Raw genomic sequence first — 144,179 nt, forward strand, 5'->3', positions numbered from 1 at the left:
TCGCCCGTAATCAGCTGGGATAGGCTCCAGCTTGCCTGCGACCCTGTAGAACAGGATAAAGCGGCTACAGATAATGAGATGAGATGAGATACTGCTATATATACTAACTTAATATTTATATACTAACTTAATATTATATATCGTATACTATCACACTATTACATATACTATATGTACTGATATATACTTTAACTATGCCTATCATGTAATATACTATGCTTTTTATCTACCATATACCACTAAACACACTGCACATGTATGTAACTGTCCACAAAGTATTTGCACTGTTCATTACACTCTTATTTGCACTGTGACTGGTTACTGCCAACTGCACTATCTCACTACCTCCCACACTGAGAACTGTATATTCTATTACTTGCTCTTATTAGTAATGTTTTATTTCTTTTGGTATTTTGTATTTTAGTTTTTTATACGTATAATGCTATTTAGTTTTTGTATTGATCTTGTGCAATGCGGAAATGTTACTGGATACCTTGAATTTCCCTCTGGGATTACTAAAGTATGTATGTATGTATGTATGTATGTATGTATGTATGTATGTATGTATGTATCTATCTATCTATCTATCTATCTATCTATCTATCTTCAACATGAGCAAAAATCATGGTTAAAAGCAGGTAAGGGCCAGGTGATCACTAAATGGCATGAACTAGCACAAAATATAAAAACTAGCAAAAAAAAAAAGAAAAAAGTCAGGTCAAATCAAGTTTATTTTCATAACGCTTTTAACAATAGCCATTGTCACAAAGCAGTTTTACAGAATTTTAATGACTTTAAACATGAGCTAATTTTATCCCTAGTCTATCCAAAATGAGCAAGCCCATGGCGACGGTGGCAAGGAAAAACTCCCTCAGACGACATGAGAAAGAAATCTCGAGAGGAACCAGACTCAAAAGAGAACATCCTCATTTGGGTTATAACAGACAGTGTGATGATAATATTTGTAACAGTTTTAACATGAAGTCTGTTTTGTTGATGTTATAAACTGTTCAATGATGGAAACTTGAGTGCAAAACTGTTAATGACAACTGCAGTCCTAAAGTTAGCAAGTCAACTGTAGTCCTCAGCCATAAAAGCATTACTGTAAGTGTCCAGAGCCATCTTCCAAGTGTGACTTTTGACTGTCCATATGGGACCTTCCTCCACAGGAATGATGTGATGAAACTCCAGGCAGACATAGGGCGTCAGGATGGCTCAGGCAGGTCCGAGGAGTAGAAGAGGTCAGCATCTCAATCTCAGGATTGACATGTAATTCAGAGGGACAGATAGAGTGTGTGTGTGTGTGGGTAGGTGGGTGGGGGGTGGGAGAAAACACAGGTGGTTAGGTATGCCCAATGTCACCTGATGAGTAAGAACAGGATACATTTTGCACTAAGTACAAGCAGGGACTCCGGCAAAACTGACTATGACAGCATAACTAAAAGGGGAGAGCCAGAAGTTAACACAGTCATGAGGGCGTCCCAGGACATAAAGCAGCCAGCCACTACACCGTCAACAAACTCAAGTGAGCAAGTGAGTGGGGGGCTGACAGCATCCACACATCCCAGTTTACCAAAACATGCTATGCCTGAGGGCACTCCAGATCTACTCCTTTACCTAATAAAATTAACAAAAGGCTTGACTAAACAGATATGTTTTCAGACTAGGCTTAAATGCTGAGACTGTCTGAGTCCCAAACACTACTTGGAAGGCTGTTTCATCACTTAAAAAACAAAACAAAACAAAAAACCCAAGATCATTAACACATGAAACAAGCAGCTTTTGTTTACGTGCTAAACAAAGTCTGGTGACTGTGAACGTGACAGTGCTGGGTGCTGTAGTCCATGGCAGCTATGTTTGTAAGTGTTCTTTTGGTGCTGACATTTCAACAGGCAAGCCCCCCCCCCCCCCCCCCCCCCACACACACACACACACACATCACATATCAAGAAGGGTTTTTCTGGAGGTTAATGGGTAATAAATTGTGATGGCCACAAGTAATAAATTTTGAAAATAAAAACAACCCTTGAAAAATTTGTTCAGATGTGCTTCCATGTTTTTTGCATCTTTATTCAAGGTAAACCCACAAAACTTGAGACAGTAAGTTTGTTTTAATGGCAGTGCCTCACCAACACAACCAAGGGTGCCAATACTATATTTAGTGAAAATGCTGAGAATATTGCATATGAACTTGGTCAGACGTTAAATCACGGTGGCATGATTGTTGGTGCCAGACAGGCTGGTTTGAGTATTTCAGACACAACTCAAATAGCCACTTTTCAAAACCATGGTGAGCAGAAAAGCATCTCAAAGTGAGCAACATGTTAAGCCTCATGTGTCCACACTCAGACAGTCACTGACAACTGGTTTGGAATAATCAATCCATCCCTTATCGATACCACTTATCCATCAAGGTCACAGGGGAAGCTGGAGTTAATCCTAACTGATTTCAAGGAGAGGCTGGGTATATCCTGGGCAAGTTGCCAATCCATCCATAACACAGAGATGAACAACCATTCACGCTCATGGGCAATTTAGAGTAGCCAGTTGACCTAATCCACATGTGTTTGGACTGAGTGAGGAAACCCACTCAGGCACCACACAGAAAGGCCCCAGTCTGCCACGAGGTTTGAACCCAGAACCTTCTTGCTGTGAGCTAACAGTGCTAACCACTGTGCCACCCCATAATAAATCCTATCAATTGATATGCTAAAGATTACACTGAAACCAACAGAGTATAAAACTGTCTCTAAGCTTTTAAGCTAGTCTGATTGCCTGCACAATGTACCAATGAATGAATGCCAAAGAAACTTCATCTTTACTGTTTTCCTACACTGATTATACTGTCTGTGAATCAGTTCATTCAGACTATGTTTAAGTCGCTGGCGTTCAAACAGAGGCTTTTCATAAACAAACATGGTGTTCATTATGTGGCTGTAAATTCAGTTCTCTTCAAATCTTATACACATTTGACTGGCTTCCCATGGTCCACAAAGCCCTGCTTATCTGACTCTACCAAAATTCCAGACCTGCTGGCCAGAGGAAATCAGTGTCACACCATGCTGCCATCCACCCCCACAATCCCTGCTTTTGTTAGGAAACCCCCAAATGTCTCAGGCCCAATTTAGCCCTCTGAAATCTTCCTTTGTCTGGGAATGCTGGGGCTAATAATGAAAACCAGAGCTGTTATAGCAGTCCAAACAGCAGCAGTCACCTTACTAAAGTTCTTACGAAGGGGGATTCATGATGATGATGTCTGCCAAAGATGCCTGGAAATGACTGTGATCTAAATAGTGATGCTAGTCAGTGACTATTTCTATTTATAAATCTGTAGCATTTGGCAAGCTAAAGTACGGTGTAGGTGGACCAGGCAATAGATGGAACAACACAGATTTAAAAATGAAACAAGACAAATCAGAAATGGTTTAGGTAGAGGCTAATTGTAGCTTGTTTGCGTAGGAACTTTAGATTCTGTGAAAGACGTATAGCGATGACTTAGATCTCATTGCTACTACGTCACTCAGCAGTGACTCTCTCCCAGCTCACCACACAGATTTTTCAGGAGTGGAGTGGGGGAGCCACCACAAGGAAACAGAGGAGCCTGAAATGGAAAACACACATTCTTTCAAACCCCCCCCTTCCTTTTTCATGACGTCTTTCCTCAAAGCATGATTCACCCGTCTGCTCTCACACTGCCACTTGTGATGAGAAAAGAGCTATACGCTTTTCTTTAACCCTCCAACTCACTTAAGCGCTTTAAACCTTAAAATATCACTGAAGTTCCACAACTCTACTTCAGGTCTTTTTTTCAGTTGCTCAGCCTCTTTATCTAAGGCTTGTATTACTGACTATTACAGTAAACAGTTATTTAAGTTAACTGCTGATATGTTTATAATAGGCATACAGTACCAGTCAAAAGTTTGTACACCCCTACTCATTCATAGGTTTTTCTGTATTTTGACTATTTTCTACATTGTAGAACAATACTGAAGACATCAAAACTATGAAATAAGAGCATATATGTAATTATGTGGTAAACAAAAAAGTGTTAAAAACAAAATATGCTTCATATTTTAGATTCTTCGAAGTAGCCAGTGTTTACCTTGATGATACTTTGCACACTATTGGCATTATCTTAACCAGCTTCATGAGGTAGTCACCTGGAATGCTTTTCAATTAACAGGTGTGCCTTGTCAAAAGTTAATTAGTGCAATTTCTTGCCTTCTTAATATGTTTGAGATCAAACAGTAAATAGTAAATAATAAAAAAAATACAGTAAATAGCCCTATTCCACAACTGCAGTAATCCATATTATGTCAAGAACTGCTCAACTAAGTAAAGAGAAATGACATCCATCATGACTTCAAGACATGAAGTGTCTTTTAATTAATAAAAATCAAGAAAAAACACTGAATTAGAAGGTATATCCAAACTTTTAACTGGTACTGTATTTAAAGGTTCAAATAGAATAGAAACATAATTGCAATTTGTACAAATTACAATTAAAAGACTATGAAATCACATATTACAATATCAACAATAGCTCCATCTTTATACTGAAAGTGCATAGACAATGGACAACATTCATACTTAGCTACACAACACAGTATTTAACAATTAAAATATAAAGAATAAAGAATAAAGATTCATGTGCTGCGTTTAACTGTACCAACAGGTTTACCGTCCAAAGGAGATCACATGGGATTACCTTTCACAGGTGAGAAACAACAAATTAATCCATCAACGTGTAGCATTCAATTTATTCCGGACCATTAAAGACGCCGCCTTCCGCGTAGAATCATACGTCATCCTCGCCACCATATTGGATAGGTCAAAGCGGAGAATAAAGATTAGCTGCGTTTAACTGTACCAACAGGTTTGCCGTCCAAACGAGATCACATGGGATTACCTTTCACAGGTGAGACTGGAAAAATACTTTTCATTGTATTTGGTCATTATAATGTAATTTTACAAACAGATTTTCCTGACTTTGTGGCTAATATGAAGTCTCGCGCATAATAGTTTATGCACATGCGTCCTTACTTCTTCTATTGTTCTGGTGTCTCCGAAGGGACCGTCTTACAGCGCCCCTAGAGGTGTGGCATGTGTATTGCATCGTTTTCAGCAAGCGTTGCGTTGCCATATGGACCTGATATTTTACTGATCGTTGCCCATTTGGACGCGATATATTTTTAAATAACATCTCGTTGCCATTGTCGTGTGGATGTAGCCTTAGTCTGTAAGGTACTAGCTGTTCTCCAGAGGTGGAAAGAGTACTAAAATATTATACTCAAGTACAAGTACTGTTACTCTGATGAAATTTTACTTAAGTACAAGTAAAGTTACCAGACAAAAAATCTACTCAAGTAAAAGTAAAAAGTAGATCATTTAAAATGTACTTTGAGTAAAAGTAAAATGTTACTTTTAACAATGGGTGTTTTCTGCCTCCATTGTGTTGTGCAAAAATGAAAAAGATGAGGAAACAAGGATATATGTACATCTCAACCCAGATGTTTTATTTAAAGGAAGTGTATCAAATTGAATGCTTAGGATAATGCTGCATTAAAACTGAGACAAACAAAAAAGGTCAATACACACAGTCATGTCGTTTACATCGCCCTGACCACACACAAAGCATTGTACACAAAATATGAACGTGAAATGTTGCACCGAAATCTCGTAGCTTGCCTGTGTGCACTGTGTGTTATTGAACAATTCAATTCAAACATTATTTGTTTTACTTAGTATTCCTTTCTGGCCTGTTGGATGTAGAATGGTAGGAGGACTGATCACGTCAGGTTGGCAAGCTAACTTGCTTGCATGATTAGCCAACTGAATAACAGACTAGTTACCGTTATGTTACAGTACCAACAGGTTGCTACTTCAACATTAGCAATGCCATCCACTATTTTTGGAATATAACCAGCCTATTGTCAGTTTTACTGTGGAAAGGAAACATTATGATCAGGGGCGCAGATACGTTTTTTGAACTGGGGGGGACAAAAAACTGGGGGGGGACAAAAAACTGGGGGGGACAAAGCTGCCAGCAAACCAACCCCAACCCCGATATGCCTGTCAAACTTGTTGTGGGTAACCACAGCAACCAAGCTCGAGCTCACAACCTGTGCAGTCTGCGCAGCTCAACCAACCGAATATCAGTCTTTGTTTTGTTTTATGTGAGTTGTTGCAACTATGTATACACTGCTGTGCACCTCAATAAACTGAATGGTAATTAGTCTTTTGATTTTTCCGTGAGGTTTGCCTTATGCAAAGAAAGACAGCATAGACGTTTTTTCCTCCCTATAAGTGGGGGGGACCGAACGAGGTGAATTTAAATCTGGGTGGGACGAATCCCACCCGTCCCACCCTCTATCTGTGCCCATGATTATGATGCCAATGACAATACTTACCTCAACATGCTTGCGCAGATTAGACGTCGAATTTTTGTATGCCGCAATGGTTGTCTTCTTGGGCACACATAATCTGCATTGCATAATGAAACTGTCACCCCTTTTCTCTACGAAGCTGAAGTGATCACGTATGTAGGGCCAGGGGTGCACTTCATTACTGGAAGAAATTGCGTTTTCTGCAGGGTCATCCACCACAGGTTCCTCGGTCTCCTCCATGTCCGCAGGGGCGCTTTATCAACACCTGTGGCCCAGGGGCTAGGCCCCTCATAGGCTACCTGTCAACCCTACCCTTACCGTTGGCCAGGAAAACACTCGTATTTTATTTGCAATACGTGTCAAGCATTTACAGTGTAAGCGCGTAATTAGCCTAGAAGCCTACAATAGGTTACGTTTGGCTCAGCGTAGCTGCGCAAGGCCCACGCTCACATCGCTCAACACATCCGACCACAGAGGGAGAGAAGAACGCGCGCATTATCATTACAGAGCCAGTTCTGATTATTACCACGGACAGGACAGTGATACTGCGTAACTTTCACGCAGGGGCATGGCCAGAGATAACCACACAAGCGCGCGTGCTCTAATGTAGACCTATGTGTTGTAAACATAAAACACACACACCTACAGACAAGTCCTTTTAAAAAATAAAATACATAAAAATAGCTCGGCGGCATGAAAACAAACATTCACTGCAAGACAAGGTGCCCTAGAATCGCCATCAGTTTTTAATATCTGTATGGACTTTGTTGTCAGGATTGCACAGCATGAGATATCAAAACTGTACCCAGATACAGGCTTCAAGTTCAGATATTGCATTCCAAATGAGGTATCCACAAGAGAAATGCGTACGAAAACACGAGCATCAGGAGAGGGTTGCATAACAGAGATTCTATACGCAGATGATCAGGCCATACTCGCTGGATCCATCGAGGAGCTTCAGAATATTCTTCAGTTGTATGATAAGACCTACACCCGCTTTGGTTTACAAATATCATATGTCAAAACAGAAACAATGGCTTTTAACGTCAATGAGGATATCAAATGTAAACCAAGTATCATTTCCCTTGGCGGCACTAATATTAAAAACGTCCGCACCTTTAAATATCTTGGTTATAATGTCAGCAACTGTGATGAATCCTCACACGTCCTGCATGCTAGGATAAGTGCTGTATTTATGAAATGGAATGAACTGAAACACGTTCTAACCGACCACCGAATACTACTAAAAACCCGTATAAAGTTCCTAGTGGCATGCGTTCGATCTCGTCTCCTGTACAGCACACAGGCATGGCAACTATCATCCAGTGAAATTCACAAAATTGAGGTAGTGTGGCACGGCTTCCTAAGGAAAATGATTAAAGGTGGATATAAACGAAAGAATGCCCCTGACCAAAAGAACACTACAAATGAAGATATAGACTGGAGCTACAAGATGTCCAATGCTGACCTCCGGAAACTGACAGGAACCCAGGATATAAAACTATCCTGCTACATACAACAACTAAAATATATTGCTCACGTTTGCCGGATGGGCAATAACCAAGTGCAAAAGCAGCTCCTGTTTGACAAAAATGGTTACAAATGGATGAAATGGGAAAATCTGCTGGGCATAGACACCCAACAGATAAGACGTATGATGATGGACAAATCAAACTTTGAGCAACTGCTGCAACTGCTACAGCAGAAGCACCCCTAGAGAGTTTAACTTTTGACAGGGGAACATGATGATGATGATGAAGGTACTTGGCTCGGCGGCCACATGAAACGTAAACACCATGGACAGCGGCCAAACTCATAACTCTACAGACCAAAATACACGAAACCAAGTCCTACTAGGGTCTATTTTACCAATCTATGTTCAAGCATCATTCAAGTCTTCCTTCTCCTTGAATAAGACCGTGCATTCAACTGCCTTTTTGACATGACTGCATAGAAATACCACTTGCAACAATATTTCACGCACTCCATCAAGAAAAAAGTTAAACATGATGAACACGGGCATACTGTTTTGAGCATACGATTTTTTAAAAAGAAACTAGCTACATCAAAGTCCTTCAATAAACCCATCCTTTAGCGCAAATCAGCTTAACCTAGTTCAAAGCATGACGCTAGCAGTAGCTGCATAAGGCAAAATCATGTGGGCCTTTCGTCAACAACAAGCCACGGTGGGCAAACATTAATAATCAAGTGTCCTTACCTTAAAACATTGTCTTGACCACAGAACTTCCCAAGTATTTCACTTAAATCCACACGGGTTAACAACACACCCAACACAGCTAGCGAGAAATGTGGATCTGCGCTAGCTTTGTATTGCTATTCCCCTCAGTATGCTTACTCTGTCTGCTGCCCGAACTGTGAAAATTATAGGCTACAATCTTTTCATCAATTTCTTCAGTAGATGCCGTTTTAGACATTTTATTATCCCCATCGAAATATGCTATTATACTAACAGGATTATAACTCAAATCACACGACACGTATTCAAATCACAACTGATTTATTTTACTGTTGGACAGATCATAGCATATCTAGCCTAGCTGCACATAGCCTAGCTGCTGGTAGGCTGATAACTGATAAGTAGCTGATATTCTGAACAGATTGGTGATCCTTACCTTAAAAAAGTCTGTGACTTTAGGCAACGATTCTATCATTACCTGCATCTCTCTCTTTTTTTCCTTTTATGCGCCCCGCTAACATGTGAACGCTTCATCTTTCAAAGCCTCTAAATTTTTGTCTCAGTAGTCTGCAGTCTTTGGCGCGCTTTCGTGCGTGACGTTACATTTTGTTACATTTTATTCTGGTACAGTTGTGGGTGTTCGTTTTGCGAACCACATCCACCATGTCTCTTACAGCAGGCTACTGTGCACTCATTTATTTCTAACCTTATTTCTATCCGTACATTAATGTAGGCCCACGATTCTGACAGTTTATTATTTTATTAATATTACAAGGCCCCTGATTGGCTGTGGCCAAGGGGCTTGAGCCCCCCGAAGCCCCCCCCCCCTAAAGTGCCGGTGCATGTCCGCCATCATCTGTGTGAGACTCGCGCGCGTGACAACTGTCCTTCCCGTGATTCATTTCCAGAACGCTTTTCCCCTTCTCCGTTTTAGCCTTTTTTTTATTTTTTATTTATTTATTTTTTACTCAGTAACGGTTGTGATGTAAAATGTACCAAAGTACACTACTTAAAAGAAAACATACTTAAGTAAAAGTAAAAGTACACTCTTTAAAAATTACTTGAAAAAGTATAAGTACACAAAAAAGCTACTCAAGTACAGTAACGCGAGTAATGTAATTTGTTACTTTCCACTTCTGCTGTTCTCTAAAGTCAAGTGATGTTAGATCTTCATGTCAGTTGACTTTGCTGCTCAGTGCACTTCTGGTATGGTACTGATGGAGTGATATGACGTCAAATATATGCATAAGCATGAAAATGTTCTCTATCTGAGGAATGCATTTACATTTTTCAACAATTATGTTAACCATGTGAGCTATGTTGTCATAAACACTACCTCTATTATCAATAGTAAATAAAGAAAGGTAACATTAGCTGGATAGCAAATTCAGTAGCTTGTGAGGTTTGCTAATGAGTTAGTTAGTTGAATTCAGACTTGTTTCTGTCGAGCAATGATAGCATTACCTATAGGCTATAAAAGTACTTAGCAACATTTAAGACAACAGACAAAATACCAAAGTGATAACTTGAATGCAGCATTTATACCAGGGTTCTCAACCTTTTCTTCTTTGAGGCCCACGTATTCATACTTATAACGAGTCAGGACCCATTAAAAAAGATCCCAATTATTTTGGCTCATCTATTCTATTAGAATCTAATAATCTATTGAAAAAGTGTATTAATGGAATGCAACATCACTCCCTGTTACAGATGGGAGCCAAGAAATTAAATAAATGCAATAAAAACAAACTGTTTTCAATCATAGGTATTGTATTTAAAACTGTATGGATGTGCCAGAAGCCAACATAAAACCATGCATGCAGGGCATTCTCAGTCAAAAGGGATTAATGATCCAAAAGTGGAGTCTGGGTGATTAACACAAGAACTTATTGTCATGTTTGTGTACAGCAAACAAGCAAGTTATTAAAACCAAGAAGTACATTCAAAAGAAGTGGATGTAGGAGTTTTTCCTTGCCACCATCACCACAGACTTGCTCATTGGGGATAGATTAGGGATAAAATTAGTTTATGTTTAAAGTCATTCAAGTTCTGTCAAGCTGCTTTGCAACAATGTCTATTGTTAAAAGCGCTATAGAAATAAACTTGACTTGACTAAGTATGAAGTCAGCTTTCTTAAAAAGATGTCTGAAAGCAAAACATGAAAACCTGGTCATACAACAAAACAAGGCAAGGTTATGGAGATTAAAAGAACACCAGAAGCTGTAAATAAGTAAAATAATCTTTTCAAAAAATCAAAAGGATCTCTTAAGGTCACCCTGCATAACATTTCCATGGATATTTGAGGTGAATTATTAAGACAGAAGGGGTTTGTCAACACAAAAGGCTGGGAAGCCCTGTCTTAAAGGAAGATATGAAGGTGAGTTCATTAATGCCTTTCTCATCACTGAGAACACAATGTACAGAGTCTCCTTTGTTTCTTCATTTGCATATTTCTCCAGGCTGGGGCAAGTGCTGTGGATAAAATTTAACTTAAAGGGCACATCTTGGGTATATTTAGGAGCAAGATCAATGTAATTCTCTCATTTTATATTAAACTTTGGTCAAATATCTGTCACATTTTGCATTTTGTGCAATTTTTTTTTACCTTGCGCAATACCAGAAAAATTCAGTTGAAATCAAGCCATTTGAGGCAAATTTGTTTTGCCTCTGAAAAAACTTGGCATTTGGATTTCCCGGCAAATATTGATTTTTGTGATGTCACGCGCAGGATGCCTCCTTCTGAATCCTACGTCAGCGTTGGTTTGTTTATGAGAATACAACCTGGTGGTTTTATGCAAATTTCTTCAACGTTATCATGTAATTATTAAAATGGTTAACAGATGTATCGTAGGAGGGTGTAGCAACACCAATCATGATGGAATTAGTACTCATTGTTTTCCAAAAGACCGGACAATGAGAGAGAAACGGGAGCGCTTCGTGCGAGGCACCTAGAAAAAGCCAAGGACCAAGCAGAGCCGAGAAAAAGACCAAGAAAATTGGCAATTCACAAGTTGACTGTTGCCAGGGTAAGAAATAAGAGAGACTATACTCTAAATTAGGTGTTCCTGTGTTTGTGTGGTACACAGATAATGTTATTTATTGACACACACAAAAATAAACAACATGAAAGCACTGGGCGATAATACACTTACTTCACATGTATCAAGGGATATGCGTGTCAGGGCTTGAGATCTTGGGACCTGTTAAATACATCATATGTATATACAATCCTGCTTAGCCAATTCCATGTGTGTAGCTTATGAAATCTTTCTTCTACAGTAGCCAGTACTCTTCTAAATGAAGAAATATATAAATGTATCATAGTAATTAGAAAAAATATGATTTATGTAACAATAGATAGATGAGCGTTGATACATGAATCCATGGGTTTAGAAGCTCAGGTGAAAATTCCATATTTCAATGCAAAATCACTAGCTGCTAAACTTGGTCTACCCAGACTGTGCACTGAATCTATGCAAGCTCTCTCAGCCCGCTGGCAGATCCGCACATGATGTCATGAATCTGGCTCCAGACTCCCTTGGGATTTTTCTAGACGTGTTTTGTTATTTTATTTTTTTCTGCTGTAGACAGATGGCCTTGTGCAAAATTACCCTTCTGGATGAGTGTGTAAAGGGACATACTTTCATATAAAAAAACACTAAATTGGTCCAGGATATGCACTTTAAATACTTAATAAGAAGACAGAGTCATCTATATCCCCCACCCTATATACCAACAATATACCAAGTTTCAAGATATTATTTGTCACATTTTAAGTTCTACTGCAGGAAACCTCTTTACACTGACCTCAGCAGCCCATGGCATAAGCCCACAGGACCTTTGGTCCAGGTGAGCTAAACATTAAGATTTCTCACATTTCTTAGTATCAAAAGGCACATATACATTACTTAATCAGCACATATACCAACTTTCAAGACCATATCACTCATAGTTTTCAAGTTCTGCTCTGGAAACAAAACCTACGCCTAAGACTAACCTGAGAGACTATGTCTGAAATTGCTTCCATGGAAACATGAAAAATTTAAATTTCTCAAATTTCTTAGTTTGAAAAGGCACATCTACATCACCTTGTTAACATGTATATCAAGTTTCAAATCCGAATCATGAATAGTTTGGATATATGTTCCGGAAACGAACATTACTCTTAGAAACAAAGTCAAAGTCTATTTTTTATGTAAAAATTTGAAAAACACTTTTTCCAAAAATCCAAAATAGCAAAAAGCACCAGTTCACATGTTGCTTGATGTATATATACAAAGTTTCATGAAGATATCTCCAGTAGTTTTAAAGATATAGCCCGGAAATTAAAACGTGATCGGACAGACAGCTGGTCGGCCAGACAGACAGATGGACAGCGATCCGGATGGACAGATGGATGAATGAACCGAAAGACGGAACCCGTTTCTATATCCCCTGCCAAACTTCGTTTGGGCAGGGGATAATAAGAAGAGACATTTCATAGCAAAATGAGCTTTAAATATTGTGAACGATGCTACTTTGGCAAATGGCAGTTGTATTCGTGACTAATTATAGTAGATTGCTATCACTAAACAATCCTATACACTAATAAATCTCAAACCAATGGAACTCAAGTATAATGTGATAAAATGAAGGAAACTAGGAATAGAGTGAAAATTACCCAACCAAGCCCAAATCAGTAATGTGACTGCACTTTATATGGACTATATACTGTATAAAAATAAGCTCATTAAAGTTTAGAAGTATACTGTTGACTGGTATAGTTGGAGAAACGTAATACACTAAACATTGAATATACAACCCCGATTCCAAAAAAGTTGGGACAAAGTACAAATTGTAAATAAAAACGGAATGCAATGATGTGGAAGTTTCAAAATTCCATATTTTATTCAGAATAGAACATAGATGACATATCAAATGTTTAAACTGAGAAAATGTATCATTTAAAGAGAAAAATTAGGTGATTTTAAATTTCATGACAACAACACATCTCAAAAAAGTTGGGACAAGGCCATGTTTACCACTGTGAGACATCCCCTTTTCTCTTTACAACAGTCTGTAAACGTCTGGGGACTGAGGAGGCAAGTTGCTCAAGTTTAGGGATAGGAATGTTAACCCATTCTTGTCTAATGTAGGATTCTAGTTGCTTAACTGTCTTAGGTCTTTTTTGTCATATCTTTCGTTTTATGATGCGCCACATGTTTTCTATGGGTGAAAGATCTGGACTGCAGGCTGGCCAGTTCAGTACCCGGACCCTTCTTCTACGCAGCCATGATGCTGTAATTGATGCAGTATGTGGTTTGGCATTGTCACGTTGGAAAATGAAAGGTCTTCCCTGAAAGAGATGTTGTCTAGATGGGAGCATATGTTGCTCTAGAACCTGGATATACCTTTCAGCATTGATGGTGTCTTTCCAGATGTGTAAGCTCCCCATGCCACACGCACTAATGCAACCCCATACCATCAGAGATGCAGGCTTCTGAACTGAGCGCTGATAACAACTTGGGTCGTCCTTCTCCTCTTTAGTCCGAACGACACGGCGTCCCTGATTTCCATAAAGAACTTCAAATTTTGATTCATCTGACCGCAGAACAGTTTTTCACTTTGCCACAGTCCATTTTAAATGAGCCTTGGCCCAGAGAAGACATCTGCACTTCTGGATCATGTTTAGATACGGCTTCTTCTTTGAACTATAGAGTTTTAGCTGGCAACGGCGGATGACATGGTGAATTGTGTTCACAGATAACGTTCTCTGGAAATATTCCTGAGCCCATTTTGTGATTTCCAATACAGAAGCATGCCTGTATGTGATGCAGTGCCGTCTAAGGGCCCGAAGATCACAGGCACCCAGTATGGTTTTCCGGCCTTGACCCTCACGCACAGAGATTCTTCCAGATTCTCTGAATCTTTTGATGATATTATGTACTGTAGATGATGATATGTTCAAACTCTTTGCAATTTTACACTGTCGAACTCCTTTCTGATATTGCTCCACTATTTGTCGGCGCAGAATTAGGGGGATTGGTGATCCTCTTCCCATCTTTACTTCTGAGAGCCGCTGCCACTCCAAGATGCTCTTTTTATACCCAGTCATTTTAATGACCTATTGCCAGTTGACCTAATGAGTTGCAATTTGGTCCTCCAGCTGTTCCTTTTTTGTACCTTTAACTTTTCATATCAATATCAAAGAACAACATAATGTATACTTAACAATAGAAAAATAAACTAATAAACAATTAACAGGTTATATAAGTATAAAACATAAATACAACAATATCACAAAAAAACAAAAACGGTGGTATACAATCAAAAAAATTCATCAATAAAAAATAAAAACACTAGATTCCTGATTGCTAAGATTTTGGAATAAAAATTGTTTGACTAGACGTTTAAACTGAGACTTGCTGGTAGCACCTTGAATATCTCATCTCATTATCTGTAGCCGCTTTATCCTGTTCTACAGGGTCGCAGGCAAGCTGGAGCCTATCCCAGCTGACTACAGGCGAAAGGCGGGGTACACCCTGGACAAGTTGCCAGGTCATCACAGGGCTGACACATAGACACAGACAACCATTCACACTCACATTCACACCTACGGTCAATTTAGAGTCACCAGTTAACCTAACCTGCATGTCTTTGGACTGTGGGGGAAACCGGAGCACCCAGAGGAAACCCACGCGGACACAGGGAGAATATGCAAACTCCTCACAGAAAGGCTCTCGCCGGCCACGAGGTTCGAACCCGGACCTTCTTGCTGTGAGGCGACAGCGCTAACCCCTACACCACCGTGCCACCCACCTTGAATATGACTAGGTAATTAATTCCATAAAAAAATACTAGAATAACTAATTGAAGATTTACCATGAGACGTGTTGGTTCGAAAGAATGGGAAAGATAATTTTGAGCATTACCATAAACAATATTGTAAACTAAATTATATTTTAACTGATTAACAAGTAACTCAACCGGTAACATACCAACTACAGTAGTCCAAATTCGTGAGCGCCAATATGTGTTCTGGCCGGTACATTTAAAAGATATCGAATAATTTTATTCTGAATACACTGTAACCGAGTTTTATATTTCTTGGTTAGACTAGTGTACCAGGATGTGCTGGCATAGTCAAAATGACATTGGATCAGTGCCGATACAAGCAATTTCTTGGTTTTCAAATCGACATTCCTTGCTTGTCTATATAGGAATTTCAGTTTGGCATTTGACTTACTGATGACATTTTCAGCCATGCCTTGTCCAAATAATGATTGATCAAGTTTGGCACTAAGGTATTTCACCTCTGTTTGATTATTCAATGTATTTCCAGCACATTGCACCTGAATGGTATTACATTTACGAAGTTTAAATTTAGATCCGAAAAGTATAGACTCCGTCTTTCCTAGGTGTAATGACATCTTATTATCGATCAGCCATTCTCTGATCGATTCAAGCTCTGAGGAGAGAGATCTCTCTATACCCTCAGGACTATGGCCCGACGCTATAAGGGCAGTGTCGTTTGCATATAAGAGAATCTTACAGCGGACAGACGATGGAATGTCATTCATATATACAAGGTATAATAGGAGGCCTAAAATAGACCCCTGTGGTACACCACATGTTATGGTTGCGGAATTTGAGATCGTACCACTAATCTCAACCGATTGTTTTCACCCTGTCAAATACAGTAGGATCGGAACAAGTCTATAGCTGATGCATGACATCCTAGGGCTCCGAGTTTCTGTAAGAGGGTCCTATGATCTACCGTATCAAAAGCTTTTTGAAGATCTAAAAGGACCATGCCTATGTAATGGCCTTTATCTTGTTCCTGTTTGATATAATCAGTCAGATTGGCCAAACAGGTATCGGTAGAATAAGCAGATCTGAAACCAGACTGATATTCATATAAGAGCTTATGAGCTCTGAGGTAATCATCTAATTGATTATAGATGACTCTCTCAAATAATTTTGATATTGTGCTCAGAATTGAGACCGGTCGGTAGTTACCTACATCTAATTTGCTATTTTTCTTATGTATAGGCATCACCCTTGCCTGTTTTAACTCATCTGGAAATTTACCAGATGTTATAGAAAGATTCAGAATATGCATTAATGGAGAAGCAATGAGCTTGGCACCATCTTTTACAAATCTGGGTGACAATTGGTCTAAACCGGTAGCCTTGCTCGAATTTAGATCAGACAAGATCTTATGTACCATGTCCTCTGAGACCACTGAAAGTTTGAAACCATTAACAGGAGCATTAAGTGATCTATAATAATTCTTAATATGGCACCAACCATATTTACCAACAGAAGGAGGAAGCTTGTCAACAAGTGTAGAGGCAATGGTCGTAAAAAAATTGTTAAAATGCTTGGATACTTTGAGTTTGTCAAAACAAGTCTCTCCATCAATATTTAGACCAATATTCCCAGCACGGGTTTTACATTGCGATGACGTTCCGAGACTTTTAAAAATTTGCCACAGTTTCTTTGGTTTATTTTTATAGTCATTGACTTTGCTACTCAGATAATCTGATTAAGCTTGTTTTTTCTTATATTGCACCTGATTTTGAAAATATATATCTTTGTCATACCAACTGTGGTCCTTCGATTTCTTGTATTTATGTAAACAGCGATCCCTTTCATGAATGAAGTGTAAAATTTCTCCAGTGATCCAGGGATCTGTATGTTGCTTAACGCGAACATATTTAAGCGGTGCTATTTGGTCTATTGCAAAGAGGAATTTGGATTTAAAAACATACCATGCCTTTTCCACCTCTGTACAACCCTTGACCTCCTGCCAGTCTACCTCAGATAACAGACCTTCAAATGCTGATTTGCTGTAATTTTTAAGTGATTGTAGTTTTATACCTTTATGTTCATTTATCGGCATTTTCTTACATTTATGGGTACAGTAAATAAGTAGGTGATCACTCACAGCAAAATCTAAAACACCTGATTGACTAATCTTGTTTGAATCTGTAACAAGAATGAGATCTAATATAGTTGAAGTGGTTTTAGTTACCCTAGTTGGTGCCTTAATGAGCTGTGACATATCAAACATTGATAAGAAGTAATTCAAACTAGTATATAGTTCATTATTTCTGGATCTAGTAACACTAGTGTCCACATTAAAGTCACCAAGGATAACACACTCACTTTCAGCAAAACTGTCACAGTTCATACAAGATTGTTCAAGTCTGTCAAAGAAGTCTGCACACTTAGGTGGTCTGTAGCATACTCCGACGAGGATAGATTTCGTCTTAGGGAGATAGATATCTGCCCAAATGGTTTCGAGATCACCAGCTACATCCAGACGTGGGTTGAAAGCAATGTCACTCCTGATGAACATACACACTCCTCCACCTTCTCGGTTTCAATCGCGTCGTGTCACCAGGTATACAGGTATTTCCAGTTCAGAATCCAGCACAAATGAGTCCAACCACGTTTCGGTTATCCCAATCACTGCTACCTTAATATTCGCTGCTAATGTTTGTATCTCGTCCAGCTTCGGTAGTAGACTGCGTACATTCAGGTGAACAAACGTGAGACCTTTCGATCACAGGGGCTTGTATATCCTGTCAGCATAGTCCAAATCTGACTCACTATTGGATGTATCCAAATAAGGAGTATCCTGTAAGAAGTAGGAGTCGGAAAACTGGGGCAGCGAGCATTCGGTGCAGTACCATGGGTCCTCACATCTGCCAAGACAGAAGTATTCCCTAAGTGGCATGTCCAGGCATTTACAGTGGGACCAAACATCACAGCTGTCACACTGCAGGGCCGCTTGATTACTCCTGACGTTGGTGTCACACACTCCGCAAGGGAACGACGGCTTGGGGGCAGCCCTTGAGGGTCCTGGTTGTATCTGTACATCTCCAGACATCAAGATCAAGAGGAAAAACAAGAACAAACCAGCTTTCACCGATCGTTTCCGCCATCTTGTTTGTTTACATTGGGAGCGGCGCTGAAGGTCAAAGTCGGAGCTCAAAACAAGCGTTCCTGCCAACCAGTGGCGGCTGGTAGTCTTTCAAACAGGGGAGGCTGGTCGGTTACGATATTTCCAGATTTTAAAAGAAAAAACACATCAATTTTGCCCATACTCTTGCCTCTGATCTGGCTGATTGTTGGCAGGGTCACAAACTGTGAAATAACAGGTTCTTTTGGCCCATTAGCCTACTGTCCAATATACATGATGGTGGTGTTGGGGGGTATATTTTAACATTTTATATTTTAAAATTGTGGCATGTTGTTTAAAAATTGATCATTATTGAAAGCAGCTCTTTGTCAGGAACCTCAGCAGTAACAGCAGAGTGTTCTGGAATAGGCACAAGCACTGACCTTGGGGAGCCAAACATAGAGCTGGGTGCCACACATTTCATTCAATGACACTTTCCCTATATTTTACTTATTTTGACTGAGAAATGTTTTATTGACAATTTTGATAACCCTTCACTTTTAATCCAGGTCTGTAGTGTGAAATGTTCTCGGCTGTGTTTTTGTTTAAAAATGTTTTCCAAATTGTAGCTGTGTTTAATTCATATCCAGAAAAAATATATATTCCAATATAATATACTCAGCATAAACATTTTAAATAGATTCTATATTTTTGGTCCATCCATGACATATTATTAAAGTAGCCTATTTACTGTTGTTGATGTGGGTCACTTGCTGTTAGCCAATTCACTTTCTCGTACCAAGAGAGCTGAAAGGAACGAGTATTATTCCCTACCTTTTTCACCAAGTCAATTTGAGGCGTTGGTCTACCCTGCTCTTTAATTTTAATTTTTTCCTCGAAAGGAAGACTGGCAAATGGCTTCGCCAAAATTAAATCAGCAATGCTTGGCATCCGTGCGCAGCTTTCTTGCTAGCTGACTAGCCCCCTCAAGTTCAAGTTCAGTCACTCAAATAAACGAAATTTCTGGAACTAAGATAGCAAACTTGACAACACTATATTTACACTTTATTTACAATGAAAATATATACAAACTAAAAAAGCTGGTAGAAACCGTATGTAATGAATGAAATCGAAATGTAAGTTGATCTCTTACAATACACCACAGCACTTGCGAATCCGCATGGGACTGAACTGAAATTCACCGCTGCCTGTCTATATTTGAAACGAACTGTCAATCAAAGAAAATATCTGGCCGCTTTCACCAATCACCAGTCTCCTCGTGGAAACTGCCATGTCCCTCCCACTATGAGGCTCGGAGTCCGTGGGCGGGCATTTTTGCAGTATTTGTCCAATAACCGTCTTGCATTTTGAGATTGAAAAGCGCATAGCTCCCAAATGCCATTAAAGTCCACTGAGGCTGGGAGTCCGTGGGACTCCGTGGGGCGGGCGTTTTCGCAGTATTTGTCCAATAATCGTCTTGCATTTTGAGATTGAAAAGCGCATAGCTCCCAAATGCCATTGAAGTCCACTGAGGCTGGGCTGCATCGTGCTGTCATGAGGGGGAAAAACTCACGCACACATTAGGCGAACTGGGGAAAGTTATAATGGAATGATTTCGCACTGTAGTGGGTTGAGCACATATATTTCTATGATTCTGGATCTGAAATAGCAATGTCATAAGGTCGGCTATAACATAAGCCTAGCGCAATTCATCCTACACGATGTTCGTCATTTTTAGAGGAGGCTGACCCTGCATTCATGTGCTCTGGGAAGATGATATTTTCCAGTTGGGAAGTGGTATTTACCAGTGTGTTGTGTTCACATGCTTTTGTTGTTGTTGACAAATTAAAGATGGTGGACCAGATTCAAGTTAGCAATAGTTAGTTAGCTATCGTTAGCAATAGCGTCTGCTCTGGATAGGTAAAAACAAACCATAACAACGCATTTTTAAAGGAAACGGATTTCTAATGTATTATATTACACTTGTTAATGACGCAACATTGCATAGACACCAAAAACTACCCACTAGTACTAGTAAAAAAAACTTTAGTAGCGTACAATGCTTAGCATTCAAGTGTCTTGTACCGCTCGCCGCCATGTTGAAAAGGTTAAAGTTCATCTCATCTCGGCAACTCGTGTATCAAAATTTTCTACGAGTTGCCCAGTGGAAAATACCACAAGAGGGGGCGTTCATGTGTGCTTTCCATGTCGGCGTTTGGTATTTACCATAATTCCCATAGCACATGAATGCAGCATGAGCCTCCCTCGTTGTCTTAGAGCAATCGCCCGTGCTGCCAACCATCTTTTCATCTACGATAGGATAGCAGCGTGATCTTCTCGCTCATCAGTAATCTTCTCTTTGTAATCTATGAAGTTTCTGTCACGTCTCCAGCAAGTCTCATCAGTCGATCGTGGCAAAGAACCACATGAACTTACTAAAATGACGAGGAGTGGAAAAGAAAAACGTCCATACGCCATATTGATCAAAGTGTGTAAACTGGGCGGTCAGGCTTTTCGATCGTCATTCTCAAAATGAACGATGACCAAAAATTTTAAATGAACAACAACCGAAAAATGAAAAATGTATTTTAATCAGTGGAGATTAAAGTCTCCCGGGAATCCTTCCAACATGAAGTTCGTCTATAAAGAGGAGCACCTGTTTGAGAAGAGGCAGTCTGAGGGAGAGAAGATCAGGAAGAAATACCCAGACCGAGTGCCTGTGAGTGCCTCACAACATCACTACTAGCCTAGCCTAGCCTAGCCATGTGACAATGACAAGGCGAAATGAGCCTCTAAACCTCATCCCCTTCCTCCTCATTAACATCTCCTCCTTTATAAAACACTGTGCGGAGAGTCACTGAGGCTTTGGGATCTAATCAGCTGAGCGCTGCTTTACTGCCCTTTAATTCCATCTGAAGCTTCCATCCCAACTTTTTTGAGATGTGTTGCTGTCATGAAATTTCAAATAAGCCAATATTTGGCATGAAATTTCAAAATGTCTCACTTTCGACATTTGATATGTTGTCTATGTTCTATTGTGAATACAATATCAGTTTTTGAGATTTGTAAATTATTGCATTCCATTTTTATTTACAATTTGTACTTTGTCCCAACTTTTTTGAAATCAGGGCTGTAGTTATGTGTACTTTTTTATTAGAATTTTAAAGCACAATTTCAGAAATGTTTAATGATACTAACTAATAATATTTATTTCTGAGTATATTAGGCTAACATTAAGTTAGACTGTTATGCAAGCAATGTTAATCCAATACACAATACGTTGGGCAGCACGGTGGTGTAGTTGTTAGCACTGTCGCCTCACAGCAAATAGGTTCTGGGTTTGAACCCAGTGGTCAACGGGGGTCTCTCTGTGTGGAGTTTGCATGTTCTCCCAGTGCTTGCACGGGTTTCATCTGGGCGCTCTGGTTTCCTCCACAGTCTAAAGACATGCAGGTTAGGCTAATTGGTGGCTCTAAATTGACTGTAGGTGTGAATGTGAGTGTGAATGGTTGTCTGTCTCTATGTGTCAGCCCTGCAATGACCTGGCGACTTGTCCAGGGTGTACCCCATCTCTCGCCCATAGTCAGCTGGGATAGGCTCCAGCTTGCTTGTGACCCTACACAGGATAAGCGATTACGGATAATGGATGAAATGGATACAATATGTTTAGAAATAAATATAATAAATGACAATATGTTCTGTATATACAGTATTAACAACTACAGTACCAGTTAAAAATTCAGACACCCCTACTCATTCACAGGGTTTTCTGTATTGTGACTATTTCCTACATAGTAGAATAATACTGAAGACATCAAAATGATGTAATAACATGGAACATATACAGAATTATGTGGTAAACAAAAAAGTGTAAAAAACAAAACAAATAAAAATGTTTCATATTTTAGATTCTTCATAGTGTCACCATTTCCCTTGATGACACATTGCACACTATTGGCATTATCTTAACCAGCTTCATGAGGTAGTCACCTGGAATCCTTTTCAATTAACAGGAGTGTCTTGTCAAAAGTTAATTAGTGCAATTTCTTGCCTTTGTAATGTGTTTGAGATCAAACAATAAATAACAAAAATGCAGTAAATAGCCCTATTCCACAACTGTAGTAATCCATATTATGTCAAGAACCACTCAACTAAGTAAAGAGAAATGACATCCATCATTACTTTAAGACACAAAGTATCTTTTAATTAATAAAAATAAAGAAAAACTATTGAATTATAAGGTGTGTTCAAACATTTGACTCACCTCTTCAGTTCAATATTTCTGTCTGCTTCAAAACTACTAATTTATGGCCTTTTCCCTCTTAAAACCCTAACTCCCTACCATCTTCTCTGTTTAGAAGAAAGTATTCAGCCTGATAGTAAATTAATCCCTACCTCCTTCAGAGATATGCCACGACTTGCTTAAGTTATTGTGTAATTTCATCAGTATCCTGTTGACACTCATGCACTTGGGAAAGAGCTTGAAACTATAAAGTCATCATACAATTGTGTAAATGAGAGTGTATGCATATCTTATCTTTGATTTTTTTTTTCCAGAAATCCAGCACCTGCAATTTTTCTGAGAAAGCAGTACCCATGAAAAGAACATAATTGCTCATTTTTCTTGGCGAGATTTATCTGTGTTAAGTTCCTGGAGAAAGAGTAGTTAGCTAGATGAGACTCTAACTCTAGCTGGATACAGATTTATTTACCTCTGTTGCCTTCACTCAAGTTGGTGAAATGACAGGGGATCTAATTAATCCTATATTAGCTTCATGATATCCCATATGATGTAAAACTTGGTATGGAAAAGTTACAACAAGATAAGCATACAAACCAATAACATAAAACTTATTTAGTCTCTTATATTTAACTACAGTCGATAGGTCTATGCTGCCTGGCTGTTGCGTATTTCTGTGAATTTTTAATTTATGCCTGTGTGGAAAGATTGATTTGCAGCTCTATGGTTGTCTTTCAGGTTGGTTTGGACCTGAACATGACTGAACATCTACCTTCGCTTCCCTGCCTGCGATGGAAACAAACTATTTTCTTTGATAATGTCTGTCAACTAGTGGTGATAACTGCTTTTCCATCTTCAGGAGAGGATAATCATCAAGATTCCTAATCTGAAAACAGCCTGTGTGCCCACCAGAAGGGAGAACCCACGAGAAGGTAGAACCCACCAGAAGGTGTTGATCCCAAAGTCAGGATTTATGGTAGCCTGGGGTGGAAAAAGTAAAAAGAACATGCCACGGTGGTTGGCCAGGCGCTGTGGTGGTCCTGAATGAATGATTGCTTGGGTTGCAGTATGAGCCGTACAGCCTTTCAGACAATATTTATCTGCTCTTAAGGTAAAAGTAAGTCAGCTCTGATAGCGGCTCATTGGTGCCAGACAACTTCTCGAAGTGACAAAGGGTTTTCTGGGGAAAGTCTTTTCTTGAGTACACAACTCATTGACATTTCATGAGTTGATTTTGCAGATAGGGATATTTATTGTATTCTAGATGAAAGTGATCAGGTTATGAGTAACTTGAGACAATTGAAATAAATTCAGCAACCCAATTTACTGAAAAAAAAAGCAGTTAAAAGAATAACAGTGATTTTGTGGGATCTCATGCATGTCATGAGTATGTATGACATGAGTTTTATAAGCACTGGTATCCATGAAGATTTCAAATTAAACATGTTTGCTTTCGAATGCAAGGTGCATTTTGGCCTCTTACTCAAACTACCATAATCCAGCTCATGGCAACGAAGTATGCATTTCGGATCATTTTCTGTGAACGACGTGCAGAAAAAATGACGTCACCAAGAATCGAACAAACTGCTCTCTCAAAGAGTGCACTCTACGTGTTCTTGCTTTTACTCAAAAAGCACACAGCAAGATGACTGTGCGGTAACTAGACAGTCTGTGTGTTCTTGTCTATTGTGTGGGTGTGAGGAAGAAGACCACATGATTAACTCGAATTATTCTGTACTGGTGACATTCAGACTAACTCATTGAGCAGGTGGGATTTCCCTTATAAAATGACATATAACAAGGACAATAGTACATACATACAGTGCTCTCCACAATTATTGGCACCCCTTCTAAAGATTAGTAAAAAGGGTTAGAAAAAATATCCACCTTTTGGTGAAGTCGCTTCATCTCACACTGAAAAACCGAGAAAAATCCAGCCTTTAAATGAAATAAATTTATTCAGAAAAGAACAAATCCCTCATCAAGAAAGACATGTGCCACAATTATCACATCACATCACATCACATTATCTCTAGCCGCTTTATCCTTCTACAGGGTCGCAGGCAAGCTGGAGCCTATCCCAGCTGACTACGGGCGAAAGGCGGGGTACACCCTGGACAAGTCGCCAGGTCATCACAGGGCTGACACATAGACACAAACAACCATTCACACTCACACCTACGGTCAATTTAGAGTCACCAGTTAACCTAACCTGCATGTCTTTGGACTGTGGGGGAAACCGGAGCACCCGGAGGAAACCCACGCGGACACGGGGAGAACATGCAAACTCCGCACAGAAAGGCCCTCGCCGGCCCCGGGGCTCGAACCCAGGACCTTCTTGCTGTGAGGCGACAGCGCTAACCACTACACCACCGTGCCGCCTGCCACAATTATCAGCACCCCAATTATTGGCAACACCAACATGATCATTGTCCCAATATTATATTGTCCCTTGCTGTGCTACAAAATGGAATTAGGTCCACGATCATACCATTCAGTCAACAAATGAAAGCTCATCTCATCTCATTATCTCTAGCCGCTTTATCCTGTTCTACAGGGTCGCAGGCAAGCTGGAGCCTATCCCAGCTGACTACGGGGGAAAGGCAGGGTACACCCTGGACAAGTCACCAGGTCATCACAGGGCTGACACATAGACACAGACAAGCATTCACACTCACATTCACACCTACGGTCAATTTAGAGTCACCAGTTAACCTAACCTGCATGTCTTTGGACTGTGGGGGAAACCGGAGCCAAATGAAAGCTAATTAATTAATGTGTATCATTATGCAAATATTTTGAATGGTGCAACAAGGACATTACTCTTTAAACTGAAAACTAAAAGTGAACAGTTTTAGTAAATCAAAACAACAGGTTGTAGTTTCCCCCCCAATTTCTCCAGAAGGTTCATTTTAAGTTTCTGAATCATAAATGCAGTAATTTATGATAATTTATGATTCATTAGTTTGAATTTCTTCTGAAATGGAAAGCCAGATCTTTTCCCCCCAAATGCATGTTGCCATTTTGGGAATTCTAAACCTTTACATTAGACTAACAAGATATAATAAAGTAAATTTTTTCTAAGAGCACAAATCATAGCACACTTCTGACAATAATTCAGGTTATAATTAAAATGATATTAAATTAATGTGCTCATTATAATACATTATTCTTTCTACACTAACAGCTCATTCTCAGGGATTTGTATGGTGGATGATCTACATAATCTAAGACTAACAATAAATACCCTACATAGCCAAAAGTTTGTGGATACCTGACCACAACACTCATATGCTTGTTGAACATCCCATTCCAGATTTAGTCTCCCTTTGCTGTTATAATCACCTCCAGTCTTCTGTGAAGACTTTCCACTAGATTTTGGAGCATGGCTGTGGGGATTTACTCATTCAGCCACAAGAGCATTAGTGAGCTATCCCAAAGGTGTTCAGTGGCTCTGTGTAGAACAGTTGAGTTCTACACAGGAGCATTGTCATGCTGGAACAGGTTTGGGTTCCTTAGATCCAGTGAAGGGAAACTGTAATGCTAGAGCATACAGAGACATCCTGTACAATTGTGTGCTTCCAACTTTGTGGCAACAATTTGGGGAAGAACCACATCTGGGTGTGATGGTCAGGTTTTGGGCCATATAGTGTAGCTTTTAACAAGTGTTCTTATTGAACAAAGAAAAATGTGTTTTATCTGATGAGACATTTTAAAAATATTTATACAGCCAGTTTCTGCTACAGAAGAGTCATCAGGATGGAGGAACATGACAAAGCTGAGGCTGGTGAGGAAACAACTAGTTTCACTGCTATAACAGGAACTAACCTGTCTCACAGCTGTTCCATCACATTATATTACACATTACAACTACCGTATAAACAGTTAAAAGACTGTCATGTAATGTTCAGCAATTAATTAAAAACTAATCATTGGTAAATTGCTGTGGTATACGAAGAGTAAAACACACTGGGACATGTGGTTATTGGAAAATAATCAACTTCATGGTCACAACATCTCACACCACCCCTTCGTTCATGATTCACATGCCTGTCATTATCAAGCAAGCAAGGAGAATCACCTCATCTTTCTCCAGACTATGAAGCTTTAACATTAGCATACATGCACAAATCAGAGAAAACAAGCCTGGAACCTATCCAGCAGTCCTCTCGCCCTGTCTCAAGTAGCATGCCCAAACATGCAACGCAGAATCAGATTTAATTCCTTTGTATAATCGCCTTTCCAAAGTGAAACATTTTGGTTTCATTCATTAAAGATCTCATCTCATTATCTCTAGCCGCTTTATCCTGTTCTACAGGGTCACAGGCAAGCTGGAGTCTATCCCAGCTGACTACGGGCGAAAGGCGGGGTACACCCTGGACAAGTCGCTAGGTCATCACAGGGCTGACGCATAGACACAGACAACCATTCACACTCACATTCACACCTACAGTCAATTTAGAGTCACCAGTTAACCTAACCTGCATGTCTTCGGACTGTGGGGGAAACCGGAGCACCCGGAGGAAACCCATGTGGACACGGGGAGAACATGCAAACTCCGCACAGAAAGGCCCTCGCCAGCCACGGGGCTCGAACCCGGACCTTCTTGCTGTGAGGCGACAGCACTAACTACTACACCACCGTGCCGCCCATTAAAGAAGATGTCAGTGTAATTTCATATATTTTGACCAGAAGTGTGAATTATTATATGGTTTTCATCATGGAGAAAAGGTCATTGACATACATTTTTCATTTTGGGTATCGTGAGCAAAAATGAAGGGTGAATTGTATACAATATTTATAATTATTATACATACAGGACACCTTGTCGATGGAATAAAAACGTATTCTACTCCCTTCTCGCAGGTTTCATTTATTTGGTTTGATAGCATGCAATATTGTTAACATATTGCTTATCCTATGTGCATTATGTCACTCTACCCAATGGAGAATGGGCACTGAATATGGTTTATGATATTGCACGATTGTCAAGACATGACATCACAAATCGGAGCTGATGCGAATATCCAAGGAGAAAGTTTTCTGCTGTGCATGCACAGAAGCATTTCTTTGTTCGCTGATGGCACCCACACTATGCTGTCGCAGTGAATTGAAAATGTCATAAGATATAGATTATACGTAAAACTTCCACACCAGCGAGTGACAATTTGTAAACAAACATGGCCATCAGGTTTGCTTCATTAAATACAGAGTTTAAGATAACTTTGAAAGAGAAAGATGCGTTGAACACCCGAAAGGCTACCAAAACTTTAATCTTCACATATATTTACAAGAGAAAGACATGCCATCAGACATAAAAAAAATTGGTAAGCACCCCCCCCCCCTTTTTAACTTTTTGTAAAATCTATAATTGTTCCATCAAATGTGTATGTATAATACTACTGGCTGGCTTTTTTCCATGGTATATCATATATTCCATTCAGCTAACATGTTACTGACCACCCCTTTGACTTGTTCAAGATCATGCTAGCTGAATGGAATATTTCTGATATACCACTCAACACCAGACAATATTATTTTAATACCTGACAATGAAGTATGGGAATATACTGTACTTTACAAATGAACCTTCACAAGTTTCAGACTTGAATTGACAGTTGATTTTTGCTTGCTTAGTCATGACTATGCAGCCATTACCCCAGCCTCAGGAAGCAATGGATACCTCCACGCCCGGATCACCACACAGGCTTCATATGGCTTCAGCCTAGGGGCCCCCATGCCTCGCAGGGGGCCCCCAATTGGTCAAAAGAAAAAAAAAACCTTCATATTCATTGGCTCAAAATGAATATTTAAATAAACGGACGCTGATTGGGTGAGGCAAATCCACCTTCCATATATAAATGTTAGACGTCACGCACGACGTCACTCCACAGTTGAACAGTGAACATGTGTGACAGAAAATATGAGAGCGGTGCTCAAAAGCGCAAGGCGCAACGGCAAAAAGCCCAACGTGACAGCTCTATTGAGCAATATACCAAAACTAACGGTTTTTTGTTTACTTTGTCTTTATTGCCTTTCATTATAGCCCCTTCATCATGTACTTGAGAGATTCAGTTGCCTAAAAGGCCTACAAGCACATTCAATTGACAGTTGCATAAGTTGCGATAAGTTGTCAATCTAAACCTTATAGTTTTTGGTGTTCTGTTTTTGCTGGCCCAGCTGTACAAAGTTTAATAATGAAAAAAAAAACTTTAAAATGTAGAAAATAGACAGTTCTTTAGAGGTAGATGGGATAAGATGGTGGTGGCCAGGGGGGGCCTACAGCAACTTGTAGCCTAGGGGCCCCTGGCCATGTTAATCCGGCCCTGGACACTTCCACTGCATCCAAAAGAATGGTTCTACCAATCTTCCGCTCCTGACTATCATGAGCCTCTGGAGCTCAGAATTCCAAGGCAAGACTTCCCAACCTTGTGCTCTTCGGTGCAATTTCACAGCCAGCTTTCCTAGGCCAGATATCTTCATGGAGAAAGGTTTAGTTTCTTATAGGACCAGCCCAGCCAGGCTCTCCATTAGAACACACTAAACTTAATCACTGCTTTAGTTTGAGCAGAGCTCTTCAAACCACTCTGGGCAACCATCCTGAAAACTGCAGTCTAGAAAGTCTGAGCCAAGATATTGGGTGATCTGGTACTTGCAAAGCTGAAGAATGTTAATATGCCTGGGTGTAATCTGGTAATGGAACATGATCAACAAAGTATGAGGGTAGCCTGCTGCAGCCTTTTTAACAGACAGCTAGGCAATGGTTGCCTCATTAAAATCATTCACTTGTCACCATTGGCATACATGTCTACTGTGAGTCGAGTCAAGTTCCCCCCCCCAGAAAAAAACAACAACCTTGATTTATGAAAAATATGCAGTAAGCAAACATTTCTAGTCAGAGATTAGTCAAAAACAGTCATGGGCCATCTTTGTAGCACTGAATTCAGACCACATCTCATTATGCCATTGTCCCATCAATGGCTAATTAATGGCCATTTTTTAATTATAATCAAAGCCATGGTTTAATTGGTCACTCAATACAAAGTCAGCCTTCAAGACAAATGTGCATTTCAACAAACTTTATTCCCCACCCCTCCAAGATACCAATATATAAAAAAAGTGATATTGAACATTTTACTTAGTGATAACACCATAAATAAATAAAAAAATAAATAAAAACATAAATACATGTGCCAAAAGAATTTGCCTGAAAATATAATGGCTCAATGATGGGATGAAAAAAAAAAAGAAATGAAAACACTTCTAATACTTATTCCTTTAGCACGTTACAGTCAGTGTCACAGTATTTAGAACAATGCTAGATGGTGGAGGTCAGGACGTAAACAGTTGGAGGCACAAATGAAAAACAGATAGTCTTTCATCTGATGGAGGATATTAGATGACTAATATCTTGTACTAGGTAAAAAGCTTAAAGCAGGTGTTTGTAGTGCTTACCTCCATCCATTAGGCATAATTGAAATCAAACAAAGCAGAAGAATAAAGGCTCCACCACATGAGCCCTTTCTGATATTTTTGTTATTTGAGCTTAAGATACAGAAGGGCCATTATTGCACAACCCAGAAGACATCCTTCAGAAAGGCACTTTGCTCTCCCTTTCACACCTCAACAAGTTCCAGCTGGTCCAGCTGCAGATTTCAACTACTAGCCCCTCCAGGTTTAAAACTAAAATCACTCTCCTTAAAATATTTAGCAATATTCACCAGCTTTCCCTGTACCATTAAGTGAAATAAAGGTCTGTTTTAAATAAAGAGGAAGGCAGGTGATCAAAACAAAGCCTTATCACACAAGTTCTCTTCATCTCCTTGTTAACGTTGTGTACATGGTGAAGTCGAGCTGCGTCCGTAGCGCCAGTGTGACATAGAAAAGAAAAACTAAATCCAAAAATAACAGTGCACCATAAGTCCAAGGAGGCCAGAATATAGGTTAGGAGAACTTTTGTTTCAAGATGCTAGCTTCTCCAGATGTGGTTTCAGTCCTAGACCTTGAGGTTTTAGTCCTTTTTTGTGGTTCATTTATGTTTTGGTGTAGTGCTGCAGCAGCTGCACCACATAATGGAGCCGTTGGCGTAGCTCAGCGGAGCAACCATGCTCACTCACAGTGAGCAGAGAATATGAGGTGGAAATCCGCTCATGACTAATATAGGTCAACAAGTACGTGTCTGCCAACTTGGACAGGATCACCTTAGTGTGATCAGTGTAGAAGTTCACCTGGGAACAGAAACAGAACATATTGTAATTGTAAAAATTTATTAGAATTACATTTTGCCTCTTTATCCAGTTAATTTCTCATCATTCACCTAAATAAGACTCATTTCAAGCTTTCAATCATTCATTTTTGGCAAGTAGCTATTCATGAAATTTGTCAGGCTAGGATGCTAATCTAGAAGGCTTACATGTATGAAGGGAATTGAAATGGACAAAAGAAACCAAGCTTACCTGTAGTGAACCATTGTTAAAAAGCATAACCAAAGCATGGTCAGTTTTCATCCACTGCAGGAGAAGGGGACAGTCTGTAGGAGATGGCTGCTTCTCACAATCCAGATCTCCACCCTGTAGGGATAGATACAAGGGTTCATTTAACTCCCAGTGCCTCATGAGTGCTTCATTTACTTACAGTGTAAGAGGAACTAGAAGTGATTTAAAGTGATACTGACATGAACAGGTCTGCTTGGTGTCATTTTATAGACCTTTCAATTTAGGTAAAATTACAAGGTGTGGAGATGAAAACTCAACAAAAACAAACAAACAAAGGCATTTAAACATCCTGTCACAAAGTGATGCCTGGAATTCCCTTCTGCAGAGAATGGCCCAAACCAGAAATGAGCAGATCAGGGAACCCCTGCCTAGAAGGCACACTGACAGAACATTAGCTGTGAGCCATGTCCAAAATCACTCACTATTCACCATCTAGGGAATTCTATATAGAGGACTATAGCAAGCTCATTGGTAAAATAAACACTTTCAGACACTGCTCTGCTGTGCTGTTATTTACATCATTACTGTCACACAATTAAAACGTGCCAGATCAGTCAGCTGGTGTGTTTTCAAAATAAATACATTATACTGAGTGTATTTCCCCACATCAATAAAACACAAAGTCCCATTTGTCTGCTGCATCTTTCAGTTTTTTTTTAAATCAAGGCTGAATACCTTCTTTGCCATTGCCTTTTATGAAATCAAATTTGAGGCTTTTGATTACTTCCTTGCTCTGCACTGTAACTTATTCTTGTACGCGTCTTATTTTAGCTTATTTTCTATTCTCTTACTATTTTTAATTAAATATTCTCTTGTTGCTGCACCAGATGCTCCGGTCATAATTGTCACTATACATTTGAACAGCACTACAAAATGGGAAACTCATTTAGTCCACTATATAGTGAGTGATTTCAGACAGCGCATGTCTTGTATGATGGGGATGAAGGAGTTAGTTGGGGAAGAGGAGGAGAGGAAGAATGTAGGGCTCAGGATAAAGCTCGACCAGTTTGAGCCATACCAGGACCGTCACACCAAAAACCATAATGAGGTGAGTGACTGCCACGCCGATCTCGGCAAGCGGACACTGTGGAGGGGTGATTGCAACAGACCATCTGTTTTTGTTTACATTAGTAATTACCAATACCAGCTGTTAGAATTTTTACTGACACAATTGTTAGTATAATAGTAGTTCCTGTCAATAAGTTATAACTCTGGCAAAGATAAAATAATTGTTTTTGCTCCAATTCAGCAAAGCCTCAAATTTGACTTCATAAAAGGCAGCAGCAAAGAAGAAAGTATTCAGCCTTGATGCCTACCAAATACTGACCTCCCAAAACCAGTGTGGCACAGAGATGTCACTTAGTGTAGACATTTGTAGTGGAAAGTAGTCACTAGACTGCAGGCAGTGCACCAGAACAGTGCTAATTTAGAGCTACTCTATTTTATTACCTGAAGCCTAAAATAAATATTTTCCCAACTACCTAAGAGTACCTACCCACTGTTCACACCTGTTTGTCATTGTTTACAAGCATTTTCAACACTCTGGAGTAATAGAATATGTGTACAGTAGAGTACATGTACAATAGAGTGCACCATCTGTCTTCCAAATTGCTCTATTTTCACAGAGTTGTAGAGAAGAGTGAAATTTAGGTGTCAGTTTAAAACCTTTACATACTGAAAAGTAACAAAGGAATACTGCATTAATACAATAATGATTTCTAAATAAACTGCTACATCAAGTGACTGGGCTTGTCTATTCCTTTGGTAGGGATAGAAAATGTTTAAGTCCTGGCTTCAGACACTATGTGTGGACTTCCGGTTTCTGGAGATTTCCCTGATCGACTTCACAAGGCACTGCAATTCCCATCTGCTCGATTGTGCCACTTTGGTGTTCTCCCCCCCATTTTATCATCAAAGGCTTATTATTCACAATTGCATTGTGGGTGAAAGTTATAACTATTTTCACAGACTGCAATGACCAGGCAATTTGTCCAGGGTGTACCCCCACCTCTCACCCATAGTCAGCTGGGATAGGCTCCAGCTTGCCTGCAACCCTGTACAGGATAAGCAGCTACAGATAATGGATGGATATTTTCAGAGTCATAGGGAAAAGTGAATTTATTAAGGTGTCTGTTACTTTAAAGTAACAACAGATCTAGAAATTAAATTTCTGAAATGCTCCCTCACCTCCATGAGATTCTGTTCCATGTAGTTGGCCATCAGCTCCACAATGTGTTTCTGGCTCTGGAGCTGTTCTGGTAGTGTATCCGCTCGGAAGGTGAAGTGTTTATTGTTGGTCAAACAATAACGAACTACCCTGTTGAGGTGGAACATGCAAGGTCATAACCTAATTAAGTTCAAATCTGGCCAATGATTGAACCACTGCTGGAGACCATAATTCAGTTATGGTCTAGAATAGCTTTGTTTTTAAATCAATCCATTCAAGTTACCTTCGCTGGTCACACAGACTCAGATGAGTGCCTTCGTTGAAGAGGACTCCGACATTCTGATTGGAGAGCTGGTATGCAAAGCCATACTTGTTGGAGTAATCCACCCACTTGGTCACCCAGACAAAGGGTTTAGGCTTTGAGACACATGGAGTCTTCCTAGATCCTGGAGAACCATAAGAATCCAAGTTTATTTTCCTGACCATTATTCTGAGATACACAGAAATGTTTACCAAAAAGCTTCTGATAGTTGTGACCATGCAAATAGAACCAACCTGCTGGCATGGTGGACAAGCAATTAAGGAGGACCTTCATGGCAGCCTCAGCCACAGCAGCTGGCGTCAGTGGGTCTTCACATCCTGCACAGAGAAACAGGTCAAAAGTGAAGAATCATGAAACAAGTATACCACAGCTGATCAGCACAAAACTAGTCACTTGACTGTGTTGCTCATGTGAAAATAGACTATACAGCACTATAAAAGCATCAGGGTGAAACCTAAAATAGCACATCCACACACCAATTAACAAGTGCACACACCATCAGTACTGCTGGCAACAGTGCCTTTGAAGGAACGGGATGTTGACTTTCTGGACTCGTCCTCAACTGGTGTGTCCAAGGGCCCTGAAACAGCCAGTTCACCTGCTGGAGATGCAACCTGAGTGAGGAGATGGGGGATTAAAAATCTGAGCTACATTTCAAACAAGTAGAAACCACAAAAAAAAAAGCCACCCCACAATGGACTTAAATTTGTGTGTTCATGTCAAAGCAGCCAAACATATGACTGGCATGTTATTCAATTCTAATCTTCCTTTTCTCCTGAAAAAGTGTGGCATGTGTAATTGGTTTGAAATTCAGTATTAAATCCCTTGTGGCATACATGACTTATTTTATCAGAGTTCTCAGCCTTTCTGTATTCAAGTTATTCATCTACAAACATTCCCCACATCAACTGACTTGGCAGCACTGCTACATCATAAAAGCACAATCTGGCTTTTTTGCCACACCTTAAGTATTTATGAGTCATCAATCAGATGTTCAAGTGCATCTTGAGAGAAATTTGGCTAAAGCCATTTCAACAAATGTTTTTCAACCCAATGCAGTATTAAGGCTCGTAATGCATACCTCATTCATTCCCACCGTCTTGTAGCTGATCTGCCGGCTAATTGAGTGTTTCACCATGCCTGAGACTAGCTTAGAGATGTCCTCTTTGTCCTCATTGGGGTTCTTCTCTGCTGAAAGTCAACAAAAGTGATTTAAGTTCACCATGAAACTGAAAGTGTACATTTGAAATAAATCCCAGCTTAAAGAAGAGCTCAGTGATGGGAAGTCTTACCTTTGGATTTCTTCTTGCCAAAGAGGCTCTTGGCCATCTTGGTGAAGAATTTCTTGGCAGGGCTGGGAGGGTTAAGCTCTGGCACCATCACACATGCACTGGGTGGAAGTTTGTCTGGAGTGAAGCCCTGGAAGAGTCAGAACGTCATGTACTTCAGAGGTGTGTTACATTATCCAAAAATGTTCAAGATCACAGACAAGATTAAGCAGATGCAACATGGTGCAATAACCAACCTTGCTGAAATACTCATGAGCCAGAATCTGGTCAAGAGTAAGCCGATCACTGGGGTTCTTTTGCAGAATTGCAGAGATTAACTTCTGTGCTGCTGCAGAGAGTGATGGTGGAAGCGTATACTTCACTTCTTTGATGCATTTGTACGTTTCCTTCAAGTCTAAAGTTTCAAAGGGAGGATTCCCACACAGAAGAGTGTACCTGACCAATCCAGAGAAATAGACCATGGTCAAGAAACTGGATGTCACAGTATTTCCCCAATGTACAATTTTTCCATTTAGTTTGACATGACATTTAACCTTTAACTAAACAAAGCTGAATAAGGCATTCACTTACATCACACAACCCAGTGACCAAACATCCGACTCAGTCCCATGTCCTTGACGATTTAATACTTCTGGTGCCAGGTAGTTTGGTGTTCCACAGATAGTTCTGCAAAACGAAGTCAATTACCTCTGTGCACAATAATTATTGCTCAGAACTATGATTTCACTTGGGAATAAAAGCTACTTACTTTTTTCTCTGTTCAACAGTCTCCAGCTTTGCTGCCAGCCCAAAGTCTCCTAATCGCAATTCCATATTCTCATTCACAAAGAAATTGCCTTTAAAAAAAAAAAAAAGTTTTGTGCTCAGCTACAGCAGTTCAAAGATATGCAAGGAAAGTGGAGTAACAGCAAAACCAACTCCACAGAGTCAGAAGACAAGGAAATGCATTACCTAGTTTGAGGTCTCGGTGGAGGATTCCTTTGTTATGGAGGTATTTGAGGCCAGATATGATCTGCCTGAGGTAGTAACGTACTTCAGGATCTGTCAGGGTGTGTCGTGCTTTCCAAATATGTGCCAAGGACTGCAGCAAAGAAAGCATATGGTCAACCTCATTTTCTCACCTGATGCAGTCACTGTGACCAGTGGTAATAAAGGTCTTCGTCAAACAATATACATCTTCTGGTAAAGCAGCTTACCTTTCTGCTGCAGAGCTCGAGGAAGATGTAGATGTTATCCTGATCTTCGAAATGATGAGAAAACTTGACAACATGTTTGTGCTGAAGGGTTTTGTGCAGCTCGATTTCATTCGTTATCTAACAGAGAACCATAACATGGCAGCGGTTAGGTTATGAACACAACAAGGTGATGTTTAAGGTGACTTTAAAAAAAAATTAATAAATAAATAATCAGCAGATCCCTTGCTAACCTTGTCTCTTTGGTGTGGTTTGGACACTCTGCTTTGTGGAATCACCTTCACAGCGTACATCTTGTTGCTGGAAAGATCAGTCATCTCATAACATCGCGCAAACCCTCCCTGTAACAAAGCATGTAGGTCTGTTAAAGATACAATCAGCTCCTGGAGAAAACATTGCACTGGCTTTAAAAACAAATGCGCATGATGGAAGGGTCACGTGACCGTTCAGTTTCCTTCAGCATCACCAAAAATCAGCAACAATGACTGTGCACTTTATGACCTAAAAAACTGGTTTAGGCATCATGCGTTTTATACCATGAAAATATGGCCTGTATCATGACCGGCTTTAAGAGACGAAGCAATAAATCCTGTTTGTGAGGACGAGGGGAAGGGTTATATCGGAGTAGAACACAATCAGCAGAGACACTGAGCCTAGGGACATTCATGGTCACATGTACAGCAGAATAAAGACATATAACCTTGAAGAAACACATGCAGCCATAAAGATGTAGATAAACTAGAATAAAGACATACAAATTAGAACATATACCCCTTAAGCTAGAGACTATAGCTGTATATGTTTATTCTAGTCTCTAGCTTAAGGGGTACATGTTCTAATTTGTATGTCTTTATAGCTGTATGTGTTTATTCTAAAGACAAACAAATTAGAACATATACCCCTTAAACTAGAGACTAGAATAAACACATACAGCTAGAACATATACCCCTTAAGCTAGAGACTAGAATAAAGATATACCTCCCTAGAATAAACACATACAGCTATGACATACAAATTAGAACATATACCCCTTAAGCTAGAGACTAGAATAAACACATACAGCTGTAGACTAGTATAAAAACATACCCTCTAAAGACATAGCTAGACAAGAATAAAGACATACCCCTTAGAATAAACAGCTACAGACCAGAATAAAGCCATAAAGAGCACAAGGCCAGGACACAGCGCCCGCCTGCCTCTCTCTCTCTCTGTGTGTTAAGAAGACGAGTACTAAACTATTCAAGTTAGTGACAGAACCTGTGAGGTTATGAAATAATCTAGACTGCAGTACCTTTCCCAGAAGCTTTCCCTTGCAGTATGACCGCCCAGTTTTCGGGTCCATCACCACCGGTGCCAGCTCCACTCGGGCTGCTTCACATTTACTGCGGCTCGGTTTGGGTGTGTGCGCTGGAGGGCAGCGCTCCGGAGACGGGTTCACTAAAGCTGGGTTCATCATGTGAGCGGAGCGCCGCTGCACTGTGCCGAAACAAGTCGGATCCATTAATCAACACATACAATCCCGATCCAATCCGATCCGATCTCCCGGTGCGCGACCACGTCCTCTCTGTAGAGATACAGCAAACACAGCCGGGCGCACAGTACCGAGTATATAAGTCATCGGTGACGTCACGTCGAGGGCGGTGTCTGGTGGGAGGAGCGATGTTAAAAACACGATGATGTGATTTGTTGCAATCAGACGTCCATCGGGGTGTAGAGGAAGTCGGAACGGAAACCATTGAGAAATGATGAATGAAATCCGCACTGATCCAATGACGCATCGGTGTGTATTTGGATCGAATGAATATCAATGGCAAACCACTGCAGGGATGTGTCTAGAAGTGGACGTCTACATCCAGGTGCGCAGCTTGTGAACAGGCAAGGCAGGCAACTGCTTGGGGCCCCCTGACCCAGGAGCCCCCCCGATAGTCGGGGCCCGAGGGCTGTTTCATGTACCGAAATGTCTCATCTCATTATCTCTAGCCGCTTTATCCTGTTCTACAGGGTCGCAGGCAAGCTGGAGCCTATCCCAGCTGACTACGGGCAAAAGGCAGGGTACACCCTGGACAAGTCGCCAGGTCATCACAGGGCTGACACAGACAACCATTCACACACTCATTCACACCTACGGTCAATTTAGAGTCATCAGTTAACCTAACCTGCATGTCTTTGGACTGTGGGGGAAACCGGAGCACCCGGAGAAAACCCATGCGGACACGGGGAGAACATGCAAACTCTGCACCGAAAGGCCCTCGTCGGCCACGGGGCTCGAACCCAGACCTTCATGGTGTGAGGCAACAGCGCTAACCACTACACCACCGTGCCACCCCGTCTGAAAAATATATCTATTTGAAAAAAATGTATCTTTGAAAAAACACTCATCTCATTATCTCTAGCCACTTTATCCTGTTCTACAGGGTCACAGGCAAGCTGGAGCCTATCCCAACTGACTACAGGCGAAAGGCGGGGTACACCCTGGACAAGTCGCCAGGTCATCACAGGGCTGACACATAGACACAGACAACCATTCACACTCACGGTCAATTTAGAGTCACCAGTTAACCTAACCTGCATGTCTTTGGACTGTGGGGGAAACCGGAGCACCCAGAGGAACCCCACGCGGACACGGGGAGAACATGCAAACTCTGCACAGAAAGGCCCTCGCCGGCCACGGGGCTCGAACCCAGACCTTCTTGCTGTGAGGCGACAGTGCTAACCACTACACCACTGTGCCGCCCCGCCTCAAAAATATATATATATTTGAAAAAAATTTATGTTTGAAAAAACAATGACAGAGAATTGAAAAAGACAGCTTGCTCTCAACTGACCTCCCTGTTAAAAATAAAGGTTAAATCAAATAAACAACAATGGGTGATTTGCAATGACATCTCAGTAGGAAACCTCCCGAACGGGGCCCCATGTCAATTTCACCTCACGTTAACCTATTTTCACATTTGGAATTTAAAAAAACTTTGGTTTCCTACATTTTTCATTGGTGTCAGATTATAACATATTGGTGATGAACGCTGGTCAGAAGGGCCCCCTGGAAATTTTTGCTTGGGGCCACAACAGACTCTAAAATCGCCTGTCTCCATCCATCCATTAACTCGCCTAAATCAATAGATTTACACCTTTCAGAAACGAGGCGATTCAATTTCGTTCATTTTCCCTGGCACTAAAGAAAACCTTGAACTTCTTTCCAAAGTATGAATGAATCAATAACGTGTCGGCCATGTTGAATGCTTATAATCATAATTTAAAAACCAGCATGTGCTGCCCCCTGGTGGCTTAACAGTGCACTGCTGTTACTCACCACTGCATTTCCTATTTCAGCCTTGCAGGACCTCTGAAACACATGCCATTTTATTAAGTTCATGAACAGGAGTCTAATTTGTCATCCTGCAATCACTGATGTTCATCCTACATACAGTACATGCTCTTGGGTGATTTGTGAGTTGAGGAAAAAATCTTTCATGATTAACATCTAAAGCATTTGCAGCAGTCTGTTGAGAAAATACAGATACGATTGTTTTATGTGAACAGAAGGTAAACAAGGAAAGCTGGATGTGTTGTAAGTCTTTACCTATATAGTACATACTGTATCCTACACGCTGAGTAAACTGGCCTGACACCACGAGATGAAAACAGTAACTTGTTACAGTGTAATTAATTTTTATATACTTTATTTTATTCCATGCACCATACTTTCGAAAAGTGGTGAGGACACAACCCTAGAACAAGCTATGCCTCTGCTTAAGGGTAAATACCCAATGGACACATGAAACAAAACTCTTTGTAGGCATTTTATTTTCCATCGTCACTGTATGCAGTCATTCCTGTCATGTCATTCCTATAACATTTCAGGAACAGATGTTTTGAAACATTATTTCTGACACGCATAGGGGAATAACACCTGCAGAAAAGTCAAACAAATTTACAGACTTTTGTTCAAATAGGCATTTTCAGCCATCATGACTGCCAACAAAAGAATGTTAAATAATAATAAAAAAAAGGTAATTATACAGGAATGGAAAGCAGGTGAGGAACTAACACCTCACGAGTAGTTAGGAGACAGATTCAGAAATCAAATTCATCTCCTCTGGCTTTCTTCTCCTGTGACTCTGCCCAGGCCTTGTTGATCGTGCGCTTCATTTCATCATCACCCTCTGAATAGATCTTCTTCAGCATATTCATCAGCCCCTCTCCAGGATCTGCGTTCTCATCATAGCTGGGTTTGCTGAGGAGAAAGCAGGACAAGTTGGCTTGATCATCAGGTTACGTGGGCTGTTATCAATATTTTTTAGCAGGGCTTCAGCTAATATATACATCAATCAGAATTCAGGTTTTGAAATTGCCAGAACAGACTTTTGAATAAAACACCAAACACATCTATCTAGGGGTGCAATAGCATGAGAAAATTACAGTAAGCATGTCATCATAGACATGAAAGTCATGGCAATGTTGGGCTTTCACGGATTTTTTTTTTTTTAACTTCTATGGCAGGATGTTTGTACAACATGCATCTTAAAAAACACAACAAGAATTTGGTGCACAAGTTTTAATTCATGCTGGGTTTTCTGAAAATCAACACGGACAAAATTATACACGCACCCACTTAGATTACTAATTCAGTGGTGCTGAAAGTTCCAAATTGCCTTAACTTGCCAAGACCACTTTGTAGCTTCTCTGTTGTCCACATTCAAAGGGTTTGTATGACAGCACCCTAGATTAACTCACACAGTACAATGGGAAAGTCCAAGGAGCTCAGTGCAGATCTGAGAACAAGAATCAGAGATTTACACACTCAGGAAGGTCTCATGGAGCCATTTCTAAACAACTACTGATTCCAAGATCATCAGTTCAAACAACTGTGCATAAATACAAGTTATTCGGAGGTGTAGCTACTTTGCTGGAAGAAGACCCAAATGATCACCCTCAGGTAAAAGGAAATTGTTTCGGATGATCAGGAACAACTCAGGAACCACCAAGTCACAGGCTTGAACTGGAAGCTGCTGGAACACCAGAGTCACTGTCTACAGTCAAGCAAGTTTTACGTCGCCATGGACCGAGAGGCTGCAGTCCACGAAATAAGCCCCTGCTTCAAAATCGACACCTTCAAGCTAAAGTTTGCAGCTGACCATGAAGACAAAGAAAAAGCCTTCTGGAGGAAAGCTTTATGGTCAGATGAGACAAAGATTGAGTTATTTAGCCACAATGACCAGTGTTCCTCTGTAAGCATGGTGGTGGTAGTATCATGCTCTGGGGCTGTTTTGCTGACAGTGAAATGGATGCATTGCACAGAATGAATGGAATAATGAAGAACCTCAAGTCTTAAAGTGCTGATGACACGAATATGACTCTATGCAATTTCTTAAACTATACAACATGGCAAACGTGTTAGATTTCTGTTATAATTACGTGAAAAGAAGCTGTTGTTACGTGAATATCCAACTTTTAATTGCACAGCGCAAGAAAACTGGGTCCGTGGCTCGCGGCCATGCTGTGACATCAGCGGAAGAACACGCTGCGGTTCACTGGCTGTTCTACTCTAGTTCTACTCAATGGAAATGGCGCATGAAAACGCCGGTGAACTCTCTAGTGCTAGCTCTTCCTCTTCTGGGAGTCTAGAATTGTGTTGATCTCTTCCGAATAGAATCTATGATAGCCTACCCTCTTTACCCTTTGCCTCTCGTTGCTAGGCGGCAGTTACATGAAAGCCGCAAGCTTTCACAAGCAAATACATGACTGATATCACGCCGACTTTATGATTACATTTATGATTATCATGTAGAATCTATAGCTCTACGTACCTTTATCTTATGTCGTTTCACAACAAGTTCTGACAGGAGGACTGTCTTTGGATCCGGCATAGCTACTAGTAGACCCCCTCCGGAATACTGGCAGTGTTGGCAGATTGGGATTTTTCCCGCCCAGTTGGGCGGTTTTGAACATATTTTGGGCTGGAAAACTTCAGCAGTATCTGGCAGATACTGCTGAAGTTTTCCAGCCCAAAATATGTTCAAAACCCACCAAAATGCACTTGAAACCGCCCAACTGGGCGGGAAAAATCCCAATCTGGCAACACTGTGTAGGCACTGCTGATGGTAGTAACACGTTTGTGCTGAACTGAACACCCAAGAGATTCTTTTAAGCTGGGAAGGGTGTCAAAACAATCCAAATCTAAGTGTTCAGAGCACAGGACGGATGTTGGTGAGGGCTCCCACTTGTCACGAGTGCGCCTGACTTGCTTCACCCACTTCGCATGCAGCTCGGGATCTCTGGGAAACTTGAATAAACTTACCCCATCCTTGTGGGTTTTGGAGCAAAAGCCGGCAACACAACGCGAAGGCGCGCATATTATATATATATATATACACACATACATACACACTGAACAAAAATATAAACGCAGCGGTCCATATTTTATGAAATACAAAATGTTCAGATAGAAATTCATTTTCATTTTTATTTTCTATGTGCCCGAGCCCAGTCCAGACGAGAACGCTGTCGCCCAGCAGTCAGGTCCAATCCTCGATGAGGTCTATGTGCATGGAGGCCAGCTTCTCTGAGTCAGTTTCTCACAGTTTGACTGCTGACCCTGCGATTGTGTCTCCCCATGGTCTCATCTGCAGTCCGTGTTGCAGTCCGGCACCGATCACGCAGGTGGGTCAGACGGATATGCCGGTCTTGTGCTGGAGTGGCGACACGTGGCCTGTGTGCATGTGGCATGTTGTCTGTGGTGCCATGCTGCTGAAATCATCGTCGGAGGCGGACTATCGTGGAATGCACCCCCAATTGACGCCCTACAGCTCTGATGGACATTCCAGCCTGCAGCATGCCAATGGCTCGTTCCCGGTTGATTCTGGTCATCTGTGGCATCTTGACATTTGAACATTTTTGTCATTTTAGGGTGGCCTTTTATTGGCCCCACATAAAGGATGGTCATGACATGCATTACTCAGTGAAATTTTTGTCTGCAATGGTCACACCCGACTGGATCATGGATTATCTCAAGTCTGGGCACTGCTCAGAACTTGAGTAGAGGGACTTTTTTTTTTTTCAAAAAATGTTTACTGGTATGCTATACTATCATTTGATGTGGGCAGAAAAAAAAAAAATCAGTATCGGATGTACAAAATAAATAAAATCTTTAGGTGCTGCGTTTATATTTTTGTTCAGTGTATATATCAGTGGCGACTGGTGGTCATAAAAATAGAGGAGGACAGTGAGTGAATAGATAGGTGGATGGTAGAGAGAGAGAGAGAGAGAGAGAGAGAGATTGGAAGTTGTGTGGGTGTTTACAACTGTTAGGGGATTTGTATATTTTTAAAGATAAGCTCTGTTAAAAATGGGGTTTTTTTGTTACTGCAAGAAATAAAAGTAAAATGTTTTTGAGGACACATCAGCATGGGAAATACCATGTAGTGTAATGCTTGTTGAATGAGCTATGTGAGGTGTGAATGGGTCAAATTTAAAACAGTAATTCATTTAAAAAAGTAGTCAAGTCTCCTGGATGTCTGGGTGGCAAATTTGTCAATGACTTGCTCATACCACTGGGGATCTTGTTGAAGAGATTTAAGCATCCTCCTTTCAATTGACATGACTGCTAAACTTTTCAACCTCTCTTGTCCCATTGTGTTTCTGGTGAAGCTTTTTATGCGCTTCAGACATGAGAAGCTCCTCTCAACTCCTGCTGAGGTGGCACCAATGGTGGCAATCAGACACGAGTCTATACACCTGAGACATTGCCTCATCAAGCCTGTTTGACTTCATGAAGCTGATAGCCTCACACAGTTTTCGGGAAGAGTGGATCTCTGCATCACTGTAGAAATGCTGCAGTTCCACCTTCAGTTTGGCCTCATCAAAGAAATTCCCATATGTCTCTGACAAGTTGGACAATGCACGAGAAGGGAATTCTGCTTTAAATGATTCAAATTTGTCAAAGTCTAACAGCTCCATGAAATGCAAACGGCCAAGCTGCTGGAAGCGCTGTGTGAGTTGGGCCTTGATGCTGTCATGCACTGAGTCATAGAGAGTTTTATAGACCTGGCGATGGTCTTGCTCACCCTGCCTTCTCTTTCTCCTGTGACCAAATTCGGGGTCTTCTGTGAGACTGGCAGCTTTGCTGTATGTTTTCTCAAAAGCCCTGTCTGACTTCAGCTCATTAAGCAACTGCATAAAGTTTTCTATGCGCTGTTTGCAGAAGGAAACATCCATGACTTTCTGTTGCAGTATGTTAAATAAAACGTCGGTCTGTGCAAACAGCTCCTCAAAAGTAAAAAGCAAGACCATGAACTCAAAGTCTTCCAATTTTGCCTTCAGGCCATCCGCCAATCGAGTTGTTTCATCATCCATAGAAGGATGTTCTAGAATGCGGGTAAACGTGTTAAGCAATTTTTCATGGTTACCTGCGACGGTATTCACGACCCTGGATGAGAAATTCCAACGTGTTGGAGCGGTCTTTGGCATTCTCGCGCAATCAGATTCCTCAAGTAGTGCCACCCTCTTACTTGATTTGGAAAAGAATGACGTGAACCCACCCAGGTTTGCAAAAAAGACTCGCGCTTTGCATATGGCCTTGACACCTTGACTAAGGACGAGATTCAGGCAGTGGGCGTGACAGTGAACAAAAGTACCGGCTGGAGCAACCTCTCTCACTTTAGCCTGCAGTCCATTGAGAGCCGAAGCCATCACCGCAGCACCATCGTAAGTTTGTGCAACCAACTTCTCAGCAAAGTTGTAAGGGGACATCTCGGACTGCACAAACTGAAACAATGACTAGTGGGAGGGATGCGCAGACACGTCGAAAAAGCCCAGAAAACGTTCCTGAATAATGCCCTGACTGTCCACGAACCTCGCGATAATTGAGAGCTGGGAATGACAGCTTACATCAGTGGTTTCGTCAATCTGCCATGAAAAAAACGGAGTCACGTTTAATTCTTTCAATATTTCGTGGCTGATTGACGTGCCGATTGCACAGATCAAGTCGTTCTGGATGCCACAGGACATGCCACTAAAAACACCAGAAGACTGCAACTGCTCTGCCAGCAAATTGTCATACCGTGCAATCAGTTCCGTCAGCTCCCTATAGTTTCCCTTGTTGTCTGAATTTGGCCCTTCATCCCGCCCCCTAAATGCCAGCTCCCGCATGCCCAAATACGCCACAGCATCAATCAGACGCCTCAGTGTATCTCTGTTGCGACGCACTTTAGCATTGTGCTGTGCCACTTGTATCCGCACACCCTCGTCCACTAGCTGGTCAACTGGCACACTGCCTAGCAATTTCAGGCGAATAGCTGCACCGTGTTCCTTGGTCTGGTCGTGGCGCTTGGTGGCCCTGTCCAAATTTTAAATGTCATTAAATCCCTGCACAGACCATGTTTGGGATTTGCTACCCATCAACAGGCAAGGCCAGCAATACAGCCGTTTGGTTGTGACACTGCCTGTTAGCCATGGGTATCTCCGATACCACGAGGTGTTGGTGTTAAACACACTTAGCTTACCATTCAGTTTCTGAATGTTAAGTTGGGGAACTGGTCTCCCTTCGGTTTTGATTCTAACCTTCTCATAACCCAGTGTTTGAAATGGCGTGTTTAACATTGTGTACACAATGTCACGTTCCTCCATCGCGTTTTATTAAGTTGATAAACTACAACAAAGCAATAGCCAACAATTAGTCAAATTCTCCGCTGTCCGCACTACTCAAAACGACACTACTCTAGCTCGGCAATGGCACTGACAGTAAGTATGCTATGATTTCAACCCGCCAACTCATCCCTTCATTCTGATTGGCCGCACTGACGAATGCAGCTCTGCTAATTGGCTGCTTGATGACAGGCAAATAGACCCGCCCAAATGGAGGAATCGCCTCCCTTTCGCCCATTCACTCCCATGTTAAAAGAGGAGCCCGCGAATCGCCCATGTTCTGAGCGCATACAATGGATGTCAATGAGGAGGTTAGGGAGGACGATATTTTGGCGAGTTTTTCTTCCATTTTTAATTGATAAAATATAGTTATTTCAACTGTTTTGACATGTTTTAAACGTTTGTCTATTAATTATATGCGTTTTTTTAAACTAATGTGTCCTGGAAATTCTTTCTTTAAAATTTTAAGGGAGGATCTTCCTCCCTTTCCTCAATGGAGGAGTCGCCATTGAGATTATATATATATAAATAATGTCTAATAAAAATACTAATAATGATAAACTGAACACCTGTCGCATCAACAACAAACTGGTAAGTTAGGAGGAAGGTTCTTTCGCTGACATCATATCGCTTCTCCTCCTCTTTCGTCTCCTGGGTGCTGCAGCCCTGTCAAATTTGCCCAAATAGCCGCGTTTATCATAACTTGTAAAATAGGCGCCTTCGTGAATTAATATATGGATCATCGGGAATTACTTATGTTATAAAGCATCGCCAAAAACGTCAAAAACGTGTCATCAGCACTTTAAGCATAACTTCAAACAAATCAGCTAGACGGTTGAAACTTGGACACAATTGGGTGTTCCAAAAAGGACAATGTCCCCAAACACATCAAAGCTGATTGTAGACTGAATAATGCAGTCTAACATTAAGCTTAAAACAAGTCCTAACCTCAACCCTATCGAAAACATGTGGACTGTGCTTCAAAGTTGGGTCTGTGCCAGGAAACACAAATTTAATTGAACACTACTAATTCTGCTACGAAGAGTGGACAAATATGCAACCAGAATTTTTCCAGAAGCTTGCTGATGGCAAACCAAACCAAGTCAAGGTAAAACTTGAGGGACATTTAACCAAATATTAGGTGTGCTATATGTATACATTTGACCATATATGTATAGTTTTGGCTCAGTGTCGATTTCAGAAAACTTAAATTAAAACTTGCGTACCATTTTTTTTTTAAATTAAAAGATGCATGTTGTACAATTATTCTGCCACAGAAAAAGATCAGGGAAATAACTGAAAGCCAAATGTTGTCGTGGCAATATCGAGGTCTGTAAACTTCTGATACTGCAACTCTGTGTGTAGCATTCAAAAATAATTTGAATTAAATGTTTCTACATAAAGATACTATAAACAGTAAACAAATGAAACAAGTCAAAATTTGGTGTGATGACCCTTTGCATGACAAAACAACCAAACAGTCGTCTCAGGTACAGTTTTATAAGGAAATGAGCTGCAAGTTTTACTGAGCATCTTGCAGAAACAGCTACAGTTCTTCTGGACACTTTGTCAGACTTGTTTCTTATCTTTGCAGCAAAACCTAGTAGCCTTCATTATGCCCCCCGATAATATGCTGCTTTCTTTACTGACATACAAAAATTTTTCTGTAGCATTAATTTTGTGGTGGGAAACAAATGTTTGGAACTCTAAAATGTTTTTGCACCAATTCAATAGTGTATAAGGCCATAAAATAAAAATCCATAACAAAAATTTGTACTTAAAGTGCCTAACATTTTTGCACAGTCCCATGATACTGACAAAGTAACATTTCAATAGCTCTAATTCACCTTTTATTTCTTTAATAAAGGTAAATACTACTTTTAAGTCATATTTAGCACTAATTTGGGAGATGCTTCCCCTAGTGTTCTTGAGCATCTTCTGTTGCTAGCCTCTTGTATTGCAATGCACCCCTCAAGATAATTTCACAATCTTTACAGACCTCAATTACATACATACGCTCATGAAGAACTTGCTTTACAGTTGATGCTACTTTAATCACCACCTTCGGGTGATTAATAATTTGTCCTTACTAAAATTTCAAATACTTGATCCAAACATGTCAAAATCACAAATGTAGTATTTCAAATTGACTGATTAACGTACAATGCTAATTTTAAACAATGTCTCATAAAGGATAGTCATTTCAGAAAAACCTATCATTCTTGCATTGGTAAAATGCCTTTAAAATTTCAATTAAAAAAAAAAAAAAAAAGTGTTAAAAAAAGATTTATTTAATGTTGCCCTCTATTGGCAATTTCACAAGTAAGAATTGGTGAATTTGGGAAACGACACAAAAATAAGCTTAATCTTGCTCTAAAAATTGAAAGAAACCAAGCCCTACATTAAGTAGTTATATTTATCTAACTTCAATTTTTTTTGTCCCCATTTAAAAAACAAACAAACAAACACTGCACCAAAAATATGGTTTTGTGAAAAGTATATGCCATTTACTGGCACCCCTGCATTTAATACTTTGTGCAACTTCATTTTACACATAATGACACAGAGTCTTTTATAATGCTTGGGGACATTGGAGAATACACAACAGAATCCAAGATCACACCTCAATACGCAGTGTCTCCACATCCTTCAGGATCCTCAGCCACAGATATAAAAAGCTAGATTTTCCTGGTTATTGCACTATTTTGTGGATGCGGATGCATGTTTTGGACCGTTGCCCTGCTGGAAGATCCATCTATAATAGTTGTAGCTTCTTGGCAGAAGCAGATTCATATGACAGAAAACAGTCCTGTTGTCTAACAAATCAAAATTCTTTTTGGAAATCTTGGACACCACGTCCCCCAGGATAAGAGGAGAGGGATCATATGGCAGCGAGGGGGGTGGCCAAGTGATTACACCTGTTGTCAATTAAATGTGTGTGTTTGTTGCAGTAACGGTGGAACATAGAAAAGGAGGGAGAGAGCAGAGAGCTCCCCAGACCGGAACACAACTGTGTGCGAGTGCGTGTATAATATGCGCACATGCGTGTGTCCTAGGAGTGAGCAAGTGAAGCTGAAAAACCTCAATAAGCGTGTGTGAATATCATCTCCCGCCTGCCGTGCTTCTGTACTCCACCCACATCAGGGAAGTGTTACAGTAGTACCGAAACCCGGGAGTACGGAAGGGCACCACCCCATGGAGTCCTCGCCATTCAAAGATCTCATCCATGCCCTTGCTACAGCTCAGCAGAACCAGCATCAATCACTGATCACCCTCTGGAAGGAGCAAGAACAACGCTTTGAAGCCTTGATGCTCACCCAGCAGGAAGATCACCAGGTGTTCTGGCACCTGCTTGCATTGGTGGGGTCCTTGACTGCCACCGCAGCAGACCCTCTCCACGTTACCCTCACGAAGATGGGCCCCCATGATGATCCGGAAGCCTTCCTAGTGCTCTTTGAGCAAGCGGCTGAAGCACGGGGGCGGCTGGTTGCGCAGCGTGCCTACTTCTGCTGTAGACTGGCGAGTTGTAGCTCACTGCACAGCAGCTCCCCGCCAAAAGCCGGCTCATATATGCTGACTTGAAGCGAGCCACCCTGCAGCGTGTCGGCCGCTCCCTGGAACATCGTCAGCGCTACCGGACACTGAATTTAGAGGAGGTTGGCTGGCTGTTCGCATTCAGCCAACAGCTCCAGGACACCTGCCCGTGGTGGCTGAAGATGGACAACCATGACACCAAGGGAATCACTGACCTGGTGACACTGGAATAGTTCATTGCGTGACTTCCAGAAGGAACGGCGGAGTGAGTCTTGAGTCATTGCCTGGTGTCACCGGAACAAACCATCGAATTGGCAGAGGACCATTTGGCAGTAGTTCCAACAGCAGGCGGACATGTCTCCTCTTCGTCTCCCCCCTTCCCTTCCCCGCCCTGTTCCCTCACCGCGGAGGCATGGGCTGACTGCCCCCCAGCCGGCCAGTCATACCCATGGTGTCCTCTAGTCTTCCCCTTCCATGTTGGTGTCTTCTCCCCCTCAGGTGAGGGGCACCCAGAACACCGGCGCAGATGGGAAGCCTGGGCCGGTGTGCTGGCACTACGGGGAGCCAGGACATCTCCAGAGTCAATGCTCCGCAGGGCAGAGACCGCCCCTGATTGGGCCGGAACGTACCGCATACCGGTAAGTGTGCAAGGGAATACGTATCACGCATCGGTGGATTCCAGCTGTAATCAGACCTCAATCCACCAAAGCCTGTTGCAAGGTGAGGCATTGTGAAGAGCACAAGTGGTGAAGGTTCTGTGTGCGTACGGGGATGTTCACAACTACCCATTAGTGTCTGTCCACATTCTATTTTGGGGAGAAAAGCATAGAATAAAGGCAGCAGTTAATCCTCGTCTCACCCACTCACTGATTTTGGGGACTGATTGGCTGGGGTTCAAAGGATTGATGGAACACATAGTAAGGGATGAGTCCTGCATTAGTACATCATGGGGAGATCCCAGTGTGGCATTGACTGGGGAAGCGGTCACAGAGCCATCTACGTCAGCACCACATTAGGGCAATACGAGGAGTGAGGAGCCGCTCGCCCATCCTCCCCCTCTCGGGGATTCCCTTGAGGATTTCCTGTTAGAGCAGTCGCAAGATGAGACTCTGCGTCATGCATTTGACCAAGGGAAAGTAATCGATGGTCAAACTCTCTAGCCAAATGCGACACCCTCCTTCTCATATTTTGCTATTACTAAGGAGAGGCTGTATCGAGTGATGCAGGACACTCAAACCAGAGAACAGATAACCCAGTTGTTAGTCCCAAAAGAGCCACAGGGAACTCTTATTCCATGCAGCTCAACTTTAATCCCATGGCTGGATAAAACACTAGCCCGAACAATGGCCCAGTTCTAGTGGCCAGGGATTCATGGGGACATTCATCAGTGGTGTGCGGCGTGCCGCGAATGCCAATTAGTAAATCCCGGGGCCATTCCAAAAGCACTTTTGCGCCTTCTCCCTCTAATCAAGACCCTTTTCGAAAGGATTGATATGGATCTCGTTGGGCCATTAGATTGGTCAGCACAAGGATATCACTATTTTAGTTCTGGTGGACTATGCAACGCGATATCCGGAAGTGGTGCCTCTCCGCATTCTCAGAACGCAATATTGCAGAAGCACTCCTGTGTTAATCGCCCAGGTCAGGATTCCAAAAGAAATCCTGACAGACCAAGGCACTACATTTGTGTCACGCACACTGTGCGAACTGTATGGGTTATTGGGATTGGAATGTAAATCTAGCCGCACCAGTGTCTGTCACCCACAAAACAGATGGCGTAGTGGAACGATTTGATCAGACACCCAAAAACTTAATTTGGGAATTTGTAAGTGAAGATGCACATAATTGGGATAAATGGCTCAAGTCCCTGTTATTTGCAGTACAAGAAGCCCCCATGGGATTTTCACCCTTTGTGTTATTATATGGGCGTAAGCCGCATGGCATTTTGGACATGCTACGAGAAAACTGGGAGGAGGGACCGTCACCAAGTAAAAATGAAATTCAGTACGTTCTCAACCTGCATGCAAAGCTCCACACCCTCACGCACTTAACCCAGGAGAATTTATGGCAGGCACAAGAATGTCAAGTCTGGCTGTACGACAGGGGCGTGCGCCTTAGAGAGTTTACTCCCAGGAAACAAGGTACTCGTATTATTGCCCATGTCGCGCTCCAAATTAAATCACCAAATGGCAAGGGCCCTTCGAGATCACATGGGGAGTTGGGGACGTCGACTATAAGGTGAGGCGAATGGATAGGGGCAAGGCACTGCAAATCTACCACTTCAACCCATTAAAACGTTGGAACGAGGGGGTCCCCATGGCACTGGTAGTTCCGGAGAAGGTAGAGCTGGGGCCAGAGGTTTTTTTAAATTAAGGAGGAGGGGGAGGGAAGAGAGAAAAAAAAAAAAAGCAGCCTCAAATCACTCTGGTTCCTTGTGGAGACCACCTCTCACCGGCTGAACTCACGGAGATTGCCAAACTGCAAAAGGAATTTTCCGACATGTTCTTGCCCCTTCTCGACTGCGCCCACCTCACAGACGCTCCTGGGAGCAGTGGTGCGTAGCCGCCATTACCGCTTGCCCGAACACACACACACAAAAAAGTTCAGGATGAACTCAAGGTCATGCTCAAAATGAACCTAATCAAGGAGTCCCACAGTGCCTGGAGCAGCCCAGTGGTCCTGGTTCCCAAGACCGACGGGTCAGTCCGGTTCTATGCGGACTATAGAAAATTCAACGCAGTGTCTAAATTTGATGTATACCCGATGCCTCACATTGATGAGTTGCTTGATCGGTTAGGTGCTGCTCGCTTTTATTTCAACGCTGGATTTAACGGCAGAATATTGGCAGATTCCTTTGACTCCTCTATCCCGAGAAAAAACAGCCTTTTCCACACTGTTTGGAATACACCAATTTGTCACACTTCCTTCTGGGTTATTTAGGGCTCCTGCTACGTTCCAGCGGCTCATGGACAAGATCCTCCACCCTCACACTGCCTACGCAGCAGCTTACCTCGACATCATTATTTATATCAACGACTGGCCACGGCACCTGGAACATCTTAGGACCGTCTTAGAGCCGCTGAGGTGTGCAGATCTCACAGCTAACCCGAAAAAGTGTGTGATTGGGCAGGTGGAAGTACGGTATCTGGGGTTCCACTTGGGTCATGGGCAGGTGCATCCCCAAATTAACAAGACTGCAGTGATTGCGGCCTGCTCGAGGCCCAAGACCAAAAAGGGGGCAAGATAGTTCCTGGGGCTGGCTGGCTACCATCATAGGTTCATACCTAATTATTTGGACATCACCAGCCCGCTGACTGATCTCACTAAAAAGGGAGCACCAGATCTGGTCCAGTGGACAAAGCAGTGCCAAAAGGCTTTCACTAAAATTAAAGCTGCACTGTGTGGGGGGACCACTTCTACACTCCCGACTTCTCTCTCCCCTTTATTTTACAGACGGACGCATCAGATAGAGGGCTGGGGGCCGTTTTGTCCCAGAAGGTGGAGGGCAAAGAGTGTCCCGTGCTGTACGTTAGTCGCAAGCTCTCGATGCACGAAAGCAAGTACAGCACCGCTGAAAAGGAGTGCCTGGCCATCAAGTGGGCAGTTCTCACCTTTCGATACTACTTGCTGGTGCGCCCCTTCACCCCCTGTTCGGACCACGCAGCCCTCCAGTGGCTCCACTGCATGAAGGATGCCAATGCGCGGATCACCTGTTGGCATCTCGCCCTCCAGCCATTTAAATTCAAAGTGGTCCACAGGCCAGGGGCGCAGGTCGCTGCTGCAGGCCAGACGGCTCCCCGGCTTGAGTCGGGTGGTGGGGGTATGTGACAGCAGGGGCATGGCCAAGTGTCAGTTTGTAAATGGAGGGCAGGGTCAGGGAAGGTGAGTGGCCAAGTCATTACACCTTTTGTCAATTAATGTGTGTCTGGGTGTGTTTGTTGCAGTGATGGTGGAACATGGAAAAGGAGGGAGAGAGCAGAGAGCTCCCCAGACCAGAACATGACTGTGCACGCGCGTCCTAGAGTCAGCAAGTGAAGCTGAAAAGCCTAAATAAGCGTGTATGAATATCATCTCCCGCCTGCCGTGCTTCTGTACTCCACCCACATCAGGGAAGTGTTACAGACCATCAGACTGATCAGTGCACAGTTCAAAAGCTAGCAGTATAGGGGTGCATTACTGCACATGGCACAAGTAGTTTGTACATCTGCGAAGGCCCCATTAATGGTGAATGATATGTACATGTTTCAGAGCAATATGCTGCCATCCAAATGACTTCTTTTCCAGGGGAGGCCTTCCTTCTTTAAGCAAGACAATGTCAAACAGCATTCTGCATGCATTACAACTGCATGGCTCTGTAGTAAAACAGTCCAGGTGCTAAAGTGGCCTGCCTGCAATCCAGACCTGTCCCTCATTTAAAATATTTGGCACATTATGAAGTGCAAAAATACGACAAAAGGGGAGCCCTGAACTGTTGAACCATTGAAATTGTATATTAGGCAAGAATGGGACAACATTTATCTTTCAAAACTACAGCAATTGGTCTCCACAGTTCCCAAATGTTTACAGAGTGTTGTTAAAAGTAGAGGTAATACAACAAAGTGGTAAACCTGACCCTGTCCCAATTTTTTTTGGTACAAGTTGCTGGCATCAAATTCAAAATGGAAAAAATATTTTTCAAGCAATAAAATTTCAGTTTCAACGTTTGATATGCTGTCTTTGTACCACATTCAATGAAATATATAGTTTGTGATTTGCAAATCATTGCATTCTCTTTTTATTTACATTTTACAAAAGCATCCCAATTTTTTTCTTTAATTGGGGTTGTATATTATATTGCACATACAAATAACACTGAAAAGTTAGATTTATCCCTGAAACAGTTAGTCACAGCTAGGTATGTAATGATTCCTTCAATTCATGATATTGGAGTCATGATTTGATTTTCCCATGATATTTTTGAAAAAACAAACGTTTTATAACTAAGAAATTGCAACATTTTCTTATTCTTTGTCAACTTAAATATTCCTTTTGTTAACGCGCACACACACACTTGTTTCATTTTCTTCATAGCCAGCAATATTTATTTACCCACTTTTGTAAAGGTTGGAGTAAAACATAATAGCCTATTAACTAAAATATTCCTTTAATTAGAAATGAAAAAAGTTAACAAATAGGCCTTTTCTTTATAAAGAATTCTGAACATTTATATTACCTGCATTTGCTTCCCTTTTGTTTAGCTTTTGGCAGTCAAAAGAGAGCTCAGATTTCTTTGATTCCGATTCCCACTATTGTACGTTAATGCACCCTCTGCTGTCGAAACAACTCAATTACAGCTAGGAAAAACTAAGCTCACACAGCCTGATAATTGTGATTCATTTTTTTTTTTCATTGATTCGAAGTGTCAAAACGGTATTGTGATTTACTGTTGCACAATATATCGTTACATGCCTAGTCGCAGCTCATTAGCAGACTTTATATGGCCCTTATGCTGTTTTCAAAACATGATGTTGAGAGTGCAAGCAATGCCTATCTAAGGAGACAGTCATATTTCAATTGTCCATGATGATAGGAATGTGCAGAGTCAAGTTCTCTTGTATAAATGCCATACTCACTCTTTCTCCTTCGACTGTTTCTCCACCTGTGTAAAGCACTCCCATTTCTTTGTTGCCTTCTTTTTGCACATGACAAGTACCATGTCTGTTTTCACCTGTGTTTATATAAAAAAAAATAAAAAAAAACAAACCATAAAAGACCAATGAAGAGATGTAGTCTACTGAGAACACTCATTGCGCTCAGTGTTGGACAGACTGACACACCTTTCTACTGCTCTCCTCAACTACAATGGGCCACAAGAGGTTGTTGACTGTCATTTGATAGTTTTTTCCCTCCAACTCTTGAACAAGCACATTGAAAGACCTGTAAAAGACAGAAATGGTTTCAATCGTTCATCACAAAAGACACATTTATGAACTGAGGCACTCAAAATCTTTAGACTCCATTACAAGACCTTAATAATAATGGAAAATGGCAGTGTCCAATATTGTTCATCGTACATTTCAGATTGAGCTCACTATACTTTACAACATACAGTACTGTGCAAAAGTCTTAGGCAGCCTATTTTTTTTCCATACAAACTGTTATAAATTTCTATTTTATGACTTCTACATTATCGAGTCAGTACAAAAATATTTTAGGAGTTCCAAATGTTTGTTTTCCAGCACAAAATTAAATGTTACAAGGGGAGGAAAAGGAGGAAGAAAAGGGAAAAAAAAAAACCAGTCATCTATATCCCCCGCCCTATATACCAAGTTTCAAGATATTGTCACATTTTTCAAGTTCTGCTGCATGAAACCAACCCTACCTCTTTACACTGACCTCAGCAGCCCATGGCATAAGCCCATCGGACCTTTGGTCCAGGTGAGCTAAAAATTAAAATCTCACATTTCTTAGTCTCAAAAGGCAAATATACATTACTTAATCAACACATATACCAACTTTCAAGACCGTACCACTCAATTTTCAAGTTCTGCTCCGGAAACAAAACCTACCCCCCTAAGATTAACCTGAGAGACCAAGTCTGAAACTGTTTCCGTGGAAACTTGAACAATTAAAATTTCTCAAATTTCTTAGTACAAAAAGGCACATCTACATCACCTTGTTAACATGTACACCAAGTTTCAAATCCCTAGGAATAATTTTGGATACATGCTCTGGAAACGAACATTTTAACTTCGTTTCTAAAAGCAATCTATTTATGTAAAAATTTGAAAAATACTTTTTTCCCCAAAAAAAAATCCAAAATAGCAAAAAGGCACCAGTTCACATATTTGATATGTATACAAAGTTTGATGAAGATGTCTTCAGTAGTTTTAAAAGATATGGCCCCTGGGGTGTCGTGGCTCAGGTGGATAAGGTGCCATATCATAAATCCAGGGACCCGGGTTCGATTCCGACCCGAGGTCATTTCCCGATCCCTCCCCGTCTCTCTCCTACTCATTTCCTGTCTCTACACTGTCCTATCCAATAAAAGGTGGAAAAAGCCCCCAAAAAAATCTTAAAAAAAACAAAAAAAGATATGGCCCAGAAACGAAAACGTGACTGGACAGCCAGAACCTGTTTCTATATCCCCCGCCAAACTTTCTTTGTGCAGGAGATTTAAAAAACACAGAATTCAGGCTACTGGGTTTTTATTGCAAAATTAAAAGCAAGTATGACAGTCAAAGTGCCCAGAAGAACTGTTACTGGTTCTGTAAGATGGTCAGTAAAACCTACAGCTCATTTCCTTATAAAACTGCACTCACTAACTACTATTGTTTTTAAAGCAAAGGGTCGTCTCACACCAAACATTGAATTTGTTTCATTTATTATAGCTTACTGCTGTTTACAGTATTTTTTTTTAAATGTTGAAACAGGGTCATTCCGTGCCAACTCACCTAAATTTCAGGAACTCCCCCACATCACCGTCTCAGATTTTACTCAAAAAATTCTCTAATCAAGAATCATATGTTTGTACCACACATGCAAAATATTAGCCCCCAATTATGTTGTAGTTTTGGAACTACAGGCCTTTGAAATATTGATGTCAAAACACCACGTCGAAATTGGCTCTTTCCCCAACTTCAGAGACCCATAACTTTTTATTGCAGCTATCTAGAAAGTTGTGTGTGCAGATTCTTACTGAATGATACCCACTCTTTTCAAATCTGTTGCCAGAAAGCCTCTGAAAGACATACTTTTTGCATAATAGGAAGCCAAAAATGGCATTTTGGCCAAAATCGCTTAAAATTCATTAAAACTCAAAGGGGCCTAGTAGAAATATGAAACTAGTTAGATTTTTTTCCTCATTACATAGTAATTGTAGGGTTGTTATCTGTTCACAGAAACATATTTTGCGATGAAAATTATATTCCTGAATTTTTAAAAAATTTTTTAACATCTTACGTCCTTTCCGAGGGGGCTAAAATAGGGCATTTTTGCCATCTTATTTGTTAATGTGGCTAGGGGTTTAGGATCTTCTAGTTTTTTGTGAAGATGCTCTCATATAAGATGTAACTACTCCCTGATTTTTTTTAACAAACGCCCCTTGCTTCATATTTTAATAATTTTTTTTGTACATGGACAGTTTCATCATTTTTCACTTTTTTCCACATTCAGAACTCTGTAACTCTACATTGGAAAATTCCTACTAGCAGCTATTTCAGATTTACATACACTGACATACAAATTTTCATATTTTAGTAGTAGTCTGCCCAAGAAATTCATATTTTTCTTTCTATTGGGACCTAAAAACAGCTATTTGGCCAAAAATGACAAAAATGTTGACTTGATATTTTTCAAGTTCTGGAGGGAATGGGCTATTTTCCTCAAATTAAAGATGTGGTGACTTTTTCTATCCTGGAACAAGATCTCATCACAGCTTCTGCCCAATTGCACCCACTCAGCTGGAGATGAGAAGGGTTTCTTCTGATGTGGTACCATCATCGGTAGTGGACATAGGACCTGAAACCACACCAGTTTTACAGTCCCAGTTACAGGCCCCAAGCCAAATGTCCCAATCTGCACCAAATATGTACCAGCCAGGCAAATATATTGCCTGTGTTTATGACAGAAAATGGTACATTGGAAATATTGTCACCAGAAATGAAGAAGAAAATGATGTGTATGTCAATTTCATGAGACAAGGACGAGGCAACACATTCTCATGGCCACCACAAAGCAGGAAAGATGAATGTTGGGTGCCTTTGCTTCATGTCCTTTGTGTGGTAGAGGCCCCAAACATAAAAAGTGGGGGACGCCATTACCAACTAACAGAGGATGACTTCAAACTTGTGAAAGACTTAAGTTTTAACTTATGTACTACTAGATGACAGTTTATGAGTGTCTTAGCACATCACATGAAACTGTACTGCCTGTGAATGAATTACCCATTATCACGGATGCCCATATTTGACTTTAAATTATGTACAAATCTTGTGATGTTTTTCAACATCATGATCATGGATCATTGAATGTGTTAATATGTAAATAAAACCTCATTGCTAAATGTTTTGTGCTTACACAACCTTGAAGTATATAAAAAATACTACTCCAGAATTTTGTTGTTATTTTTCTATATTTTCCAAGGATATTCAACAAAAATTGCAATTATACCTAAAATTTTCTAATTGCAAAAAATAATATACAATACAGAAAAAGTTGTTCAGGAAATGTGTATGCCTAGATTAGGTTCTTATAAGCCTTAATTTGTGTGCAAAACACCCCTTTATTATTCCCTTGTTTATTAAAAGCTGCCCAGCGTTTTTGTCATTTTTGGCCAAATAGCTGTTTTTAGGTCCCAATAGAAAGAAAAATATGAATTTCTTGGGCATACAACTACTAAAATATGAAAATTTGTATGTCAGTGTATGTAAATCTGAAATAGCTGCTAGTAGGAATCTTCCAATTTAGAGTTACAGAGTTCTGAATGTGGAAAAAAGTGAAAAATGATGAAACTGTCCATGTACAAAAAAAATTATTAAAATATGAAGCAAGGGGCGTTTGTTAAAAAAAAAAAAAAATCAGGGAGTAGTTACATCTTATATGAGAGCATCTTCACAAAAAATTTGAAGATCCTAAACCCCTAGCCACATGACCAAATAAGATGGCGAAAATGCCCTATTTTAGCCCCCTCGGAAAGGACGTAAGATGTTAAAATTTTTTTTGTAAATTCAGGAATTGAAATTTCATGGCAAAATATGTTTCTGTGAACAGATAACAACCCTACAAATACTATGTAGTGAGGAAAAAAATCTAACTAGCTTCATATTTCTACTATGCCCCCTAGAGTTTTAATGAATTTTATGTGATTTTGGCCAAAACGTCATTTTTGGCTTCCCATTATGCAAAACGTATGTCCTTCAGAGGCTTTCTGACAACAGATTTGAAAAGAGTGGGTATCATTCAGTAAGAATCTGCACACACAACTGTCTAGATAGCTGCAATAAAAAGTTATGGGTCTCTGAAGTTGGGGAAAGAGCCATTTCGTCATGTGGTATTTTGACATCAAAATTTCAAAGGCCTGTAGTTCCAAAACTACAATGAATTGGGAGCTAATATTTTGCATGTGTGGTACAAACATATGATTCTTGATTATAGAATTTTTTGAGCAAAATCTGAGACGGTGATGTGGGGACCCTTAAGTGAGTTGGCACGGAATGACCCAACATTTCATTTTTAAGCCATTTTTGGTCTACAGCATTTCTTTACGTGTGCCAGACTTTTGCACAGTACTGTATATAAAATGGAACTGAATAATTACTGCCAGTTAATAAACCATGTCTCATTTTCATCAGGAGTATTAAAAAGGAGACAATTAAAAGCACCACAGCATGGATTTACACCAACAGTGTAAATAAGCTTTTTTTTTTAATTTAATTTGGGTTAGATAATAGAAAATCAATCTGAAATCTTTAAGAAACGCTGTACTAATACACAAGATGGTTCATAACAAGCACTTCATAAGCAGTTTGAACATGCAACATACCGGTCTGTAAAGCTGACCTGGACATTGTCAGCAGGGATTTTATGCACTCCTTTTAACGTGATGTAGACTTTTACAAATTTTTCTGACTGGTCCCACCCTGTAACAGGAAAAAAAACAAAAAACAAAACTGATTAACAGAGGCATTGAGATTAATGTAATGGAGGGCTTATTAGGCATAGGCCAGACACCAGTATACACACCATAATTGCTTATTTTGACAGTGTACCCCTTGACTGTTGTTTCTGCTTTGTCTCTAGAGTCTCTTTTTGCTTGCTCTTCCCTCTGTTGCCGTTTCTGAGCCAGTTCTTTCTCAATCTTTTTCTGCTCCTGTGAGAGGACATCCTGCACACGCTTCCTTTCACACGTCTCCAGGAGCCGCGTCACTTCTTTCAAGTCACTCTCAAGTCCTGTGATCTGAACAGCAAGTTTATTAATTAAGTACAACCCCGATTCCAAAAAAGTTGGGACAAAAGTACAAATTGTAAATAAAAACGGAATGCAATAATTTACAAATCTCAAAAACTGATATTTTATTCACAATAGAACATAGACAACATATCAAATGTCGAAAGTGAGATATTTTGAAATTTCATGACAGCAACACATCTCAAAAAAGTTGGGACAGGGGCAATAAGAGGCTGGAAAAGTTAAAGGTACAAAAAAGGAACAGCTGGAGGACCAAATTGCAACTCATTAGGTCAATTGGCAATAGGTCATTAACATGACTGGGTATAAAAAGAGCATCTTGGAGTGGCAGCGGCTCTCAGGCTACGTTTACATTAGACCGTATCTGTCTCGTTTTCTTCGCGGATGCACTGTCCGTTTACATTAAACCGCCTGGAAACGCCGGGAAACGGGAATCCGCCAGCGTCCACGTATTCAATCCAGATCGTGTCAGCTCCGGTGCTGTGTAAACATTCAGAATACGCGGATACACTGTGCTGAGCTCTAGCTGGCGTCTCATTGGACAAGGTCACTGTGACATCCACCTTCCTGATTCGCTGGCGTTGGTCATGTGACGCGACTGCTGAAAAACGGCGCGGACTTCCGCCTTGTATCACCTTTCATTAAAGAGTATAAAAGTATGAAAATACTGCAAATACTGATGCAAATACTGCCCATTGTGTAGTTATGATTGTCTTTAGGCTTGCCATCCTTCCACTTGCAAGTAGTAAGTGATATGCGCTGGGATCACACACACAGCGGCTCAGTCCCGAATCGTGGCTTGTTCACTTCACTCGCGCGCTGTGTGAGCTGCGCAGGGCCGGAGTGCGCACCCTCCAGAGGGCACTCGCTGTTCAGGGCGGAGTGATTTGGAGCGCAGGATGCCTGCGGAGCCGAGCGTATCCGTGTATTAGGCTTGCCATCCTTCTACTTGCAAGTGGTGAGCCTTGCGCGGCTTGCCATCCTTCTACTTGCAAGTGGTGAGCCTTGCGCATGCCCTAAATGCACTGGGATCATGTTACGCGCCGTCTGAAATGCACTGGGATCATGTTACGCGCCGTCTAAAGTCATGTGATTAGCGTATCCGCGTATTGGCGTTGCTGTGTGCACGGCTAACGGTTTTAGTGTAAACGCGAATCGTTTTAAGAACGTTAATCTGATGATCCGCTGATTCGACGTAATGTAAACGTAGCCTCAGAAGTAAAGATGGGAAGAGGATCACCAATCCCCCTAATTCTGCGCCGACAAATAGTGGAGCAATATCAGAAAGGAGTTCGACAGTGTAAAATTGCAAAGAGTTTGAACATATCATCATCTACAGTGCATAATATCATCAAAAGATTCAGAGAATCTGGAAGAATCTGTGTCTAAGGGTCAAGGCCGGAAAACCATACTGGGTGCCCGTGATCTTCGGGCCCTTAGACGGCACCGCATCACATACAGGCATGCTTCTGTATTGGAAATCACAAAATGGGCTCAGGAATATTTCCAGAGAACATTATCTGTGAACACAATTCACCGTGCCATCCGCCGTTGCCAGCTAAAACTCTATAGTTCAAAGAAGAAGCCTTATCTAAACATGATCCAGAAGCGCAGACATCTTCTCTGGGCCAAGGCTCATTTAAAATGGACTGTGGCAAAGTGGAAAACTGTTCTGTGGTCAGACGAATCAAAATTTGAAGTTCTTTATGGAAATCAGGGACGCCGTGTCATTCGGACTAAAGAGGAGAAGGACGACCCAAGTTGTTATCAGCGCTCAGTTCAAAAGCCTGCATCTCTGATGGCATGGGGTTGCATTAGTGCGTGTGGCATGGGCAGCTTACACATCTGGAAAGACACCATCAATGCTGAAAGGTATATCCAGGTTCTAGAGCAACATATGCTCCCATCCAGACGACGTCTCTTTCAGGGAAGACCTTGCATTTTCCAACATGACAATGCCAAACCACATACTGCATCAATTACAGCATCATGGCTGCGTAGAAGAAGGGTCCGGGTACTGAACTGGCCAGCCTGCCGTCCAGATCTTTCACCCATAGAAAACATTTAGCGCATCATAAAACGGAAGATACGACAAAAAAGACCTAAGACAGTTGAGCAACTAGAATCCTACATTAGACAAGAATGGGTTAACATTCCTATCCCTAAACTTGAGCAACTTGTCTCCTCAGTCCCCAGATGTTTACAGACTGTTGTCAAGAGAAAAGGGGATGTCTCACAGTGGGAAACATGGCCTTGTCCCAACTTTGAGATGTGTTGTCATGAAATTTAAAATCACCTAATTTTTCTCTTTAAATGATACATTTTCTCAGTTTAAACATTTGATATGTCATCTATGTTCTATTCTGAATAAAACATGGAATTTTGAAACGTCCACATCATTGCATTCCGTTTTTATTTACAATTTGTACTTTGCCCCAACTTTTTTGGAATCGGGGTTGTACATTTATGTGCCAAATGCTGTAAGGCATAAAATCCACAGTTATAAACAATGACCTCCTGTGAGTCCCAAGTTTGTAAATTGTTTGTCTAAATGTAATAAAGATTTCCAAATATATGACAAACTAACATTAAACAGAACTGACTAAACACATTTTTGGACTTGTCTATATGACAAATAAGAGATATACTGACAAAAAAAAAAAAAAAAAAAAAAAGTGCACGCGCAATGGTAAAAGCTGCATATATAAACTTGAATAAATACAGACAATTAAAAAAAAATTCTATCTTGATTTCACAGAAGGGGTAACATGGTGGTGCAGCGGTGAGCACAGTCGCCTCATAACAAGGAGGTTCTGGATTCAAACCTCACAGCTGACTGGAGCCTTTCTGTGTAGAGTTTGCATGTTCTCCTAGTGCCTGTGTGGGTTTCCTCCGGGTGCGCCGGTTTCCTCCCACAGTCCAAAGACATGTGGATTAGGTCAACTGGCTACTCTAAATTGCTCATGGGTGCAAGTGTGAATAGTTGTTTGCCTCTGTTACCCCTTTTCCACCAAATCAGTTCCAGGGCTGGTTCGGGGCCAGTGCTGGTTCACAACTCGTTCAACTTGCGAACCAGCTGAGAACCAGTTTGCTTTTCCATAGCTCGCGATGCCACGTCATTACGTCGCTGTATACGTCAGTTACGTCGCTACGTTTGCATAAACCTTGGCGCGAATATCGAAGCAAAAACAACACGGAAGAAGCAGCAGCAGCAACAACAATAATAATAAATGACTTCACGTTTGTACAGCTGCTGCTTCTCGTCGCTTAAAAATGGCGATCTTTCGCGGTCTTATTGTTGTTTGTCTTAACAACTCCGCCCCCCGCTGACGTAAGCGGTTCTTTCCTCTGGCCCAGCAGAGAGTTGGTGCTAGCCTGGAACCGGTTTTTCTGGCCCCAGAGCCAGTTCTTTGTCAGTGGAAACAGAAAACCTGGTTCCAAACTAAGCACTGGCCCCGAACCAGCCCTGGAACTGCTTTGGTGGAAAAGGGGCATGTGTTAACCCTGTGATAGATTGGAGACGTGCCCAGATTCCCAAAATCACCGAGGATTGGCTCCAGCTCCCCTCACAATCCTAACGGATAAGCAGCATCAAAGATGAATGGATGGATTGATTTCACAGGCAATTTAACAGCTGGTTATAAGGTATAAAATCAGTTGACGCTATAATCTGATGAAGATTCTTGTTTTTTGTTTATTTGATGTTCATCTCATCTCATTATCTCTAGCCGCTTTATCCTGTTCTACAGGGTCACAAGCAAGCTGGAGCCTATCCCAGCTGACTACAGGCGAAAGGCGGGGTACACCCTGGACAAGTCGCCAGGTCATCACAGGGCTGACACAGACAACCATTCACACTCACATTCACACCTACAGTCAATTTAGAGTCACCAGTTAACCTAACCTGCATGTCTTTGGACTGTGGGGGAAACCGGAGCACCCGGAGGAAACCCACACGGACACGGGGAGAACATGCAAACTCCGCACAGAAAGGCCCTCGCCGGCCACGGGGCTCGAACCCGGACCTTCTTGCTGTGAGGCGACAGCGCTAACCACTACACCACCGTGCCGCCCCCTTATTTCATGTTTTTCACCTGAAATCAGTTAGCCTGTTAATTTTCCCCACAAAATTGACCTCATATTTGATATCAAATAATGCAAAGGGATTACCGTAAATCCTCTAATATAGGCTGGGGCCTTTATTTCACTCAAGTGCATCTTGGTCCAGGCCATTATTGGAAGGAGGCCAGAATTAGAGGCAGGCCTCTATTTCTATTTGAGCAAAACAGACTACCAGTGGAATGAATAAAAACGAGATTTTGTGTCTATTTGAACCTATAAAATAGGTTGATGCTTGGTTGCCTGGTTACCACCAGACCTACCGGTAATCACAATCAGGGGCGCCTGCAGGGTTGAACTGTAAGGTACGCACTAGCGGTGTAATCCCCCCCCAAAAAAAAAAAAAAAAACGCTTGCGTGCTGCAGTTTCTATGAAGAGTCGATCTATAGGCTTATACACAAAACAACGATAGAACTTTAACAATAGCCTTCCATGAACACAGGCTGATATTTGAACAACATATGTGAACTACACACGACAATAAACAAACTCTTTATAGCCTCGATTAGAATCTAGTGAACTTGCTCAGCACTACCGTACGCACGACTCTGACACACACTGTAGCGCAACGTGGGGTACAGAGACTCGTTGAAAAACTCCTCAGGTATTTTTTTGAATTTACCGAAAATCAGAGTAGAAGGAGCCACCCACCCTCTGTCTGGTTTGAAGCGGTTCTGTAGGACATTGAGCTTTACAGAGTCCGGTGCACATTTTAAGGCATCTGGTTGAAGTTTACCTATGTCTGATAAATCTGATGTCAGTGATAGCGGGCTGACTCGTGGCTCATTAGTAAAGCTATCTGATGGCTCATTTGTCAGCAAGGTGGAGCAACCATCTACTTCTGATCATAAGGGACATGGGGAGATGTAGGTGTTCTTATATGAAATTCACTGGATGTATGGCTAGTTTCAAACTCAGAGGTAGATGAAGGCAATTCCCTCAAAGGAACTGAGCTAGCATCCAGCTGCAGCGTACTGCTGCTCGGTTGTGGAGGAGTGGAAGCTGCCGGTGCCGTGTTACTGGCTGATACTGGAGAGGACTGGCAAGCAGATGACACCCCTGGATCACTGCTTTTGGACTTTTTCATAAAAGTCTGAAACAAGCTCGTTTGTTTCAGGGTTCGTTTACTCATTTTTGACTCGCTTCTCAATAAATTCTCGCACAAGCTCTGACTACTGACGATTGTCTGTCTCCGTTTCTCAAAACTGGAGAGAATCTCAGTGGTGCAAGAAAAGTATATCTGCATTGACCAATGAGCTTTCTTGGTCACGCATACCCCGCCCACTCCTGAAGCACACAAATGCGCCGGCACACACACGTGTCTCTCTCTCTCTCTCTCTCTCTCTCAAATTATGTTGCATTGTCAAAGCATTCAGGTAACAATTATAATTTAAAAAAAAAATCTCTCTCCCCAAGGTACGCCTAGTGCGTACGGCCATACGCCTGGCGGCGCCACTGATCACAATTGTCTTTCAGATCGGAACGATTGTGTAAGGCCACTATGATCTCAGAAACATCGTTGGTTATAGCCCTGGCCTGTATTAGAGTCCGGCCATTATTTACCTCCTCCGACAGCGAGACCGGCCAATATTAGAGTCCCGGCCAGTAATGGAATACAGGCCAGTATTAGAGGATTTACTGTATGCTGATACAAAACCCCCTCATTATTCATTTATGTATATAGTCATGGCCAAAAGTTGAGACGGACACAAATGTTGGTTTTCACACTGTTTGCTACTTCAGTGTTTTTAGATCTTTTTGTCAGAGGTTTCTATGGTTTTCCGAAGTACAATTATAAGCATTTCATAAGTTTCAAAGGCTTTTATTGACAAAATACATCAACTTTAGGCAAAGAGTCAATATTCACAGTGTTGACCCTTTTTCAAGACTCCTGCCCTGGCATGCTGGATATAAGCTTCTGGGCCAAATCCTGAGTGATGGCAACCCATTCTTGCATAATCAGTGTTGGGAGTTTATCACAATTTTTGGGCTTTTGTTTGTTTGTTCAATTGCTGTGAAGACGGCTTCAGGGTGCCCAAGAAAGTCCAGCAAGTGCCAGGACAGTCTCCTAAAGAGGATTCAGCTACGGGATCAGGTCACCACCAGTCCAGAACTTGCTCAGGAATGGCAGCAGGCAGGTGTGAGTGCATCTGCATGCACAGTGAGGTGAAGACATTTGGAGGATGACCTGGTGTCAAGAAGAGCAGCAAAGAAGCCACTTCTCTCCAAGAAAAAAAAAAAAATCAATCAAGGACAGACTGACATTCTGCAGCAAGTACAGGGATTGGACTGCAGAGGACTGAGGTAAGGTTATTTTCTCTGATGAAGCTCCCTTCAGACTGTTTGGGACATCTGGAAAAATGATTGTCCAGAGAAAGAAAGGTGTGTGCTACCATGAGTCCTGTGTCATGCCAACAGTCAAGCATCCTGAGACTATTCATGTGTGGGGTTGCTTCTCATCCAAGGGAGTGGGCTCACTCACAATTCTGCCTAAGAACACTGCCATGAATAAAGAATGGTATCAAAACATCCTCCAAGAGCAACTTCTCCCAACGATCCAGGAGCAATTTGGTGATGAACAAGACAAAAGTGATAACTAAGTGGCTTGGGGAACAAAACATTGAAATTTTGGGTCCATGGCCAGGAAACTCCCCAGATCTTAATCCCATCGAAAACCTGTGGTCCATCCTCAAAAAGCTGGTGGACAAACCAAAACCCAAAAGTTGTGATGAACTCCAAACGCTGATTATGCAAGAATGGGTTGCCATCAGTCAGGATTTGGCCCAGAAGCTGATATCCGGCATGCCAGGGCCAGTTGCAGGGGTCTTGAAAAAGAAGGGTCAACACTGTAAATATTGACTCTTTGCATACACTGGATGTATTTGTCAAAAGCCTTTGAAACTTATGAAATGCTTATAATTGTATTTCAGTATACCATAGAAACATCTGACAAAAAGATCTAAAAACAGTGAAGCAGAAAAAACTTTGTGAAAACCAAAATGTGTGTCAGTCTCAAAACTTTTGCACACAATATTGTGTGTGTGTGTGTATATATATATATATATATATATATATTTTTTTTTTTTTTTTTTTTTTTAAACATTGTGACCCATACCTGCGACATTTTCTTCAGCAATTTATGGAAGATAAATTCAAATTTGTAAAATCACAAAAAAAAAAAAAGGCTCTTCATTTTCGGAGATTAATAACTTCCAGGTTTATTAGTGTTTGCAAAGCACTATATTGTTATCCCCAGGCTGCTTCTTCTCAGTGATTTTGTGTGATTAATTCAGCTTGAAACATAGAAACTTTGTTGTGCAGAACTTGTAAATGACACTTGTCATTTTCATATTCCACTTTCATCCATTCCCCCCCCCAGACTCTGAATGGAAAATTTTCCTACTGCTCCCTTTTAGTTCATTTTTGAAAGAACAGCCTCCCTTCCAAACTTACTAGACATGTTCTGGACAATACTACTGTACTATACACTCCACCTCTTTTCCTCGCCCACTCTCCTGCTTTCTGGCTCCTCACCCCCAGTCCCTCACTTTTCCTCCCATTGACTTCAGTTCATTTTTCAATGTCTAACTGCTCTTTGAAATTCAAAGCTGGGACCACTGAAGTGATAAAGGTCATTAGCTTACAAACTACCTTACATAAACACAGCATAACCTTTCCTCTGCTCCTCTTTCTCTCCATTTTTCATCCCTCCATCCTCCCATTAGAGCCCACTGATTTTATTACTTCTACCTCTCAAATTAGAGTCATGAAACCTGGTATATGGATTCAACTGCAACAGTACATCGCTCAACTGCTTTTCATACTAATGATACTCATCTCTCTCACTTATCCCTCCATCCTTCCAGAGCAAACCACTGATTTTACTGCTGCTTCAACTTTTAAGGTAGGACTGCCAAATCTCTTCTGTCGATTCAACTGCTGAAACAAGATGCCATCCATCTACCGTATCTATCCATTCCTTTACTTGTCTCTCAGTAGCTTCAACTTACCTCTCTCTTCCTTAATGTGTAAACTCTGTATAACCCCCTCTCACTCCTTCCGTCTTTCAATCATTCTAAAATCACCCATCCTTCCATCTACAATATCTATCCATTTCTTTACTTCTCACAATAGCTTCAACTTACCCATCTCTTTCTTCATTTTATTTGTCTCTAATCTCTGGATAACCCCATCTGTCTTTCAATCACTATTCATCCATCCAGTCTGGATGTCTATCCAGTCATCCATTTTTTTTAAACTTGTCTCTCAATATCTTCAACTTGCCCATCTTTCATGTATTTATGTCTAAATTCTGTATAATCCTCCTTTCATTCCCTCTGCCTTTCAATCACCATCCATCCATCTACAATATCTATCCACTTCTTTACTTCTCTCAATAGCTTCAACATACCCATCTCTCATTTTATTTGTGTCTAACTTCTGTATAATCCCCTCTCACTTCATGTCTTTCAATCACTATTCATCCATCCACCCACCCACAGTATCAGTCCATCCAGCCATCCATTTTTTTTAAACTTCTGTCTCTCAATATCTTCAACTTGCCCATCTTTCATGTATTTATGTCTAAATTTTGTATAATCCCCCTCTCACTCCCTCTGCCTTTCAATCACCATCCAGCTATCTACAGAATCAATCTATCCATTTTTTTCTTCTCTCAAGATCTTCAACTTACCCATCTCTTTCTTCATTTATTTGTCTAAACTCTGTATAACCCCTCACTCATTTCCTCTGCATTTCAATTACTATCCATCCATCCACCTCCCTACAAAATTGATCGACCCATTTCTTTACTTCTGCCCCTCAATATCTTCAACATACCCATCTCTCTTCATTGTGTGTGTCTAATCCCTGTATAACCCCCTCTCACTCCATCTGTCTTTCAATCACTATCCATCCATCCACAGTATGGATGTCTATCCAGCTATCCATTTTTTTAACTTCTGTCTCTCAATATCTTCAACTTGCCCATCTCTTTCTTAATGTATGCATGTTTAAACTCTGTATAACCTCCCTCTCACTGTATAACCTGCATTTCATTGATGGCATCATGAATTCACAGACGTATTGCTCTATACTGAAAGAGAAGATGCTACCATCACTCTGTGCCCTTGGTCCTTGTGCACTTTTCCAACATGACAATGATCCTAAACACACATCTGAGGCCACTGTTGGATTTCTGAAGAAGAACAGGGTGAAAGTGATTCAGTGGCCAAGTATGTCTCCTGATCTGAACCCAATTGAACACCTATGGGGAATTCTGAAGAGACAAGTTGAGCATCACTCTCCATCCAGCATCCAGTCACTAAAAGAGGTCATTGTTGAAGAATGGAAAAAGATTGATGTTGCAAAATGTCACCAACTTGTTCATTCCATACCTAGAAGACTTGGTGCTGTCATTAAAAATCATGGAGGCCATACAAAGTACTAGATGTAGTAGTTTTGGTTGTGGGGTGTACTCATTTTTGTACTACCCTAATTTGAGTAAAACTGAAAAAAATGTGTAATCTAAGTTTATACTATTAACCTTACTTTCACGTTATACACTACCATTCAAAAGTTTGGGGTCACCCAGACAATTTTGTGTTTTCCATGAAAAGTCACACTTTTATTTACCACCATAAGTTGTAAAATGAATAGAAAATATAGTCAAGACATTTTTCTGGCCATTTTGAGCATTTAATCGACCCCACAAATGTGATGCTCCAGAAACTCAGGCCCTGTCTACACGGCAACGGATTCAGGTGACTCTGATACAATTGCTTATCATTTCGGCCTGGCGTCCACACGGCACCGGCGTTTTGGGTGCCCAAAACGCAATCTTTTTGAGAACGGGTTCCAGAGTGGAAAGATCTGGCAACGTTGCCGTTGTGAAGTCGTCTGGATGAGTAGAACGGATTTGTTTACGATGACGTCACAACCACATGACTGAGTGCTTCACGCCGGGTAGAAGTGTAATGAACTCGATGCAAGTTGTCAACAAATCCTATAACTTGGTTCATGAAACGCGCTTACAAAATATTTTCACTGTGAATATTTATTGTGTAATGGTGCAAGGTGAGAGAGAGAGAGAGAGAGAGAGAGAGAGAGACTCTGCCCTTAGGGCAGAGTCAATCCCGCCAGCAAAAATAGGAAAAAAAAAAGGAGCGATCTCACCTCTTCAGATGTTGGTTTAAGTCCTACAATACATTCCTCAAAAAGGGCGTAGAAGAGCAAATTAATCCATCAACGTGTAGCATTCAATTTATTCCGGACCATTAAAGACGCCGCCTTCCGCGTAGAATCATACGTCATCCTCGCCGCCATATTGGATAGGTCAAAGCGGAGAATAAAGATTCATGTGCTGCGTTTAACTGTACCAACAGGTTTACCGTCCAAAGGAGATCACATGGGATTACCTTTCACAGGTGAGAAACAACAAATTAATCCATCAACGTGTAGCATTCAATTTATTCCGGACCATTAAAGACGCCGCCTTCCGCGTAGAATCATACGTTATCCTCGCCGCCATATTGGATAGGTCAAAGCGGAGAATAAAGATTAGCTGCGTTTAACTGTACCAACAGGTTTGCCGTCCAAACGAGATCACATGGGATTACCTTTCACAGGTGAGACTGGAAAAATACTTTTCATTGTATTTGGTCATTATAATGTAATTTTACGAACAGATTTTCCTGACTTTGTGGCTAATATGAAGTCTCGCGCATAATAGTTTATGCGCATGCGTCCTTACTTCTATTCTTCTGGTGTCTCCAAAGGGACCGTCTTACAGCGCCCCTAGAGGTGTGGCATGTGTATTGCATCGTTTTCAGCAAGCATTGCGTTGCCATATGGACCTGATATTTTACTGATCGTTGCCCATTTGGACGCGATATGTTTTTAAATAACATCTCGTTGCCGTTGTCGTGTGGATGTAGCCTCAATCTGCTCAAAGGAAGGTCAGTTTTATAGCTTCTCTAAAGAGCTCAACTGTTTTCAGCTGTGCTAACATGATTGTACAAGGGTTTTCTAATTATCCATTAGCCTTCTGAGGCAATGAGCAAACACATTGTGCCATTAGAACACTGGAGTGAGAGTTGCTGGAAATGGGCCTCTATACACCTATGGAGATATTGCACCAAAAACCAGACATTTGCAGCTAGAATAGTCATTTACCACATTAGCAATGTATAGAGTGTATTTCTGATTAGTTTAAAGTGATCTTCATTGAAAAGAACAGTGCTTTTCTTTCAAAAATAAGGACATTTCAAAGTGACCCCAAACTTTTGAACGGTAGTGCAAGTTAAACAAATGTTATATTACATTTTCAGCATTTTGGAAATTGTGTTCATTGAGATATTGTTTAAAATGTTACTTTTCAAAAGGGGTGTACTCATTTATGCTCAGCACTGTATCTATCCATTTCTTTACTTCTCTCAATAGCTTCAACTTACACACCTACCGTATTTTTCCAATGTATTTGTGTCTAAACTGTGTGCAACCCCCCTCTCTCACTTCCTTTCTCTTTCAATGCCTCCATCCATCCACACTGTCTCTCTCAAAACGTATTTCCTTCAAATCTAGCATTAATATAACGAGTTAATACCTAACTCAGCTGAATCAATAATATTAGTTTGTAACACTACCACAGAGCACAGCTTTCCTCCAAACGGTCTGTGAAACACACCAACAGTCAGCTATAACCATCACACACAACTACAACAACATCAGCCATTCAGTGCCACAAATCATCATCATACCTGTTCACTAAGGTCCATAACTGTGTCTGCTTTAAAAAGAAGCGTTTCCTTAAATGTATTTTATCGGATAAACACAAATAAAACGATAATATTCAAACTACAACACGCAGGATCGTAAACAGCAAACTCCACAGTAGGCGCATGTGCAGTGTCACCGCTTTTCTAGAAAGATTCTGCTCTGCTGCGATACTTCCGGTTCCGTAACAAAGTAAAAGTTGCTTCAATATTTTTATTCCATACGCTGATTAAAAGAACAGCTGAACGAAAAAAAACCCAAACAAACACATCACTGCAGATATATAAGATTACTAGAAATAAATATTCAAAAACAATTATTTTTAATCAACCAATCAATCACACGCGCGCGCGGGCACACAAACCAAATTTCAAAATAAAAGGCAGCGAGTTCTTCCTGTTGCATAAAAATATATTCAACAGAAAATAAAAACGTTAAGATTTAAGCAACACTAAATGCTTGGTGACTAATTCTAAACTTATAGATACATTTACATAAGATTAATAAGCTTCATTTATCATTTCCCCTAAATTTAAAGAGGTAGGGGAGAGTGGGGTGAGATGTGCCAGTTTTTACTAAAAGTGACTTTAAAGCGAGGCCATGACAGTAAGGGCCAATTTATGCTGACAACGCAGTCCTCGCAGATGACGTCGCAGACAGTGTCTGCGTAGCCCCCCCCCCCCCCCCCCCCCCTTCGCAGACGCTCTGCGCGCACCTCCCAAAAATTATGACCACCGCAGAAGCCTCGCAGACAGCATCGCAGACAAGAGGGCTCTGATTGGTCCACTCTACATCCGCTGTACACGCACTTCCGCTTCCCTACTTTCCCGGTTTGGTTTGTTTTCGCGACCGCCATTTTTAAAACACGAGCGAAGATGGAGCAGCACGAAGAGCGGTTGATCGAGGAAGTGAGGAAGTACGTACATCTATACGACTCCAGTTCTAGTCATTATAAGCTATGATTATAAGTAACTGGAGGATAAACACTCCACTAACCACACCCACCAACTACTCCTAGCGACTTCGCACCCCCTTGCATTGTGGCGGTGAATAACATCGCGCACGCCTATTACTCCCCGCTCAACGATAAATTACAACTGTCTGCGAAAAGCTATCTGCGAAAGCCTTGTCGCAAGAGCATGCAGAGGCCTTAACGCTTCCAACCGGACCCGGCGCCGTGGGGGGGCGAAAGGGGGTGTCGCCCCCTTGTGGCTACAGCCCCGCCCCCTCAACAGAGACTCAGGGCCTCTGCATGCTCTTGCGACAAGGCTTTCGCAGATAGCTTTTCGCAGACAGTTGTAATTTATCGTTGAGTGGGGAGTAATAGGCGTGCGCGATGTTATTCACCGCCACAACGCAAGGGGGCACGAAGTCGCGAAATCGCTAGGAGTAGTTGGTGGGTGTGGTTAGTGGAGTGTTTATCCTCCAGTTACTTATAATGACTAGAACTGGAGTCGTATAGATGTATGTACTTCCCCGATCAACCGCTCTTCGTGCTGCTCCATCTTCGCTCGTATTTTTAAAAATTGCGGTCGTGAAAACAAACCGGGAAAGTAGGGAAGCGGAAGTGCGTGTACAGTGGATGTAGAGTGGACCAATCGGAGCCCTCTTGTCTGCGACGCTGTCTGCGAGGCTTCTGCGGTGGTCACAATTTTGGGAGGTGCGCGCAGAGCGTCTGCGAAGGGGGGGGCTACGCAGACGCCATCTGCGACGCTATCTGCGAGGACTGCGTTGTCAGCATAAATTGGCCTTTAGATCATTTAATTGTTTTCTTATGAAAATATAATGTATTATAGACGTATTAATAATTTGCATTTTCAAATACGAAATATGAAGTGGTTGCGCATTGCACAAAAATACATTTCACATAAATCACTACTAAAACTGGCACGGTAGAACAAATCTGATTGGTTGTTATGACACAAGTGCACTGTCTCTGCAATATCCTGTAATATGCAGTCAAGTTTACGGGAGTAGTCTTCCCCCCACCGAATTAAACGAATTCAATCACAATATTGTGAATCCATTTTCTTTCTTCGTAGGCTAAGTTTATCTCTGTTTATGTTGGTGTATGTGTTCATATATGGTCCGCTTTGTGCTCAAATAGCGTAAGAATATGTGTCGTTGACGTCACCCCCCATGCAGCGGGGGTGAAAATTCATCACTTCAGAGTGTTTTGTCCCCTACACGCCTAAACTGGGATTGCGGATTAAGTGGTTAGCGTTGACTCGGTGCGAGTCAGGAAGGCTATTACTGGTGCAGCCGCGGGGTCTGTTGATTTTTTTAAATTATGATTTTGGCCGCCAAGTACCTTAGACTTGCATTGACGTTTTGTTTTCATGCCGCGGAGCTATTTGTATGTATTTTAAATTTAAAGGACTTGCCTGTAGGTTTGTGTGTGTTGTTTTATGTTTGGCATCTTTCCGGGTGTAACGCGTGTCTGTGAGAAAATTGGAGGGGAGGGTTAACAGGTGGGCACGGGTGTTGATAAAGCACAACTGCCCTGGTAATATGTCACATGATTTTCCCGTACTAAAGCAACCTTCGGGGCCATGGTTTTGTGGTTGGTGCAGTTAATTGTTTGAAACACGTTGTCAGACCGCCATCACTACTACACACTATATGAAAAATATTTGCCCCCTTGCGATTTCTAATTGCCCCCTTAGTAAACTGTTCCTGGCACCGGGCCTGCTTCCAACCAGGGCTGTAGCCAGCATATTAAAATCACCGAGGTCCCATCTCATTATCTCTAGCCGCTTTATCCTGTTCTACAGGGTCGCAGGCAAGCTGGAGCCTATCCCAGCTGACTATGGGCGAAAGGCAGGGTACACCCTGGACAAGTCGCCAGGTCATCACAGGGCTGACACATAGACACAGACAACCATTCACACTCACATTCACACCTATGGTCAATTTAGAGTCACCAGTTAACCTAACCTGCATGTCTTTGGACTGTGGGGGAAACCGGAGCACCCAGAGGAAACCCACGCGGACACGGGGAGAACATGTAAACTCTGCACAGAAAGGCCCTCATCGGCCATGTGGCTCGAACCCAGACCTTTTTGCTGTGAGGCGACAGCGCAAACCACTACACCACCATGCCACCCACACAAGAGAGCTATTCCTGAAATTACTTTTAATGGTGTTTGAACTGAATTGCATCAGTTTTGAAAAAAAAAATGTATGTGGCATTCCCACCAAGATCCTCTTACCCTCTCTAATATCACGAGGTAAAGTTATCCATGGCAAACATAAGCTGAAACTTTCCACTCTATTGCTCTGGCTTATCGAATGATTTATTTATAAAATCACAAACAAGGTAGGCTACAACTGCGCTGCTTCGAAAATGCAAATTTAACAGCTTCATGAAAGTGCGCTGACGGTTACCATGAAAAAAAAACATGTCTACTGCACTGCGTTCCTCCCCTGAGTCGTGCACTCATTCGTTTTTGTGTTCTTGGTCTCAGATCCGCACGCACCAAACAGACACAGAAGACAGAATCAACATTTAACATAATTAACAATGCACTTTTTACGGAGACGTTTTAATGTTATTCTTTATTTTTTTATCCAGTTGAATATTTAGCGTACAAATGTATTTTCAGCTCTTAAAAATGACCGAGGTCTGGACCTCGGTGGCCTCATAGCTGGCTACGGCCATGCTTCCAACAAAATTATGTACGTATATTTCAGGATGTGGTGCATCCCTGGGAACAATCACTTTGGATCTGAAATATAGTATTTAAGAAATATAGCTTTCTGAAAAAAAGTGGTCTTGTTGCGAGGCAAGTTGTGCCTTTGGAGAAAATACATTGGGGTAAATTGTGCCATTGATTATGAAGAAGAAGAAGAAGAAACCTTTTTTTCATCACATGCACACTTCAAGCACAGTGAAATTCAACCACAGTGAAATTCCCCCCCCCCCCCCCCCCCCCCCCAAGCCTTCTTGGGTTTTTTTTCGTTTTTTTTTTTTTTTGGGACCGTTTTTTTTTTTGCGCCCGCGCTCGTGCCGCCGCCCCCCCCCCGCGTTGGGCTCTGTATTAGCCAACAGAATGTTAACAGCTTTTAGAGATGGGATTTATGGCTCTTTGATGGGATCCGCATCTTTGTGATCCGTTCTTTGAAAAGAGCCGTTCAAAAGACTGGCTCATTTGGCTCTTTTTAAATATTTATTCAGTTTTAAGAAGACAGCATCTAAAGAAGCCAGATCCCTCTGCTTAGACAGTGTCATCAATATTTCTGGACATACCTTTTATATAAAGCAACCTAGGCTTACATTATTGTAACCCCTAGACGCTCATAAATAACCATTAAAAAACAATGAGGGCTTCAATGAATGTTCATACAGAACAAACAAAATGACGAAAGAATAAATTAAATGAATGTCTGTGCAAAGTAGTTTTCCCACAATATTATCATTAATATCACACAACAACATTATAAACTATATACAAAACAATTTGAACTATTAGGCAAACAGATAAAACTTGAATAAATAAAAGGCAAATGCTGTTTAGCCTACTTCTTGTCCTTGGGCAAAAAAGAATGACAGAAAGAACGGCTCCCCCAGCTCGAGACTCGGTTCTCATTGTTCATGCCTAGGAGCCGTTCAAAAGAATCGGTTCGTTCGCGAATGTCACAACACTAACAGCTTTACATGGTCGTTTAAACATTTCTCGTCGTGTGTTGTACGTCGTGGACACGGCCCGTTATAAATTTGCTGTTACCAGAATGGCAATGATCAAGTCGTAATGTATTACTTAAGACTCTGTGTAATGTCATAGTAGTGTAGTACTATGGTAGTAAAGTCTTTTTGATGACTAGTACAACGTTCCGCTGGCGGGATTGTGCATATTATGGGGCTACGACAAGTTAGGTACACACACACACACACACACTGATGACGTCACCTGCGCAACTTTGGTATTGGGCTTCCCCATCCAAAATGTTCACCCCCCCGCCCGTCTTGTTTTTTTTTTCGGGGTTTTTTTTTGGGGGGACCTTTTTTTTTTGGGACCGTTTTTTTTTTTTTTCGCGCCCGTGCTCGTGCTGCCCCCCGCGATGCCGCCCCGGGCGGCTGCCCGGTCGGCCCGCCCCCAGGACCGCCCCTGTCTGCATTTAACCCATCTGAAGCAGTGAACACACGCACACACTCAGAGCAGTGGGCAGCCACATCATAGCGCCCGGGAAGCAGTCAGGGGTCAGGTACCTTGCTCAAGGGCACCTCAGCCCAAGGCCACCCCATGTTAACCTAACTGCATGTCTTTGGATTGTGGGGGAAACCGGAGCACCCGGAGGAAACCCACACAGACACAAGGAGAACATGCAAACTCCACACAGAAAGGCCCTCGCCGGCCGCTGGGTTCGAACCCAGAACCTTCTTGCTGTGAGGCGACCGTGCTAACCACTACACCGCCATGCCGCCCCCAACTCCCGTGTGTCTGCTCTCCTCCTGCTATTGCTCTGAAGTAAAACAGTATATTTTGATCTCAGAAACTGTAATGCTATATAAATGCTAGACGAATTCAATACAAAATTACTCATTTAAGGTTTATTTAAAGTTATTTTACAACATCAAAGGCAAATTTTCATACAATCCTATTGCACCATATGAGCACATCAAAGGTAAATTTTCTTAAACAAGGCCTAGCTCTTCATGAACACATCAGAACAAAGTTGAGTTCCACATGAAAAAAAAATCAGCAATTCTATAGGTAATTTATGACATTGAAGGCCAATTTTCTTAAACAAGGCCTCGTGCCACATGAACACATGTTCAGACCAAAATGAAATTCAAATGAAGACCAAATTGACTGCAATTCTCTTCACAGATCTGGCCTACTACACAACATCCCACTTGTCGATGCTACAGGGGAATATAAATTTCTGCTCCCTTCTGGCTGTACCACCAAGTTTTTGTGGTGTAGGTAGTTTCTTATGCACATCTTCTCTAGGGATGACTCCATCATTTTCTTTGAAAGTGAAGATGGGCTTTCCATCCACAGACCTCTTACGACGTCGCCTTAGAAACTTTGCACTGATGTCGGCACCATCAACCTTCTCAACCAATCCAACGTAGTTGCAGGATTTGATTTTGCCTGCAAAGTTCACATTGACAAAGTCCCCAGCAGACAGATCCTTGTCACCATCATCATCATCATCATCCTGGACATCTGAACTCTCATAGTCAGTGGTATCATTAAGTGGAATGGAAATGTCACTCTTTTCTGAGCTACTGGAGACAATCACTTTCTTTTTTGGTTTGGTTGGTTGGCACAACTTAACCCAGGCCCTTTGGCACAAATCACCCCAACCCCACCATTTTGGAAAAAATGCATCATCCAGCAGGTTTGAGCTAACATCAAGCTAGCTGTATAGACTCATAGTGTAGCTGACTAAAGCATGTGTGAAATGTTTTCAAATTTGTCTATAACTGTTCAGACAAAACAATCAAAAAACCTTGATCATAGAAATTTTACTTTGAAAGGCAAAAAACAGTTTTTTTAACTTAAATGTGCTTACCTCTCATGCAATGGAGGCTCTCTTCTTTGCAGGATGAGTAAAATGGCTGACTCTTCAAAAATGTGTGGTCACATGACCAATTTCTTCTATGGTTCCCTAGAAACAGGGGGTGGCACAACTTCCCCGCTGGCACATCTCACCCCACTCTCCCCTATTGCACACTTAATTTATTTTTTACATTTTTAAAAATTAATTTTAAAGCTGTAAACTGAACCGTATGACTGTAATGTTGTTGAAACATCAATACTGGTGTTAATATTGACAAAATTACCATGAAAAAAAAATCGTAATTTCTGGCAATTGCAGTTAAAGAAAAAAAAAATCCTGAACCTTGCAAGGTCAATGCTGAGGTAGAGTCAACCATTTGGTATTCTCTACTTCATGAAATATTCAGGGGCATAGTGTGTGTGTGTGGGGTCCTGGGGTGCCCGTGACCCCCTCCTTTGTCGGACCATACATTTTTTCAGTAGTCACATAAGAATATTAGAAAAGCGCCCACTGTAATTTTTCTAACTTTTTTTTTAAACTAGATTGTCGTCACAGCCTCATTAGGGCTTCTATAACCTTGACTTCCTGTGGTTTGGGCATGAAAACCCAGTTTGTCAGAGTGTGTGCAGGAAAGGTGGATGTAAATGCAGATATGTTAAATAATACACAGTGCGATATGAGCATAAAGTGTGTGAAACGCACACAACAAGCAAGCAGTCCGAAACAGCAGGCAAAGTCGCAATCGAGGAAACAGGCAGGAGGTCAATCGAGGCGTGGACAGAATATCAGAGGCAAAACTATACAAGATCAAGGGACGAGAAGCAGGAGTCGAAAAACCAGGAGGTCAACAAAGACAGGGCCAGGAAACAAGGCTCAGTAAGGCACACTAGACGCAGCCTAATACTTTGCATCGTCCTTGCATGGGCGCAGTCCTTAAATAGCCTAAACATATTTCATTGATTAAAGACAGGTGTTCTTTATTAATGGCGCACGTGCCAGAGCTCGTTAGGCGCACGAGCCAAGGCGCGCGGGACTGACACAGTTCTGTGCAAGCGCAACACGATCGCACTAGAAAGCATGGTCAAGCTGCCAGTGCAGCTGCAGTCTTTAGTTGCGAATTACGAGTATTTCCTCTTGTGTTAATAATTCGCCATGTCAAAACAAGCGAAACTTTCCTCCTTCTTTCGACGTGAAGAGAGGTAAGCAATTTATTATATATTTTTTTCCATCAAAGTTATATTTTGTGGCTTTGAAGCTGTTTTAGTGTGCCGTTTCTAGAACACATCAAGAAAACGTGGAAGAAACAGCAATAATGGAAGAGCCAGTTTCTAAGCTACCAAAAACTAGCAATGGTAATTATTTTTTTGTTACATAATGTACTCAGGCTGCCAGTCAGTGTGTGACCCCCCCCCCCCCTTTGAAAAATCCTAGCTACGCCTCTGATATTATATATAGAACAGCAGCTACAATTATCGACAGTCCATAATTATCAAAACCTTTTCAGATTTACTGATAAAAAACAATTTTACAAACGTGAGTTTCAGTTACAACACTTATTACTGATTAATTAAATCAACCGGAAGACCACCCTCACATTTTGATCTTCTTGTCTGATGACACAGCTCGTTACCTGAGATGGATTTTTTTTTTTTAGCACGATCAGTAATTTGAAGGATACCCGGACGTTATCATTGCAGGTAAGCATGGTGGAAAGATCATGGACATGTTTTTACCTATCAAATTCACCGATATTTCATGATCTCCTTGTCGAAACCTACTTTGTTTCTTACTCTTTCATTTGACAGTCGCCATTTTGTATCTAAACGTGCGTTTGAGAAGTCACGTGAGGTGTCGATAATAGTGATCACTTTCGCTGGTATCCACCATTATCGACACCCTGTGGAATTAAGCGATATTTACAACTGTTATGGATTAATCTTTGTACAACATTGTTGAAATAGATGAAGTACTTTAAAAAAATAAAGAGTGCTGTGATTTATATTTTTTCTGATTCATAACAGAATGGAATGCTTATAGGAATCAATCCAACCATCCATTATCTCTAGCCGCTTATCCTGTTCTACAGGGTCGCAGGCAAGCTGGAGCCTATCCCAGCTGACTATGGGCGAGAGGCGGGGTACACCCTGGACAAGTCGCCAGGTTATCACAGGGCTAAGACAGAGACAAACAACCATTCACATTCACACCTTTGGTCAGTTTAGAGCCACCAGTTAACCTAACCTGCATGTCTTTGGACTGTGGGGGAAACTGGAGCACCCGAAGGAAACCCATGCAGACACGGGGAGAACATACAAACTTCACACAGAACGGCCCCCACCGGCCGCTGGGCTCAAACCCAGGACCTTCTTGCTGTGAGGCGACAGTGTTAACCACTACACCACCGTGCCACCCTATAGGAATCCTATTGCAAAAAATAGAATTAGACCAGAATTAAATTCCTAGCATCTAAAAAATACATGCTTGAAATATTCAGATTTTTCTCTTCCATTAAGGTTTTTTTTTGCAGTTTGTTATAAATATCTACCACATATTACAATATCAGTAGACACTTTATATTTTTAGATGTAAAAATATAAAAGTTTTGTTTCAAGGAACGACATGCGGCCTTTGACCTGGATTTTCATGTGGTTACAATGTCAATTGACTGTTGACATTTATTGGTAAACTGCAAAACTAGAAATTAATACAAACAACAACGAATGATTAACAAAATGTGATCTATGAAAATACTTCGAAAGTGGAACAAAAAGATTTCCTGACACAAGTTAAAATGATCAGTTAATTTGTTTACAAACATTAGAATTACTTCATTTACATAAGCACAGACATTGATATATTTATATAAAAGATATTTTGTACCAAATACAAGTCTATGTAAAACATCCATCCATACATTATCTGTAGCCGCTTATCCTGTACAGGGTCGCAGGCAAGCTGGAGCCTACCCCAGCTGACTATGGGCAAGAGGCAGGGTACATCCTGGACAAGTCGCCAGATCATTGCAGGCCTGACACATAGACACAGACAACCATTCACACTCACGGTCAATTTTAGAGTCACCAGTTAACCTAACCTGCATGTCTTTGGAGTGTGGGGGAAACCCATTAAGACACAGGGAGAACATGCAAACTCCGCACAGAAAGGCCTCTGTCACCTGCTGGGATCGAACCCAGGACCTTCTTGCTGTGAGGCGACAGCGCTAACCACTACACCACCGTGCCGCCTAATACCACATACTGATTTTTTAAAATAAATAATCATCTGGGGGCGGCACGGTGGTGTAGTGGTTAGCGCTGTCGCCTCACAGCAAGAAGGTCCTGGGTTCGAGCCCCGGGGCCGGCGAGGGCCTTTCTGTGTGGAGTTTGCATGTTCTCCCCGTGTCCGCGTGGGTTTCCTCCGGGTGCTCCGGTTTCCCCCACAGTCCAAAGACATGCAGGTTAGGTTAACTGGTGACTCTAAATTGACAGTAGGTGTAACAAAAATTTACGCCAAACAGCACAGAGACAAGCCTCAGAACTTCTAGAACAAGGTAATTTGGAGTGATGAGACCAAAATTGAACTTTTTGGCCACAACCATAAACGTTACATTTGGAGAGGTGTCAACAAGGCCTATGATGAAAGGAACACCATTCCTACTGTAAAGCACAGAGGCGGATCGCTGATGTTTTGGGGATGTGTGAGCTACAAAGGCACAGGAAACTTGGTCAAAGTTGAAGGAAAGATGAATGCAGCATGTGATCAGCAAATACTGGAGGCAAATTTGCACTCATCAGCTCAGAAGCTGCGCATGGGACGTACTTGGACGTTCCAACATGACAACGATCCAAAACACAAGGCCAAGTCGACCTGTCATTGGCTACAGCAGAACAAAGTGAAGGTTCTGGAGTGGCCATCTCAGTCTCCTGACCTCAATATCATTGAGCCACTCTGGAGAGATCTCAAGCGCGCAGTTCATGCAAGACAGCCCAGGAATTTACAGGAGCTGGAGGCTTTTTGCCAAGAAGAATGGGCAGCTTTACCATCTGAGAAAATAAAGAGCCTCATCCACAACTACCACAAAAGAATTCAGGCTGTCATTGATGTTAGAGGGGACAATACATGGTATTAAGAACTGGGGTATGTAAACTTTTGATCAGGGTTATTTGGATGTTTTTTGTTGTCATTATAATTTAAAAATAGAAAACACAGTTGTTAATCAATAAATGGCTTCAACCAACCACTAACCATGAGTGGGGAAAAAGTTTTTGTGCTATCATTCATATTCTCTGAAAAAAGGCCAAGAAAGCAAAAATTCTGCCAGGGTATGTAAACTTATGAGCACAACTGTATATATATATATATATATATATATATATATATATATATATATATATTAGTGCTGTCAAAGTTAACGCGATAACGCGTTAACACGATCTCAATTTATCATCGCGATTAAAAAAAATAGTGCCGTTAACACAAATTCTAATTTGGCCCTGCGAGTCACCCGTAGTTCCTGTTGAGGCTTGTTGCGCGCTGCTTCAATAAGAGTACGTGTGAGTGATGGAGAAAGGCAGACATATAAACATCCTCGCCGCCATATTGGATGTGGCAAAGTGGAGATTCTTCAACCGTCTCTGGTATAGCGTCTAGACAGTAGCCGAGAATAAAGATGCCTCATTCATGTGCTGCGTTTAACTGTACCAACAGGTTTACCGTCCAAACGAGATCACATGGGATTACCTTTCACAGGTGAGACTGGAAAAATACTTTTCAATACTGTTCCTTCAGTTTCCCAGCTCATCTCCACCAGGTAGGTGTAGAGTTATAAGCAGTGAGAATTAGATAATACAGTGCCACACTATGATGAACGTTTTTGAACGTATGATGAAAGTTTTTATTTTTGTTATCTGTTTTTTTTCTCCTTTTATGGCAAATACTTCTCTTCAAAAGAAACTAATGAAGAGTAAAATAAAACTTTTATTTTCACAGTGATATGCACTTTATTTTTCATCCCTTGGTTTTCTCATCTAATATGGAAGTTATGGATGTCAGTGGCTGTGACAAGACGTGTTATGCTCTGCAATAAAAAAAAAACAAAAAAAAAAACACATTGGTACAAAGCAAGCCCATTCACTTTTTTATGCTGATAAGAGAATTACAATGGTTTTTCATGTGACAAAAATGTGCGATTAATCGCGAGTTAACTATGACAGTCGCGACATTAATCGCGATTAAATATTTTAATCGCTTGACAGCACTAATACCTCAACCAATCGGAAGTGGGTGGCCCACCTCCCCCAGCGCCAGCCCTCAAGTGGGAGTCTGTGAAACAGAGCTCTTTTTCAAATACATGCAGATTGAAGCTCATCATTCAGAGGAGTTTACCTCCACCTCCCCACCCCCGTCTGATGGTCAGGACAGACACCTGATAGCATCATTATGAATAACCTTTATTATGCACAAAGCAGCAAAATAGTTCTCACTTTACAAGACAATATCTTCCAAAACAGCAATTTGTGCGCACATGGTGATGGATTATGCATTTCCACTGTGATCTGGAACATTTTGATCTCTGGCTTCTCCAGCACTGAGTCTGCAAGTCATAAACTGAATTATCCACTGTGAAGTTTTCACCACATCGATCTCTGTATGCCCGACATCTGATTGTGGTCTGCTAGGTGTCTGAAGATGATGCGGCTCAGACGCCACCTGCGTTTCACTCCACGGGGTCGCGACGTGATCACACATCTGTTGCGGATACGCACCGGGCAACTGTCTCGGGGCAATGCAGCAATTTCTTTATCAGCTACCTCCTGCAGGAACAAAGTGGTGTTTGTCAATTAGGCATGTAATGATTCACCCAATTCATGATTCAATTCACCATCATGGATTCATGATTTGATTTTCCGCATGATATTTTTGGAAAAATAAATAAATGAAGGAAATTTTACATTTTGTTTCGTCTTCTTTAGCAACTTAAATATTTATTTAATTAAAAAAACAATAAAACCTTTCGTTTCATTTTTTAATAATGAACAATAATTATTTACACACATTTGTAAAGGTTGGAGTAAAATATAACAGCCTATTAAAGTTTTCCCTTAATTAAAAATGAAAAAAAAGTTAGACATTTTCTTAATAAACTTATATTTGTACGACCTCAATCTGCTTCCCTTTCCTTTATCTTTCAGCAATCTGTAAAAAAAAAAAAAAAAATTCTGATTTCTTGGTAAATCTATTTATATAGTCAATTGCACAACAGCTCTTTCCCAGTTTCGACCAGTGTTTTTGCATGGCATTAGAGCTGTGTTACTTCCACATATACAGAGGTTATGCGCATTCCTGCCATTTTCTGTTATATTATTTCTGTTCATTTTTCATTTCATTAATGCATACCATCATCAATTTGTATCACAATATATCATTACATGCCGAAAGTCCATTTCTGGCCTACAACAGATTTATACAAGTCTCAAAAGACAAACAGTTTAGGAGTTATATGATCATGATTTTTTTGACAGGTCATGAAATGCACTAGAGGGGCCACTAGTAAGGTTAATAAAAAAATGAAACCTGAAAGAGAGAAATTGTTTTTGTGTCTCTTATGTGAATAACAGAAGTATGGTACGGCCATTTTAAACTCCAAGTACAAATGATGTAGAATAATTGGAGATCTCGTGTATTTTAATTTTCCAGAGGATAGGACAGTAAAGTCACATGTATATGTTTAAAAAATATTTTTGGTATAGATATTGGTTTGGTATAATCCTTTCCTTTCTTTGAGTAGACTGCTTTTGATTCATGAATAATTCATGAAATAAATGTAAACTTATATTGACTTGGAAAACATTATTTCTATATACAGCTTGTACTCTGTTCATATTCCGCAGGATTAACACACAAACAGCTGGAAGATATGGAACAGCTTCATGAGCTCACCGTCAGGTTGCAGATACACGTTTTAAAAAAAGTTAGATTTTCTATCTTGTCTCTAAATTTAAACAAGAGTGTGCTGAGAGCACAATATCCCCTGCTGCTAACTAGGCCATAACTCTTGTAAAATGCGACTGAATTGAACGAAACTGCAATATGCGTATTACCGACATATAACAAAAAATCCAATCAAGTTTCGTGAAATTCCTCCAAAAATTGAGAGATGAGTTAATTTCAGAAGGTGAGAACCCTTTCTGGGACGGACGGACGGATAGACGGCTGGACATCACCATGACATAATCCCCCTTCGGGCCTTTCGGCCAGCGGGAGATAAAAATTGTGAGGGAAGTTGATTTCGGAAAGCAGGCACACCTTGATGAAATTGCCAAAGTACAAGTTTGTTAATAATCAAGGGCATAGCTCTGGTAAAATTTCTCACTCTCATTATCTCTAGCCGCTTTATCCTTCTACAGGGTTGCAGGCAAGCTGGAGCCTATCCCAGCTGACTACGGGCGAAAGGCGGGGTACACCCTGGACAAGTCGCCAGGTCATCACAGGGCTGACACATAGACACAGACAACCATTCACACTCACATTCACACCTACGCTCAATTTAGAGTCACCAGTTAACCTAACCTGCATGTCTTTGGACTGTGGGGGAAACCGGAGCACCCGGAGGAAACCCACGCGGACACGGGGAGAACATGCAAACTCCGCACAGAAAGGCCCTCGCCGGCCCCGGGGCTCGAACCCGGACCTTCTTGCTGTGAGGCGACAGCGCTAACCACTACACCACCGTGCCACCCTCTGGTAAAATTTGCCCAAATTAAAAAAAATTTCAATATGTGTATAACTGTCATATAACAAAGCCTTTTGCCAAGTTTGGTGAAATTCCTCCACAAACTGTGAGAGGAGTTGATGTCAGAAGGCAAGCACACCTTCATGAAATTTTGAAAGTACAAGGTTGTTCATCAAGGGCCACAACTCTGGTAAAATACGACCAAATTTAACGAAATTACAATCTGTGTAGTACCGACACATAACAAGGCCTTTTGCAAGGTTTGGTGAAATTCCTCCAGAAATTGCGAGAGGAGTTGATTTCAGAAGGAAAACACACTTATGAAATTGTCAAAGCATAATTTTTGTTAATCAAGGGCTGTAACTCTGGTAAAATGTGACCGAATTTAACGAAATTACAACGTGTATTACTGACATATAACAAAGAATGCTGTCAAGTTTCGTTAAATTCCCAAAAAATTGTGACAGGACTTGATTTCAGAAGGCGAACACCCTTCCCGGAACAGACAGACATCGCCATGGCATAATCCCCCTTCAGGCCTTTTCTAACTAATTTTCAAAAACGTGTTCTAAGAGCAATGTGCTACTGGTGATGTCAAAACACACACTCACCGGCCACTTTAATAGGAACTTGTTCTTGATTCTAAGATTCCTGCTCTTGGCTGCAGGAGTGGAACCCAATGTGGTCTTCTGCTGTTGCATGCTGAGCTGCTTTTCTGCTCACCATGGTTGTAAAGAGAAACTATATGAGCTGCTGTATCCTTCCTGGCAGCTTAAACCAATCTGGCCATTTTCTTCTGACCTCTCTTATCAACAAGGCGTTTGTTTCCACCCACGGAACTGTCACTCACTCAGTGTTTTTTTGTTTTCCACACCATTCTGTGTAAACTCTAGAAACTGTTGTGTGTGTGAAAACCCCAGGAGATCAGCAGTTTCTGAAATACTTAAATCAGTCCATCTGGCACCAACACCCACACCACAGTGAAAGTCACACTTTGAGATCACATTTTTTTTTCCTGTTCTGACGTGTGAAGTGAACATTAACTGAAGCTCTTGATTTGTATCTGCATGACCTCACTGCAAATGACACAAGGGACCAAACAGCATGGAAAATTAGGGTGAAAGCCTATCATGTAACGTCACACCCGCTGGCTGGTGGAAACTGCCGTTAATGGATCGTGAGTGAGATGACTTTATGCATTGTGCTGCTGTCAAGGGATTGGCTGGTTAGATAACAGCATAAAACAGCAGGTGGGTGGGTGTTCCTAATAAAGTGGCCAGTGAGTGTAAACTACATTATGTTAACCTCAATTCACCTACACACAGAGATAGCAAGTGGAAGAAGCGACAACTGAATCAGATAGGCACCTGCAACTCTTTAGGCAAGAGCGTGTTCTTTCTGATGGCGTTGATCCGCAGTCTCGTATCTGCATACTCGTATGCCATCTGTCTTCTTTTCACATCTCGCAGCATTCTCCAGTCAACGTAATAACCTCGGACCTGCTCCACTATTCCCAGTGAACTTCTGCATGCCTGAAAATACAGACAAAACCAGCAGCATAGTAAGAACATTGAGGCCACAAGAACGGAATCAACAACAAAAGCATTTGTTATAGCTACGTAACCAAATCATGCTTGAAACAAACGCTACATTCACACTGTAAGGCTTAATGCTCAATTCCGATTTTTTTGTGAAATCCGATTTTTTTGTGAGGTCGTTCACATTAACAAATATATGCGACTTGTATGTGATCCTCAGTATGAACGAAAAGCGACCTAAAAGTGTTCCGCATGCGCGTTGCAGGATACGACGACGTCACACGCAGTGAGCATGGCCAGTGTTTACGGAAGTAAAACCGCCCGGTTGCGGTATGACTCATCCAATCTAGCTTGAATAGCTGCATCCCCCCAAATGGAAATCAGCTCCCTAACCTCTGCGTCCTTCCATTGAGAAGATTCAGAACCTTCACAGCCCGAAGCGTCCCTCGCATTGATGTCATGCGCAGGGGCGCAGATACGTTTTTTGAACTGGGAGGGACAAAAAACTGGGGGGGGGACAAAGCTGCCAGCAAACCAACCCCAACCCCGATATGCCTGTCAAACTTGTTGTTAGTAACCATAGCAACCAAGCTCGAGCTCGCAACCTGTGCAGTCTGCGCAGCTCAACCAACCGAATATCAGTCTTTGTTTTGTTTTATGTGAGTTGTTGCAGCTATACACTGCTGTGCACCTCAATAAACCGAATGGTAATTAGTCTTTTGATTTTTCCGTGAGGTTTGCCTTATGCAAAGAAAGACAGCATAGACGTTTTTTCCTCCCTATAAGTGGGGGGGACCGAACGAGGTGAATTTAAATCTGGGTGGGACGAGTCCCACCCTCTATCTGCGCCCGTGATTATGCGCCATGTTGTTGTAACTTTTTTGAGAGACCCGCCGCCTACTTCAGCGCAGAATAGTGACGTTTGTGGCTTGTTGATGACGTGTAAGTCGGATGAATGCGACCTGGCGGTTCAGACTGAAGTCGCATATGAAATGAGCGGATAGGAATCGGAATTAGGACCACATATCCAAACGGCCTGGGTCGGATTTGAAAAAATCGGATCTGTGTCGTTCATATTGTCAATAAAAGATCGGATACAGGTCACATATGGGCGAAAAGATCGGATTTGAGTCACTTCAGCCTGCAGTGTGAACGTAGCCAAAATGACAATAGTGTGTGTGTGTGTGTGTGTTTTTAAATAAATGTGTCTGGTATTGACCTGTCTTTCATGCTATTTGCACTGGCAAAGGACAGCCAACCAATTTCATTGTACTGTACTTGTGCATTATCAAGGTCTGTCTATTAGGATTATAAATACAGGTACTACATATAAGGTACCCAACAGCAGTAATTCACGCAAGATGTTAGAAATCTCTGAGGATGTAGATCCTTTCCAGTTATTTAAATGCATTCTGTGTTGTCCACAAATGATGACAAATTATGTATTCAAGGAAAAAAAAAAGAAAAAACGCCTTGTTGTTAGACCAACTGATACAAGCTTCTGAAAATTTAACAGTTAACATTTAACATTTGAGAAGAAAAAAAAGGTCACAAATGTATTTCTCATAAATTTGTGACTTTACAACCTCAGATAATATCCAAGTTTTTTTCTTGTGAATTTACTACTTTAATCTCCGAACTTTTTCTTGGTATATTTGGCCCTGCCCACTTTTTTTTTTTTTAATATATCGACAATGGCTCCAATACGTCACATTGTACCTTATCCCCACATCATCAGTCTTTGTAATAATAGCTTGTAAAAGAAATGTCTCATGTTTGTGAATCTCATCACAGAGGTATAATAATGGCCCTTTTCCACTACCCTTTTTCAGCTCACTTCAGCCCAACACGGCTCGCGTTTCGACTACCTCAGAGCAGCATGACTGAGCTCACTTCAGCCTTACTCAGCACCCAAAACTCGCACGGTTTTGGAGTGGGGCTGAAGTGAGCCCAACCGAGCCGAGTGGGGCTAGGGGCGTGAGGAGACACTCCCCTGTCCACTGATTGGTGAGGAGGAGTGTCCTCACATGCCCCGCGAGCACGCTGGGATCTGTAAACACCGTAAACCTGGAAGAAGAAGAATTACGACAAAGATGATGATGATGATCAGAAAACTAGAAGATGGAAGACCAACCCAAGCGAGGACAACAAGCCACAGCACCAAGACCAGCAACACTAACGACTCCATGTCCTCCATGTTTATTGTTTACTATCCGGGTCGTGAGACTACCGCTTAAAAGATCACTGATGTCACTGTTTGCGCCGCCTAACGACATCACGTGACGTCCACCCACTTTCGCTAACTCCACCCAATGTGTCCACCCACTTCCAGCCAGCACGGTTCAGCGCGGTTGTAATCGAAATGCAACCCCAACACCCCCACTCAGCTCGACTCAGCCCAACTCAGCACCGCACGGCTCAGCCCAACTCAGCTGCGTTGGTAGTGGAAAAGCCCCATAAGAGTGCTCTGAGAGTACAGTATCCCCTGCTGGTAACTATGCCACTGTGAAGACACAGAGGACATGACACACTGTCTGATGGATTACCTTAACTTCTGTGCAGACGTAGTCTCCCCCGCTAAGACTGTACGGTGTTACCCTAATAACAAGCCATGGATAACACAGGAAGTCAAAGCTGTCCTCAACAGGAAGAAGGCCGCCTTCAGGAGCAGGGATAGGGAGGCAATGAAAGCAGCACAGCAGGAGGTAAAACGCTGCGTGAGGGAAACTAAGGACAGCTACAGGTGGGGTTTACATTAGACCGTATCAGCGGATCATCAGATTAACATTTTTAAAAACGATTAGCGTGCACACAGCAACGCCAATACACGATTCGTGTGCACACAGCAACGCCAATTGAGGTATTTCACCTGACGTCACAGGGTCACGTGACGCCCCGGTGTCCGCCATTTTGAACGTCAAGCTACATACTAACGCTGCAGAGAGAGAGGGAGAACCAGCTTGAAAAAAAAACGTGTTACAGACACCTAGAATAGATTAATTTGTCAGTAAGCACTCTATAAATAACCATGGTGTTTGCTTGTTGTGCTGTGGGCTGCCACAACAGACAGGGACAGTGTGCAGGACGCTCCTTTTACCGGTTTCTAGTGATGGGAATTTCGGCTCTTTTTCGGGAGCCGGCTCTTCTTACTATAAGGAGCCGGCTCTTTCGGCTCCCGAGATTTTATTTTTGATTTAATTGCTGAAATTAACTAGTTAATTAATTACATTATTTATATTTTATCTATAGAATGTTTTCCATTTTATTTTTTATAGCCATTGTAAAGCTTTGTAAATAGCAGTGTAACAATGTTCTAGCTATAGAAATAAAACTTACTTACCAATTAATAAATTATTTTCTCACAAACATAATGCAAAACTGTGTTATATTACCAATATAAAATACACAGCTGATTTTCCCCTCCTCAGATGCCTCACACACTACGTTTACATGCACGTCTAAATCGAGCTGCTGTTGGTAATCGAGCAAAGGGTCCCAGCAGGGGTGCCAGAGAAATCCAATCCTACATGCACAAGTGAAATCAGGCTATTGTGCAAGGTGCATTGTGCACCCGAGCCACACATGGCGCTACACGCCCCATCGTGTTGGTACACTTCCGGTTGTCGTCATGAAGAAGAGCTTATAGTGTTGCCAGATACTGCTGACGTTTTCCAGCCCAAAACATGTTCAAATCCGCTAAAATGCACTTAAAACCCCCAATCTGGCAACACTAGCAGTTCCGTGTTCAAGCTGTTAGGCTTGCTCTAACAGACTATGGCTACAAACTGTCCGGCGCAGACCACTGTTTTGTAAGACAACTTATTTTGCACAATAATATTTTTCTAAAGTCCATTTTTTGCTTACAATTTAACTTATGTCTTAATAAACACACAAAAAGTTCAATTGTTTTGTTTTTATTGACATTCTTCAGATGTTGGACATACATATACACACACATACATACATATTATATATATATATATATATATATATATATATATATATATATATATATATATATATATACACACACACACACACAAATACAATGACTTGTTTATGTACACAATTCACAACTATACAGATGTATTTGGTGATACAGTAAGTGAGCTAAATTTTAACAGTGCAAACAATGCCACAAAAAGAAAAGATTCATGCCGTTGTCATGATTCGTTGTCATGCCGACCGAGGCTGTTGTGTTTCCCGCTTGTGGTCTCGTCACTCGTCACTTCCGGAAGTAGCTCGACAACTAGCTCGATAGGGTATACATGCACAAAGTAGCTCGGCAGAAATCACATAAACTAGGTCGTGTAGCTCGATTCCGAGAAATCAAGTTCGGTTCAATTTCAGCCGAATTAAGGTGTATACATGGCATTTTGAACTTCGATTTCAGTCGAGCAACGGCAGAAATTCGATTCTCTCTATGTGCATGTAAACGTAGTGACAGACTCCTCTCCCCTGCGCTCCACAGCTTTAAGCATTACACCAATTTTCGTATTTTCGCAGCTGTGAATGACATCAACCCCCCCAACCAAAAAAAGTAGGCGTACACCATGCTACTTTTTTTCCTTTGAATGGTAATAGACAACACAAAGACGCAATCGGACAGCAACTTTTTTTGTGAAAGTCTCTCTCTCTCTCTCTGAGGCACCTAAGGACAAAAAACTAATTCGGCTCCCCAACTCGGCTCCCGTCGTTCACTTCAAAGAGCCGGCTCTTTGAACCGGATCGTTCGCGACCGACACATCACTACCGGTTTCCTACTGACCCAGACAAGAGGGCCAAATGGATTGCAGCTGTGAAGAGACAGGATTGGGAGCCAACAGAGTACTCCAGACTTTGCAGTGATCATTTCATTTCAGGTTAGTTTATCAGTTAACGCAATTTTGATAAAATATAGCAAAAAGTAAATGGGTCAGTGTTTGTTAACCCATCTGAGCAGTGAAACAAGGCAGTGTTAATTTGTCTAGGGTTGCATGTAGCAGACATCAGACATAAAACGCAATAACAGAGGCTAGAAAGAAACGGGACACAGAAATAAATAAACAGGGCTCCATACCAAGGCTGGGTACAGTGTTTGTGATAAAAGACAGATCCAATTTAACACGAATCACAGCTTACTTTCTTGTTAAAATGTGCAAAGGTCTCCACCATCTCATACCGCCTTGCACTGAAGGACTTAAGCGTGCCGTCCAAAATGGCTGCATGACGTGATTTGGTCACGTGGGTGAAATACCTCAATAGCTAGCCTTCCAGCACTGCTATTGCAGTAATAATTTAAACACAGTCTTTTTAAATACTATTTCAGCCCTCTTTTCTCACTTTAAAACTCCATTTAAATCCGATCTCACCACCTTTCTTTACTTTTTCCTGTCTCCTTGTCAACCTACTCTTTCTCCTTTCTTTAATCTTTCTCCTACTTTTTTCTCTCTTTCCTCCACTTTTTTCTTTGACTAAAAATTGTAAGGTCCAACACCGTATCACAGTTAATTATATTTTAACTTAATTACATTAAGCACGGTTTGTACATTGCTCATTTTAGTGGAGCCAAGTCTGGTGCGTGGTGGTAAGGTGCTAGCATTCTTAGCTGAGCAAGTCCCTTTGCTACGTTCACACTGACAGCATAACGATCTTTTATTGGGTTAATAAACAATATAGACAAATTTCTAATTTGTGAAAAAAAAGAGCTGGTCCCACTGATGCACCAGTTCCCAAAAACGCCGCAAATATGACGAAAGTTATTTACGATACAGTTTTTCTATTACTGGCACACTGGAACCACGTCCGCAATGTGTTGTTTGTGCGGAGGTGCTTGCCAATGACAGCATGAAACACCTGTCTGGGCTTCAGCAGCAGTTAGTTTCTTATTTCAAGGAGGACTACCGGTCACTTTCATGGGTTCGGGACCCATTTGTTTGCACCGCAAATGATTTGTCACTGCAAATGCAAGAGCAGCTTATTGAGCTGAAGCGTGGCAGCAGGCTGAAGCACCTGTTCTCTTACATCCTTGTGGGTAACAGTGATGCAGGAGGACCCCCAGCTCTGTGATGTTGCCTTAAAAATTCTCTTACCTTTCGCGTCAACATACTTGCGTGAGGCAGGCTTTTCAAAACTGACCGCGCTCAAAACTAAGTACCGCAATCACGCACAGATTGAGGATGACCTGAGGCTGTGTTTAACTAAAATTGAGTCAAGAATTCGAGAATTCTGTCAAACAAAGCAGGCTCGTGTATCACACTGAGACATTTGTTAACACTACCTCTGGTAGAGTTTGTTAGCAACTTTGCAGAAAAAAAATGTACAGGGGTAATTCCACGGGTAACTGACGCAACATTCAGAGGATTTAAAATTAAACTGTGTGTCTATTATAGAAAGAGCAAACTCAAACAATGTATGATGACTTAAAGCCCAAAGGCCATCTTGGACAACACAGAGTTTTTCCCAGATATGAATAATTTATTTAGCGGCATGCAGATCACATTGGTAACTGACGCAACTTGGAGAATTCGACAACTATGAACACACAAGTACAAACGCCAATTTCTGTGAAACTTGTTGCAATTTTATTAACATTTTTTCCAACTTTGCTTAACACATGCCATAGTATACAATGAAAGAAATAAACTATGAAAAATGTTTAGAACTGACAGTCATGGAATGTATAGTAACTGACACAACACTTTCCAAATTTACATATGATTTGATGTACAGAGAGAGATGAAATGTGGTAATTTTCTCTTTCTTAGTCATAATATCAATCAGTGAACAAAGCTACTTGTTAGATCTAAAAGGCCCCAAAGCTGTGATAATTGTTCAATGGAATCAATTTTTCATGGAAATGTAAAGAATAAGGTCCATTTGATATAAAACACAGTTTAACCTACCTGGTGAGGACTTTTGACAGCAGTTTGAGTGCTTCTTTGTGTTTAAAGTGCATATCACGAGTAAATTCAGGAGCGAGATCAATGTAATTCTCCTATTTTATATTAAACTTTGGTCAAATATCTGTAACATTCTGCATTCTCTGCAATTTTTTACCTTGCGCAACACCAGAAAAATTCAGTTGAAATCAAGCCATTTGAGGTGAATTGGTCCGCCTCGGAAAAAACTTGGCATTTGGATTTCCCGGCAAACATTGATTTTCGTGACGTCACGTGCGGGACGCCTTCTGAATCCTACATCAGCGCTGGTTTGTTTATGAGAAAATGACCTGGTGGTTTTCTGCAAATTTCTTCAACATTATCGTGTAATTATTAAAATGGTTAACAGATGTATCGTAGGAGGGTGTAGCAACACCAATCTTGATGGGATTAGTACTCATCGTTTCCCAAAAGACCGGACAATGAGAGAGAAATGGGAGCGCTTGGTTTACACAGGCTGTGCACTGAAACCATGCAAAGCTCGCGCGGCCTGCTGGCGCTTCCGCAGATAACGTCACGAATCTGGCTCCAGACTCCCTTGGGATTTTTCCAGACGCATTTTATTATTTTAATTTTTTTCTGCTGTAGACAGATGGCCTTGTGCAAAATTACCCTTCTGGATGAGTGTGTAAAGTAGGGCTGCACGATTCTGGAAAAAATGTGAATCACGATTTTTTTTCTTAGAATTGAGATCACGATTCTTTGGGACGATTTTTTACACAAAATGTTTATTGCACTATTTATTGCACAAAACAAACAAACAAAAAAAAAAACATTCAAATGGTCATTCAAGTAGAGTATCAAACGTTTGAACAATAGGCTTGTTAGCAGGAGCTGCAGGAACTTTGCTTTGGCAGAGGCACAGTAGTAGTAGCAAATTTGAGATATGTGGCTGATAACTTCCTCTTATCATCATATGCACATCAAACAATGAGAATTCCTTAGGACGTAGAGCATAATGGTCCTGAACATGGCCCTGAACACAGCACTGCAGAATTGGCTTAAAGATTCTTTGCCAAAAACACAAGTCTGTCAACATGTTGAGGCTTCAGTGATGTACGGTGACATGTCACAATGTTCCCCCCCTTCTGGGCCTCACTAAGGTCTCTCCTCCATTTCCAGCTGTGACTGAAGGAGCCCACAATCTTTTTGCAAAGACCTACAGCACACTCAACTTGGGAATCTTTCATTGCATTCTCTACAGGGAAAATGTACAAAAAAAAAAAAAAGACTGAGTACATCAACTATTATAAGCTGTTATTATTATTATTATTATTATTATTATTATTGTGACTTTATAAAGGAGCTCACCTATTGCCAGATGGAGTCTATCAGTGCGTTTACATGCACATCCAAATCGAGCTGCTGTCGGTAATCGAGCAAAGGGTCCCAGCAGGGGTGCCAGAGAAATCCAATCCTACATGCACACAAGGAAATCGAGCTATTGTGTGAGGTACATTGTGCACCCGAGCCACAGGTGGCGCTACACGCCCCATCGTGTTGGTACACTTCCGGTTGTCGTCATGAAGAAGAGCTATTCAAGACTGTAAACAAAGTTATCAGTTCCGTGTTCTCCATTGCGCATTTTTCTCCCGTCCATGAATTTTAATATATTCAACTCCTTAAGCTGAATGAGCATGAACTCTGTCTCCTCATTGCTCCAGAAGTGTACGTTTCTGCTCGCCATTTTCTCTTCTTCGTTTGTTCCTCCTGGCCTCTTCTGCTGCTCGCTACTACTGTTGTCATGCCGACCGAGGCTGTCGTGTTTCCTGCTTGTGGTCTCGTCACTCGTCACTTCCGGAAGGGGCAGTGCTGAAGCAAGTAGCTCGACTATGTAGCTCGATAGGGTTTATATGCACTAAGTAGCTCGGCAAAAATCGCATAATCTAGGTCGTGTAGCTCGATTACGAGAAATCAAGTTCGGTTCGATTTCAGCCTAGCTAAGGTGTTTCCATGGCATTTAGAACTTTGATTTCAGTCGAGCAACGGCAGAAATTCGATTTTCTCTATGTGCATGTAAACGCACTGAATGTCCAAAACATTGGAGCCTGGTCCAATTGTTGAGGGAGGTGGCTTTTACTATGTTTTGACCATTGTCTGTTGTGATGCAGGTCAATTTATCCTCGTTCAGACTCCAAGATGCGAGGGCATCTTTTAATCCCTGTGCTAGGGCCTCGCCTGTATGGTCTTCGGGGAAAAAAGCTGTCCGTAAGCACTGGCTTTTGATAGTGAAATCAGGCGCTATAAAATGAACCATCAGGCTCAAATACGGTTCCATGGTCCGACTGGACCATAAATCAGACGTAGCGGAAAAATGATCGATTTCCCGCAATTCTGCTTCGACCACTGCCCGCTGTTTATTGTACATATCGGGGAGCGCAACGTTTGAAAAGAAGTTGCGGGAGGGGGTAGAGTACCGTTTGTTGAGAGTGTTTATCATCTTCCGAAATCCCTCATGTTGTTGTACAGTGTTTATCGGTGCCATATCTTTTGCCAGGTGATATGTGATAGCTGCTGTGATCTCCTTGTGTCTACTGGAGTTTGGTGGGTATGGCATTGCATTGTACAAGGTCCTGGTTATTGTCGTCTGTGTTTGTTTCTTGCCTTGTAAGGCTTCATCATACTCTACTTTGTGGTGACGTTTCAGGTGATTGTAGAGATTAGTGGTGTTGCCTTGCGGTGCTGCAACGAGGGCAGAACACACTTTGCAATGCACCTCAGACTGTTTGTCATCGTCTGGCTTTAACCCAAAATACTTCCACACCACCGAATGCGAACCATTTTTGGGCACGAGCTCGATTCGGGTCTTTGGGTGACTCTCGCCACTACCACCTGGGGTTTCTTCGCAATCCATTTCTTCTGCTTCTCTCCCTCACTGTTTCCACACACTCAACTGCAGGCGGGCTTCCTCCACTGACTGAATCACGTGTTGTAAAGACACTTTACCATAGGACGAGGGAGGAGTCAGCGGCAGTGCTGCCTTTAGGGGCGCTTGAAAAAATCCGGGAAGAAATGGGAGTATTTGTTTGTGATGCTGCTCGTGAAATAAAATGCTTAAGAATCGTTGTGTTTCGAAATGAGATCACATGTATGTGTGAATCGAGATCGCGATTTTTTAACGATTTATCGTGCAGCCCTAGAGTAAAGGGACATACTTTCATAGAAAAAAACAAACAAACACGAAATTGGTCCAGAATATGCACTTTAAAGTATGTGCTTGGATCTGCCAATTTCAAAATGGCCGCCAGTCATGTGACATGAGTTCAGCACAAAAATATTGACTGCAGTGAATGAACCAATCATTACTAATAATAACCCAATCAAATTTAACACCATATATACAACATTTTCACCCCTTGGGTTGACCATTTCGTGGAATTGCCCACAGATAGATTTTCATGAAAATTTTACTAGATGTGTCTTGGCGGGGTGGCACAGTGGTGTAGTGGTTAGCGCTGTCGCCTCACAGCAAGAAGGTCCGGGTTCGAGCCCCGTGGCCGGCGAGGGCCTTTCTGTGTGGAGTTTGCATGTTCTCCCCGTGTCCACGTGGGTTTCCTCCGGGTGTTCCGGTTTCCCCCACAGTCCAAAGACATGCAGGTTAGGTTAACTGGTGACTCTAAATTGACCGTAGGTGTGAATGTGAGTGTGAATGGTTGTTTGTCTATGTGTCGGCCCTGTGATGACCTGGCAACTTGTCCAGGGTGTACCCCGCCTTTCGCCCGTAGTCAGCTGGGATAGGCTCCAGCTTGCCTGCGACCCTGTAGAAGGATAAAGCGGCTAGAGATAATGAGAGGAGATGAGACGTGTCTTGGCCCAATGAAGAACTTAAATTTTGGAGGTGATCTGGAACCATGTCTGGATCCAGAAATTTTTAAAAGGATATAGGACAAAATTCAACATTTTCAGTCTCGGACTGTGCTGTCTAACATTGTAATAATACAATAATATACAACAATAAAGTTGGCCTAGTGGTTAGCATATCTGCCTCTTGATCAGGAGATCGTGAGTTCTATTCACGGTCGGGTCATACCAAAGACCATCATAAAAATGGCACCTACTGCCGTCTGGTAATGCACGCTGCAATACAGATGCGAGTGGGGAGTCAAACTCTTGCGGTTACCAGAGGACTAGCCCCCCACTGTAACCCTAGCTATGTAATAGGCGAGAGGCCGAGGGCTACAGAGATCGGCGCCGCCCTATGCGCCACATGGTGTGGGAAGGGACTTTGACCTTTTCTGACACAACAATAAAAAGCAGCCCAATAATAATAATAATCATCATCTCATCTCATTATCTCTAGCTGCTTTATCCTTCTACAGGGTCGCAGGCAAGCTGGAGCCTATCCCAGCTGAGTACGGGCGAAAGGCGGGGTACACCCTGGACAAGTCGCCAGGTCATCACAGGGCTGACACATAGACACAGACAACCATTCACACTCACATTCACACCTACGCTCAATTTAGAGTCACCAGTTAACCTAACCTGCATGTCTTTGGACTGTGGGGGAAACTGGAGCACCCAGAGGAAACCCACGCGGACACGGGGAGAACATGCAAACTCCACACAGAAAGGCCCTCGCCGGTCCCGGGGCTCGAACCCAGGACCTTCTTGCTGTGAGGCGACAGCGCTAACCACTACACCACCGTGCCGCCCAATAATAATAATAATAATTAGTGCTGTCAAGCGATTAAAATATTTAATCGCGATTAATGTCACGACTGTCATAGTTAACTCACGATTAATCGCGATTTAATCGCACATTTTTGTCACATGAAAAACCATTGTAATTCTCTTATCAGCATAAAAAAGTGAATGGGCTTGCTCACCGTTCGAACTACGGGGGTACTCGGGGGATCCGAGATCCCCTGAAACAGACAGGAGATCCCTTGAAAACATGATTTGGGAAATGTTGGGGGGTCTCTAAAATATTGGCAAAATGATGTTTATTGACATAGCAATCGTGTGTAACGGGAAGCATTTGCATATCCGAAGTGAGCGCGCGATGGAGATCCACGCTCTGAGACAAGCGCAAGCACCCCCCCAAGGGAAAAAAAGGGACCCCCCCGAAAATATCGGCATAGTTCGAACACTGGTTGTACCAATGTATTTTTTTTTTATTGCAGAGCATAACACGTCTTGTCACAGCCACTGCAAAGTGGGGCTGGAGCCGCCAGTGGGAAAACGAAACCTAAGCCGAGCACCGTGGCTCTTCGGGTGAGGGCAGAGGACTCTGGCTGTGCGGGGCGTGGCATTACAGTCTAGCTGCTATCATTTTTCTAAGCAAAGTCTCTGTTCCAAGTTCCTGGCAGTTTCAAAAGCTTATGAAAAACCTACATCATGTCACAGAGCGTTAATCTCGCGATAAAAAAATTATCGCCGTTAAAACTGAGTCAAGTTAACGCGTTAATAACGCGACATTTTTGACAGCACTAATAATAATAAATAGCATATCTATCTTTTTTTCCAGGGGGGCCCTCAAAGTACACTTGCTGCAGTCAGGGGGGGCCCAGATCACAAATGCTTGAGAACCCCTGCACTATAGCCTAGTAAACTAGACCCACCCCCCTAGCGGCCAAAAATATTTTTGCCTAGCCTCGCACCATATAAACAAAAACACCCCGAGCATCAAATCGTGCCCGCCAATCACAATGCAAGGTTTTTGTTTGGATTCTTTGGGCGGGCTTTTGCAGGAGTGACGACAAAGCTGCGCGATGCTGGAGAAAGCACAGCAGGAAAGATGGCTACGGGCTAGTGAACAGCGTGCGTTTGACTCCGCTTTGGAATCAGTTTTAGAAGAATTAGACTTGGAGTTTTTATTGAAACATGAGCAGGAAGAGGCTCTCCGCTCATTCCTTTTCAAGAAGGACGTTTTCACTGTTTTGCCGACCGGCTATGGCAAAAGTCTGATCTACCAGCTGGCTCCGCTCGTAGCCAAAAGGATGGGCTAGTTTGTGCAGTACGAAGAATTAATAAACAGCTTTGAAACATTCCTTTTTGATTGTTTCTTATTTTCCCGTTATTTTAAATTTAAGGGAAATTATTTCACCAAACGCCACTAAATAAAAACTCTCAAAAACAGTTTAAGCAAATCCTTGAAAAACACTTGGAAAAAAATGAGTATATGTGGTACAGACTCCAAACTTGTGGTCATTATCTCCAAACTTCTTAATATCTAGAACCTGTTTATTAATTAATATGCATTTTGGAAAATTATTTATTTCAAGGTCTCCCCCACTGCGCGCTCTGACTACGTCACAGTCACTGTTGCGCTGATTGGTCAGCGCGTTGGCCTATACGCACAGAGACAGTTTGAAAGACAGCGGTTTGTTCCTCCCACACCCGTCGGAAATGTCTACGGATCGAGGCCAGACTAAATATTCACATTTATGCCGCTTTTCCACTACCAACGCGGCTGAGTCGGGCTGAGCCGTGCCGTGCTGAGTGGAGCTGAGCGGGGCTGTTGGAGTTGCATTTCGACTACAACCGCGCTGAACCGTGCTGGCTGGAAGTGGGTGGACACATTGGGTGGAGTTAGCGAAAGTGGGTGGACGTCAGGTGATGTCGTTAAGCAGCGCAAACAGTGACATCAGTGATCTTTTAAGCGGTAGTCTCACGACCCGAATAGTAAACAATAAACATGGAGGACATGGAGTCGTTAGTGTTGCTGGTCTTGGTGCTGTGGCTTGTTGTCACCGACAACGCGAACAGATACTGGCAAGAGCGTATAGATGAGGCGAGGCGCATAAGGCTTCAGAAATTCTCGTAATTCTTCTCCTTCCGGGTTTGCGGTGTTTACAGATCCCAGCGCGCTCGCGGGGCGTGTGTGGGCATGTGAGGACACTCCTCCTCACCAATCAGTGCACAGGGGAGTGTCTGCTCATGCCCCCAGCCTCACTCGGCTCGGTTTGGCTCGCTTCAGCCCCACTCCAAAACCGTGCGAGTTTTAGGGGCTAAGCAGGGCTGAAGCGAGCTGAGTCGTGCTGGTTTTTGGTAGTCGAAACACGAGCCGTGTCGGGCTGAAGTGAGCTGAAAAAGGGTAGTGGAAAAGGGCCATTAGTCTGGCTTGCCAGGCTACCTGCACTAAGTAATTGGGAATCAACTCTTCCCCCCAGTGGCAGTTTGAGTAATTATTCATGCACAATTTACGCATTGAAAGTCTTTTCTACTTTTGCAGTGGCCAAAAGCTCGTTAAGGTGTCGATAATTATAGCCGCCGCTCTACTGTATTTAAAAAAGAAAGAAAGAAAAACAAAAATACAATTTAATTAAGACTGAAAATATTTTAAAACTAGCTGAACCATGGTACATAACTGTTATACATATTTTTAAAAGTACATCATGATACCTACAACATCTCAGTAAAGCGTATTGTGATATAAAATATCGATATCATGATTAAAATGATTATATTGCATATCCCGAAGTTTGTTCGTTGCCTAGTGACATTGAGCAGTACTCAACTGAATCCGCAACAGCTAATTAGTCCCTATAAAAGCGCACTACCGACAGGATGAAATAATGACCTCTGAACCCTTTGTAGTGCACTGTGTGTGTGTCCTACACAGCTATTTAGGATTCGGTGTACCGTGAGCTAAGGTTAGCTTTATAGGGCACACGTTACAGAGCTATATCGGTGGGTAGGGTGGCTTTATTTCATAAACACAGGACATAGTTTTGTACTGAAGAATACACAACAGCTCTAAAACACAAAAAAGCCACATTACCTGCTGAGTGAACTGGAAAGATGACTGAATCAACCCAAAACCAGACCGCAGCACTTTGCAAGCGGACATGTTCAATTTCCTCGTGAGCTGCTACCCGGTTTGACTTGAACGTCGTTACCGCCAACTAGTGGCTGGGATCCAAAGTGTAGCTCACTGAGCTCTATCTTCTTCTTCTTCTTCTTCTTCTTTAAGTTTTATGGCGGTTGGCAAACTAACGTTAATGGTGCATTACCGCCACCAGCTAGACTGGGGTATGAATCTGAAGTCTAACCCTAACAAGGAAATACAAAATAATATGAGGAAAAAGAAAGAAAAAAAATTGTTCTTCTAAATTCTATGAAACAGTCCTGTGTTCTTCAGGAATCTAAAAACAAAATTTAAACAAACCTCTCCAGTACTCCTGTGTAAAATATCTTGCAAATTAAATTGAATCTTTTCTCTCTCTAACTGTTCTATTAGACTTTGCCTGTTTTCCTGGTACCTTGGGCATTGTATAAAAACATGATCTACAGTTTCTGGATAACCACAGTAAACACAGTTACCATCAGCATGTTTCTGTATTCGATGTAGATTACTATTCAAACTGGTATGTCCAAATCTCATCCTTGAAAATACATTCTCCTCTCTCCTGCTCCTGCTCGTAGGCCTAAGTACTCCTACTTTTTTGTGAATGTTAAAAAACTGTCTGCCAGTCAGCCCATCCTCCCACAACATTTGCCACTCTCCTTTTACTTTGCGTTTCACCATACTTTTCACTTCTGCTTTACTGACGTTTACTGCCATATCTATGCTTGGATGTTCAGTCGCTTTTTTTGCACACTTGTCAGCCATTTCATTCCCCAAGACTCCTATATGAGCTGGCACCCACACAAAGATAATGCCAACCCCTGACTTCATTAGATTACTTGCAAGAAGTACAATTTCCAGGACAATATCTTGCCTGGTTTCTGATTGTCCAGTTTTGATGGTGATCAGCGCTGAACTGGAGTCTGACGCCACCACTACCTTCCTTGGTCTTTTCTCCTCAACCTACTGTAAAGCCAGCCACACAGCTATCAATTCCCCTGAGTATACTGCCAGGTCATCAGTGATTATTTTCCCTTCTACATGTTTCAATGTAGGAATGACATATCCCACCCCAACTCTACTATCTGTTTGTTTTGATGCATCTGTGAATATTTTCAGACAATCCTCATACCTCTCCATTAGATAACTCTGCACCCAGTATTTGTCAAAATCATCTTGGTTCTTATTTTCCAGTATACCCAAGTCAACATCAAGTTCTTCAAAAGTCCATGGCGGAACAGCAGAAAGTGGTATTGCGGGACTTAATTTTAGTTCTGAGAGGCCCATTTTTGTCACTGTATCCTTAATGCTCCAACCAAAGCTCCCTATCTTAGTGCTTCGCTGCTCCTGACATTGCTGCAAAACTGCCTGACTCATGTGATTGGCACAATGCCCCCTCAAGTTTGCCCAATATACAACAGCTAGCTGTTTTCTTCTGAGACACAAAGGTGCTTCCCCCATTTCCACCTGGATGGCTGCAACTGGCGTGGTTCTGATAGCTCCACAGCAGATTCTTAATGCCTGATGCTGTATAACATCAAGTTTTTTCAATAATGTTTTGGATGCAGACCCATAAACCATACTCCCATAATCAAAAATAGATCTGATTAAACCAATATATATAGTTCTCAGCGCAGGCCTGCTTGCTCCCCATTCCGTTCCACACAAGCATCTCACACTGAGCTCTATCTAAAGTCTGGACGGCTCATATGCTTGTCAGAATGACGCCAGCTGGCCGCCATCTTACCACTCCCATCAAAGAGCGGAACTGTCATTTAGACTACTGGAAGCTACACAAAATTGGACAAGTTATTTATGTAGTTGGTGAGAAAAAATATAAGAAAAAAGCCTACATTTGCAGCAGTGAATTGTACAAATCGTGAGTGTGTGTATATATACACATACACATATATACACACACTTTCTGTGCGGAGTTTGCATGTTCTCCCCGTGTCCGTGTGGGTTTCCTCCGGGTGCTCCGGTTTCCCCCACAGTCTAAAGACATGCAGGTTAGGTTAACTGGTGACTCTAAATTGACCGTAGGTGTGAATGTGAGTGTGAATGGTTGTTTGTGTCTATGTGTCAGCCCTGCAATATATGTATCTCATCTCATTATCTGTAGCCGCTTTATCCTGTTCTACAGGGTCACAGGCAAGCTGGAGCCTATCCCAGCTGACTACGGGCGAAAGGCAGGGTACACCCTGGACAAGTCGCCAGGTCATCACAGGGCTGACACATAGACAAACAACCATTCACACTCACACCTACGGTCAGTTTAGAGCCACCAATTAGCCTAACCTGCATGTTTTTGGACTGGGGGGGGGAAACTGGAGCACCCAGAGGAAACCCATGCAGACATGGGGAGAACATGCAAACTCCACACAGAAAGGCCCTCGCCGGCTGCTGGGCTCGAACCCAGGGCCTTCTTGCTGTGAGGTGACATTGCTAACCACTATACCACCATGCCACCTTATATATATATATATATATATATATATATATATATATATATATATATATATATATATATATATATTACAACCCCGATTCCAAAAAAGTTGGGACAAAGTACAAATTGTAAATAAAAACGGAATGCAATGATGTGGAAGTTTCGAAATTCCATATTTTATTCTGAATAGAACATAGATGACATATCAAATGTTTAAACTGAGAAAATGTATAATTTAAAGAGAAAAATTAGGTGATTTTAAATTTCATGACAACAACACATCTCAAAAAAGTTGGGACAAGGCCATGTTTTCCACTGTGAGACATCCCCTTTTCTCTTTACAACAGTCTGTAAACGTCTGGGGACTGAGGAGACAAGTTGCTCAAGTTTAGGGATAGGAATGTTAACCCATTCTTGTCTAATGTAGGATTCTAGTTGCTCAACTGTCTTAGGTCTTTTTTGTCGTATCTTCTGTTTTATGATGCGCCAAATGTTTTCTATGGGTGAAAGATCTGGACTGCAGGCTGGCCAGTTCAGTACCCGGACCCTTCTTCTATGCAGCCATGATGCTGTAATTGATGCAGTATGTGGTTTGGCATTGTCATGTTGGAAAATGCAAGGTCATCCCTGAAAGAGACGTCATCTGGATGGGAGCATATGTTGCTCTAGGACCTGGATATACTTTTCAGCATTGATGGTGTCTTTCCAGATGTGTAAGCTGCCCATGCCACATGCACTAATGCAACCCCATACCATCAGAGATGCAGGCTTCTGAACTGAGCGCTGATAACAACTTGGGTCGTCCTTCTCCTCTTTAGTCCGAATGACACGGTGTCCCTGATTTCCATAAAGAACTTCAAATTTTGATTCGTCTGACCACAGAACAGTTTTTCACTTTGCCACAGTCCATTTTAAATGAGCCTTGGCCCAGAGAAGACGTCTGCGCTTCTGGATCATGTTTAGATACGGCTTCTTCTTTGAACTATAGAGTTTTAGCTGGCAACGGCGGATGGCACGATGAATTGTGTTCACAGATGATGTTCTCTGGAAATATTCCTGAGCCCATTTTGTGATTTCCAATACAGAAGCATGCCTGTATGTGATGCAATGCCATCTAAGGGCCCGAAGATCACAGGCACCCAGTATGGTTTTCCGGCCTTGACCCTTACGCACAGAGATTCTTCCAGATTTTCTGAATCTTTTGATGATATTATGCACTGTAGATGATGATATGTTCAAACTCTTTGCAATTTTACACTGTCGAACTCCTTTCTGATATTGCTCCACTATTTGTCGGCGCAGAATTAGGGGGATTGGTGATCCTCTTCCCATCTTTACTTCTGAGAGCCGCTGCCACTCCAAGATGCTCTTTTTATACCCAGTCATGTTAATGACCTATTGCCAATTGACCTAATGAGTTGCAATTTGGTCCTCCAGCTGTTCCTTTTTTGTACCTTTAACTTTTCCAGCCTCTTATTGCCCCTGTCCCAACTTTTTTGAGATGTGTTGCTGTCATGAAATTTCAAATGAGCCAATATTTGGCATGGAATTTCAAAATGTCTCACTTTCGACATTTGATATGTTGTCTATGTTCTATTGTGAATACAATATCAGTTTTTGAGATTTGTAAATTATTGCATTCCATTTTTATTTACAATTTGTACTTTGTCCCAACTTTTTTGGAATCGGGGTTGTATTATAATTTTATATATAATAGAATATTATATAACTCTTCTCTTTCCTATATTTCTTCTCTCTCTCTATTGGAAGATGAAATATATAAAAGAGAAAGGTACACAGTATAAGAGAAAAACTGAAATAATCTCCGTAAAAATAATCATAGTTGTAAAAAAAGAGGCATTAAAAAATGATCAGAGACTGAACTAGAAAAGGAAAAAAAAACAATAACAGTGAAGGGGAGCGCTATAACGATATGTCAGGAAGGGGGGAAAAGTTGAGAAAATAAAAGGAGGTAATGAAAGGGGGAAAAAGTCAGGAGATACTTTTCTTGGGGCAAATTTGATACTACAGTTTAACACAAGCCAAATACACGCGATGGGAGTGGTAATATGGCGGCCAGATGGCGTCACTCTTCTCTACAGCGGGGAGCTCAGTAGTTTTAGAGCGGTTGGCAAACCAACTTAAAGGTGCATTACCGCCACCGACTGGGCTGGAGTGTGGAGCAGGCGCTATAAGGTAGGATAGATAGATAGATAGATAGATAGATAGATAGATAGATAGATAGATAGATAGATAGATAGATAGATAGATAGATATTATTTTAGCTATTTCTGTATCTTTCAGAAATTTGATAATATAATGATATATCTGACTTGATGCCCTCTTTAATAAACAAGGTAATGTGAAATTATGATGTTCAACTGTTCTAAGAGATTGAAAAAGCTTATTTCTCTCATGTTCATATTTCTTTCAGTGAAGTATTACATCCTCTACTGATCCTGGATGGCTCCAATGTTCACAATTTCTGGTTGGGTGTTTGCCTCTTATGTTTAGAGAAAAGTTAAGCCCTGTATGTCCAATTCTTAAATGGGTGATCATGATGTCTTCTCTCTGACTCCTGCCCCCTATCCTTCCAGTATTCACCTGTTTTTCAGTGTTCTATAAATGTCTCCCTGTTTCATTGCCATCCCAATACTCCTGCCAGGCTGACTTTGCATAGGACTTGATATAAATCTTAGCCTCTGCCTTACTAATTGGGATTTGCAATTCTATTTCTTTATTATTAAGAGTTTGATTAGCCAGCTTGTCAACCTGTTCATTTCCCTCCACACCAACATGAGCAGGTATCCAAAGAAAACTAGTTGATATGCCCTTGGAATCCATTTTAAGCAATATTATAAAGATTTCATTGATTATATCTATCATTGATTATATTGATCACTCTTCCTCTCCCTCAGCCCCGGTCTCATATGGTGTCCCACAAGGTTCCATTTTGGGCCCGGTGCTCTTCTGTTTATACATGCTCCCCCTAGGTGACATAATTCACCAACACAATGTTTCATTTCATTCTTATGCAGATGACACTCAGTTATACATACCATTAACATCAAAGGATTCCACCCAGTGTTTGTTGGACTGCCTGGATGCCATTAAGTGTTGGATGACCAAGAACTTTCTCCAACTCAACGATTCTAAGACTGAGGTTATCATTTTTGGTCCCCCCAAATCAATCCCCTTTGTGACTTCTAGTTTATCTACCCTCTCACCTTTTGTGAAACCATACGCCAAAAGCCTCGGGGTCATCTTCGACTCCGAACTTTGTTTTAAGAGACAGATAAACTCAGTCATTAAAAACAGCTACCACCAACTCAGAGTCATTACCCGCCTTAAGCCCTCTCTATCATTCCAGGATTTAGAAACCATTATACATGCCTTTGTAACATCTCGCCTCGACTACTGTAACGCCCTATATTTTGGCCTCCCCCAGTCCCAGATAGCACGCTTACAGCTGGTGCAGAATGCTGCTGCTAGACTTTTAACTGGTACTAGGAAGCATGATCACATAACTCCTGTCCTCTCCTCTCTGCACTGGCTCCCCATATGTTTTAGAATCCAATTCAAAATACTTCTTTTAGTTTTTAATAAGAGATTAAAACTGTTTAAAAAATTATATAAAAACATGTTAATAAAAATATATGAGAATGAGGACAGGCAGACTATATAGGTGATGATGAAATTGAGAGTAAGTCTGTGACTGGTCTTCTTGTATTTAGTGTATAGTTATAGGTATGTGTATATGTATGTACTGTATATATGTATTGTATGTGTGTCTATATGCATAACATAAGTATCTGTATATATGATTTGATTTGGTCGATATTATACCATGTCGGTATGTTTTGGTATGTTGGTATGTTTTCTTTTTCTTTTTTGTTTATTGCTTTTGTTTTCTTTTGTATATATAGTTTATTATGGTGGAAAGTGACATTTGATTAGTGGTGGGTTAGGATTGGATAAGTTATTACTTCTTCCTAATCCTTTCTGAACATTGTTATGTTATTGCCTTCTGGCTACGCTATTCTGTTTGTTTATGATGATGTTTTGATTATTGTATTTTTTATTTAATTTTTTATTTTTATATCTTTCTTCTTTATTGTTTAGAATAAAGTAATCAATCAATCAATCAATCAATCAATCAATCAATCAATCAATCAATCAATCAATTATCACGGAGAAAACACGTGCGTGTGTGTGTGTCCTACGAGACAGCTTACAGGTAAGAAGTCCAAAGACAAGCAGTGTGGTGTTTAGACAATAACCTAATCCTGAACATGTCAAAAACAAAGGACCTCATTATTGACGTTCAGAAAAACAAGGCAGACCCAGAACCTCTCTTAATCAACGGGGAATTGTGGAATTGGAGGGTTGAGACAGAGTGCTAACCTCCTAGCGGTATCCTCTGGGCAACAGCTACAGCAATGACCTTTGGTTGCGATACCACCGGGGGCATGGGGGAAACCATTAGGCCTGTCCTGTAAGGTTCTCCCTGCTCCTGGCAGGTTCTACCATGGTGGGACGGATCCCAGGAGAGCTGCTGCTAGCTAATAGCACCTGCACCACCTCAGTCCTCGATGGGTGGTCTACAAAACCAGGGGGGGTTGTGCGCAGGGCCAGCAACCCGCCACTTAAAAAAAATTCTTGCGACGAAACCTCGACAAATGAGAAACTCTGATCGGACTGATCTTAATGGAGCATTGACCCAGGAACGACTAGATATACGGAAGAAGCCTAATGGTAACACTTTGAGGATAGCAACATGGAATGTGCTGTCCATGGGAAGGGAAGGGTCAGCACAGTTAGTCTCAAATGAACTTGCACGCCTGAACGTCTCCATGGTCGGCCTCACCAAGGTCTGCTGGACTGGCGCAGGAACCCGTACAGCAAATGGATACACCTTTTTTTGGTCTGGAAGGGAGGACAACATACACCGCCAAGGAGTGGCACTTGCCCTCGCACCCCCAGCTCAGCGTGCTCTGATCTTCTGGAAACCTGTCGACAATAGGCTGCTCCTAGCCCGCCTACGACATAAATATGGAAGGATCACAGTCATCATAGCTTACGCTCCAATGGACGCAGCCTCTGACGCTGAAAAGGACGATTTCTACATTAAGCTGTCAGACCTCACAGCCGGGATTTCCAGGCACGACATTATTTGGGTTCTAGGGGATCTAAATGCCACACCAGGCACAGACAGACAGGGGTTTGAGGGGTCACTTGGGCCCCATGGTACAGGCACCTGCAACGACAATGGCAGGAGACTCCAGGAGTTCTGCTCTAGCTACAATCTTCGCTCTGAACGATCCTCCTTCCCACACAAGAGAATCCACTGCATGACATGGATTAGTAATGACGGCCACACCACTAAGGAAGTGGACCACATCCTCACCAGTAGGCGTTGACATACCTCCACTGACTGCCGGGTCTACCGCAGTGTGGAATTTGGAAACACAGACCATCGGCTGCTTGCCATGACTGTCAGCCTGCACCTGCAGAAGAACTCCATGTCAAGCAAGCAACACAAGTTCGATCTGTCCAGACTCAAAGCAGAAGAAGTCAAAGCAAGTTTTCAACTCGATCTTCAAAACTGCTTTGCAGTATTATCTGAACCCTCTACCGAGGATAGTTCGGAGGAAATCTGGGGAGCGTTCAAAGAAAATATTACAAACTCTGCAGCAAAGGTACTTGGCCGTAGGAGAACCAGAAAGAAGGACTTTCTATCCGAGGAGACACTCAGAGTGGTGGAGGAACGGAGAGAGGCCAGACTGAAAGGGAAACAAGACAAGTACAGACGCCTGAACCTGGTAAGAAACCAACTACTGTGCAGAGACAAGCAACAGTGGCTTGACAAACTTGCTGATACAGCAGAGTCAGTTGCATGTAGGGGGAACCAGGGCACCCTGTACAAGACGCTCAGAACCCTCTCAGGGAAAACAACCCCTCCCACAGCCTGTGTGACAGCTCTAGACGGATCTGACCTGGATACGCCTGAACAACAGCTGGATCGCTGGCGAGAACACTTCTCTCAACTCCTCAATCGGCCACCGCCACCCCCATCTCCAGAGCTGGATGCCTTAGCAGCCCAGGCCACTGAGGACAAGTCCATCTCAACCAAGCCCCCCAGCCCAGATGAGGTAGAGAAGGCCATACGCAAGCTCCAGCCTGGACAGGCTGCTGGTGCTGATGGCATTCCTCGTGAACTGCTGCTATACGGTGGCCCACCCATGGTGAAACAACTGCACTCTCTGATCTCCTGCGTCTGGAACTCTGAGACCATCCCTACTGACTGGCGTCATGGAATCATTCTTCCCTTTTGGAAGAAGGGCCCCAAGAGCAACTGCAGCAACTACAGGGGTATAACCTTGCTGAGCGTCCCAGGGAAAGTGTTTGCCCACATCATCCTAAACAGACTGCGACCGCTTCTTCTCCAGAAGCAATGGCAGGAACAGAGTGGATTTACCCCAGGCCGCTCCACAGTCGATAGGATCCTGACACTTAGGCTCCTAGCAGAGATGAGACGGGAGTACAGAAAGCCTCTCTACGCTGCCTATGTGGATTTAAAGCAAGCATTTGACTCTGTGGACAGGAAAGCTCTGTGGAAGATTCTCAAGTTCCTGGGAGTCCCTGCAAAGCTGCTGGAACAAAGCAAAGATCCAAAGTCTAAGCAACTTCGAACCGTCCCCAGCTACACCAGTAATCAGCACCCAGGAGGTGAAGTGGTGGAGAAGTTCAGCTACCTTGGCAGCATCCTGACCTCTGACTGCAAAAGCACAGCAGACATCAGGACCCGCATTGGCCGGGCTACTGCAGCCATGGCAGCCCTTTCCACCATCTGGACCAACAGCCGTCTCTCTCTCCACACTAAGATCAGACTGTACAACAGCCTGGTACTGTCGATCCTGTTGTACGGCGCAGAAGCCTGGACCCTGACAGCCACTCAAGAATGGCTCCTGGACGCCTTTGACAGCAAGTGTCTGCGTAGGATACTGAGGCTCCAGTGGTACAACTTCACCTCGAATGCCACAGTACACCAGCTGACCAACCAGCCACCAGTCTCCAGACTAATCCGATTTTTAGATTATTATGTCATCTAGATAGGCGGCCACGTAGGCAGCATGAGGGTGGAGGACCCTATCCATAAGCCGCTGGAATGTAACGGGCGCCCCAAAAAACCCAAAGGGGAGTGTGACAAATTGGTGTAAACCAAACGGTGTGGAAAAGGCCGTTTTCTCTCGGGATAGAGGAGTCAAGGTGATCTGCCAATATCCCTTGGTTAGATCCAGTGTCGAATAAAAGCAAGCAGCGCCTAACCGATCAAGCAACTCATCAATGTGAGGCATTGGGTACGCATCAAATTTAGACACTGCGTTGACCTTTCTATAGTCCACACAGAACCGGACCAACCCATCAGTCTTGGGAAGCAGGACCACTGAGCTGCTCCAGTCACTGTGGGACTCCTCGATTATGCCCATTTCGAGCATGGCCTTGAGTTCATCCCGAACCACCTTTTTCTTGTGTTCAGGCAAGCGGTAAGGGCGGCTACGCACTACCACCCCCGGGGGCATTTCGATGTGGTGTTCTATGAGGTGGGTAAGACGAGGATTAACCGCCGCCTTCATTTTATGCGTTTGGCCCCGGAATAGAATATGGACAGACACTAGAGGGTAATGGTGAACATCCCCATGCACACACAACACTTTCACCACTTGTGCTCCCCCCAATGCCTCACCTTGCACCAGGCATTGGTGAATTGAGGTCTGATTGCAACCGGAATCCACCAAAGCGTGATATGTATCCCCTTGAATACTTACCGGTATGCGATACGTTCCGGCCCGATCGGGGGTGGTTTCTGGCACATCGGGGATCCGGATGACAGCCCCCACCTCCCTTGTGGGGCTCTGATTCTGGAGACGCTCCGATTCCCCGCCGCGCCAGCACACCGGCCCAGGCTTTCCCTCTGCACTGGTGTTATGGGTGTCACTCACCTGAGGGGGAGACAACACAGACACAGAAGAGGGAGATGGGAGGACACCATGGGTGTGACGGGCCGGCTGGGGAGGAGCCAGCCGCCACCTCCGTGGCAGGGGAACAGGGTGGAGAGGGGGACCAGAGACAGGAGAAAGAGAGAGAGAGAGAGAGGGAGAAAGAGAGAGGGAAGAGAAGCGAGGGGAGACGCCTCGTCTGCCTGCCATCAGAGCCGCCTCCAGATGGTCCTCCGCCAGCTCGATGGCTCGTTCCAGCGACGCCGGGCGGTGACACTGGACCCATTCCGCTGTTCCTTCTGGAAGTTGAGAGATAAACTGCTCCAGTGCCACCAGATCGATGATCTCCTCGGTGTCACAGTCTTCCGCCTTCAGCCACCACCGGCAGGTGTCCTGGAGTTGCTGGCCAAATGCAAACGGCTGGCCGACCTCCTCCAGTGTCAGCGTCCAGAAGCGCTGATGGTGTTGCTCCGGGGAGCAGCCGAGCCGCTGCAGGATGGCTTTCCTCAGGTCCACATAGACCAGCTGGCTGTCAGCAGGGAGCTGCTGCGCTGCGAGCTGCGCCTCGCCAGTTAGGAGCAGGAGGGGGCGCGCTGCGCGCTGCTCCAGCGGCCACCCCCACGCCTCGGCTGCTTGCTCAAAGAGAGCGAGGAACGCTTCCGGATCGTCCTGAGGTCCCATCTTCGTGAGGGTGGCGGCAGCGGTGGCCGGCGGCCCTGCTGATGTGAGCCGGTGCCGGAATGCCTGGCGATCTTCCTGCTGGGCCAGCATCAAGGCTTCGAAGCGCTGCTGCTGCTCCTTCCGGAGGGTGATCGGCTCTTGATGCTGGTTCTGCTGGGCGGTAGCGAGGGCAAGGATGAGCTCTTTGAATGGGGAGGACTCTATGGGGTGGTTCCCTTCTGTGCTGCCAGGTTTCAGCACCACTGTAGCAATCCCCGATGTGGGTGGAGCACAGAAGCATGGCAGGTGAGATTTCGTGTTTACACACACGCACTTTATTGAGCTTTTCAGCTTGTTCGCTTTCTTTCTTTCTTTCTTTCTTTCTTTCTTTCTTTCTTTCTTTCTTTCTTTCTTTCTTTCTTTCACTCACTCACTCACTCACACAAGTGTTGTGGTCGGGGAGCCCTTCTCTCCTCTCCCCCTCCCTTTATACTCCATCCCTGCAACAAACACACCACACACACACACACACACACACACACACACACACACACACACACACACACACACACATTGACATCAGGTGTAATGACCTAGCCCCTTACCTTCCCCGACCCCACCCTCCATTCACAGACTGCTGCTTGGCCACACCCCCGCTGGCACAGTCCTGTAACATCTGCCGGAGGGCAGCAGTTCAAACACAGAGCGTCCAGGGTGAGATGGGTCCCTAAGAATGTTTTGTGCTTTTTTTGCACTGCGGGAACTGTACTGATCCTCCAGGGAGGGGAGCGGGCAGCCAATGATCTTCTGGGCCATAATGATGACCCTCTGGAGTGCTTTCTTGTCTCCTGCTGTGCAGCTGGATACCCACACACAGAAACAGTAAGTCAGTATGCTCTCAATGAAGAAATGGTCGAAGGACACCAGCAGTTTTTGTGAGAGACGGTAGTTCCTGAGCACTCTTAGAAAGTACAGTCTCTGCTGTGCCTTCTTGATGACAGTTGTGGTGTTGATCCTCCAGGTCAGGTTGTCCTGAATGTGGACCCCCAGAAACCAGAATTCTGAGACCCTCTCCACACAGTTCCCACTAATGAACAGGGGCAGAATGTCCGTTTTCTTCCTTCTAAAGTCTGACATTCTGCCCCTGTTCATGAATGGGAACTGTGTGGAGAGGGTCTCAGAATTTTGGTTTCTGGGGGTCCACATTCAGGATGACCTGACCTGGAGGATCAACACCACAACTGTAATCAAGAAGGCACAGCAGAGACTGTACTTCCTAAGAGTGCTCAGGAACTACCATCTCTCACAAAAACTGCTGGTGATCAGCTCCTTAGTCTTGGTGGTGTTTAAGACCAGGTTGTTATATGTACACCACTCTAGCAATCTTTCCACCTCATCCTGATATATGGACTCATCTCCCCAGAGATGAGCCCCACCACAGCGGTATCATCAGCAAACTTGATGCTGTTGTTGGAGTGGGCAGGGATGCAGTCGTGGGTGTAGAGGATGTAGATTAGGGGGCTCAGCACACAGCCCTGAGGGGAGCCAGTGCTGATGCTGAGGGCTGAGATGTGGGGGCCTACTCTCACTCTCTGGGAACGATCAGTGAGAAAGTCCTTAATCCAGTGACCGATGGTGTGAGATATTCCCAGGTTTGTGAGTTTGGCCACCAGTCTGTTCAGGAGGATGGTGTTAAAGGTGGCGCTGAAGTCCACAAAGAGCAGCCCACATAGCTCCCCTGCTGCTCCAAGTGGGACAAAGCAAGGTGGAGCGCTGTGGCTACTGCATCCTCTGTGGACCTGTTGGCTCTGTAGGCAAACTGGTGAGGGTCAAACCTGGGTGAAAGGTGTGAAATGATGTGGGTCCAGACCAGTTTCTCGAAGCACTTCATGATGATACACATAAGTGCTACTGGCCAGTAATTGTTAAAGCTGCTAATGGTGTTCTTCTTTTGGAGGGGGACAATTGTGGAAGACTTCAAGCACAATGGGACGGCAGCCTGTCAGACAGATTAAAGATCTTGGTGAAGACCCCAGCCAGCTGATCTGTGTAGACCCGCAGCACCCATCCTGAGACGCCATCAGGTCCTGCAGCTTTCCTTGGGTTCACTGCACTCAGTGTATGCCTCACCTCATGCTCCTCCACCATGAGGGTGTGGCTGCTGTGGGCTTGTGAGTGTGGTGTGGCTGCCTCTGGTGACTCCACCTCAAAGCGGGCAAAGAAGTGGTTCAAATCCCTGCCCAGTGAGGAGTCACCATCAGCCGTGAGGTTGCTGGTTCTGTAGTTGGTGATATGCTGGACCCCCTGCCACACCTGCCTGGAGTTATTGCTCTGGAAGCAGTCCTCTATCCTCCTCCTGTAAGCAGCTTTGGCCTCTCTGATGCCTCTCTTCAGATTGGCTCTGGTAGCACTTTATAGTGCTCCGTCACCAGACCTGAAGGCGATGTTCCTCTCCTTGAGCCGGCTCTGCACTTCTTTTGTCATCCAGGGCTTTTTGTTGGGATAAGCCCAGATACACTTATCCACAGTGACAGTGTCTGTGCAGAACTTGATGTATCCCAGGATAGCTGTTGTGTACTGCTCTAAGTCTCGATGCTCAAAAACCTCCCAGTTTGTTGACTCAAAGCAGTCCTGCAGCTGTTGAGAGGCACCCTCGGGCCACGTTTTAACAGTCCTGGCTGTGGTCAGAGCACTTTTCCTGAGGGGGGTATATGCTGGAATCAAGAGCAGGGACGTGTGGTTTGACTGGCTCAGATGTGGTAGTGGCTTTGCCCTTAAGCCCATCTTGATGTTGGAATAGACCTTGTCCAGTGTATTTGCTCCCCTGGTAGCACACTTGACGTGCTGATGGAATTTAGGTACCACTGTCTTTAAGTCATCATGATTAAAGTCCCCTGCCATGATGTGAACAGCCTCAGGATACTTACTCTGCTGACTGCTAATGGTCTCATGTAAAAGTCCAAGGGCCCAGCTAGCATTAGCATCAGCTGGAATATACACAGCAGTTACCATGACAACAGTGAACTCCCAAGGAAGATATATGGGCCTGCATTTAACAGTCACATACTCCAGGTCCGGAGAGCAGTGACTGCTAACAGTTTTAGTGTTGGTACACCAGCTGTTGTTTACATAAATGCATAACCCCCTTCCTCTGCTCTTACCGGAGTCCCTGGTCCTATTGTGCTGGTGTAATGCACAGCCTGCTAGCTCGACAGCTGTGTCTGGAATGGATGAGTGAAGCCAGGTCTCTGTGAAGAGCAGGATACAGCTGTGCTTCACAATGTTGTTCGTTGCAATGTGTAGTTTCAGTTCATCCATCTTATTAGCGAGAGATCTGGCATTGATGAGGAAGACACAAGGAAGCGGTGATTTGTGTGGCTGCCTTCATAGCCTCACCAGCATGTCTGCTCTGCAGCCTTGCTTTTGCCTCCTCTCCCTGTGCTGCCTTCGTCACCTTCCCGCAGGGATGGTAATCCACGGAGAGCCGGGGGGCCTAGCAATATCCAGTGGGATGCCGTGGAAGCGGAGAAATTCAGATCCAACCTCCTGCTCACTATGTAATCCCATTTCAATGAGACCGTGTCAGCTGTAGATGTTGTTTGCCCTACAGAATGTTGTTGGTCCGAGTAACAACTCACACACAAACAGCCAAACAAAGCACCGAAAAGGAGAGCACTGAACTGCTGTGTCTATGCGCGCCGCCATAATATCCACATTTCATCACTGAGGTTAAGGTTATGTTCAACATGCATTAATTAACGTCAATGGAAAGTCCTCACAAGGATAGTGAGACAAACGTGTGTTGTGTGTGTGTGTGTGTGTGTGTGTGTGTGCACGTGTGTACACAAACATCCTTTCCAGTGTCTTCCTGCTCACAGTATTCAAATTTTAATAAAGGTGCACTATGTGGGCTGTTTCACAAACTGGATACGCTTTTTGGGTCCACAAAAGTCCAAAATTCAAACCTCAGATTTTTGTGTTTCTTTGCTGCCAAAAATTACCTTTTGAGATGGAAATTAATGCACAGAATTTCAGAGCTACAAGTCATATACTGGGCATAGTACTTGTGGTGAGAAGAGGCATATAACGCGTTTCTAAAAGTGATCCACTTTCTTATAGTTCACAAGAGTAAGGGATACAAAGTGAAAAACTGCTGAAATGTATGTGATTTTAAGTACACATTTTCAAGTACTGTGCAGCGATGTTTGTACATGGTGGAAACTGTAGTAATAACTGAAGTGGTGATGATCCTTGTGGTTTTCTGGAGAGGACACTTTTTGACAGTCACACATTTCTACAATTCCTTGTGGCAACAGCATTTAAAGCTATGCATCATCAGTGCAGCATTCACACAAGCAATGATATGTATGTACAGTAGTACAAGTCCAAATCAGAAAAAGTTGGGATGGTATGGAAAATGCAAATAAAAAGAAAGCAGTGATTTCTAAATTTACTTTGGCTTGTATTTCATTGCAGACAGTATGATCCCAAGATATTTCATATTTTGTCTGGTCAACTTCAATTCATTTGTTAATATACATCCATTCCTGTGATTCAGACCTGCAACACATTCTAAAAAAAAGTTGGGATAGGGGCAATTTAGAGCTTGTAATGAGGTAAAATAATAATGATGTGATTTGAAACAGGTGATGTCAACAGGTGATTGTAATCATGATTTGGCACAAAATCAGTATCCAGGAAAGGCCTAGTCTTTGAGGAGCAAAGATGGGCCAATGATCTCCAGTTTGTCAACAAATGTGTGAGGAAAATTATTGAAATGTTTAAAAACAATGTTCCTCAAAGAAAGATATGAAAGGATTTGGATATTTCACCCTCTATGGTGCATAACATCATCAAACAATTCAAGGAAGATAGAGGAATTTCAGTGCATGAAGGGCAAAGGCACAAGCCTAAGCTAAATGCCCATGATCTCTGATCTCTTAGACAGCACTGCATCAAGAACCATCGTTCATCTATAGCTGAGATAAAATGCATTAATGCCACATTTAAACAAATGTAAATATTATTTTCGCATTCACATTAATTTCAATGGTGTAGCTGAGCTAATGGCTCAACCTGCCCCAAGGATTAAAAAAAGGACCTCAGTTTGAGAAAAAATGATTCAGCAACTTTGACCCACAGTTATACTTACAGTGCTCAGTGTGAATGAGTACCCCTCCTTTAAAAAGTAACATTTTAAACAATATCTCAATGAACACAAACAATTTCCAAAATGTTGACAAGATAAAGTTTAATATAACATATGTTTAACTTATAAAGTTAAAGTAAGGTTAATAATATAACTTAGATTACACATTTTTTCAGTTTTAGTCAAATTAGGGTGGTGCAAAAATGAGTACAACCCACAACAAAAACTACTACATCTAGTACTTTGTATGGCCTTCATGATTTTTAATGACAGCACCAAGTCTTCTTGGCATGGAATGAACAAGTTTGCAACATTTTGCAACATCAATCTTTTTCCATTCTTCAACAATGACCTCTTTTAGTGACTGGATGCTGGATGGAGAGTGATGCTCAACTTGTCTCTTCAGAATTCCCCAAAGAAAATAATTTCTTTCCACCACAAAGGTGAAGGCTACAAGAAGATCAGCAAAGCTTTACTTATCAGTCAGAATACTATAGCAAAAGTGGTACAAAAATTTAAGAAAGATGGAACTGCAACCATCTCACAGAGACGTCCAGGTTGTCCACGGAAGTTAACACCTCGACAGGAGCGTCTTCTGATGAGAAGGGTTGAAGAAAATTGGCATGCAAGTTCACTGCAGTTATCTAAAGAAGTAGAAAGCCAAACTGGGGTGACTATTTCCCATGACACAATACGATGTACACTGCAGAGGAATGGCATGCATGGATGCCGTCCATGAAAGAAGCCTCTCCTAAAGCCCAGGCACAAAAAAGCCTGCCTAGAGTTTGCCAGGGCCCATGCTGACAAAGATGAAGACTACTGGGACTCTATACTCTGGAGTGATGAGACCAAGATAAATGTTTTGGGAACTGATGGCTTCAAAACTGTATGGTGTCGCAAAGGTGATGAATACAAAGAAACATGCATGGTGCTTACAGTGAAACATGGTGGTGGCAGTGTACTTATGTGGGGCTGCATGAGTGCTGCTGGTGTCGGGGAGCTGCATTTCATTGATGGCATCATGAATTCACGGATGTATTGCTCTATACTGAAAGAGAAGATGTTACCATCACTCTGTGCCCTTGGTCGTTGTGCACTTTCCCAACATGACTAAACACACATCTGAGGCCACTGTTGGATTTCTGAAGAAGAACAGGGTGAAAGTGATTCAGTGGCCAAATACGTCTCCTGATCTGAACCCAATCGAACACCTATGGGGAATTCTGACGAGACAAGTTGAGCATCACTCTCCATCCAGCATCCAGTCACTAAAAGAGGTTATTGTTGAAGAATGGAAAAAGATTGATGTTGTAAAATGTTGCCAACTTGTTCATTCCATGCCTAGAAGACTTGGTGCTGTCATTAAAAATCATGGAGGCCATACAAAGTACTAGATGTAGTAGTTTTTGTTGTGGGGTGTACTCATTTTTGCACCACCCTAATTTGAGCAAAACTGAAAAAAAAATGTGTAATCTAAGTTATATTATTAACCTTACTTTCACGTTATAAGTTAAACAGATGTTATATTAAACTTTGTCTTGTCAACCTCTTGGAAATTGCTTGTGTTCATTGAGATATTCTTTAAAATGTTAATTTTCAAAGGGGGTGTACTCATTTATGCTGAGTATTGTACTTTCTGACCACATGTTTTACTTTCTGTGCAAAATGCCCCAATTTTGTGTCCCAATCTTTCTATCAGTAAGGTAAAAAGAAGAATGATGATGAATTCTTTTAACTATGATGAATTCACTTACCTTTGAGTCTGCAAGCAATTTTCAACAGTTCCGTATACTTTGTTTCCCCTCGCAGACTGAAAGGAACCATTGTTTATTAATCTGTGATCACATGCTTGAATCTGTGTTTGGTTGCCTATATACAAAGGGCAATTCATTTTACTCACTTGCTTCACTTCTTCGGCACTCTCCTATACACTCACCGGCCACTTTAATAGGAACTTGTTCTTGATTCTAAGATTCTTGCTCTTGGCTGCAGGAGTGGAACCCAATGTGGTCTTCTGTTGTTTCATGCTGAGATGCTTTTCTGCTCACCACAGTTGTAAAGAATTGCTATGAGTTGCTATATCCTTCCTGGCAGCTCAAACTAATCTGGCCATTTTTCTCTGACCTCTCTTATCAACAAAGTATTTTCACCCACAGAACTGTTGCTCACTCAGTGTTTTTTGTTTTTCACATCATTCTGTGTAAACTCTAGAGACTGTTGTGTGTGAAAACCCCAGGAGATCAGCAGTTTGAAATAGTCAACCAAGTCCATCTGGCACCAACACCTATGCCACAGTGAAAGTCACACTTAGAGATCACAATTTTTCCCATTCTGATGTTTGAAGTGAACATTAACTGAAGCTCTTGATTTGTATCTGCATGATTTTATGCATTGCGCTGCTGTCAAGTGATTGGCTGATTAGATAACTGCATAAAACAGCAGGCGGGTGGGTGTTCCTAATAAAGTGGCCAGTGAGTGTATATCAGAGTTTTATTGAGTCCATAAATAAGGAACAGCTAGGCGTGATGAGGAGAAGGAGAATTGCAGGAGCCAATTTGAGTCAGTCAGAAGCAATTTGTTCTGAAATTCTGGGAGACACCCTGACATGACGTGCACAGTATTTAAGATACATTGTTGCTTGAAAGTTTGTGAATCCTTTAGAATTTTCTATATTTCTGCATAAATATGACCTAAAACAACATCAGATTTTCACACAAGTCCTAAAAGTAAATAAAGAGAACCCAATTAAACAAATGAGACAAAAATATTATACTTGGTCATTTATTTATTGAGGGAAATGATCCAATATTACATATCTGTGAATGGCAAAAGTATGTGAACCTTTGCTTTCAGTATCTGGTGTGACCCCCTTGTGCAGCAATAACTGCAACTAAACGTTTCTGGTAACTGTTGATCAGTCCTGCACACCGGCTTGGAGGAATTTTAGCCCATTCCTCCATACAGAACAGCTTCAACTCTGGGATGTTGGTGGGTTTCCTCACATGAACTGCTCGCTTCAGGTCCTTCCACAACATTTCCATTGGATTAAGGTCAGGACTTTGACTTGGCCATTATAAAACATTAACTTTATTCTTCTTTAACCATTCTTTGGTAGAACGACTTATGTGTTTAAGGTCGTTGTCTTGCTGCATGACCCACCTTCTCTTGAGATTCAGTTCATGGACAGATGTCCTGACATTTTCCTTTAGAATTCACTGGTATAATTCAGAATTCATTGTTCCAACAATGATGGCAAGCCGTCCTGGCCCAGATGCAGCAAAACAGGCCCGAACCATGATACTACCACCACCATGTTTCACAGATGGGATAAGGTTCTTATGCTGGAATGCAGTGTTTTCCTTTCTCCAAACATAACGCTTCTCATTTAAACCAGAAAGTTCTATTTTGGTCTCATCCATCCACAAAATACTTTTCCAATAGCCTTCTGGCTTGTCCACGTGATCTTTAGCAAACTGCAGACAAGCAGCAATGTTCTTTTTGGAGAGCACTGGCTTTCTCCTTGCAACCTTGCCATGCCCACCATTATTGTTCAGTGTTCTCCTGATGGTGGACTCATGAACATTAACATTAGCCAATGTGAGAGAGGCCTTCAGTTACTTAGAAGTTACCCTGGGGTCCTTTGTGACCTCGCCGACTATTACACGCCTTGCTCTTGGAGTGATCTTTGTTGGTCGACCACTCCTTGGGAGGGTAACAATGGTCTTGAGTTTCCTCCATTTGTACACAATCTGTCTGACTGTGGATTGGTGGAGTCCAAACTCTTTAGAGATGGTTTTGTAACCTTGTCCAGCCTGATGAGCATCAACAACGCTTTTTCTGAGGTCCTCAGAAATCTCCTTTGTTCGTGCCATGATACACTTCCACAAACATATGTTGTGAAGATCAGACTTTGATAGATCCCTGTTCTTTAAATAAAACAGAGTGCCCACTCACACCTGATTGTCATCTCATTGACTGAAAACACCTGACTCTAATTTCACCTTCACATTAATTGTTAATCCTAGAGGTTCACATACTTTTGCCACTCACAGATATGTAATATTGGATCATTTTCCTCAATAAATAAATGACCAAGTATAATATTTTTGTCTCATTTGTTTAACTGGGTTTTCTTTATCTACTTTTAGGACTTGTGTGAAAATCTGATGATGTTTTAGGTCATATTTATGCAGAAATATAGAAAATTCTAAAGGGTTCACAAATTTTCAAGCACCACTGTACATTGATTTAAAAATAACTTTTTAAAATACAAAATAGGATATTTTAATTTTTATTTGATAGTGTTGATGAAAATGGCTTCATATTTTGTATCATAATACTTTACTGTTTGTATATTTGTAGTTTAAAATACTTTCTGGGCAATGTCTATGTGATAACATCATAAAAAAGCAAAATGATGCATGCAGCATACTCAATAATTTGCCCAGGCTTCTTGGGATCAGCATGAAAATTGATCCAGCACAAGGTGGGAGAAGTGCAGATTGCCAGCTTTCCATCAATTCTTAGTGTAAATTGCTATGATTATTAATAGTTCCTGTTAAGTTTTGGTGTTAGTTTTACTAGCCCAGGCTAAATGTTTTACAGAATGTTCAAACTTATGGCACATTATGAAGTGCAAAATATGACAAAGGAGACCCCGAACTGTTGAGCAGCTGAAATTGTATATCAGACAAGAATGGGGCAACATTTCTCTATCAAAACTACTGCAGCTGGTCTCCTCAGTTAACAAACATTAACAGAGCGTTGTTAAAAGTAGAGGTGATACAACACAGTGGTAAACATGTCCCTGTCCCAACTTTTTTGAAATGTGTTGCTGACATTAAATTCAAAATGAACATATATTAAAACAACAACAACAAAAAACATTTCTCAGTTTCAACATTTGATATGTTGTCTTTGTACTATTTTCTATGAAATATAGGGTTTCCATGATTTGCAAATTCTCGCATTCTCTTTTTATTTACAATTTACACAGTGTCCCAACTTTATTGGAATTGGGGTTGTACATAAAAATGCACAAAACTAAAAACATATCAGTTGCCTTTTAGAAAACCTAAGTAGCATTTAATAAAATAATTTAATATAGAAAATGCAGTTATGACTTTACAACATAGCTTCCTCCTCTGTGTAGACTTATTACAAAAAGTTACAACACGTATTTAAATCCAGATTTTAAGAAATATGGCAATCAGGCATTATATCCGAATACAATATACAGTGCAGGGTATTTTGAATCTAGACAAAACAACTGTCTTCTTATAGCATGTGAAGTATTTTTGGCAGAATAAAAATATTCTCAGGTGAGACATATACATCCAGATGGTGGCGGCATGAGGCAATCTCAGTAAGTACTTGGTAGATTAGTTTTAAGGTTTTAAGTACTATCTTGATCATCATAGTCTGTTAGGAAATGGCACACAACTGTCTGTTGTAGATCAGTCTTTAGTTATGATTCTCTCATCTTCCTATAACAACATGATATGGCCAAAAGTTTGTGGACACATGACTCTTTGGAAAGGCTTTCCACTATATTTTAGAGCATGGCTGCATGGATTTGTGCTCAATCAGCCACAAGAACATTAGTGAGGTCAGTCACTGATGTCGGTGGAGGAGGCCTGGGCATCAGTTGGTATTCTGGTTCATCTCAAAGGTGTTCAGCGGGGTTGAGGTCCAGGCTCTGTGCAGGATACCCGAGTTCTTCCAATCAAGTCCATTAAGTTCATAACACTACAAAGAGAGAGAGAGAGAGAGAGAGTGAGTGTGTGTGTGTGTGTGTGTGTGTGTGTGCGCGCGCGCGCGCGCGGGGGGGGGCATTACATGGTAGCTCAGGGGTTTTGGTGTTGATTGTGAGTTCAATACCTGCACTGCTAAGCTGCCACTCTTAAGGTGCCACTTGAGGAAGAACCTTAACTCTCATGTGCTTATTTGTATTCTGTCTCAATTGTAAGTTGCTTTGAATAAAAACATTAGTCAAATGAGGTAAAAGGTAGGCCACCACTCAAGGCACAATAAATCAATAGTAAATTGCTGTGTCTGCGAAATTAATAAATGCAAAAATATTTTAACATATACATCTTAACATCCATCCATTATCTATATCAATTATCCTACTAAGGGTTGCGGAGAAATCTGGAGCCAATCCCAGCTGACTTTGGGTGCGAGGTGAGGTACACCCTGGACTGGTCGCCAATCTGTCCTGGGGCTAACAAAGAGAGACCACTCTCTGACTTTCACACTCACATTCACACCTATTTGCAATTTAGAGTAACCAGTTGACTTTGTCTACATGTCTTTGGACTGTGGGATGAAACTGGAACACCCAGAGGAAACCCACATAGGCATGGGGAAAACATGCAAACTCCACACAGAAAGACTCTACTCAACCAGCAGGTTTAAATCCAGAATCTGCTTGCTGTGAGGCAACAACGCTAACCACTACACCACCGTGCCACCTATATCCTAACATTAAGATTGAAATTCTATACCCTTCTAATGTGGTGTTATAATGTTACAATCAAATGTAATATTGTGTAGACATGTGCCAGAAGCCATTTATCAATGCCATCCAAATTTAATCTTTAAAAATCTAAAAAAAAAAAACCCCGCTCACATCATAACAGTTTTAAATTCATAGCAAGCACACTACAAAGAAGTGCCAGATTTCTTATTCTACGTTGAGGTTAGATTTATTTAAACCTTATACTGGTCTGTTTGGCTAGGTGGCAGAGCTGTGGCAAGCTTTATTTGCAGTAACATTTGTATGCATGCAATATAAGGGTAGTATCTCACTGGGCTGCAACAGCCTGTGACTAGTCGGAGACACAGCAATTGCGATAAAATATGCGAATTAGCGACAATTTTCACTTGGAATCACATTGAATTGATAGTTGCATATTTTATCGCGATTGTTGTGTCTCCAACTAGTCGCAGGATGTTGCAGCCCAGTGAGATATACTCGCACTTCCTGTCTCACAGAAACTGACATGAGAAGGGTTCGTGATGGCTTTGCGACACCAGCGACACATTTGTGGCTATTTTGAGAGAAATTTTGTCACACGCATTTTTTGAACATGTTCAAAATTTCAGCGACGAAGGAGCAACACTTTGCAACTCATGCGAGGAAATTGAGAAGCCCCCTGAATGTTTCAAGATACTTTTGAAACTCTCTCGTGAATGACGTTCGCAATTTGTCGCAAGATTTCGCAGCCCAGTGAGATACTGGCTTAATGTTTATTGTCATTTTAGATCCCTCCCTCTAACATTTACTAAAAGCTTTTTAAGGAGTCAATCATTTGTTTATTTGAGATTTTAGGTAGTCAGGTAACAGTAAAGTCCTATAAATTAGTGTTGACCATCCAGCTGCTTATTCACCCACTGAGCTTCTTCCTTAAATATGTCTGCATATCTATGTGTGCCTCCTCTTGTACAATAATGCCACATAAAGTTCAAGAAATCACCCTTTAAACAGTGTGACATCACCAGCAGGGATGAGAGTGGGTCCTGATGAAAAAAAGCAGAAAATCTGTAAAATGTCCTGAGGGCGCCAAAGGCGCCCGAAGTAATAAGTGGATTCTGGGGGACACCCCCCGGGAAATTTTTTTCAAAATGAGACCTTACACACCCTATTTCCTGCAATCTGAGCTGTAGTTAATTAAAATACCTCATGCCTATTTTCATACTTATTGAAATAAAAGCACTATTATATAGAACAATATCTATCAAAATCAATAAAGTGCCATTACTTGTTTTCATGGAATTTCCGTTTTGTGGTTTTTTCTTGTGCATGTGCGTTCAGTCAACCAACATCGGGGGTCATTTTGACAGCTGTGGTCTGGCAGACGTCATTTTTGGAAAAATGTTCCGTATTGTGTCAAGTCAGGTACTGAAATACAATGGTATTTAATATAATTTTGCCTATAGCTTCAATTTGTTATAACTTTTCACAAAAAAGATGTAATCCTACAACCCCGATTCCAAAAAAGTTGGGACACAGTACAAATTGTAAATAAAAACGGAATGCAATGATGTGGAAGTTTCAAAATTCCATATTTTATTCAGAATAGAACATAGATGACATATCAAATGTTTAAACTAAGAAAATGTATCATTTAAAGAGAAAAATTAGGTGATTTTAAATTTCATGACAACAACGCATCTCAAAAAAGTTGGGACAAGGCCATGTTTACCACTGTGAGACATCCCCTTTTCTCTTTACAACAGTCTGTAAACGTCTGGGGACTGAGGAGACAAGTTGCTCAAGTTTAGGGATAGGAATGTTAACCCATTCTTGTCTAATGTAGGATTCTAGTTGCTCAACTGTCTTAGGTCTTTTTTGTCGTATCTTCCGTTTTATGATGCGCCAAATGTTTTCTATGGGTGAAAGATCTGGACTGCAGATTGGCCAGTTCAGTACCCAGACCCTTCTTCTACGCAGCCATGATGCTGTAATTGATGCAATATGTGGTTTGGCATTGTCATGTTGGAAAATGCAAGGTCTTCCCTGAAAGAGACGTCGCCTGGATGGGAGCATATGTTGCTCTAGAACCTGGATATACCTTTCAACATTGATGGTGTCTTTCCAGATGTGTAAGCTGCCCATGCCACACGCACTAATGCAACCCCATACCATCAGAGATGCAGGCTTCTGAACTGAGCGCTGATAACAACTTGGGTCGTCCTTCTCCTCTTTAGTCCGAATGACACGGCGTCCCTGATTTCCATAAAGAACTTCAAATTTTGATTTGTCTGACCACAGAACAGTTTTCCACTTTGCCACAGTCCATTTTAAATGAGCCTTGGCCCAGAGAAGACATCTGCACATCTGGATCATGTTTAGATACGGCTTCTTCTTTGAACTATAGAGTTTTAGCTGGCAACGGCAGATGGCACGGTGAATTGTGTTCACAGATAATGTTCTCTGGAAATATTCCTGAGCCCATTTTGTGATTTCCAATACAGAAGCATGCCTGTATGTGATGCAGTGACGTCTAAGGGCCCGAAGATCATGGGCACTCAGTATGGTTTTCCGGCCTTGACCCTTACGCACAGAGATCCTTCCAGATTCTCTGAATCTTTTGATGATATTATGCACTGTAGATGATGATATGTTCAAACTCTTTGCAATTTTAAACTGTCGAACTCCTTTCTGATATTGCTCCACTATTTGTCGGCGCAGAATTAGGGGGATTGGTGATCCTCTTCTCATCTTTACTTCTGAGAGCCGCTGCTACTCCAAGATGCTCTTTTTATACCCATTCATGCTAAAGAGGTGAGGGACCATCCGGCTTGTTATCAGTGCACAGTTCAAAAGCCAGCATCTGTGATGGTATGAGGGTGTATTAGTGCATGGTTAGCTTGTACATCTGGGAAGGCATCATTAGTGCTGAAAGATATTTCCATGTTTCAGAGCAACATGCTGCCATCCAGACAAAATCTTTTTCAGGGAAGGCCTTCCTTCTTTCAGCAAGACAATGCCAAACTGCTTTTTGCACATATTCAGGGGTGGATCCTGGAAAATGGGAAGGGTGAGCATCAACCCAGTAAGGCCAGGGGTCCGGGGGCTGCCAGAGGCCCCTGGAAACTCTGCAGTTTTTAAATGCCTGGAGATGCATTTTGAGCTGTCAGAGACATATTGTAAATGAAATATCTTAAAGAAAATTACCATATCAAAATATGTTTTAAAAGTAGAAACTTTCAAAACCATTTTATTAGTCACTGAAAATGATATTGTCAGAGTTGCAGGTATATGCGTAGAACATAATTACAAATGATATATGGTATATTTATGAAAGTTGCATGGTTATATAATGCATTACCACATGACACACTACAGTGTAGTACACTGACCACAAAACACCTTATATCAATAAATTATTATTTTAGCAACTGCAATCTGAGCTCCTGCTCAGGACATTCAATGTACATATAAGACAGTGAATATACCCAGGTAAACTGAGATAATGTGAGTGACCACTTAATACAGAGCTTAATACCGAGATAACTATAAACAAAGACTGCAAGAGTTGCATGTCAATAATACAAAGTCAGTAACTGCAATCTAAGTTCCTGAGTCTAATAGACTGAGATAACTCTACAATGATTGTGTGAGTTGCATGTGAACAAGTCCTATGGTCTTAGTTCCCAAGACTCAGGGGATTTCAAGTAGATTTTCTTCAGAGCCTTTGCAAAAATCAAAATCCGTCACAAACCTATCCAGCTGCTGTCATGAGGCTCACCCCCAAAATGGTGCATGTCTCATGTACATACACAGGGTATAGTAAGTAGAGGGATACCCTATTAAATACCCTATTATGAGCAGTAGCCAGACAGCCAACACGTGTGTGTATGCAGTAAGCCTGCTGCAGCTTCTTATCATTTTGGCTTGTGAGCATGCGTGTTAACAATACCATAAACATAAAAGGATGGCACACACCCTTTACATGTAGTCTACAGTGCAGTCCAGGAATACAGTATGTTATTTTTTAGATGCACGAAGTTCCCACGCCCTTTTAAAATTCAACAGGACTCGCCCAGCTTGCTTTTCACTGCATTCTTGTCACGAGCCAATGTCCTAAGCTAGGACCTACTGTTAAATATAAATTTATACCATAAACTTTTCATCTCAATCCAACATAATGATTTATTGTGTTTATTTTTTAAACCTTATTAATTAAATAATTAGGTGGGCATATCTCGGTATCTGCAATACTAAAACTATTTTTTTTTGACAGGGGGTTCCCAGGTGTCCCTCCTTAAATTCACGCCAGATATTAAAACTACATGGCTCCATAATAAAATAGTCCGGGTGCTAAACTGTCTTGCTTGCGGTCCAGACCTGTCTCCCATTTAAAACATTTGGTGCATTATGAAGCGCAAAATACGACAAAAAAGGCCTCGAACTGTTGAGCAGCTGAAATTGTATATCAGGCAAGAATTGGACAACATTTCTCTTTCAAAACTACAGCAATTGGTCTTTTCAGTTTCCAAACATTTACAGAGTATTATTAAAAGTAGAGGTGATGCAAAACAGTGGTAAACATGCCCCTGTCCCAACTTTTTTGAAACATATTGTTGACATCAAATTCAAAATAAACATATATTTTTCAAAAAACAATCAAATTTCTCAGTTTCAACATTCGATATGTTGTCTTTGTCCTATTTTCAATAAAATATAGGGTTTCCATGATTTGCAAATTATTGTCTCATCTCGTCTCGTCTTCATCCACTTATCCAGGGCCGGGTCGCGGAGGCAGCAGTCTGAGCATGGAAGCCCAAACTTCCCTCTCTCTCCCCAGACACCTCGGCCAGCTCCTTGGGAAGAACACCGAGGCGTTCCCAGGCCAGCCGAGAGACATAGTTCCTCCAGCGTGTCCTGGGTATTCCCTGGGGCCTCCTCCTGGGGGGACATGCCTGGAACACCTCCCCAGGGAGGCATCCAGGAGGCATCCGAAAGAGATGTCTGAGCCACCTCAGCTGATTCCTCTCAATGTGGAGGAGCAGCGGCTCTACTCCAAGCTCCTCCTGAGTGACTGTGCTTCTCACCCTATCTCTAAGGGAGCGCCCAGCCACCCTCCGAAGGAAACTCATTTCAGCCGCTTGTATCAGCGATCTTGTTCTTTCAGTCATTACCCAAAGCTCATGACCATAGGTGAGAGTCGGAACGTAGATCGACTGGTAAATTGAGAGCTTTGCCTTTTGGCTCAGCTCCTTCTTCACCACAACAGACCGGTAAAGCGACCGCATCACTGCGGAGGCTGCACTGATCCGCCTGTCGATCTCACGCTCTATCCTTCCCTCACTTGTGAACAAGATCCCAAGATACTTAAACTCCTCTACTTGAGGCAGGACTTTTCCACCAACCTGGAGAGGGCAAGCCACCCTTTCCTGGTCGAGAACCATGGCCTCGGACTTGGAGGTGCTGATTCTCATCCCAGCCGCTTCACACTCGACTGCAAACTGCCCCAGTGCATGCTGAAGGTTCTGGTTTGAAGAAGCCAACAGGACAACATCATCCGCAAAAAGCAGAGATGAAATCCTGTGGTTCCCAAACAGGATTCCTTCCAGCCCCTGGCTGCACCTAGAAATTCTGTCCATAAAAATTATGAACAGAACCGGTGACAAAGGGCAGCCCTGCCGGAGTCCAACATGCACTGGGAACAGGTCTGACTTACTGCCGGCAATGCGAACCAGACTCCTGCTCCGCTCGTACAGGGACTGGACAGCCCTTAGCAAAGAGCCCCGAACCCCATACTCCCGAAGCACCCCCCACAGAATACCACAAGGGACATGGTCGAATGCCTTCTCCAGATCCACAAAGCACATGTGGACTGGTTGGGCAAACTCCCATGAACCTTCGAGCACCCTATGAAGGGTATAGAGTTGGTCCAGTGTTCCACGACCAGGACGAAAACCGCATTGTTCCTCCTGGATCCGAGGTTCGACTATTGGCCGAATTCTCCTCTCCAGTACCCTGGAGTAAACCTTCCTGGGGAGGCTGAGAAGTGTGATTCCCCTATAATTGGAGCACACTCTCCAGTCCCCTTTCTTAAAAAGAGGGACCACCACCCCAGTCTGCCACTCCAGAGGCACTGTCCTCAACTGCCACGCGATGTTGCAGAGGCGTGTCAGCCAAGACAGCCCCACAACATCCAGAGACTTGAGATACTCAGGGCGGATCTTGCCACCGAGGAGCTTGCAAACCACCTCAGTGACTTCAGCTTGGGTAATGGATGAGTCCACCCCTGAGTCATCAGCCTCCACTTCCTCAATGGAAGACATGACGGTGGGATTGAGGAGATCCTCGAAGTATTCCTTCCACCGCCCGACAATGTCCCCAGTCGAGGTCAACAGCTCCCCACCCACACTGTAAACAGTGTTGGCAGAGTACTGCTTCCCCCTCCTGAGGTGACGGACAGTTTGCCAGAATTTCTTCGAGGCGGACCGATAGTCCTCCTCCATGGCCTCACCAAACTCCTCCCAGTTCTGAGTTTTTGCCTCCGCAACTGCCCAAGCTGTGGCACGCCTGGCCTGCCGATACCCGTCAGCTGCCTCAGAAGTCCTGGAGGCCAACATGGCCCAATAAGACTCCTTCTTCAGCTTGACGGCCTCCCTTACTTCTGGTGTCCACCACCGGGTTTGGGGATTGCCACCACGACAGGCACCGGAGACCTTGCGGCCACAGCTCCGAACAGCCGCGTCTACAATGGAGGTAGAGGACATGGTCCACTCAGACTCAATGGCCCCTGCCTCCCTCAGAAGCTGGGAGAAGCTCTCCTGAAGGTGGAAGTTAAAGACCTCCCCAACAGAGTGCTCAGCCAGACGTTCCCAGCAGACCCTCACCATACGTTTGGGCCTGCCAGGTCTGTCCGGCTTCCTCCTCTGCCAGCGGATCCAACTCACCACCAGGTGGTGATCAGTTGACAGCTCAGCCCCTCTCTTCACCCAAGTGTCCAAGACATAGGGCCGCATAGGGCCGGAGATCAGATGAAACGACATCAAAGTCGATCATGGACCTCCGACCTAAGGTGTCCTGGTGCCACGTGCACTTATGGACACCCCTATGCTCGAACATGGTGTTTGTTATGGACAAACCGTGACTAGCACAGAAGTCCAATAACAAAACACCACTCGGGTTCAGATCAGAGAGGCCGTTCCTCCCAATCACGCCCCTCCAGGTGTCACTGTCGTCGCCCATGTGAGCGTTGAAGTCCCCCAGTAGAACAATGGAGTCCCCAGTCTGAGCACCTCTCAGTACCTCTCCCAGGGACTCCAAGAAGGCCAGATACTCTATACTGCTATTCGGCCTGTAGGCACAAACAACAGCAAGAGCCCTCTCCCCTATCTGAAGGCGCAGAGAGGCGACCCTCTCATTCACTGGGGTAAACTCCAACACATGGCGGCTGAGCTGGGGCCACACCAGCAAGCCCACACCAGCCCGCTGCTGCTCACCGTGGGCGACTCCAGAGAAGTGGATAGTCCAGACCCTCTCGAGGAGCTGGGTTCCGGAGCCCAAGCTGTGTGTGGAGGTGAGTCCGACTATCTGTAGCCGGTACCTCTCAACCTCCCGCACAAGCTCAGGCTCTTTCCCCCCCAGCGAAGTGACATTCCATGTCCCAACAGCTAGGCACTGTGTTTGGGGATCAGGTCATCGAGGCCCCTGCCTTCAACTGCCACCCAATCCACACTGCACCGGCCCCCTACGGCTACCTCTGTGGGTGGTGAACCCACAGGAGGTCGGGCCCACGTCACTGCTTCAGGCTGAGCCCGTCCGGGCCCCGTGGGTAAAGGCCCAGCCACCAGGCGCTCGCATACAAGCCCCAACCCTGGGCCTGGCTCCAGGGTGGGGCCCTGGCTGCGCCATACCGGGCGACATCACGGTCCTTGTTCTTTTAATATCCATAAGGGGTTTGATGAACTGTTCTTGATCTGGCCTGTCACCTAGGACCTGTCTGCCTTGGGAGACCCTAACAGGGGCATAATGCCCCCGACAACATAGCTCCTAGGATCATTCAAGCACACAAACACCTCCACCACAATAAGGTGGCAGTTCTAGGAGGGGTGCAAATTATTGTATTCTGTTTTTATCTACAGTTTACACAGTGTGCCAACTTTTTTGGAATTGGGGTTGTACTTTGAATAATCACTGAAACACGGTACATTCCTGCTGAATTGGAGAAGGATTGAGGCGCATCAGGAATCTGGATCAGGATTCCCACTGCCAGAAATTAATGCTTATCCTGGAATGGCCTGGCTTTCTTGCCATGCCTGCACACCTGTCCAGGTTTTGCTCCAATCCTGGAGGGCATGGATGATTCTACCTGTGCAGAGAGAGGGAGTTAGTGAAGACCTCAGAAAGAAGAACAAAGGGGGTGAGGAACAATGGGAAAGAATATAGGTTCAGGGACCTGGTTTTAGAGGAATGAATTGCCCCCATTTCAGTGGTGCCTGAATTGGGGCAGGGTGGAGAGAAGGGGAAGGTCGAGAAAGAGAGAGTAAGCAGGGGTGGGGTGCTCACCTATCTCTGGAAACACCATCACATGGTTCTCAGCCATGAGCTTGGCTTTCCCCATTATTAGTGGCAACAAGCATACCACTCACTGTGCAGTCGGCCAAGCATAGGCCTCTGTGTCATGCTCAAAGAGCTAAATGAGGGTCTGGATAATCTCGGCAACAGATAAAGACTCTATGATGGTGTTTCTTCATCGTGATCCTAGGTTTTGGTACCAGTGTAATACTCTCATAGTTTGTGGGAAAATGAAGAACTGGGAGACAGGCTTGCGACAACTTGGGGTGAGTTTATTATATTATTTTGAGCTTTTCAGCTATCTTTAATGCTTTACATGCTCACACACACACACACACACACACACACACACACACACACACACACACACAGCCCTCTGCTGCTTTTCTCTTTCTGCTTACCGGCTTCTTATCAAGCACACACACACACACACACCAAAAAACAAAACATATATTGGTGGATTGCCAGTGATTAGAAACAGGTGTTGCCTGCCGGCTCTACCTGTCTCCTGTCTGCCCACAATGATACTTGATCATGCCTCTGCTGCCACAAATGTAACTCTTTCACATGATATACAGTTAGGTCCATATACAGTATATTTGGACACTGACAAATATTTTTTTTACCTGTTTACTGAAACATATTCAAATTATAGTTGTATAATGGACATGGACATAAAGTCCAGACTTTCAGCTTTCATTTGAGGGTATCCACATTAAAATTGGATGAAGGGTTTAGGAGTTTCAGCTCCTTAACATGTGCCACCCTGTTTTTAAAGGGACCAAAAGTAATTGGACAATTGACTCAAAGGCTATTTCATGGGCAAGTGTGGGAAATTCCTTCGTTATGTCATTCTCAATTAAGCAGATAAAAGGCCTGGAATTGATTTGAGGTGTGGTGCTTGCATTTGGAAGATTTTGCTGTGAAGAAAACATGTGGTCTAAGGAGCTCTCCATGCAGGTGAAACAAGCCATCCTTAAGCTGCGAAAACAGAAAAAAAACATCCGAGAAATTGCTGCAATATTAGGAGTGGCAAAATCTACAGTTTGGTACATCCTGAGAAAGAAAGAAAGCACTGGTGAACTCATCAATGCAAAAAGACCTGGACACTCACAGAAGACAACAGTAGTGGATGATCGCAGAATAATTTCCATGGTGAAGAGAAACCCCTTCACAACAGCCAACCAAGTGAACAACACTCTCCAGGAGGTAGGCGTATCAATATCCAAATCTACCATGAAGAGAAGACTGCATAAAAGTAAATACACAGGGTTCACTGCATGGTGCAAGCCACTCATAAGCCTCAAGAATAAAAAGGCTAGATTGGACTTTGCTAAAAAACATCTAAAAAAGCCAGCACAGTTCTGGAAGAACATTCTTTGGACAGATGAAACCAAGATCAACCTCTACCAGAATGATGGAAAGAAAAAAGTATGGTGAAGGCGTGGTACAGCTCATGATCCAAAGCATACCACATCATCTGTAAAACACGGCGGAGGCAGTGTGATGGCTTGGGCATGCATGGCTGCCAGTGGCACTGGGTCACTAGTGTTTATTGATGATGTGACACAGGACAGAAGCAGTCGGATGAATTCTGAGGTATTCAGAGACATACTGTGTGCTCAAATCCAGCCAAACTGATTGGTCGGCGTTTCATAATACAGATGGACAATGACCCAAAACATAAAGCCAAAGCAACTCAGGAGTTTATTAAAGCAAAGAAGTGGAATATTCTTGAATGGCCAAGTCAGTCACCTGATCTCAACCTAATTGAGCATGCATTTCACTTGTTAAAGACTAAACTTCAGACAGAAAGGCCCACAAACAAACAGCAACTGAAAACCGCTGCAGTAAAGGCCTGGCAGAGCATTAACCCTTTGGTGACTGACCCGTTAAAAATCGTTCCTCCAGGAACGATGACGTTTCAGTTGTCAAGACAACGGAAAAACTAAAATACAAAACAGAACGATACCTCACAATGCTCTTTGTATCTCTAGCAATCATATTCATGCATTCGAAAATTCCTAGCTCTGATTGGACAGAGTTGCTAGCTGTTTTTCTTGTGGAGTCACACAATCGTGACTCATTTCAAAATGGCGTCTTCTAGTAAGCGTTTGTGTCAGCAATTTACTGCCGAAGAAGTAGCACAAATTATTATCAATGATAAGAGTGACGATGAAAGTGATGTAGATAGTGAAACTGGTGGCCTTTCGAGTGGAGAAGAGTTCGAGTTGGACCAAGATTTACAGGAAGAAAGTCACTCGGAATCGAATACAAGGTGAGTAGAAGGCAGCAGACACATGTAAACAATCACAAGCGGGAAGAACGCTATCGCTTTTTCGGCTTGTATTGACATTGTTTGACCCGATTATCAGTGCAAAAACAACCTCTATCCTTTTTATCCATCTGCTGTTAGAATTTAGGCATAAAGTCTCTTAGATAGGGTGATTTTTGAGGTTATTTTATGTTCTACACGAAACGTGTTGCTTTCGTGGCAGAATGTAAGTTGACACCTCAAAAGCAAACAACTGAGTCTTATAGATTCAGAAGTTTAGGCTTCTATACAGACAAATCTCGCCAACAAGAAAGCGTAAAAATACCTTCTGTCTCCTTGATATTGATATGCTTTTTATAACAGGTTTTTTTTCCCCTTACATCTGTTTCAAAGTACTTTGAAACTGCATTGAATCAAAGAGGTTTCTTGTTGAATTGAACTCTGATGAACTAGAAATGAAAACACTTCCGAACGAATGCTTTTTTTCTCGGAGCTGCTATGTTATTTTGTCATTTACATAGAGGGGAAGGATAAAAAACAACCGATGAATAATTTACCTTTTCTTGTATGGATAAGTAATCCTTTTCGACTACGACTTTCAAAGAATTTTTTACATCAATTTGAAGTTTTCTTTGCGGCAAAAAGTAAATTGACACCTAAACAAACACCTCACTTATGAGTTCTTTTTTTAGTTCTTTTTGTCAGCTCTTTTTGCCCATTTATTTACTGCATACAATAAATAAAATCTCTGTAATGGTTGTAGCTTATCATTGAAAAGATTTTCTACCTTTTCTTTACAATTGAAAAATCAAGTTCACCAATTTACAAACTAGAGCACGTGTAAAAAGTTACATACTGTGTATTGACTTCTAATTATTGCTTTTACACATCCCTGCAGTGGCACTGAAGACGATGAAGAGGCTGCACCAGTACAGCCAGCACCACAGCCTGTGAGGGGTAGAGGGAGAGGAAGAGGAGGCCGTGCCAGAGGGAGAATCGTTCGTGGCAGAGGAAGGCGCAGAGTCGCACCACAGCAAGCACAGCCCCCACCTCAACATAATAGTTATGCTACCCCTGACACACCAAATCAGTTGCCTGCATTTACACCCAACAGACCTCCAGGTTTACACTTGGAAGCTCCTATTCTTAGAGGGGCTATGTGTAAGGCCATTGATTTCTTTCAGTTGTTTTTCACAATGGAACTAATGGCCCGCATATGTGAATATACAAACTCATATGCATGGGCTGCAATGGCAGACAAGTGTTATTATGGGGACCGACATGGAGCTTGGATAGAGACAACACCTCAAGAGCTGAATAAACTTATTGCGTTGGTACTATACTGTGGCTTGGTGAATGTTTCTTCTTTTCATCGCTACTGGAGCACCAAGACATTATACCATGGGTTATGGGCCCGCAGTATTATGTCTAGGGACAGGTTCAAAGCACTCATGGCTGTTTTCCATGTGGTAGACCCTGCAACAGAGGATGAGAATGATAAACTACGGAAGGTCAGTAGCTTTATTGAGCATTTCAAGAACAAGTGCAAGAATTTATACCAGCCATTTCAGCAGGTTGCTGTTGATGAAAGGATGGTGAAGTCTAAGCATCGCTCTGGAATAAGACAGTATATAAAAAACAAGCCCACTAAATGGGGAATAAAACTGTGGGTGCTTGCAGACAGTGCTAATGGCTATACATGTGATTTTGATGTTTATGTTGGCCGTAGAGCAGGACAGGAGCCATCAGCTAATGGACTTGGATATGACACGGTTATGAGACTCATGACACCATTACTGAATCAAGGATATCACTTGTACTTTGACAACTTTTATACCTCTGTCAAATTGGTCAAAGATCTTTTTCTTGCTGGTACACCTTCAACTGGAACTGCAGCAGAAAACAGGAAAGGATTTCCTGACAGTATGAAAAAGGGCAGTGAATGGGCAAAGAAACTTGATAGAGGCAGTATGAGATGGGAGAGGGATGGTGTCTGCTTAGCTCAGCAGTGGAAAGACAACAGACCAGTTACTATTCTATCATCAATAGAAAATGCAAATGATTTTATAAGAGTTGAAAGAAACGAGAAAGTTGACAATCAATGGACAAGGAGAGAGGTACGTCAGCCTAAGGCAATATCAAATTATAACAAGTACATGAATGGGGTCGATAGGTCTGACCAGTTGTTGTCAAAGAGTAATGCCTTACAGAAGTGCATGAGGTGGTGGAAGACACTATTCTTTCACATGATTGATGTAGCAGTAATAAATGGCTATATATTGTTTGAACTCCATCGGGCAGCAAATCCTGACAATGAAATGCTTCGCAGGCCAAAGAAGTTCTCTGTTGGCGAGTTCCGAGAGGAACTAGTCCGCCAGCTAGCTGGCTTAGAAGATTTTTGTAATCCACCAATGTTTGGACCTCCAAAGAGAGAGCCAGGTACCTATGACACCGTTCATCTGCCACAGTTCACAGACAAAAAGAGAAATTGTAAGGTCTGTTACAAGACGACAAACAAGGAGCTGAAGGTGTTGTCTATGTGTAGTGCTCCCCAGTGTCAGGTGTACCTCCACTGCACTGCAGACAAGAACTGCTTTGCCATTTGGCATAGTAGAGACTTCCACAAGTAGTTGTTACTTTTGTAAAACATTTTTCCTAAATTGTTTTGTATCACAAACCCGATCACAACTTATTTTGTTTTGCTTCGTAAAAGCTCATTTGCATATCCCTATGAACTGAAGGTGCTATTTCTAAAGATACATCATTTGACCTTGTTTTATAAGATTCCAAGGTATGAGCAAACTCTATCAGGACATTAAGAAGATTTAATGGCCTCTAAAGCAATTTTAAGCATAAAATGTAAACAGTGGTTCATGTTGTTCATTTTTAGCCAAAATGGGTGTGTCCGTTCACAAGCCTATATCTTGGTACATATTCAAGCAATCATCTTGAAATTTGCTGTACATATTCATTATATATTTGTCTTCAATTCATTCTTGAAACTTTTCCATGTAAACTTGATAGATTTTTCACTTTTTAGAAAAGTATGTAATTTTTGATGTTTTACGCAATATGTAAATTAGGTTTAATGCCAAAAAAATATTACTTGAATAATAAATATTACACCTTTGAGAATAACTTGATTATGTTCAATCATTTAGCTTTAAAATGATGGGTTACTTATATGATTTGGATAAGTCAATGGTGAGTTATGATGTTTTTATCTAACGTAGTTGAAAAAAGGCGATTTTGGGGCAGTCACCAAAGGGTTAAAAAGGAGGAAACACAGTGTCTGGTTATGTCCATGAGTTCAAGACTTCAGGCAGTCATTGCCAACAAAGGGTTTTCAACCAAGTATTAGAAATGAACATTTTATTTACAATTATTTAATTTGTCCAATTACTTTTGAGCCCCTGAAATGAAGGGATTGTGTTTAAAAAGTGCTTTAGTTCCCCACATTTTTATGCAATCATTTTGTTCAACCCACTGAATTAAAGCTGAAAGTCTGAACTTCAACTGCATCTGAATTGTTTTGTTCACAATTCATTGTGGTAATGTACAGAACCAAAATTAGAAAAATGTTGCCTCTGTCCAAATATTTATGGACCTAACTGTAGGTGGTGTGATCTAATTATTTTTCAGATTACATTATTAACACCACAGAACAAAGAACAGCCAAGAAGCTTTATCAGTTGAGTAATGGATTGTACCATTCTGTAACATCTTTTTTTCCTTTTAAATCACAAAATAGCTGAGGAATTGAGCTTCACACAGCTACGCATCTCAGCCAGCTGTATTTTCCAACCACAGCTCTTAGTCCCATTAAAGTGCCATTCCACCATTGGATGTATTTTTTTGGCATAAAATACAATATATTTTATGACAACATGACTAGACAGAGAAATCTTTTAGCTTCAAAATGATATATCAAACATAATTTTTTGACAACGACAAGTATATTAATTTTGCGACCAAAGTCACCTACCCTTTTAATTTCCGTGCGGTAGTGAAACGTGATGTCATCGGCAGGTTCCCCTTCTTGTGTACCATGTCACGTGTGACATGGCACAGATTATCAGCAATGGCGGATAGAACGCGATTGTCAGCTTCAGAAAAGAAGCGAAGGAAAATAGCAAGTGATGCCCAAAGGAGACGGTCAGTGGTGAATATCGGCACAGCAATCGACAAGTGGAAATCGCGTTCTATCCGCCATTGCTCATAATCTGTGCTACGTCACACGTGACGTGTGTTGTATCCTGCATTTATGGAGCCGCCACCAGGTGGCGGTAGCATGATGGGCATGCATGAGTGAAGTAAAATGTAAAGGGAGGAAACGAATAAAAAAACACACGGTTCTTGTGGACTTAACCAAGCTGCCATGCTGTTTTCCTTCTTAGCTAGAGCAGTAAGAAAGTATAATATTTTGGCGACGAGGATAAAGCATACAAGACTACTGCGTTAGCCTACTGAAGAAGGCCTGAGTTTACTGATCCGAAAAACTGGAAGTGAGAACGTCCAAAAGCTGTGAAGATGTCTGTCTTTGGAAAAGTGGAGGCCTTTGATCCAGAATCAGAAAATTGGAATAGATATGTGGAGAGATTGGAATTCTACTTTGAAGCCAATGAGGTAACGGGGGACAAAACTAAACGGGCCATTCTCCTCTCTGTTTGTGGCAGTAGTCTGTATGGAATAATAATAGACTTGATAGCCCCATCAAAACCCACCGAAGTTGATTATAAGGACTTAGTGAAACGTGTAGGGGAACATTTCAACCCAAACCCGAATGAAATCGTGGAGAGGTTTAAATTGCACTCCTGTACGAAAGCACAGGGGGAAGCAGTCTCATCCTATGTAGTCAAATTAAAACATCACACCACGCATTGCGGTTTTGGCGCTACATTGGAAGAACGGTTGAGAGATCAGTTTGTTTGGGGCATAGGTTGCGAGCAAATACAGCGCCGCTTACTGGCAATACCTGATTTAACATGGAAGTCTGCCCTTGATAAAGCGATCGCACTGGAAGCAGCAGATAAAGGTGCACAGACCCTGCAGCCTACTGCTCAAGTTAATCAGGTTGAAAACCCAGGGTTTATCACTCAAAGGCGACAAGCTACAAGATCAGTGACCTGCTATCGCTGTGGCGATGGACACGCAGCTGATTCGTGTCGATTCAAGGAAGCAGTGTGCCATTACTGTAAAAAAGTTGGTCACATAGCCCGAGTGTGTAAGCGGCGTAAACAGGATAAAGGCAGATCCACTCAGAGGCAGGAACCTAAGGCTGCTCACCTTATGTCAGAGCTCACTCTGCCTCAAGAGTCTGAGGAAGAGGAGGAACAGACTGATTACCTCATGGCTCTGAAAGAGAAGCCACATGGCCCCATTGTGGCTACAGTAGAGCTGAATAACAGTCCAGTGCAATTTGAAGTCGACACTGGGGCATCGCGAACAGTGATAGGGGAGGACTGTTTCAATAAAATACAAGGTGCAACCCCTGGATTAGCATTGAAACCTTCTGAAGTTGTTCTGAGATCATTCACAGGGGAGAAGGTTGAAGTTAAGGGCAAAACTACAGTTGATGTTCACTATGAGGGACAGACAGCAGCTCTGAACATACTGGTGGTTCAGAATCGGGGGCCAAATCTGCTGGGGCGGGACTGGATGGGCGTGTTGCGTCTCAATTGGAAAGAACTGTTCAAGCCAATTTTCAAGGTGTCAGATAGTGAGCTGCAACATGTTCTCTCCAAACATAAGGACATCTTTAAGGATGAGCTTGGGACCCTGAAAGGTATGGAAGTTCGTTTCCATGTCGACACGTCTGTCAAGCCTCGCTATTGCAAGGCCAGGCCCATGCCTTTTGCCATGCGACCTAAGATTGAGGCAGAGCTAGACAGACTACAAGCTGTAGGTGTCATTGAACCTATTACACACTCTGATTGGGCAGCACCCATTGTGCCTGTGCTAAAGCCAGATGATACTGTAAGGATATGTGGAGACTATAAATTAACAGCAAACATAGCTTCAAGACTAGAACAGTACCCACTACCAAGAATGGAGGAGCTTTTTGCTACACTAGCTGGTGGCACAAGCTACTCTAAACTAGACATGTCCCATGCCTACCAACAGTTGGTGCTGGCTGAAGATTCACGTAAGCTGGTGACGATTAACACTCATAAGGGGTTATTCCAGTACACACATCTTCCTTTTGGAGTTTCCTCAGTTTGTGCAATATTTCAGAGGACCATGGAGAACTTATTAGCGGGGATTCTGCACACAACTGTTTACCTTGATGATGTCCTTGTGACAGGTCCCTCGGAGGAAGCCCATCTCCAAAACCTCAGTCAGGTGCTGACACGACTAGAGGAAGTAGGTCTCAGGCTAAAGAGGTCTAAGTGCGAGTTCATGGCCCCAGCAGTTGAATATTTGGGCCACCGGGTAACTGCCAGCAGTCTCCAACCCTTGGAGAAGAAAGTAAGAGCTATAAAAGAGGCCCCAGACCCCAAAAATGTTTATGAAGTGCGGGCTTACCTGGGAATGATTAATTACTATGGCCGATTCCTTCCAGATTTATCCACAGTGTTGGCCCCCCTACATTGTCTCTTAAAGGCGGGGGCAAAGTGGGTGTGGGGCTCTCAGCAGCATGCGGCATTCCAGAAGTCAAAGGACTTGCTCTCAGCATCACCACTACTCATTCATTATGACCCCCAGTTGCCCCTAATCATAACTTGTGATGCGTCTCCGTACGGAGTTGGAGCAGTTTTGTCGCATAGGATTGAAGACACTGAGAGGCCGATCTGTTTTGCCTCTCGCTCATTGTCGCCAGCTGAAAAAATTACTCTCATTTGGAGAGGGAAGCCCTTGCTGTAATATTTGCAGTAAAGAAGTTCCACCAATATGTGTACGGGCGTGATTTTACCATACAAACAGACCACAAGCCCTTGCTGGGCCTCCTAGGGGAGATTAAGAACATTCAGCCGACAGCTTCACCACGCCTTTAGCGCTGGGCTTTACTGCTGGCTCAGTATCAGTATGTTCTCAGGTACAAGCCAGGACCGACCATCGCCAATGCTGATGGTCTCAGCAGACTTCCCCTTCCTGAAAGGCCTAGGGAGACTCACCGTCCAGCTGAACTGACATGTTTACTTAGACAGCTTCAGACAGCCCCTATTACAGGTCATCAGCTTAAGTTGTGGACTGCAAGAGATCCTATACTGTCAAAGGTCTGCCGTTTCATCAAAGAGGGATGGCCTCCCAGCTGCCCAGCTGAGGCTTTGCGATCATTTTTTAGAAGGCAGGTGGCGCTCAGTGTGGAAGACGGCATCCTGCTCTGGGGACTACGTGTGGTGATTCCATTACAAGCTCATGAGATACTGCTTGATGAACTTCATGAACCACACCCAGGAATCTCGAGAATGAAGGCGACAGCCAGAGCTCACATGTGGTGGCCTGGGCTGGACAATGAAATAGAGCAGAAAGTGCAAGCCTGCACTATCTGTCAAGAAGTTCGAAATGCTCCCCCCCCAGGCACCAGTCTCTCCTTGGGAATGGCCTGGAAAGCCATGGACGCAAATTCACATAGACTACGCAGGTCCATTTCAGGGTGAGATGTTTTTGATAACAGTAGATGCCCATTCAAAATGGCTGGAAGTTGCTCCAGTCAGTTCTGCCACCTCAGCAGGAACAATTGAGCACTTGAGAGAGCTGTTCAGCATCCATGGCCTGCCACACACAGTCGTGTCAGACAATGCGGCATACTTCACAAGCGCCGAGTTCAGGGGTTTTCTGTCTTCTAATGGCATAAGGCACATAACATCTGCCCCCTACAAGCCGTCCACGAATGGTGTAGTCGAAAGAGCGGTACAGACAGTCAAGAGGGCCTTGAAGAAAACCAAGGGGTCAGGGGGGTCACTTAAGACGCGCAT

General features: G+C 42.4%; 3 protein-coding genes and 1 pseudogene across 5 annotated transcripts; 1 reads left to right on the top strand and 3 right to left on the bottom strand.

The window, feature by feature from the left end:
• Positions 1-29,776: 29,776 nt before the first annotated feature.
• plk3 (polo-like kinase 3 (Drosophila)) lies at positions 29,777-37,764 on the bottom strand. 2 transcript variants are annotated; one of them, XM_060931085.1, is made up of 15 exons: positions 37,470-37,764; positions 36,412-36,519; positions 36,182-36,298; positions 35,937-36,066; positions 35,734-35,821; positions 35,556-35,651; positions 35,222-35,420; positions 34,989-35,115; positions 34,778-34,884; positions 34,193-34,310; positions 33,930-34,013; positions 33,658-33,820; positions 33,395-33,524; positions 31,169-31,282; positions 29,777-30,940 (listed from the first exon to the last, which is right to left on the bottom strand). In XM_060931085.1, the coding sequence occupies exons 1-15, from the start codon at positions 37,677-37,679 to the stop codon at positions 30,746-30,748; spliced, it is 1,986 nt and encodes a 661-aa protein (XP_060787068.1). In that variant the 5' UTR covers positions 37,680-37,764; the 3' UTR covers positions 29,777-30,745. The 2 variants fall into 2 exon arrangements, with proteins under 2 accessions (XP_060787068.1, XP_060787060.1); XM_060931077.1 differs by having other exon boundaries at positions 34,778-34,887.
• Positions 37,765-39,964: 2,200 nt separating this feature from the next.
• Positions 39,965-72,339, bottom strand: cacybp (calcyclin binding protein). Of its 2 annotated transcripts, none has more exons than XM_060922764.1 (6): positions 72,180-72,339; positions 60,077-60,290; positions 59,877-59,973; positions 55,171-55,270; positions 54,967-55,061; positions 39,965-40,412 (listed from the first exon to the last, which is right to left on the bottom strand). In XM_060922764.1, exons 1-6 carry the CDS (start codon positions 72,195-72,197, stop codon positions 40,253-40,255), a joined length of 684 nt encoding a protein of 227 aa, XP_060778747.1. In that variant the 5' UTR covers positions 72,198-72,339; the 3' UTR covers positions 39,965-40,252. The 2 variants fall into 2 exon arrangements, with proteins under 2 accessions (XP_060778747.1, XP_060778738.1); XM_060922755.1 differs by lacking the exon at positions 72,180-72,339 and adding an exon at positions 64,473-64,569.
• Positions 72,340-84,134: 11,795 nt separating this feature from the next.
• Positions 84,135-102,717, bottom strand: mrps14 (mitochondrial ribosomal protein S14). Its single transcript, XM_060922774.1, has 3 exons — positions 102,619-102,717; positions 87,805-87,969; positions 84,135-84,518 (listed from the first exon to the last, which is right to left on the bottom strand). Exons 1-3 carry the CDS (start codon positions 102,685-102,687, stop codon positions 84,336-84,338), a joined length of 417 nt encoding a protein of 138 aa, XP_060778757.1. The 5' UTR covers positions 102,688-102,717; the 3' UTR covers positions 84,135-84,335.
• A 39,402-nt stretch (positions 102,718-142,119) lies between these two features.
• LOC132884802 (uncharacterized protein K02A2.6-like) overlaps positions 142,120-144,179 on the top strand; it is a 2,424-nt pseudogene continuing 364 nt past the window's right edge.

The sequence above is a fragment of the Neoarius graeffei genome, chromosome 1 (assembly GCF_027579695.1).
Source record: "Neoarius graeffei isolate fNeoGra1 chromosome 1, fNeoGra1.pri, whole genome shotgun sequence".
Taxonomy (NCBI): domain Eukaryota; kingdom Metazoa; phylum Chordata; class Actinopteri; order Siluriformes; family Ariidae; genus Neoarius; species Neoarius graeffei.

What these genes read in the sequence shown, in the direction of transcription:
- plk3 (XM_060931077.1), bottom strand. Translation starts at nt 37,679, where the DNA reads ATGGATCCGACTTGTTTCGGCACAGTGCAGCGGCGCTCCGCTCACATG. An exon ending in ACTGTTGAACAGAGAAAAAA is followed by an intron (nt 35,652 to 35,733) that starts GTAAGTAGCTTT and finishes TTCGTTTTGCAG; the next exon opens with AACTATCTGTGGAACACCAA. An exon ending in CTTGTCCACCATGCCAGCAG is followed by an intron (nt 33,821 to 33,929) that starts GTTGGTTCTATT and finishes ATGGTTCTCCAG; the next exon opens with GATCTAGGAAGACTCCATGT.
- mrps14 (XM_060922774.1), bottom strand. Translation starts at nt 102,687, where the DNA reads ATGTCCGCTTGCAAAGTGCTGCGGTCTGGTTTTGGGTTGATTCAGTCA. An exon ending in CTTTCCAGTTCACTCAGCAG is followed by an intron (nt 87,970 to 102,618) that starts GTAATGTGGCTT and finishes CTGTATTTTCAG; the next exon opens with GCATGCAGAAGTTCACTGGG. An exon ending in TCTTGCCTAAAGAGTTGCAG is followed by an intron (nt 84,519 to 87,804) that starts GTGCCTATCTGA and finishes TTGTTCCTGCAG; the next exon opens with GAGGTAGCTGATAAAGAAAT.
- cacybp (XM_060922755.1), bottom strand. Translation starts at nt 64,535, where the DNA reads ATGGCCTGGACCAAGATGCACTTGAGTGAAATAAAGGCCCCAGCCTAT. An exon ending in CCTATATTAGAGGATTTACG is followed by an intron (nt 60,291 to 64,472) that starts GTAATCCCTTTG and finishes CTTGCTGTTCAG; the next exon opens with ATCACAGGACTTGAGAGTGA. An exon ending in CAGGTCAGCTTTACAGACCG is followed by an intron (nt 55,271 to 59,876) that starts GTATGTTGCATG and finishes TGTCTTTTACAG; the next exon opens with GTCTTTCAATGTGCTTGTTC.